The 121,896-nt window shown below is 49.2% G+C and overlaps 3 protein-coding genes and 1 pseudogene across 12 annotated transcripts in view; 2 read left to right on the top strand and 2 right to left on the bottom strand.

Annotated features, from left to right (window-relative positions):
• Positions 1-668: 668 nt before the first annotated feature.
• TMEM51 (transmembrane protein 51) lies at positions 669-70,761 on the bottom strand. Of its 8 annotated transcripts, none has more exons than XM_021942577.2 (5): positions 70,528-70,748; positions 10,933-11,007; positions 6,992-7,077; positions 6,069-6,606; positions 669-1,804 (listed from the first exon to the last, which is right to left on the bottom strand). In XM_021942577.2, exons 4-5 carry the CDS (start codon positions 6,407-6,409, stop codon positions 1,390-1,392), a joined length of 756 nt encoding a protein of 251 aa, XP_021798269.1. In that variant the 5' UTR covers positions 6,410-6,606; positions 6,992-7,077; positions 10,933-11,007; positions 70,528-70,748; the 3' UTR covers positions 669-1,389. The 8 variants fall into 8 exon arrangements, with proteins under 8 accessions (XP_021798269.1, XP_021798299.1, XP_031525603.1 ...); XM_021942607.2 differs by lacking the exon at positions 70,528-70,748 and adding an exon at positions 67,780-69,553; XM_031669743.1 differs by lacking the exons at positions 6,992-7,077; positions 70,528-70,748 and adding exons at positions 67,780-67,882; positions 68,026-69,553.
• On the top strand, positions 29,602-30,622 carry LOC103880808 (annotated as a pseudogene).
• C1H1orf195 (chromosome 1 C1orf195 homolog) lies at positions 51,746-55,561 on the top strand. The gene is given in 4 exon segments (XM_031669924.1): positions 51,746-51,918; positions 55,149-55,245; positions 55,247-55,372; positions 55,375-55,561. Coding segments are annotated over 4 exon segments (381 nt in total). The 5' UTR covers positions 51,746-51,820; the 3' UTR covers positions 55,435-55,561.
• Positions 70,762-98,376: 27,615 nt separating the features above from the next.
• The window catches only part of KAZN (kazrin, periplakin interacting protein), a 1,237,957-nt gene continuing 1,214,437 nt past the window's right edge, over positions 98,377-121,896 (bottom strand). For all 3 annotated transcript variants that reach the window (XM_003891151.5, XM_009198506.3, XM_009198461.4), the window contains 5 exons: positions 114,897-115,128; positions 113,178-113,279; positions 112,161-112,327; positions 104,083-104,197; positions 98,377-101,931 (listed from right to left, as the gene is read on the bottom strand). In XM_003891151.5, coding sequence (XP_003891200.2) covers positions 101,767-101,931; positions 104,083-104,197; positions 112,161-112,327; positions 113,178-113,279; positions 114,897-115,128 — 781 coding nt within the window. In that variant the 3' untranslated portion in view covers positions 98,377-101,766. The remainder of the gene's footprint in view (positions 101,932-104,082; positions 104,198-112,160; positions 112,328-113,177; positions 113,280-114,896; positions 115,129-121,896) is intronic.

Below are 121,896 nucleotides of genomic sequence, written 5' to 3'. Positions count from 1 at the left end.
CCCTGACCCCAGAGGTCTCCATTCCCCTCCTATGTCCCATCTTCAACAGTGTGCGATCCCCTGGGCATTTCTTATTCATTGCACTGCTTTGCTGGGCTGCACAGACTCACTCTCCTCCTCCAGGGCGACATGCTCACCCACCCCCAACACTTACATAGCCTGTCAGTTCTGGGGGCAGAGGACAAGCTGCACTGAGCTCCCTCCTGGGCCAGTTCTCAGGAGAGGGAGAGAGGAAGGATGCCTAGACAGGTAGAAAGCTGCTGTTCAAACAACCAGAACTTTATTATGGGCACATGGGTTGACAGGGCCAACCTCTGAACTTGAGAAGTGCAAGTCTTCATTCGAAGTCTGGAAAAGCTCTTTACACTGAGCTGTATGGGGAGTGTGTAACTCAGGCCTTGGAGCCAGGCAACCTGGGCTCAAACCCCAGCTCTACCACTTACTAGCAGTGTGACACAGGGTACTTACATGAACCTAAAGCCTCTGTGAACTGACCTGCAGAATGGCATTATTACAAGACTTGGGTCCAGACGACATGGGGTGATGTGTGAAATGCTTAGCACAACACTGGGCATAACTATTCAGTACATATTAGCTATTATTATTGCCATTTTTCCCTAAGAAAGTCAGTATTGGAAGAGCTGCTAAAGTAACTCAGCACCCAAATGTACCACATATAAAATATTTTATTATAAAAAGCTCCATTGCATGGCATTTCAAAAAGAACAGAACATTTCCCACAGTTTTCCTTTTTTTTTTTTTTTGCTGTTACACAGAAGAGACTAGTTAAGTGTACCAATTAAGACTATTATGCATCACATGCCTAAGTTCATCAGGCCTTAAGCCCTCAAAGAACGACAGCATCAGGGGCTCTGCGAGAGCAGCCACCTGAGCCTCACCGCTTAGTTCACAAAACAGCCCTGTGTCCTTTCTACAAAGCCAGGTCGTATCTCCTACCCACAGTTCAGGACTCCAGCGTAGACAGCAAACACAAAACTTGTTTCCTTTTTGAAACCAAACAGTCCTATTAGAAGCAAAACAAACAACCACAATCTAAACCAGCCGCGAGGAACCCTTTCCTAGCTGGAAAGGAGAATGTGTCGCCTGTGATTCGGAGCGAAGAGGATGGGGAGATGCCTGCGCCACACGCTTGAATGTGGTCCACAGATTCACCAGCTCCAAGGCAGCATCCCCTTCCAAAGCGCCTGCAGCAGGAGGCTGTGTGGGGCAACAAAGTCACTCCTGATACAGAGAATCCCCCCCACCATCCAAATGGCTCCGTGCACATCTGGCCCCTCCGCTTCTCAACCGTGGCTCACGTGGCTTTGTTAGAGTCTTGGGGGCGAAAGGTGTGAGAGACAGGAGGGAGCGTGACTCAAGTGGGGCCATTCAGTCGGGCGGCCGGGTGTCGGGGGCCTTCTCCTGGACCTCATCATACTGCGGTGGAGGAGTCAAAGGCTCTATCGAGGGAGGAGGGATGTTTTTGTCCGGGAGGTTGATCCTAAAGTCTTTGAGGTGAAGCTTTTCAGATTTAATCCTTCGAACTTTCAGTGGTTTCAGTCGTTTGGCCAACTTAGAGTTCTGCCTGTCAGGGGGGTTCCCAGGGCTGGCCTCCACATCTGCCCTGGTGGATGTGGGGGTGGTCTCGTCAAGCCCCGTCAGTGACTCATAGGACGGGAGAGAGATGCTCAGCCTCGGGTTCCGCTCCTCTCCCCTTGCTTCTGAGTAGTTTGTGTTCATCACTTCCTCGTAGCTGGGGACATAGTACCTTGAGGCAGCCTCCTCCTCCTCCTCTTCCTCCTGGCTGCAGGAAGACACACAGACAGGGAGAGTGTTAGCCTGCACACAAGTCATTCAAAATCCCAAAGAGATGGGCTCCAGAGAGTCCACACACAGCAGCCTTGTAAATAACAAATGAGTCTTAGAGGCAATAAAAGCGAACACTGCAAGTGATGAGCACTTGCAATAAAAGCGAACACTGCAAGTGATCAACACTATGAGCTAAAAGTGCTTTAACAAATATGAAGCAATTTCAGACTCCTAACAACACTATGAGTTAAGTACTATTCATGTAGGACAGGTGAGTCCCCAAATTGGGGCTTAGCTTGGGAGGGATCTTGGCTTTATCCAGGAAGGAATTCAAGGGTGAGCCAGTGATGTTAGATCACATCCTTTTTGGCTGTTTTTTTTTTTTTTTGAGACAGAGTCTTGCTCTGTCGCCCAGACTAGAGTGCAGTGGTACGATCTCAGTTCACTGCAAGCTCCGCCTCCCGGGTTCACGCCATTTTCCTGCCTCAGCCTCCCAAGTAGCTGGGACTACAGGCGCCCGCCACCACGCCTGGCTAATTTTTTGTATTTTTAGTAGAGATGGGGTTTCACCGTGTTAGCCAGAATGGTCTCTATCTCCTGACCTCGTGATCCACCTGCCTCGGCCTCCCAAAGTGCTGGGATTACAGGTGCGAGCCACGGCGCCCGGGAGACCACAATTCTTTATTGAAGGGCACTACTCCTTGTGGAGAAGGGCTAACTCATAGGCAGTACGCCCAGAGTCGGCCACATAGGGGCTCTTGGAAATTGTATGTATACCCACTTTTAGTCACATGCAAATTAAGGGGTGGGTTAATGCAAATTGAGGAGCAAGCTATTTAGAACTTCCTAGGAAAGGTCACTTCTGGGTCGTTACCATGGAAAGGGATGGTAACTGCCGGGTCGTTGTCATGGCAATTGTAAACTGTCATGGCACTGGTGAGAGTGTCCCATGCTGATGAGTAATGAGAGCAGCCAGGGATCACCCTCATTGCCGTTTGCTGGCTTTGGCTAGTTTTTTTTTTAACCTTATCTCATCTGGACCACATCCTGTTTTGGTCAGCAGGGTTATGACCAGAAAACAAGTCCTGCCTGTTTTCTATCTCACTATTACTTTACCCAATTTATAGATGGACTGAGATACATCAAGATTAAGTGACTTGGTCAGCCCTTTAGGAAATGGGAGGGTAGGAAGTGAACACTATACTCTCAACTACTCCACCATGTTTTATCTGGGCGTTAAACCTCCTTTGCCTTATTTAAGCCTTTCCCACTTAGCGACATGCTGGGTGAGCTATTCCAATGCTCAGCTGGGTCCTTTGGCCAAAGGCAACACAAAAATGTACAAAGTTGCAACCATCTTTCAGTAAAATGGTTGTTCCCAGGTAGAGAAAGAATATCTGAAATATAACATTTATGTGTGTCTCAAATTATTCTGTCATTTTATCTTCCAAGTTTATCCCAAGACTCAAAAAGATCAGGTCCTCTCAGCCTTATTCTCATTTGATTGTTGAAAGAGAAAACCAAAAAGTCAGGATATTTTCTACACATTTGTCAGAATTAACGCCACTAGCCACTTTCCAGGACCCTATACTTGAACCTGTGGCGTGATCATGGCCAACATCAGAAACCTCAAAGTCTGCCTTGGTTTTCCTCCCACCCTCCTTTGGGAATGAACTCAAATGTGCTCACAGCTAGGGTGGGGAATGATGAGTGATTGCTATTCCTGCTTTGTTCTTTTCTATATTTCTCAAGTTTTCTAGAATAAGCACGTGTGATGGTTAATTTCAGGTGTCACCTTGACTGGCCATGGTTGCCCGGATTAAACATTGTGAGAGTGAGGGTGTTTCTGGAAGATATTAGCATTCAGCTCGGTGGGCTCTGTAAGGCAGATTCCCCTCCGCGGTGGGGTGGCACCATCCAACCCACGGAGGTCCTAGATAGACCAAAAGTCAGAGCAAGCAGGAATTTGACTCATTTCTCCCTACCTCGCTGCTTGAGCGGGACACTTCATTTCATCTTCTCCTGCTCTCAGCCTAGGATTTATACCCTCACCTCCCCTCATTCTCAGCCAGGCCTTCAAACTCAGAATGAAGTATACCCTTGCTTTCCTGGGTCTGCAGCTTACAGATGGCACAGTGTGGGACTCTTTGGCTTCCGTAATCCCGGGAACCAATTCCTCATAATAAATCTCCATTTAAAAAAATATATATCCCCCTGGTTCTGTGTCTCTGGAGAACCCTGGCCAATACAGCATGTATTATCTTATCGGAAAATGAGTTTAATTTGGGAATTGTATTTATACCCACTTACACACACTTTCAATTACGTGCAAAAGTAAGAAGTGGGTTAATGCAAATTGAAGGGCAAGCTATTTAGAACATTCTAGGAAAGGGATGGTAACTTCCAGGTCATTCCCATGGAAAGGGGTGGTAACTGGTAACATTGGAGGGCAGAAATCACTTCAATGTAATGAGATTTTCTTTTTTCTTCTGGCGTACACACACAAACGGCATTGCTGAATCATTTGGTAGCTCTATTTTGAGTTTTTTGAAGAACCTCTAAACTTCTCCATAGTGGTTGCACTGATTTCCATTCCCACCATTAATGTACAAAGGTTTCCTTTAATCCATATTAAATTAAGAACAATTCCCTTCCCACTATAGAGATAAGAAATGCTTGTAGAAAATTCAAACAACACAGAAACATCTAATGAAGAAAAGAAAAACATCCCGAATCCTTCTACCTGGAGGCAAACCACTGGAACATTCTGGTGTATACCCTTCCTACCCCTCTCCAGTCCCACAGCCACAACATTTGATGGGACCAGAACCTGACCAGAGATGCTGTATTATATCCTCCTGTTCTCACTGTTGTGAATGTGGTCCCACATTACCAAATATAGATCAACAGTGGCTGCATAGAACTCCATTGAATAGGTACGTCATCATTTAACTCGGTAGGTGGTTTTTTAGGTTGTTTCTAAGTTTTTGCTATCCTAAACAATGATCTGATAAATATACTGGTACAAACTCTTTTGCACTTGTGGGACTGTCTCCCAGGGATAAACTCTTATAAATAGAATCAATATGCACATCTTCAGTACTGCCCCTTATGATGAAACTCTTGAGAAAGTTTCTGTCAGTCAACATTTCATCAGCAATCCGTCTTCCCTACAACTCTCCAACAGTAGGGGCTGTCTATCTTGATCAATATGGTAGGCAAAAAAAAAAAAAAAAGAAAAAAAAGACATCTTTTTGCTTGCATTGCATGACTAATGAAGTTGAACATCTATTGGTTGAACATCTATGGAATATTCATAACCTTTGTCTGTTTCCTATTGGCATATTCATCTTACATATTCATTTGTGAGAGCTCTTTTTATAATAGGGATATCAACTATTGTCATATGTTCCCCAATGTATCACTTATCTTTTACATTTGTTGGTGGCATTTTTGCTCAAATGGAAAATTTCTTCCCAGCCATTTCAGATTAAAGCATACACACAGCATGCTGGGGTGAAGGGACAGGAAAATGTGCTGGCCACCCCAAGCCTTCTTCAGTGACCCTGGGCAGGTCAAAATGTTGGTTCACTTAAGAGTAGTGGCCTCCAGCTCTATCCAAGTTGCTGCAAAAGACATTTTTTTTTCTTTTTTTTTTTTTTTGAGACCGAGTCTCCACTTTGTCGCCTAGGCTGGAGTACATTGGTGCTATCTCAGCTCACGGCAACCTCCACTCCCCCGGGTTCAAGAGATTCTCATGCCTCAGCGTCCCAAGTAGCTAGGACTACAGGCATGTGCCTCCACGCCCAGCTAATTGTTGTATTCTTAGTAGAGACGAGGTTTCACCATGTTGGCCAGGCTGGTCTCAAACTCCTGACCTCAAGTGATTCACCCGCCTTGGCCTCCCAAAGTTCTGGGATTACAGGAGTGAGCCACTGCACCTGGCCCAAAAGACAGTATTTTGTTCCTTTTTATGGCTGAATAGTATTCCATTATGTAATAATATTGTAATAAAATTTTAAAAAAATCTTGGTTTACCTGTAATCCATTTGTGACATGCTATTTGGGAAGCTCCAGTAGAAAAGTCTAAAGTTATTTGTAACATGATAAACTGTTTTGACAGAGCCTTCATGGGGGAACATGGGACAATAAAGCCTTGTAGATGACAGTCTTTTCACTACGGAAAAGTGTGAGCATGTGCGTGCATGCGTGTGTGCCCATCCCAGATCCGGGAAGGGAGGGGGACAGTCAGGCCTCACCTGTCTTCCTCCTGGGCGTGAGGCCCAGCGCCTGTCGGGTGCTGGACATGGGCCAGGTCCTCGCCCTGCTGCTGCTTCCTCTTGTCCCTGATACTCAGGCAGATGGAAAGCAGCAGCAGCATCACCCCGGCCCCGACCAGCACGTAGGCCACGGAGAAGGTCTTGCTCTTGAGGATGCCGCCACCCACCTCGGTCTTGTTGCTGCCCTGAGCTGTTGGCTTCTCGGCCGCGCTGAAGCCGGGTACCAGGTTCCACATGGCCATGATCACCCCAAGGACCAGCATCCCCAGGCCGATGGCGGTCAGTGCATAGTGCGAGCCGTTGGCCTTGGACTGGGCCATTGTGTCAGTGGGAGGAGGGCGAGGCCCAGTTCCAAGAAAGAAAATAAATATATAAAAAGAAGTAGTCACAACAAAAACCCCTTAAATGGACTCCACAAAATCTCTCGCCCCACACTAGAAAAATATCAGCTGAACTCCCGCGGGATGGTTCCAAGCAATCGCGAGACCTCCCGTGTGGATGGGTGTGGCGGAAGGGCCTGGAAGGAAAGCAGAAAGAGCAGAGAGGACCATCAGTTCCGATTCCAGACGCTTTGTGAACGTGGCGGCTCTGCTCTTGAAGGAGTTAAGCAGCAGCACCGAGCACGCCGGCTCTGGCTGGGCTTCGCCTTTGATGCATTCCAGATGTCTTACGTGCTCAGGCTCCTCATGCCAGGCTGCAAGAAGGGAGGCCGCCCCCACTACTCCCTGAAAAGGAAAAGCCAGACCTTTCCCTGCAGGAGGCCAGAAAGGTTGGAGCTCAGGTCATTAAAACATTGTGTGGAATTTAATGAAGTGCAGTAAAATCTCAGCTCTTGCTGGAGGCTGCTAGGAGAGTGAGCGATGGGATGAATGGGCTACAATCGATGGTTGTAACAGACTCACCTGGGGGACAGGGCCTCAGCTAATGGTATGTCCAGGCCAAACAGCCTACTGTCATCTGTTCACCACCCTCAATGGCTCCCTATTTCCTGCAGGAGAAAATCCAGCTTCTTAGAATGATGCTGCTCATGGTGGCTTTAGCCTGGCTCCTGCCTCTCCTACTTCATTTCTCAGCCTGCCTTTTTTTGCACTACCGGCCCCCAACCACCCTCCAGAACTTCCACATTTCTCTGGTCACCCGCAGCTCAGATGACCCTTTCATGTGCTCCCCAAAGCCTCCAGCAACCACTGTGGTGAGTCTCTTCCCATGACCACATCATCATCATCTCTAAGCCTGGCACACAGCAGGGACCCAAAAAATGTTTACAGAGTTCACTCCTGTAATCCCAGCACTTGGGGAGGCCAAGGCGGACGGATCACGAGGTCAAGAGATCAAGACCATCCTGACCAACATGGTAAAACCCCGTCTCTACTAAAAATACAAAAAAAAAAAAAAAAAAAAAAAAAATTAGCTAGGTGCTGTGGCACGTGCCAGTAATCCCAGCTGCTTGGGAGGCTGAGGCAGGAGAATTGCTTGAACCTGGGAGGTGGAGGTTGCAGTGAACCGAGATTGTGCCACTGCACTCCAGCCTGGGCGACAGAGCAAGACTCCATCTCAAAAAAAAAAAAATTGTTTGCAGAGTCAATGTTGGATGAAATGAATAGAGGCCACATGAAGCCACGGAGCAAGACAAGCTTCTCTGAAGCCACATCGAGTTCTCCCTTTGTTAAAGGTGACAGAGGCCTGCACATTCTTCCTTTTAGCTCCTGTGCCTAGCTGGACAAAATAAACCTCCTTTCCACGAAGCAGCTCAGAGACCCTGCGCTAAAGGGAGCAGCCAGCGGTCCTGAGATTCCACAGTATTCGTTGGTTGAGAGTAAGCCAGAGAAGCAGTCACTTAAGGCTTTAGGTTAGAACATTTTCAAGGACTAAGGAGGAGGAGCAAGCAATGTCCCCGTGCTTCCCCATACGTTATTCCTGTGACAGGAACCTTTGCAAAACAGTAAAATTTACAAGATGTTTAGCTGGGCAAGGTCTTGTTTTCAATTCTGCATTCTTTCCAGTCTCTCCAAAAGGATGGCTGACCAGGCTGCTTGAAATCTGATGCTGCAAAGATATTTTCTTGTGAAACCATGAGTTTATCTGAAATTGTCCACTTTGTTAAAAGATACTCTAAAAATATTTGAAACAACATCCTTTATCAGCTTGAAGTCTGTTCCTTCTTTTTTTCACTCAACAAATATTTCTTGTGCCTCTAGCTACCTGCTAAGCAGCATGTCAGGCACTGGAGAAACAGCAGTGAGCAAGTTAAGGATTAGTAGAGCTTCTAGGCCAGCAGGAAAATGATCTATAGGGAATACCAATAAAGTGGGAAGGAAGTACAGGAACTGTGGGATTAGACAGCAGTGCGTCCTAGCTCAGGGCGGTGGGACATACAGAAAGCCTATGTGGGAGAGGAGTCCCACTGGCATAATTGGGCCTGAATCCTGAATGCAGAGCACTGTGTGTGTGCATGTGTGTGAGTGCACTGGCTTTGTTCTTGAAGGAGTTAAGAAGCAGCACCAAGGTACACTGGTGCATGAACACATGTGTGCATGCATTTATGCACGCATAAGCACATGTGCATGCATGTGAGCACCTATGTACCTATGCATGCATATGTATGGCATATGAACAGGTTGGTATGGGCATGTGTGTGGGGTGCAGGGCATTGAATAGGGATCCCACTGCAGACAGCTGCGGTAGGAGCGGATGGGATCATACACAAGGATATTTATTTCTTACAGTATCACTCATGGCCGGCAAAAGGAAGGATGGGGGCTCTGGCAGCCTTAAGAAGGCACCGGTTCTGCCAAATGGATCTGAGACAAGGTCAGACTCGGTGGATGGAGAAGTGCACAGCCGGGGGCTTGTGCTGGAAGCAGGAGTGATGAAAATACCACGTTCTGAACCCCTGCTAAGTGCCTGACAGGCAGGCCTTGTACCTGGGATGCTGGGAGTGCGTCTGGCAGACTAGTGATTTGAGCCGCTTTAACCCCCTCCCTGCCTGCTCTCATCCATTCTCCATTCCAGCTTTGCCTTATGCTGCACAAGAGAAAGACAAGCTCCAGATGTGAGTCATGGGCAGAGATAAACATGTCAGGATTAATACATTCTTTCTGTTTGATAAACTGTCAATGATTAAAAACAGGTGATAATACTCAGTGTGGGGAAAGGTGTTGGGATGGCAATTTCAAGGCATTTTTTTTAGATGGCAAGTTTTGGCATTTATAGAACAAGAGTTTCAAAAGTGTTTATACCCTTTGGCTCTGTAATTCCAACTTCTAAAAATCATGTACAGAGATATTCATCACAGCTTTATAGTGACGAGAAGCTAGAAACTACTTCAACAGCCAATAATCCAGATCAGGGTAATAAATTATGGTTCATGCACTTATGAAATTATGGTCTCAAAGCAGCTAATATATTTTTAAATCAAACAAGGTTAAAACAACAGTATGTTCAGCGTGATTCTAATTTTTAAAAAATTATCTATACACAGATGAATATAGGGGGAAAAGCCTAGATGATTGTACTTACATTGAAATGAAAGAGAAAATGTATTTATATATACGCACATGTATGTAAAAATCCCAGGTGGGGGGGCCACCTTTCAGACTTGTACCAATGATTGCTTCTGGGGACAAAGGAAAGTTGGAAAGTGTATCCTTTACTCTCTCTTTCTCTCTTTTGAATTTTCACAATCTGATTGCATTGCTGCAGGGTAGCATAGCTGAGTGGTTAAGAGTAAGCTTGGGGCCCAGGTTTCCTGGGTTCAGATCCTCACTCTATTCCTTCCCAGCTGTGTGACCCCAGGCAAGTTACTTAACCTCTCTGTGCTTCAGTTTCCACAACTGTAGAAGAGAGATAAAAACTCTCTAGTACCTACCTCATAGGGGAGTTATGATAAATTAAACAATATACATAAAGCAGCGAGGACAGTATGTGACCAGCACAACCGTAAGTTCTTAAACAGACAAAAAAAATTATTATTTAATGTTATTTAAAGTTTGTATTCTCAATGGGGTAAGATCACCCACAAGGGGCAAAAATTGTTTCTTGGGGACGGGATGAAAATCTTGGATATTACAATGGTTTGTGGCCCTCCTCAGGGCCACAGAATACAAACAGATACACAGGGCATCCTTGACATTAAATTTTCAAGTATTCCAAAAAGAATGCCTAAAAAGACTTCTCAGGGAGGGCAAGGTGGGAGAAAAGGTTGAGAAACACTATTGAATGTATCATACTAAGTTTCACAACACTCGAATTATATATGATGATGTTTATAGTTATTTTCTCTTTGTGATGGGATTAACCATGATTTTCGTTTTCTTTTTGTTACTGGGAGAATAAGAATTAGAAAACAGAAATATCTATGTGTTGCTTTCATAAAATAGTTTTGGTTTTTTGAGTTCATGGTAGGGTTACGTGTGCAACGGTAGCATAAACTTGTTCTTCAAGTTCAGCCCTCTCTTTGGGGACCATGACCTTGATGGGTCTATAGGGTCTGTAGAAACCCAGCTTCCAGCGGGGCAGCTGGTCAGCTGTTTGTCCTGTTCCTGACTTGTTGACCCTGGACAGCGCCCAAGCTATATTTAGCATGGTGTTCTTTTCCTTTCAAAAATATGGAAAGAAGCTAATTTTATGCTTACAGGATTTGGATCACACAGCTTCCAGTATGTCCCTAAAACACAGTAGGCTTGGTGGGCAGTCTGGGGTCCTGGCTTGGCTAAACTCAACCTCTAGACCCTGGGGTTGGCCCCATCACTGCTCATGTCTGAGGAAGCCCCAAGGGAGACATGAATGATTCTATATCTGAGTTTTTAAAGAAAAATTATTAACCAGTTAGAGACGTACCTACCTGTTGTTACTTGAGGAGACTCAGGGCAGGCCTGAAGGCAACTCTTCATGCTAGAGTCTTGAGTTAAAGATCCACCTATAAAAACCACAGAGATGCAGCTTTCTAAGTAAGCTGTGAGCATTGCAATTGGAGTTACATGTTGGGGAAGCATGTGTTTTCTTTTTTTGGTGGGGGGGAAGGGCAGGGGTTAGGGTAGGTGTCTATGCAAGACAAGTGGTATCAAAAGAAGCCAGAATTCTGTACAAAAAATATGAGTTGCAGAAGGATGACAACATGGTAGCTAACATTTGTCAAACTCTTTCATGGTATTACCCATCTTAGACATGTGCTCCGAAGAGTATCAGAGGAGACACTCTCAGGTCATCTTATAAGGAATGTATACACCTTGACACCAAAACTAGAAAAGGACAAGGCAGGAGAGGAAAATGACAGGCAAGTCTGACCCACCAGCCTAAACAAAAATCAGCAAATGGAATCCTTCCTTCCCTCCTTCCTCCTTCTTTCCTTCTTCCTTCCTTCTTTTTTTCCTTTCTTTCTTTTTCTTTCTTCCTTTCTTTCAGTCTCACTCTTTTGCCCAGGCTGGAGTGCAGTGGCGCAATCTCAGCTCACTGCAACCTCCGCCTCCTGGGTTCATGCAATTCTCCTGCCTTAGCCTCCCGAGTAGCTGGGACTACAGGCACACACCCCCACGCCTGGCTAATTTTTGTATTTTTAGTAGAGACGGGGTTTCACCATGTTGGCCACGCTGGTCTTGAACTCCTGACCTCAGGAGATCCGCTTGCCTCGGCCTCCCAAAGTGCTGGGATTATGGGCGTGAGCACCCAGCCCAGCCATATTTTTAAAAAAGATAACACATCATAATCAAGTTGGGTTGATCTCAAGAATGCAGGGTTTGGTTCAACATTAGAAATTGGTCCCAGGAGAAAGGATAAACCACAACAGTGTCACTCTGTGGACTATTACGTACGCAGCAGTGAAGGTGAGTAAACTGCAGCTGCGTGCACCAGTGAGGATGATCCTGACAAACATAATGTTGGATAGAAAAGCAAACTGCAGAAGAATACACACAGCAGAAGTCCACTTAAATGATTTAAGTTCAAAACCAGGCAAAACCAAACGATTACTGTTCTATTTTTGTAGTATTAGGAAGAAATGTGAAAACTATAAACTAAAATTCAGGACAAATTCAGGCTACGTTCTGGCCAGGCACAGTAGCTCACACCTGTAATGCCAGCACTTTGGGAGGCCAAGGTGGGAGGATCACTTGAGCTTAGGAGTTCGAGACTAGCCTGGGCACTAGAGTAAGACCCTGTCTCTACAAAAAAAAAATAATAATAATAATAAAAATTAGCCCAGTGTGTGGCTCACACCTGTAGTCCCAGCTACTTGGGAGTCTGAGGTGGGAGGATCTGCTTGAACCTAGGAGGTCAAGGCTGCACTGAGCCTTGAGCACGCCACTGCACTATAGCCTGGGCGGCAGAATGACACCCTGTCTCAAACAAACACACAGACACACACACTACCTCCTGGAGAAATGAAGAGTGAAGAATGGTACTGGAGAGGGGAACAGTAAAGGGGACAGGAGCGTTTTATTATACCATTCCTTACAATTCACATATATCTTATATATACTCTGGAATGACTGAAATAGTTTGTAACAAGAATGTCCAAAAGCCCATCAATGTGTACGTATTACTCTTAGCATAAAATCCAAACTCCTCGGCCATGACCCTCAAGCCCCACCAGCCTGGATGAGGCTCCTGTCTTGCTGTCCCAGCTCATATCTCTTGCTCATCAGCCGTCGGTGGTTTCCTTTCTGCTCCTCAGTGGCACCAACTACTTCCTACCACAGGGCCTTGGCACTTGCTATACCTGCTGCTTGAAAACACCCTTCCGCCTGTCTCTCTTATCTGGCTACTTATTTATTTATTTCTGTATTTAAAATTTTTTTAAAAATTATTTTTGGAGACAGGGTCTTTCTTTGTCACCCATAGCTCACCGCAGCCTTGAACTCCTGGGCTCAAGTCATCCTCCCACCTCAGCCTCCCAAGTACCTGGGATTACAGGTGCACACCATCACACCCAGCTAATGTTTTCATTTTTAATCTTTTTGTAGAGATGGGGTCTTGCTGTGTTGCCCAGGCTGGTCTTGAACTCCTGGCCTCAAGCGATCCTCCTGCTTCGGCCTTACCAAAGTGCTGGGATTGCAGGCATAAGCCACCATGCCTGGCTATCTGGCTACTTTTTTAGTAGGGACCTCTGTCTCTCAGCTCAAATGCCACCTCCTCAGTGAGCACCTCTCTGACCACTCAGTGGAAATGCCCCCTCCCTCAGGGGACCCAAGTATAGCTTGGTTCCTTGCCTTTCCTTCCCATGGGTGATGATAACGCATTGCAGCCAGTAATAATCTCATTTTTGCTTTCTTGTTGGCTCCCTGTCTCCCCTACTGGAGTATGAACTCCCTGAAACACGCTTCTTGTCTGTCTTGTTCATTGCCTGCTCCAGTCCCCAGCACCGCATGCCAGGAACTTAACAGGTACTTGGTAGATATTTATAGAACAAACAAATGAATATCCGGCAAGTTTAAAAGTTTAACCAATGTCTCATATCAATGAGGGGAAAATCCCAGTCCAAGTCTGAAGGGGAGAGGATTAATCAAAGCTAACTTGCAGGAAGATCTGGATACCCAAATCCTGTATCCGTATGCAAATCATCTGCTGGCAACATGAGAAAAATATGCAGAATAAATGCGATTTCCACTGTGACCTGAGAAAGTGACTGTATCAGTATTCCCGGGTGGCCCGGAGGTTTCAGCGGTTGCTTGGCCTTTGCAGGTGGAAGTCAGCAGGGGAACATGGAAGCCTTTAGCTTTACCGCTCCACGCTGGGCGGAGGCTCTTTCCACTCCTGCGCACACCCTTGGCCAACCAGAGCTGGCAGGGAGGGGCCGTGCGCTGGGTGTGGAGGAGTGGAGGCCGGGGAGGTAGACCCAGCTCCAGACATCAGAGTAGCTGAGACCTGAGTGGGGCCATCACAGCCAGGCACATCTGGATTGAGTCTCCATGAACTTGAACATGAAGACAACGGCTGAAATAAGATGGGACAATGGAAGGCAGTGCTGCCCCTGCCGAAACGGGGTAAAGGGCCCAAGCATTGATGGCTGGGCCTTCTGCTGCCTCTTCTCGCTGAATTGCAGAAAAACTCTCCAGGACACAGTTTAGAAACCGGGAATTGGATCTAGACCCTCACGCGGGCCACTGAGCTCTGTGCTACGGCCCTGGAAGGTGCAGTTGCAGAAGCGCCCCGCCCAGTTGGCTTTAGTGGGAGGAGGGCTTGCCAGTCGGAGGCGGCTGGCAGTGCTACCAACCTCTGCGACAAAGGAGCTCCTTGAGCATTCTCCCTGCACCGACCTCTTCCTGCCAAGCTGCATAATTGGAAAAGGGATCCCCCGTTCCACCGGGCTGTGCTACATTCACATCACAAAGGACGGATTCAGAGGGGCTCTCTCGGCCAAGTTTCAGCCCACAATCACTTTTGTCACAATTTCCAGTCCCAGACAGTGGGGGTAGGAAGAAAGGCGCTGAGCCCCTGCTCCTGTCCTGCCTGGGAGGGAGTTTCAGGCCACCTCCCCACGGACCAAGGTCAAAGGGTGTCAGGTTCCTGTTTCAACAGAGCACCAGGGATCTTTTAGACTGTGCACTCAGGAAAGACAAAAAGCAATGTGCAAATGAGGCATAAAGGCAGGGGAGCAGGGAGGAGGGCTGCCCAGCTGGAGAGAGCTGATGGGAAAAAGAAGAAAGGATGTTAAGTGATACACAAGGCAGGGTAAGAAGCATAATGGTAACAAGAATGGCAGTCCCCACAGTAGCTATCATGAAGTCAGCAGCAGCTGATACTCAGCATGAATCAGGTGCATTCCTAAACTCACCCGATCCTCACCGCCACCCATCAAGGAATGATCCCGCCCCACCATCTCGGAGTCCTGGACAGGAGGTAAATGGTGCCCTGGAGCCCACACAGCCCGGTAAGTGGTCCAGTCAAGATCATTTATTCCGCTGTGCTGATTCCCACCACTTCATTCCATTCCATGTCCATTCGTGTCTTCCCTCCCTCCTTCCTCCCCCCTCCCTTCCTTCCCTCCCTCCTTCCCTCCCTCCTTCCTCCCTCCCTCCTTCCTTCCTTCCTTCCTTCCTTCCTTCCTTCCTTCCCTTCCTTCCTTCCTTCCTTCCTTCTCCTTCCTTCCTTCCTTCCTTCCTTCCTCCTCCCTCCCTCCCTCCCTCCTCCTCCTCCCTCCTTCCTCCCTCCCTCCTTCCTTCCTTCCTTCCTTCCTTCCTTCCTTCCTTCCTTCCTTCCCTCCCTTCCTCACGGAGTGTTACCAGGGCAAAGTGTGAAGTTTGACAGGTACATGTTCCCTTCCCTCCTCTCCCCTCCCCTCCTCTTCCCTTTCTTCTCTCTCTCTCTTTTTCTTTTTTTGACAGGGTCTCACTCTGTCATCCAGGCTGCAGTGGCATGATCATAGCTCACTGCACCCTTGACCTCCCAGGCTTAAGTAATCCTCCCACCTTGGCCCCCAAGGAGCTGGGACTACAGGCACACACCACCATGTCCAGCTAATTTTTGTGTCTTTTGCAGAGAAAGGGTCTCGCTCTGTTGCCCAGGCTGTTCTCGATTTCCTGGGCTCAAGCGATCTGCCTGCCTCAGCCTCCCAAAGTGCTGGGATTACCAGGCGTGAGTCACTGGACCTGAACATTTCTTTTAAAATGACTTGTTGAAGATTTGATGTAAACAATTCCCGGTCCCCTACTGGATGCCAGGGGCTTCGGGGGATACAGAGATGTGTGAGACGGACTTCTATAATCCAGCAGGAAGAGAGGCGATTCTTCCTAACAGAAGGGAAGTCAGCGTCGAAGAGTCAATGCGTGTTGAATGCCCTTTCTGTGCCAGGCCCTCTGTGGAGCTCTTTACGTGCATCATCATTTAATAGTTATTGGTTCTATTTTATAGATAAGGACACAGGTTCCAAGAGGGAAAGTAATTTATCTAAGGTCACCCAGTGAGTACAAGGCAGGGATAGCGTACGCCTGATTCTAAAACCCATGCTTTTAAACACCAAGTAGCGCTGCCAAAATGGAGCATGTCTGAAGAGCTTCCAAAAAGAGTGACGGATTCAATTTGAGGAGGGCAACGGAGAAGGAAGAGACACACGCAGCTCTGCGGGCCATTGAGGCCTCTGTGGCCTCCTGTGGGTGGAATTCGGGGGTCAGAGAACGGGGTATTCCAGGGTGAGGGCTCAGCCTCAGCAATCCCACAGCGATGGGAACGTGGGCATCTTCTAGAATATGTCACGGCTTGCAGAGAAAAGAGGCAGCTTCCCTCCCGAACTCCAAACACGAGACGTTGGTGAATTGTATAAAACCTGACATCACCAGGGTCCTTGCTCATCCATATAAGTGTTGGAGAAATTAAGGAAGACAAGTTCATCCTGAAGACTCCAGGGACCAGAAGCAGAAGCAGCGAGTTCATGAACCACACGTCTTTTCTTGAGGAGCTTGACATAGTGTCTTTCTTCTAAGCAGGTGGCTCATGTCCAGCCTTATTTAGAAGGCTGGCACGGGGGACCCAGTCACGTGAATTCAGTATTTCTTGGGAAATGTGACATCTCACATTTCAGAGTCTTCCTCTGCCAGGATAGCACTGAGGGATCCAGATCTCCTGTCCCCATCAGCCCAGTGTGAACCTGACACCTCGAACCTTCTCCAGGCTCCGGCCATTGGTGTCTCTGGGGATAACATCAGCAGCCCCCTGACCCTGGCAAACAAGGCTAAGCACAGGCTCTGACCACCAGCCAGACCCCCAGTACTCTAGTCCCCCAATCCCCAGCACATAGTTAGGGCACTGACACACCAGGCCCTTTACACAATTTAGCTCATTTATCTCACCCAACAATCATGTAAGGGAGGTACTGTTATCCCCACGTCTGTCCATTTTATCAAGGAATACGCTGAGGCACAGAGGTGGAGAAACTTGCCCAAAGTCTCAGCTTAGTAAGTGGCAGCCCTGTCCACAAAGCCCCCTTGTTTAGGCCGTCCTCACACACGGAGCAGCAGAAAAGCCAGCCTTTCTACCAAGGCAGGGCAGAGTTCCCATCAATGAGGTCTCGCTCTCATCCAGGCCGGAGTGCAGTGGCGTGATCTTGGCTCGCTGCAGCATCTGCCTTCCAGGTTCAAGTGATTCTCCTGCCTCAGCCTCCCAAGTAGCTGGGATTACAGACGTGTGCCACCACACCCGGCTAATTTTTGTATTTTTAGTAGAGACGGGGTTTCACCATGTTGGCCAGGCTGGTCTTGAACTCCCGACCTCAGGTGATCCATCCTCCTCGGCCTCCCAAAGTGCTGGGATTACAGGCATGAGTCACCACATCCAGCCTAGGCGGACAACTTTGGAGGCTTAGCCCTGGAATCTGAAGAGTGGGAGGACTGGGGACCTGGAAGAGAAGCTGGAGCCTGTCCCACGTTGCTGCCTGTGGTCAGTGTTCCTGGCAGCCACCCAGGCTCGTGTGAACCTCGGCGCCATCTGGACCCTGCATTTGTCCTTGTGTGACAGGTAGTTCTGGACACTGACTGGATTCATTTGGTTTGTCTTCCCCAAGAGGCATTTTGCCGCAAAAAAGTAGAGAAGGGCAGAGATGAGAATTTATCAAATCAGGGACTGCAGAGGGTGCTGGTGAGTATACACTCCACCTGTCATGCCGTAGGACTGGGAGCCTGGGCTCCAGATCAGAGGCGGGGTTTGTATCTCAGTTCTGTAACTTAGTAATTACCTAGACAAGACAATTCTTAGGGCTCTCAGTCTCAGCTCTGTCATCTGTACAAAGTGAATTTTACTGGGATCTACCTCCCTGGGTTTATAAGTGACGACCTCAGAGTTTTGATTACGGGTGTTTATTCATTTACCCAACACAGTATTGACTGAACACCTACTATGGACCAAGGCCTGATCTAAGCACTGAGGATATAGAAACAATCAAAACAGACAGAAGGCCTTGTCCCCATAGAGCTCACATTAGAGCCTGTGGTATGGTAGAAGGTAATACAAGCTAGAAGAAAATAACAGAGCTGTGGGTAGTGATTTTAAAAACAGGCTGGGCGTGGTGGCTCATGCCTGTAATCTCAGCACCTTGGGAAGCCGAGGTGGGTGGATCATGAGGTCAGGAGTTCCAGACCAGCCTGACCAACACGGTGAAACCTTGTCTCTACTTAAAAAAAAAAAAAAACAAAAAAAAACAAAAATGAGCTGGGTGTGGTGGTGCATGCCTGTAATCCCAGCTACTCAGGAGGCTGAGGCAGGAGAATCGCTTGAACCAGGGAGGCGGAGGTTGCAAGTGAGCCAAGATCACGCCACTGCACTCCAGCCTGGGTGTCAGAGGAAGACACCGTCTCAAAAAAAAAAAAAAAAAAAAAAAAACCAAAACGGTGGCCAGGTACACAGTCACCAAGAAAATGATATCTGAGCAGAGATTTGAAGGATGTGAGGGAGGAATCACGTGAATACCTGGGGAAGAACATTCCAGGCAGAGGAAGGAACCACAGAGCCAAGGCTCTAAGTCAGGAGCTTGCCCAGCAGCTTCCAGGGACCACAAAGCTGAAGAATCCATGAGTGAATACATTGAGGGCCTTGACCCAATGCCCTGCAGACAGTAGCTGCTCTAATTGTGCCAGAAATCTTTTACAGGCCTGTGGAGGCAGATGGGCGTCCATTCATCTTTACAGAGGCCCAGAAGGGGTCTGAGACTAACTCAAGGCCATTCAAGTGAGGGGCAGAGAAGAAGCGGGGTCCTGCTCAGGGATCTTTGTTGCTCACCACCCTGTGTTTCTTGGAATTTGGGAACAGGCATATGGGAGGCTGAATCATGGTCTTCAAAGATATCCAGGTCCTAATCAAAATTTGTAACTTTTAGCCTATATGGAAAAAGTGCCTTTTGGGGCATGATTAAGAATCTTGAGATGGGAGATTACGTTGGATCATCCAGGTGGGCCCAATTTAATGAGTAGTATCCTTATAGGAGGGAAGCAGAAGGGCCAAAGGAGGAAGCAGGAGATGGAATCATGGAAGCAGGAGGATGTAAGGAGAGAGTCACGAGTCCAGGGATGCAGGTGCCTCCAGGAGCTGGAAAAGGCAAGGAGGCACATGCTCTCCTAGAGCCTCTGGAGGAACCAGCCCTGCCCACGTTGTGACGTTAGCCCATGAAACTAAGGTTGGACTTCTGGCCTCTGGAACACATTTATTGCAAGACAATAAATGTGTGTTGTTTTCAGCCATGAAGTTTGGGGTACTTTGTTATGGCAGACCCAGGAAACTTCTACAGGTGGCGTTCCTGTTCACACCTGTGTATGGCGCCTGCCGGCACAGACTGTTTACCTACCCGATAATTGATTCGATTAGGCACCGTTTCTCAATCCTGATAAAACCAATCGCTTGGTGAATTAGGCGCCCTTTCCTTGTGTGGCCAGGTTGGAGGGAGGCTCAGCTTGGCGGTGCTCCTCTACCAAGTTTACATTTTAACCCAGGATTCTGCTAACGAGCCAGGTTTACACTTGTTCTAACATTGCTGGGACAAAAAAACCTGATAAAGGTATTCTCATGCTTGAGTCAGCAGGCACCCCACTTCCTGGGGGCTCAACACTGCACTTACAAAGTGCTGACGACAGGACAAGACTGACGTTTATTTTAAGTACTCATTATATGAGGGCTTTTAAGCCAAGACTCGAGGTACGTGGAGCAGCCAGCCAGCCCTCTGCAGGCCCGTGAGTCCTGCGGAAGCAAGCCCTCCGTGTTCCCAGACTTTTCTTAGACCAGCTCTGATTCTGGAGATTAGGACACCGTTTGAGAAAGTTTGTCCTGCCCATATCTGGACATTTTCTTTTTTAGCTGCAGCAACGCTATCGCTATAGAAGAGGTTCCCAAACCTGCTGCCAAGAGCGCTTTTGGTATTGAGCCCAGCTCGTCCCCCTCCCCTCGCCATTCCCCGTTCCCTCGTCTCCACTTTATACCTGACTTTCCTACTTGAAGCATGTTAGCCAGAGCTGCTTTCTCGAGTCCTGGGTTTCCTTCCTGCCTCCGATTTTTAGGAAGTCACACTTGATTCTTTTTCCACCTGTTACATTTTGGAATTGTGGCATCTACAGTGAACATTCTCCTAAGCTCCTATAAAGTGCCAGTGCTGGGTGCCTTTCATGTCTTTACTATTACTTATTACTTATTATTACTATTAATTTTATATATTCTATTTTGTTTATTTTATTTATACAATTTTAATATTCATTATATATTTACTTTTCTTTATTAATTTTATGTATTCTGTTTTGTTTTTATTTATAAAATTTTAGTGTTTATTATATATTTACTTTTCTTTTCTCTTTTTTTTTTTTTTTGAGATGGAGTCTCGCTCTGTCGCCCAGGCTGGAGTACAGTGGCTGGATCTCAGCTCACTGCAAGCTCCGCCTCACGGGTTTACGCCATTCTCCTGCCTCAGCCTCCCGAGTAGCTGGGACTACAGGCGCCCACCACCTCCCCCGGCTAGTTTTTTGTATTTTTTAGTAGAGACGGGGTTTCACCGTGTTAGCCAGGATGGTCTCGATCTCCTGACCTTGTGATTCGCCCATCTTGGCCTCCCAAAGTGCTGGGATTACAGGTTTGAGCCACTGCGCCCAGCCTATATTTACTCTTCTTAACAGTCTATTACGAATATTATTTACTTAATATAATCATAGTCTAATTTCTCAGTTATTTATTATCATGCTTAAACTTCCCAAGCTGATGAAAAGGTTTCTAGAATAAGCCCCATTTCACAGAAGAGGAGCCTGTAGTTAGGGAAGTTAAGAAACTTGCTCAAAGTCACATGGTGAATGCTGCAGCAAAGATTCAAACTAGACACGCCTCACTCCGAGCGATTTGTTTCATCAGGATGAAGGAACTGTGCCTGATCAAACCAACTATTGGGTAAGTACACAGCCTGTGTGCCGGCAGGTGCCATATACACGTATGAGGCGCCTGTGGCACACCCCACTGCCCAGCGCCTCCCAGGCCTCCCACTCCCATGAGGAGACCCTCCCCAGGCTGCGGCTGCCAGAAACTCCCTAGGTCAATTTCAGTCTCTGTGGTCAGGAGATACAATTCCCTGTTTTTCTTAGTGTGGTTTTTCCCTTCATAAGAACCAGCTTCCCCAGTGTGAGTCATTCAGTCCCCTGCAACTCTGATACTCATCTGGATGTGTTGTAAATAATTGACGCTGAGATGTTTAATCATAAAACTGGAATTAAGGTTAAAAGGTGGCAGCTTGCAGGGAAGGGGACGGGAGGAGAAATTAAGAGTTTGCATTAGTTTGCTAGGGCTGATATTACCAGCACCACAGACAGGGTGGCTGAAACAAGAGAAATCTATAGGCTGCAAGTCCAAGATCAAGGTAGTTCCTTCTGAGCAGGGTTGGTCCCTTCTGAGGCCTCTCTCTGTGGCCTGTAGACAGCCACCTGTTCCCTGTGTCCTCATGTGGTTGTCCCTTTGTGTGTGTCTGTCTTAATCTCTTTTTTTTTTGAGACAGAGTCTGCCTCTATTTGCCCAGGCTACAGATACAGTAGCATGATCATGGATTCCTGCAGTCTCAGCTATCAGGCTCAAGGGCAATCCCTCCTCTGTAGCCTCCTGAGTAGCTCAGGGACTGGGTGCGTATAGGCCTGGCTTGTATATTATGTTTATATATAAAGATATGTGCATATATAATATATATTTAAAATATATAATATATATAATATATATTATATATATTTTATGTATATTATGTATATTATATGTATGTATTTTATATATATTGTATGTAATGTATTTTATTTTTGTATATTATGTCATATGTATATTATATATCACATATAATATATTATATAATATATCACATATAATATATATCACATATAATATATTATATATCATATATATTTAAAATATATAATATATAATATATATTATATATATAATTTTTTTTTTGTAAAGATGGAGCCTCCCAGTATGGCCCAGGCTGGTCTTGAAATCCTGGGCTCAAGTGATCCTCTTCTTAGAAGGACACGAGTGATATTGGATTAGGACCCACTCATATGACTTTACTTCCTCTTAATCCCCTATGTGAAGGCCTTAGCTCCAAATGCAATCCCATTCTGAGTACTGGGGACAGGGGGCTTCAACACAGGAATTTGGAGGGGATGCAATCCAGCCCACGTTTGCTTCGCTTAGCCCCTCTTTCCCACTGGGTAATAAAAAATATCTACCCTGGACCGAGCACTCACAACCTCCATAGTATTGCTAATGTGTTTCACACATCATCTCCCAGCACCCCGGGAAGGAAGTGCTATGGTCCCCACTTCACAGAGAAGTGTCAGGGCTCATCAGCACACAGGAGGGAGCTAAATCCCACCTCTGCCCAGCGGCAGCTAGGATATACTACTGGTCTCATAGGGCTGAGGGGTGAGTGTGTTATCCACGTGGAGGGTTATCCAGCGGAGTGGTTGGCTGGCTGTGTGCAGATACCACAGGGAAAGGTACATCATTTCAGAGCTGGAGGGCCCTGGTGACAGAGAAACATGGAGATTGGGGAGATGGGGGACTACGGCAGCTGAAGGCAAGCACCCTGGCATGCATCTGCTTCACTAGCTGCTCCTTACGCTCCTCAGAGCCTCAGTTTCCTCATCTGTGTTTGGTGCTGCCAAGACATGATGCTGCAGGGAAAAGCTGGCGCTATGATTCCCCCGACCCGTGGCTAGCCCACCCTCACAACCATCTGCTCTCCTGGGTTTTAAAATCTCTGTGAACTGGCTGGGCGCGGTAGCTCACACCTGTAATCTCAGCACTTTGGGAGGGCGAGGTGGGTGGATCACCTGAAAGTCAGGAGTTCGAGACCAGCCTGGCTAACATGGTGAAACCCCATCTCTACTTAAAATATAAAAAATTAGTCGGGCGTGGTGGCGGGCACCTGCAATCCCAGCTACTCAGGAGGCTGAGGCAGGAGAATCGCTTGAACCCAGGAGGTGGAGGTTAAAGTGAGCAGAGATTATGCCACTGCACTCCAGCCTGGGTGACAAGAATGAAACTTTGTCTCAAAAAAAAAAAGAAAAAAGAAAAAGTCTCCTTGAACTAAACAAAGACACAATGGACTTTTTTCGCAGCCAGCATGCCATTCAGAAGTAGTCTCATTGTCTAGAGAGAAGCCCTGGTGAAACTTACATGCTGGAAACCGATTTCACAGGGCTCATTGGACACATCTTGGGTGTTTTTCCCCCCTGCCACATCAATCTGTAAACACCAAGCAGGTCCCAGCTAAGGGCCGGAAATGGGGCTGACCTTCTGAGGAATGCACCAGAGAGACCTGGCCCAGGTGAGATGTCACCTGTCCAGTACAGCTCACCTCCAGGCACAGTGAGCTTGCTGCTCTTTCCTCCTTCTCCCCATGCTGGAGGGAGAGAAAGAAAAGACAGCGTGCTGATTCACTGGTCTGACGTTTCCATTTGGTCAGCAGGGTGGTTTAGTTTTGTCGATTGACCAGGTGGGGTGGCTCATGCCTGCGATCCCAGCACTTTGGGAGGCCGAGGTAGGCGGATCACTTGAGGTCAGGAGTTCAAGACCAGCCTGGTCAACATGGTGAAACCCCATCTCTACTAAAAATACAAAAATTAGCCAGGCGTGGTGGCGGGCACCTGTAGTCCCAGCTACTCAGGAGGCTGAGGCACCAAGAATCGCTTGAACCTGGGAGGCAGAGGTTGTAGTGAGCTGAGATCATGCTACTGCACTCCAGCCTGGGCAACACAGTGAGGCTCTGTTTCAAAAAATAATGGTAATATTAATTTTGCCTATTTGTGGTTCCCAATATCCATGTTCCCCTTCCTCCATAGTAAGCTGATGCTTGGCTGTCCATGACTTCCTAGAATAAAGATAGCAGTACCCAGCCTGTTAGGCAGTTCACTAGCTGTTGCATGTGACTAAGTTCTGGCCAATGGGATATAAGCAGGGTGTGTAAAGCAGGTGGGGCACATTCAGGAAGGGAAGCATTCTTAAATGAAGAGACATGTCTCCCCCTGCTTCCTGCTTCCTATTGGTTCTAGTGCAGATGTGATGGTTGGAGCTCAAGCAGCCATACTGGGGTGTGAGGTAGAGAATGGCAGAGCAACAAGATAGAAGGAGCCTAGGTCCCTGAGGATCACGGTGCTGCCTTTTCAGCCTTGGACTGCTGACCTCTGGACTCTGTTTACATAAAAGAAAAATAAGGTCTATCTTATTGAATCTGATTTTTCTTTTTCTTTTTCTTTTTTTTTTTTTTTGTCATGTATAGCCAAAGCTAAGCCTGCCCACACAGGCTGGGAGGCCCACAGTTGTGGGAGGAAAGGTGGCAGCTGGCTGGATGCAGATACCACAAGGAAAGGGACATCGTTTCAGAGCTGGAGGGCCCTGGTGACAGAGACACGCCTAGATCGGGGAAGTGGAGGGCTATGGCAGCTGAAGGCAAGGACCCTGGTGTGTGCATCTGCTTCACTAGCTGCTCCTTCCACCCCTGAGAGCCTCGGTTTCCTCATCTGTAAAATGGCAATAATGATGCCATCCTGACGAGAGAGTACACAGAGCCTGTGCCCTGGTCACAATGCATGCTTGGCAGGAATGAGGTGAGTGATTCAGTACAGGGCTTTTGGAGAGAGCCTCAGCCAGAAGCAGGGTAAGAAGATGGCCTGGGTAAAGATGCAGAGAAGGCTTCTTCAGTCAGCGAAGCCAGGAAGCCCTGAAAACACAGGGTCCGAAGGTCACAGGAGGAGGTGTCCAACACGGCGGGGCACCAGTCAGTCTCAAGCACCCCAGAGAAGTTGAGAGGATGCTGTTGTGTTACCTGCCCAGCAGCCACTCCCATCCTGCTGGGAACAGTGCCTGGTTTTCCTTCTTTAGGGCCCTCCCCATTCTCAGTCCATACGGTTGACCTTGATTCTGGCTCAAGGTTGCAGGCACATGCCCAGGCCTGGCCAATCAGGGCGTTCCCACACTCTGGGGCACAGCGATAATTTCAAGATGGACACGTAACCCACGCTGGGCCAGTGAGTTTCGAATTTCAACTTTCCCTGGAATTGCTGAGAAAGAGACACTCCTCCATTGCACATGCAGCTCAGAGTGGCGGGCAGAGAAAGCCTGCCTGGGAATGAATAAACAGCAAAAAGCAGAACCAAATGACAGGGAGTGAGTCCTCATGATGTGTCTGAAGAATAACCCCTGGCGTGCTCAGTGATAAGAGCTCACGCATTACATTGAGTTTTCTGTCCCCTGCATTTGAAAGAGTCCTAGAATGCCAAAACTAGAAACTGAATTCTAGTCAACACTTATGTTTAGAATTCCGCACTACATCTCAGGGCCAACTAGCTGAATTACTAAGTGACTTGAAATTATGTTGTCATTGTTTTTTAATGCACATACTTGTTCACAAATCTCTTTAAATTGGAAATTGGGAAAACAATTTTTTTGAAATGACATGTAAAATTGGATGGCCATTCTGGTACCAGTCTGGAAGCACTTAATTCAATAAAATTAAAGGGTGGGTACAGTGGTTCATGCCTGTAATGCCAGTGCTTTGAGAGGCTGAAGTGGGAGGACTGCTTGAGGTTGGGAGTTTGAGACCAGCCTGGGGCAACATAGAAAGACCTTGTCTCTTGCTGGTGGCACACATTTGTAGTCCCAGCTATTCAGGAAGCTGAGGTGGGAGAATCACTTGAACTCAGGAGTTTGAGGCTGCGGTGAGTTATCATCACACCCTGCGCTCCAGCCTGGGTAACAGAGCGAGACCATGTCTCTAGAAAACAAAGCCTCCACATACCCCATCACAGTGGTATGCTGGTAAACTGGCTCTCTCTCCCTCCCCCTCTCTCTTTCACATGTGTGCATGTGCACGCACGTACACACACACAGATGCATACACACACAGCCCAGATTTGTAGTGATTGCCACTGCCCATCGCTGTGGTGTAAATACTCCCATCACAGCACCATCGAGCTACTGACACAATGTCACTGAACTCAGAGTAGGGAGGAGATGTGCACAACTGGCTGTTGCAAAATGGTCCAAGCTCACTCTGGCCCTGTTGCAAAGTAGTCCAAGCTCACTTTGGCACAGCACGGCAGGTCTCCACCTGAGTTCACATCCCACGCAGGGGCCGTGGGTGAGGCTGTCCACTGCAGACGGCTGGAGGCAGTCTAGGTGTCTCTGAGTGGGGGATGGATGGGTGGATGAGCTAGGTGCACACCATGCAGTGAGTGAGATGCACACACAGCAAAGTCACAGGAATGAAAACTCAGGGCCGAGGACTGCCTCCATCTTTTAAGTGAGGGGGAGGGAACTTTTTGCCTTGAGTAAGCCACTGAGTTGCAGGTCTCTGAGGACCCACACATAATTGATACTCTCAACACATCTCAGAAAAAGTAGCTCAGCCAGGACTGCTTGGGCTTCTTTCCCACAAGCCACGTCTCCTGGGAATCCTGCTGGGTCAAGGCCGAGGGCAGTCAGTTGGGCAGCAGATGCCGTTAGGAGCTGGGCTCTGTGCTCGGGCTGCTGGAGTCTGGAATCAGGCTCAGTACCCACTAGGTGTGCAACCCTGGGCCAGCTCTTCCCTGAGTCTCAGAACGGGGGTGATGTGAGGACAAAGTGACATGTGATGTGGCAAGCCCTAGCAGGTAGTAATCTCAGAACTCAAGGAAGAATCAATGAGTCAAGAGACTCATCAAGGGACTCAGAGAAGAAGTTAGAACATCCTGGAGAATGAGGGCAAAACCGGTTCCTTTGAAGTAGCCTAGAGAAGATGAACGAGGGTGGGGGACTCATGGGAACAAACTTTGGGGACAAGAGAGTCCCAATGAACTCTATGGGACTCTAGATGTGATTAGTCTGCATTGGGATGTGCTATTAAAGTGTAAAACACACACCAGATCGCCAAAGCTTATCAGGACAAAAAAAAAAAATCTCACTAACATTTTTATATTAATTACACGTCGAGATGACATATTTTGGATATATCAAGTAGAATATATTATTAAAATTAATTTTCCTGTTTCTTTGTCATTTTATAAAAAGATGTGGTTACCAGGAAATTTAAAATTACATATGGGGCAGGCTGGTGCGGTGGCTCACACTTGTAATCCCAGCACTATGGGAGGCTGAGGTCAGCAGATTGCTTGAGCTCAGGAATTCGAGACCAGCCTGGGCAACATGATGAAACCCCATCTCTACAAAAAATCCACACACAAAAAAACTAACTGGGCATGGTGGTGAGTGCCTGTAGTCCCAGCTACTTGGGAGGCTGAAGTGGGAGGATTGCTTGAGCCCGGGCAGTGGAGGTTGCAGTGAGACGAGATTGCACGACTGCACTCCAGCCTGGGTGATACACAGCGAGACCCTGTCTCAAAAAAAAAAAAGAAAAAAAGAAAAAGAAAAAGAAAAAGTAAAATCATATATGGGTCTTGAATTATTTCCATTGAATGGTGTTGCTGCAGGTGAGCTCTTGAATTTATGGTCGGGAAAATAAAATTGCTGGCTGAAAAAAGTGAGGTAGGGGATAGCCAATCAGAATGGGACAGAACCCAGTATCATCCAGGGAAATGAGAAAGACACAATGTACAAGACCACAGCCAACAAGAGGCACGTGGAACATGTTAGGATGGGTGCCCTGGATGGAATGGGAGAGGGGAGAAAAGAGGAATAAAAGAATAACAACGAAAAGATAGGAAGCGGCTCTGTAAAGCCCACTAACAAGGACAAGGTACAAACTGAGGGTTGCATTAACCTAGCCCTCTGAGCTGAGGCCCAGCACCTCTCTAAATCCACAGAGAAATGCTGGTTCCCCAATTCCACAGCAACAGGGAGCCACGGAGTCCACTGCTGTGGCCAGGGCAGTCCCAAGGAGCACGTGGCAGGAACGGACTGGTGGACAGAATGGGGGGCTGAGCTCCACCAGGTGGCCTGACGACAATCACACCCGGCTTGCTGACGGGTGGCCAGAGGGAACTAGCATTCGTCAAGTTTTGAGGCTTAGGAGGACAGGAAGAATACCTCACTAACATTTTTATATTAATTACATGTTGAAATGACATATTTTGAACATATCAAGCTAAATAATTAAAATTCATTTTGCCTGTTTCTTCGTCCTTTTTAAAAAAGGTGTGGTTACCAGGAAATTTAAAATTATATATGGGCCTTGAATTCTATTTCTGTTGGAAAGTGTGGCTGCAGGAGGTAAGCTTTCAAGGGTGTGAATTTTTGTCATTTTCGTTCACTGCTCTCTCTAGTCCAAGAACAAGCCTGGCACAGGCCAGAAGAGCTTAACAGATGTTGGTTGAATGAAGGAGTAGCGCAGCACCGTGGTATAGTGGAATTTGTTGAGTGAAATCAGTAGTTGGCTTAGCAGTAGAGTGGAATATAGATGGATTTTGGAGTCTGTGTGATATAGATTTAATCTTGTACACCCCTTGGCAATACACTTCATCTCCCCAGCTGTTAAAAAGAAAATGGTGGCCAGGTGCAGTGGCTCACGCCTGTAATCCCAGCACTTTGGGAGGTCGAGACGATCCCTTGAGGTTTGGAGTTCGAGACCAGCCTGGACAACATGGTGAAACCCTATCTCCACTAAAAAAACAAAACAAAACAAAAAAAACCCACACATCTCTACTAAAAAAACAAACAAAAAAAAACCCCAAAAAACAAAAGTTAGCCAGGTGTGGTGGTGCACACCTGTAATCCCAGTTACTCAGGAGGCTGAGGCAGGAGAATCACTTGAACCCAGGAGATGGAGATTGCAGTATAAGTGGAGATCATGGCACTGCACTCCAGCTTGGGTGACAGAGTGAGACTCTCTCAAAAAAAGAAAGAAAAAGAAAAAAATAAAATATAAAGAAAATGCTGTCTACTTCCCCAGCCACTTCTGAGAGTCCAGGTCCGGCACAGGGGACAGGCACACAACAGGCTGTTGTTGTCATTTGCTGTGGGAAGCCTGGGGAGGCCAGAGAACAGTGCCACAGGGCTGTTGCCATTCTGGGTGTGTGAATGATAACTCCAAGTGAGGTGCCAGCCTGTGATCTCAAGCAGCTGCTGAGAGGTTTATCCCAAGACAGAAGGGCCCATATCCATCCCACTGCAGGAACCGCAGCCAGTCTCCCCACAAAGACAGGCAGTGGCAGCCTGGAGAGGGAGGCCTAGGGTCGGCAGCAGGTGCAATTGGGGACTAGGGGAGGTACTTCCATGGGCCACCTGGAATGGCTCTAATTTAGAAACCCCCAAAGTGACAGGGTGTTCTGTGGGCTTCTCAGATTCCTCCCCAGAGGGGCCCTCTGCGGGCTGCTATGCCAGTGCTGTGCCTTGGCGCCTCCGTGCTCGGCCAACGACCTCTGAGAGCACCCGACCGAACGCCCTCGGGAGCCAGTGAGCGGCGGCCCTCATTGGGACCCTCCTATGGGCCCAGGGGAACAAAAGTGGCTCTCAATCCAGCACATGCACACTGAAGCAAGTCAAAGGATTTAGTATGAAGTGCAGAAGCAAAACGTGACAAACAGCAAGCAGTAGGTGGTACACATTTGTGAGTGGGGCAGCACTTCCTTCTCCCACTGCTGCTGAGATGGCAGAAATCAGTTGAATTCAATACGAAATGCAAGAGACCGAAAGTGTTGGTCAGCGAATGCGGGTCCCAGAAAAGTTAAAAGTAGCACCACTGGCCAGGCACGGCGGCTCACGCCTGTAATCCCAGCACTTTGGGAGGCCAAGGCGGGTCGATCACAAGGTCAGGAGTTCAAGACTAGCCTGGCCAAGATGGGGAAACCTCGTCTCTACTAAAAATACAAAAATTAGCCGGGTGTGGTGGTGGGCGCCTGTAATTCCAGCTACTTGGGAGGCTGAGGCAGATAATTGCTTGAACCCGGGAGGCGGACGTTGCAGTGAGCCAGTAGATCATGCCACTGTACTCCAGCCTGGGCGACAGAGCAATATTCTGTCCAGGAAGGAAGGAAGGAAAGAAGGAAGGAAGGAATGAAGAAAAAAGAGTAGCACTGCCAAATGCTGTGTTCCAGATGCTAGTGTGATCATGCAGGTTCTGGAGAGGGTTGGTGTTGCAAGAAATAATGAAGATATTCCACTTTCAAGACCAGCAGATCTTGACCTTATTCAATCAACTCCCTTTAAACCCCTGGCGCTAAAAACACCACCTATGTACTCACGCTAAGTGAAGGACCACTAGATTTTCTGGATTTAGAAAGATCTCCCACAACCCCTGAAAATGAAGAAACCTGTGCAGTCGGCAGACTAAAGAGAGCGCGGTCTATGAGCGAAAATGCTGTTCATAAAAATGGACAGCTGGTCAAAAATGATTCTCTCCCCATGTTGTGTGGCGGGCCTGCTCCCGCCACTTCTAATCCTCATCATGACGACGTCAGGTATGGCATTTCAAATACAGACGCAACAACTGAAGGGACATCGGATAATGTCCGATGCAGCTTCACTAAGACGACAGATAATCAAACTAAATAGATGCCTACAACTTCTAGAAGAGAAAAACGAAAAACGTGCTAAAAGAGAAATGGTCATGTTATTCAATTACCGTAGCTTTCTGGCTGCTTAACAGCTGGCTCTGGTTTTGCCGCTAGAGTAACATCAGCTCTCAAAAATACTGTCTCAACAGCTGGAAATATAAAAGATTTGCAAACTTCAAAAAAGCAATGACTACTGAAAATACATTTGCATTTAGGATGAGTGATCTAGTCCGAGGAGGAGGAAGGGAAATTGGCAGTCATCTCACAGCCGTGCTCTGCTACTCATTAACATGAGGCTTTGGGCAGATGAAGGAACCTCTCTGGGCGTGAGTGTCTGTGCCTCTAGCATGGGAATGGCAGTGGTGGCTGCTCTTCCCAGCAGGGGCCTCCAGGGGCCAGGTGGGGTGACTGGGACCAGTGACTGTTCTTCAGCTGACTCTACGTGGGTGAAAACCTGATAAATGGCTACCCACCTCCCCAAGAAGGGCTGTGTTAATTTCATGTTGCTTCCCCAGCCACTTCTGATGTAGCAAACTGCCACCAACTTACTGGCTTCAAGCAACACAAAGGTATTCTCTTGTCGTTCTGGAGGTCAGAGGTCTACAATAAAGGTGACCAAGGGCTTCCCTAAAGCCTTCTGGAGGCTTCAGGGAAGAAATCCATTTCCTTGCCTCTTCCAGCTTCTAGAGGCCACCTGCCCTTGTTGGCTGCTGGAACCTTCTTCCACCTTCAAAGCACATCCCTCCGGCTTCTCCTTTGGTCACCACACCTCCTTCTCTGACTCCGGCCTGCCTGCCTCCTCCTTATAAGAACTCTCGGGGGGCCGGGCGCGGTGGCTCACGCCTGGAATCCCAGCACTTTGGGAGACCGAGGCTGGCAGATCACCAGGTCAGGAGATCACAACCATCCTGGCTAACACGGTGAAACCCCATCTCTACTAAAAATACAAAAAATTAGCTGGGTGTGGTGGCATGTGTCTGTGATTTCATCTGCTGGGGAGGCTGAGGCAGGAGAATTGCTTGAACCCAGGAGGTAGAGGTCGCAGTGAGCTGAGACAGCACAACTGCACTCCAGCTTGGTGACAGAGTGAGACTCTGTCTCAGAAAAACAAACAAACAAACAAACAAACAAAAAAATCAACAACAACAACAAAAAACTCTTGGCACTACATCATGCTCCCTTGGATAACCCGGGATCATGTTCCTGTCTCAAGAGCCTTAACTTAATCACACCTTTTACCATATAATGTAAATAGTCACAGATTCTAATATTAGGATGTAGATCTTTTGGGGGTGGGGTGGGGGGCATTATTTAACCTACCACAAGGGCCACAGGCACAATCCTGTATAATTTAAAGGGAATTCACTGGCTTTTCCTGGACTGTCTCCCAGGGTAAGATTCCCTGCCCCGGTATCTGGCAGCAAGGCTCTTGCAGCTTTACGTGGATCTAGACAATGTATGTCAGGTTCCAAATTGGGAGGGGTACACATTTGATCAGAGGGCCTTCGTTTTTAAAAGCATGCATCTTCACATCATGCTCAGAACAGCTAAAACGCATCAAATGCTTCCTCTGAGCCTGGATGACCTCATGTCATCACGAAGCAGCCACCACTGCCAATCCCATGCTAGAGTCACAGACACTCGGGCCCAGAGAGGTTCCTTAACCTGCCCAAAGCCTCATGTTAATAAGTAGCAGAGCTCGGCTGTGAGACAGATAGTGAGTCCAGAGTCCGTCCTCTCAACCCCTCTAAAATCCTGTCTCTCACCGGCCCCCAAGCCCTGCTCTAAAAGAAGGAGTTTTTCGTCTACACACCAGTTCCATGAACAAAGCACTCCTTTATCTAAGGTCAGAAGCAGAGGTTTGCTAATGACAGAGAGAGGGAAGGGGACGAGGGGTTGTCCCAGGCCGTCAGTAGCAAAGACAAATGCCACTGTCTTAAGTAACCTGCCTTGGAAGACAGGGGTCAAGGCTGAATGCTGGAAAGGCCTCTCTGCCACCTTGGGTCAGCCCCTGCAATCCAGGGCTCACGGGGCTGCCTGAAGCCTTATGTCCAGGAAGTCTCTGCCCTCTCTGGGCTCCACAGATGAATCTCAACCCACAGGCCTGGAGCCCTGCCCCGGTACCAGACACTGAGCTGGACATTTTGCACGTCATCTTTGTAAATGGAGTCATCCCAGCAGTCCCTGGCTGCTGTCTCATCCCTGCTGTAAGAGGAGGGAAGAGAGTGGAGATCACAGGCTCATAACCAGCACTGTGCAGATTCAAACCCAGATCATCCTCCTGAAAGCCCCATGGTGGGTGTCCCAGCCTCTGGTACATCGATGAGTGTTCCTTCAGGCCAGGAGCTACACCAGCATCATCTCTACCCTCTGAGGTGTTTAGATCCAAACGATGAGCTAAGGAATTGTAACTCCACATGTTCAGGCATGGAATGGAGGCAGCCAGAGGGGTGAAGGCCAGCAAGGGTCAAGACTGCTTCCTGAGCCTGGAGAAACTTCCAGGCTGAACAATCAGCACAATAACAATAGTAATGACAACGGCTGGGCATGGTAGCTCATGTCTGTAATACCAGCACTTTGGAAGACCGAGGTGGGTGGATCACCTGAGGTCAGGAGTTCAAGACTAGCCTGGCCAACATGGTGAAACCCTGTCTCTACTAAAAAAAAAAAAAAAAAAAAATAGAAAAATTAGCCGGGTGTGGTGAAGGGTGCGTGTAATCCCAGTTACTCGGGAGGCTGAGGTGGGAGAATCACTTGACCTGGGAGGCGGAGGTTGCAGTGAGCCTAGATCACGCCACTGTACTCCAGCCTGGGTAACATAGCGAGCGAGATTCTGTCTCCAAAAATATATATAATGACCAAATATCAGCCACTATTTCCTGAGTGCCCCCTGTGAGCTGGGCAAGGATGATTGGATGGTACTGCAGTGAGGGTGGGCTCTGGAGGGGCAGAGCAAAGCTGCTGACCTCTGGCTGCTGGCTCGCTCCAGACATCCATTCAACAAACATCATCTTTGTAAATGGAATCATCCCAACGCTCCCTGGCTGTGATCTCGTCTCGTCCCCGCTGTAAGAGGAAGGAAGAGAGTTGAGGTCACAGGCAGTGATGTAGAAGTCACCCAGGTCCTTGGGGACACGGCAATGGCATCTCGGGGAAATGACCCAGTGCCAGGTCCCCCACAGGTATGCCCTCTGTTTACAAAAGCCTAATACCAAATAGGAATGTCCCAAACAGGTAAACTGAGGAATGATTCTTGTTATCAGAAAAGAAGTCACTGCAGGCACCCTTCAAGTAGAATGCTAATGTCTTTCTGGAGTGTAAAGCTATGCAAGCCTGTTGGATAACAAGGGCTTTTGGAGGCCCCGGGGTATGGCCATGCTGGGCTGGGTGAGCTGGGCTGCCCAGGGTTACCTTGCTGAGCACTCAGGTGATGTGGTAGCCATGCCCTGTGCTTGCCTACCAGGCAGGGCCTCTTCCTTGCAGGTTCTAAGGCTGGGCGTGGTCAGGCCTAGCCAATCAGTTCTTCTGTGTTCGGGGGGGTGGGGCTATGGCCCAGGCAGAACCAGTGAGGCTCAGTTCTTTGCTTTGGGGGAAACACTGAGACTTCCTTGTCCCTCTGGGTTTGCAGGAAGGACGGGATGCAGCCTGGAGCTGCTGGTGGCCATCTTGTCATCGCAAGGGGAAAGGCTGCCTGAGGAGGGGACCAGCAGGGAGCTAACGCGAGCCGAGGTGGAGATGGAGAGAGACTCCAGAGGGTACCACTGGACCCAGAAATCCAGCTGGACCTGGCAACGTTTCTGTTGTATGAACCAAAACCCCTCTTACACCTAACAAAAATTTTTAAATGAAATAAGTGACTAAAACAGTAACACACACACACACACACACACACACCCCTTTTCTGAGGTCAGCTTGGTGCCAATAGCGTGAGCAGCTAATGCCACCTGTGCCCATGCATCCTCTCAGCTTGCACAGTCAGGTCACTCACACCTGCAAAATGGGGGCTCGGGCATGGGGGCTGATAGTTAGGGTCTACGGGTTTTATCAGAGCTCTTTCCTTGGCCGGGGTGTGTTGAGGATGGCTGCTAAGATCACTCACCGAGAGAGGGCTGTGGCCTCAGCAGTGAGGGAAGAAGGACAGAGTCCCAGGGCTGCAAGTTGGAAAACATGTCCTAGGCCACTGCCCTAGAAGACGCCACCCCATAGAGAGGGTCATAAATCACCGTGGTGGGAATGCCTCTGGGCTGTCAGCAGGAAATAGAGGGTGGAAGAACTCGGCCTGCCCTTGAAAATGTTATTGTCAAGGTTATGATCCACGTCCAGCAGACAGATACAGGAGAAAAGAAAGGAAGCAGAGATGGATTGACGGAGCAGGCAGACAGCCCCTGGGGCTCCATCTCCTCCCCACGGGCCGCACATGGTGCTAGGACCTACAGACATCACCAGCCTCTGCCCTCAGCCTCCTGCATGCCCAAGATGGGCAAAGAGAGAAGAAGCCGCAGTGAGACCACATGCTAGGGGCCAAGGGCAGGAAGGAACAGAGAGGCATGGACAGCACAGATGAGGGAAAAGCGAGCAGAAGTGCAGGGGACCCGCGGAAGCGCAGGGGAGGAAAAGATGAGGGCAGAGTGGTGGGAACAGGGTGAATTAAGATCCAGCCCCCGAGGAGGCATGGGGGGATGGGGATCCAACTCGGGGAGGGGTGGATCGAGGGTTGGGGGATAGGGGTGCTGTGTTGGAAGGAGGGTGAGTGACTGGGGCCACACACTCCCACTGGATAGCTATGGCCTCTCTGGTCAAACAGCTCAGCCTCTGTTGTCCTGCAGCTGCTGGAGGGGCTGGCCCAGTGCGGGGTTTGTGTAGAGATGGTCCATCAGTCACACACAGCCCGCCCACAGTGGGGTTGCCGGGACACATGCTAGCCACCTCGCATTCCTCCCAGTGCTTTCCCCAAGCACAAAGGGGAGGAGGCATACAAGGAAGCCGGCCCGCTTCAGGACGGTCCCCCACTTTCTGCTTGGTCCGGACCAACCCCACACCTCACCTGGATACGGACTGCAAAGGCCTCCCCGGTGGTCTTCCTACCCGCTGGCCTGCCGTCTCTCCACTGCTGTCAGAGAGGTCCTTCCAAAAGGCAAATGTGACCATCCCACCCTCAGGCAAGATCCCTCCATGGCTCCCTATGGCCCCCCAGGATACAGCCCTGCTCGTAAGGCTCTTCATGGTCCTAGTGCCTGCCACTGCCCTCAGGCCTGGGTTAATTTCCATGCACAGTCTCATTTAATCCTCCCCACCACTCCATACACAACCCCATTCTACAGATGTCTTAAGTGAGGCTGGGAGAGGCTAAGTAAACTTTGCCCATTTCCCGCATCGGCAGAGTCACCATTTTCCTCATCTGGGGTCAAAACCGAGGTCATCTATGAGCCTTGGCTCTCCCTCAATCAGAGTCAAGTCACAAACATCCATTAGTCACAAATGCCCATCTCTTCCCCTTTTTCTGTTTTCACTGCTGCCATTCTGGGGTAGACTCTTATTCCTCACCGTACCTACGGGCTTCCTTCCCCGTCTTTCCTGTCCATCCAATGCACCCAGCACACTCTGCCATTTTGATCCTCCTGGAATAGCCATTTTCTATTTGATTACTCCCTGTTTAAGAACAGTCAATGGCTCCCCAGTGCCAAAGAATCAAAGACCAGACTCCCTCACGCCCCCCAGGTTGGGGGTCTGGGAAAATAAGGAGGGAGGCTTCCCAGGGTGCCTTCCTAAGCCTCTCAAGAGACTCCCGCCTCTCTCTACTGGCTGAGTGGGACGAGGGGGCAGTGTCCCTCCCTTGGGCTCAGGGCACTGGACGGTGGGACTGGATTCCAGCTATTGGGGCCCTCATTGCTGCCATGGAGTCGGCCTCCCTGACCTGCAGAGTCCTGGCTTGGGGCTCTAATGGGGTTGACATGGTTCTTTTCACTTGGAGATCTCTGGGGACCTTTAAAGGGACGACAGCATGGATAACGGGAGGATGGCCACAGGCTGCAGCATTCCACGTGTAAGCTTGAACTCAAAGCTGATTTCTGCGCAGCTGCGGTACCCACGGATGGGTACGTGAAGAGGACGCTCAGTTCAGCCAGTGAAAAGAGATTCAACCGGTCTTCCCAGACTACAGAGTTCAAGTTCGCAGACTGGCAAAATTCCTCCCATCTTTTGGAGACCACCTGTCACAGCACTTAGGAAGTACAAGGTTAAGAATGTTCCTTTTGTCAGCCATTGTAACCAACCTCACACATAGATGTGACCAAGAAAAAAAATCAGAAACATGAGCCATAACTGTGCATTACACTGAAAACCTGAAATTAATGTCCCAGTAAATGAAGAAGAGACTACTTATTATAAGGGGATTTCCCCGCTTCCAAGACGTCTTGGGCCTCAGTTTTCCCACCTGTACAGTAAGAACTTGGGTAGGACTATATTATCCCAACATTTCTTCCTGCACTGAAATTCTCAGGTTTCATGAGTTAGTCCCAGTTAGAGAAGGCTGCCTAGGTCACAAGGATAGCAAGTTTTGGAGGGTTCTCTGGAGAAAAGAAAAAATATCACAACTGATAGAATGAATACAGTTTTGGGCAACGTGGCAGTAACCTTCCGCATGGGGTAGGAATAGAACGGATTTGACAAAGTGAACAGATGTCTTTTCCTATGGCGGGCTCAGGGCTCCTAAGTTTTGAGCATTTCCGAAGCATTACTTCAGTGGTGAGGAGGCTCACAGGAAATCTGCGCATATGCACAGAACAAAGTCTGGACCATCACGCACACTGGGAACAGTAGTTATCTTTGGGCTGTGGGGGTCAGATGGGGGTGGGGCAGGCAGGACATTACTTCTGCCTTCATGTACTTCTTGTTGTTTTTTTTGTTTTTTGGTTTTTTTTTTTTTTTTTGAGACGGGGATTTGCCTGTCGCCCAGGCTGCAGTGCAGCCGATCTCAGCTCACTGCAACTCCTGCCTCCCCGGCTCACTTATCTTCCTGCCTCAACCTCCTAAGTAGCTGGGACTGCGGCCCGCCCAAGCCCAAGCACTTTTTGTATTTTTAGGTGAGACGGGTTTCACCGCAGGCCGCCAGGATGGTCTCATCTCCTGACTCCGTGATCCCAGCTTCTGCCTCTCGCCTCCCAAAGTGCTGGGATTACAGGCATAAGCCACCGCGCCCTGCTGCCTTCATGTACTTCTACCCAAGGTTTCTTTACCCTGGCTCCATTGACATGCTGGCAGGTAATTCTTTGCTGGGGGTGCTGTGCTGTGCAATGTAGGTAGTGTAACAGCATCTCTGGTCTCTACCTACTAGATACCAGTAGCGTCTTCCCAGCTGGGGCAACCAAAAATGTCTCCAGACATTGCCACATGTCCCGTGGGAGGGCAAGATCACCCCTGCTTGAGAGCTACTACTCTATACTATTGAGTTTTAAAAAATTAAGATAAGCACATATCTTATCTTATGACGGATTGCTTTATTTAACACCTCAGCAAGTACGGTTGATTTTACCTGTCCAGAGGCCTCAAATCCACCTACTTCCTGCTTCTGCCATCACTACCACCTTTGTCTAAGCCACTGTCACCTGGACAACGATATCAGTTTCCAACCCATCTCTCCCTGGTTGCCCTGGCCCCAACAAGTCTTTACACAGCAGCCAAAATGAGTTTCTAGAAGCATCCTTCAGTCATGTCACTTCTCTGTCTGGCTTCCTACTAACCTGAGAATAAAATTCAAACTCCCCCCTTGCCTTCAAGGTACTCTGCCATGTGGACCTGGATCCAGCCTCTGTCCTCTGTCCTCTGCTAGTCCTTGGCCACTCACAGTGTGATCCTGCAGTGTCGGCAGCCCTGGGAGCTGGTTAGAAATGCAAGGCCAGGCACGATGGCTCACGCCTATAATCCCAGCACTTTGGAAGGCTGAGGCGGGCAGATCACGAGGTCAAGAGATCAAGACCATCCTGGTCAACATGGTGAAACTCTGTCTCTATTAGAAATACAAAAATTAGCCAGGCGTGGTGGCACACACCTGTAGTCCCAGCTACTTGGGAGGCTGAGGCAGGAGAATCACTTGAACCTGGGAGGCGGAGGTTGCAGTGAACTGAGATCGTGCCACTGCACTCCAGCCTGATGACAAAGTGAGACTCTGTAAAAAAGAAAGAGAAAAGAAGAGAAGAGAAGAGAAGAGAAGAGAAAAAGAAAAGAGAAGAGAAGAAAAGAAAAGAAAAGAAAAGAGAAAAGAAAAGAGAAAAGAAAAGAAAAGAGAAAAGAAAAGAGAAAAGAAAAGAAAAGAAACAGCAAGCAAGCAAAGCAAAGCAGACACTCAGGGCCACCCCGGACCTGCCGGATTGGATCCTACAGGAGGCATGTGCACCTTCATGTTTGAAATGAGCGGCTGCGGCCCCACTGTCCTCACTGGCTCCTTCTCATCTGTCACTTAGATGTGACCTCCACAGTGAGGCTTTCCAAACCGGACATTTGCAAGTAGTTGCCCACGCAGTTCTCTCTCTTAGCATCTTGCTGGTTTTGGGCATAGCTATGATCACAACATGTAATCATCTTGTTTATGTTATTTGTTGCCTGTTTCTACATCCATAGCCCACATCCCCGGTTTAGGCTCTACGAAGGCAGACACAGGGCAGATGGCACCAAACACATAGAAGCCATTCAGAAAATGGTATTGGAAGGAATACTACCCATGTATATTGTGCTTTTACTGTGTGGTAGTAAGTTTCCTTTACAAGAATTATCTTCATGCAATCTATAGTTATCTTGTTTATTCTTCATGCAACCTGTAGGTGAAACAGATACTATGTACGAGAATCTCCCTTTTACACATGAGGAAATGGAGGCAAAGGGATATAAAGTTTTGCAGCTGGTAATTGGCAGAATCAGGGTACCTGGGGCTGGGTGGGGAGTGATCTTGCTCCCATAACTGTACCCTTTACCTCTGCACGATACTGCCTTATTTGTAAATCAAGTAGCATATTACGTACATGAGGGACGCATAACATTGAAAGGAATTTCCTAGTGAATGCTTCTGTAAAATAAAGAATTCTGCTGTTGAGGGATATTTATCCCTCGTGTGCTTTTTTTGGTAAATGACATCTTGGATTCTGAATATGTTTAAGCAAAGTCCATAGATCCATATGTTCCCAAAGAGTGTTGACTCTACCAGCAGATGTAAAAACAAGCCCAACGGGGAAGATGCTGGGGCTACTCAAGTTTAGAAGCTATTGGCTGGGCGTGGTGGTTCACATCTGTTATCCTAGTACTTTGGAAGGCTGAGGTGGGAGGATCACTTGAGGTCAGGAGTTTGAGACCAGCCTGGCCAACATGGTGAAGAAACTCCGTCTCTACTAAAAATACAAAAATTAGCTGGGTGTGGTGGCGGGTGCCTGTAATCCCAGCTACTATGGAGGCTGAGGTAGGAGAATCAGTTAAGCCTAGGAGGTGGAGGTTGCAGTGAGACGAGATCACGCCACTGCACTCCAGCCTGGGTGACAGAGCGAGACTCTGTGCCCCCCACTCCCTAAAAAAAGAAGCAGTGGATATTTCTGTGTCCTCTGTCAGGCTGACCTTCCCTCCTCACAGCCACCAGGTAAATCATCTTTCAGCTTTGGGGATCCAGTACCTTCCTTCTATGGCCCTTCTTGCCTGTCCTCTTTCTTGCTCCAAGCTGCCTTAGGTAGTTATTTCCAGAATTTAATATGCAGTACAACCCGTTTAGATAGAACATGGGGCCTCAGTTTTGCAAATGAGGAACCTGAAGCTCAGAGAGGTGAAGTAATTTGCCCAAGGTTACACAGCCAGTTGTCGAGAGACCCAGAGCTTGAACAGTTCAACTCAGAGTGGTCCTGGTATACTGATGACCACAGAAGCTGAGGCTTGCTGAGGCTGTGCTAAGAGCTTGCCTGCTTGATCTTACAACAGTCCCATTGGGCAGGCGCCATGACTATGTCCATTTTACAGATGAGGAGACTGAGGCTCACAGAGGAAGAGTGACACATTCTCAAGGTCATGCAGCCCAGAAGAAAGCGGGGCTTTGACTCCAGAAGGGATGCTCTATTATGTACTGTCATTCTGCTTTCAGCCTGGTGCAGTTATTTATTTATTTATTTATTTATTTATTTATTTATTTATTTATTTGAGACGGAGTTTTGCTTTTGTTGCCCAGGTTGGAGTGCAATGGTGCAATCTCAGCTCACTGCAACCTCCACCTCCTGGGTTCAAGCAATTCTCCTGCCTCAGCCTCCCAAGTAGCTGGGATTACAGGCGCCCGCCACCACGCCCAGCTAATTTTTGTATTTTTAGTAGAGACAGGGTTTTGCCATGTTAGTCAGGCTGGTCTCGAACTCCTGGCCTCAGATAATCCACCCACTTCAGCCTCCCAAAGTGCTGGGATTACAGGCGTGAGCCACCGCGCCCGGCCGGTCACACATTTTAAATTTATAAGCCAGCCCTCGCGGAGTTTCACGCAGGCAGCCAGACGTCATGGTTTGATGGTTCACCTTTTATTTTCGTTTTCAATGCAAAGAAAACAGAGCAGCTTGAGAAACCCATGCTGTGGTTCCCACAACACAGGCAAAACACTAAAGCGAGCATACAAAATAAACAAACGAAAAGGTTGTTTGTTCACCTTCAGCCCCGTCTGGTCGAGTACCTGCTGCCATGACCTGAGAGCCAGGGCAGTGGGGTGGGAAGCTCATCGTTTACTTAGACATGACAGTAACCATCAGCCCGAATCTCTTGCAAGGGAGTAGAGCCAGACGGTTAGGAACAGAAGCCTGGGAACGAGGCTTTGAGTTTTTAAAATGAGAGAATCCAAAAGATGGTTTAATTTTAGAGCTTACGAGTCCTTGGACATGGTTCAAAAAGGCTTTTTGCTACACCTGTTGCCACATGCCACCTGGAGGCTATCCTGTCACTTCCTCAAAGGCATGAAGGACAACTTCCCATCCTACTGCAACCAGAAGCCCCACCGAGCTCAGTCACAAATCTAGAGAGGTGTGTGACCTCGCAGACGACAGCAAATATCAGCTGACAAGTACAAAAGGTTTATCGTATGCTGGGTGCCGTTCTACACACCTTACACCTATTGACTCATTCCATCCTCACTGTAGCCTGTTAAGGCTGGTATTAGCACTCCCATTTTAAAGATGAAGAAACTGAGGCTTGAGGCACTAAGTAACTTGTCTAAGGTCCCACAGCTGGTAGAAGAGGGATACGAAATCACTCTTGGAACCAGTGCACACGGTCTTCCGGAAGGACAGGCTCTCACTCAGCCAGCAATGGCTTCTCCATCCAGTCTGTGCGGGGTCTTCTGTATTGATCCCCATTGCACAAAGCTGATGACAGCATGGTGCAGTGAACAGAGTCGGGAGTTAAGCAGACCCGAGTTTCAGTCCCAGCTCCTCCATTTTCTAGCTGTATGACCTTGGGCGAGGGACTTGACCTTTCTGAGCCTCGGTTTTTGCTCTAGAGTTAAGAATAGCACCTTGCCGGCCGGGCGCGGTGGCTCAAGCCTGTAATCCCAGCACTTTGGGAGGCCGAGACGGGCGGATCACGAGGTCAGGAGATCAAGACCATCCTGGCTAACACGGTGAAACCCCATCTCTACTAAAAAATACAAAAAACTAGCCGGGCGAGGTGGCGGGCGCCTGTAGTCCCAGCCACTCGGGAGGCTGAGGCAGGAGAATGGCGTGAACCCGGGAGGCGGAGCTTGCAGTGAGCTGAGATCCGGCCACCGCACTCCAGCCTGGGCGACAGAGCGAGACTCCGTCTCAAAAAAAAAAAAAAAAAAAAAGGATAGCACCTTGCCTATAGGGTTATTATAAGGATTAAATTAGATAATAATAGCCAACATTTACTAAATGCTCCCCATGCTAAAGGCTCTGTGAGGGAAGAAGTACGGCCACTGTCTTCACTTTACAGATGAGGAGCTGAGCCTCAGAGAGGTTAGGTCACTTATACAGAGAAACACAGGCAATCATGGAGAAGTGAGGGGCTCTGAGCTCTAGCCCCTAAGAATGCATCTGCTCATATAATTAAACACACACCCAAAACAACCAGCATAGTGTCTATAACACAATAGCTCCTCAACACACAGCCAAAATCATTATCTGGAGGGCTTCCAGGGAGACAGAACCTGATCACAGAGTGCCTGTCTGGTTCTGCCCAACGCCCAATGCCTGATGTATGTCTGCATCCCTGCAAGTGAGTACTGGTCTCTGTTCCCAGCACGGAGGGCCCTGTGATGCCCGGCACATGGCCAGGATCTGCCTGGTGACTGAGGGTGCTTTGTCCATAGCTTAGAGCTGGTCGTGCTGACGATCAGGAGACAGCCCTGGGACCAGACTTTGACCCCAATTAGGTTTATGCTTAAAAACAGACTAATGGTAAATGCTCCACAACTGCAAAGACTCAACCATCCTGCTAAAGCCAGAAGAGACTTTAGCAATTAGTGTCTGGTGGTGCCCACCGCAGGCTGGGCATCAACACTCAGCACTTGCTGATCATGGAGACGCGCGTGGACCACACCCTAGGTCTGCTGACTCGGTTGCCAGGGCTGGGGCAGAGGTATCTGCCCTTTACTTATTTGTTTACTTAAGATGCAGTTTATATATAGTAAAATGCACAGATCTTAGTGTACACTTAGATGCACTTTTGAGAACCACATATATTCATGTAACCACTGCCCAGATAGAAGACATTTCCATGACTCCAGAAAGTTCCCTCGTATGTGCATGGCTTCTTTCAGTCTATCTTTCTGCCTTATTTTACCAGCAGTTAGTTTTGCTGTATTAGAAGGTTTTGCATTCGTTTGTGTTGCTTTTTGAGACAGGGTCATGCTCTGTCACCCAGGCTGGAGTACAATGGCGTGATCTTGGCTCACTGCAGCTTCAACTCCTAGGCTCAAGCCATCCTTCCCGTTTCAGCCTCCCAAGTAGCTGAGGTTACAGGCGTGCGCCACCATGCCCGCTAATTTTTATATTTTTTGTAGAGACAGAGTTTTGCCACGTTGCTCAGGCTGGACTTGAATTCCTGGGCTCAACTGATCCTCCCACCTCGGCCTCCCAAAGTGATGGGATTACAGGCATGAGCTATCGCACCAGCCAGAAGTTTTAGAAGAAAGTGCTCTTCTGTTTGCCTTCCTTTGCTCATCCATGGTGTGGCCTGTATCCTGGTTCCTTTCCTTCCTTTAACTTGCTGAGTAGCCGTCAGCTGTGTGGCTGTATCAGTTTGTTTAGCTGTTGGCCTGCTGATGGACAGCTGGGATGTTTCCTCCACTACAGGAAATGCATAATGTCAGGCATAATGCTGCTATGAACCTCTGTGTGCCAGTCCATGGGAAAAAGGCAGATGTTTGCCTTTCTCTCTATAAATACCCAGAAGTGCCATTGCTGGGTCACAGGTAGAACTGTTATTTTAATCACCTGTCCAGGTGCCACAGCTGCCCAGTTGGGGTGCGATTCCCCAGTCTGTTCTCTTTCAAGCCCCATGTCCAGATGCCAAGCCCCTGGAGGTTACAAGATCCGCTCTGAGTCAAGAGGACTCAGTTTTCCTACCGAGCAGTCCCTGGGTCATTCCACATTTTGATTCCCATTTAGCTTCTGAAAGTTGAACCGATTCTGGGTGGTTCGTTCTGACTAATGATGTCAGCTGTTCAAACGAGGGCTAAAAGCCCATGGAGATAACACAAGGAAAGTTCTGGCTGCCAAGGCATCAACCAGGTTTCATGCCCCCTTCCCCTATAGTCTACAGATTGAACACGCTGCTAAATCACACCATTCTCGGTCCTTCCTGTAAACTCTCCGCTAAGGGACCTCCAGGGCACCAATGCTAATTTAGCAGAGGCAGTAGAGCAAGGTGGTTAGAGTCAGTGGAGATAAAATTCCAGGTCTATCAGGATGGTTTTAGGCAATTTGCTTCAACTTTCTGAGCCTCAATGTCCTCACCTGTAAAATGGGCACACCGCCAGTACTAACTCATGATACTGGAGGATATGAGGTATATAAAACGAGATGGTGGGTGAGCAGCAGATGGGGGTCAGGAAGCAAAGGGAGCAGCAGTTTGAGACCCGGCCATTATCTGAAGACCTCTGAAGCACTACCTTGTGGTTTGCTAAACATGCAGATTCTTGGGCCAAATGAAGGACTTACAGAATCAGAATGCAGGGTAAGGCCCAGGATCTGCTTTTAATTAGCCAAGTGATCCTGATGCTCACTAAAGCCTCAGAGCCCTCATCCTGGGATGCGGACCCAAGAGGAGTCTGAGGAATCGGCCGAGCTCAAGGATACAGAGACAGGTGGGGTGGGAGGACCAGGAAGGGAGTTAAGGCTTGGAAGAGCCACCATGGGGAACCGAAGGGACCGCTTTACTCTTCCACCAAGGCTGTCTCCTGGCTATACTCCAGGAATCCCTCCTCCACCCCTGCTCACCTAGCAAGGCTCCAGCCTGGCCACACAGGTTTCCAGCCACAAGGACCTCATGTGGCCTGGTGGGTCAACTCAGCAAAGTGCTAAATGCCTGTGCAAGGCAGGCATTATTGAGCTAGGGTCAAAGATTTTGGTTCTAGGTTCGACTCCCAGCTGTGTTACTTCCTTCCTGGTTGGGTGAACTTGAGTGTGTTATTTCACCTGGGCCATGAAAAGGGTTTGATAAGTGGTGTCTCCCTAATGGAGTTGCCAGGACTCATCAGCGCGTATGGGTTAGAAGACTTTACATGATGTTAGGCATGCTATGCGCGGTTGTTATGCTACAGCGCTGGGCTTATCTCGCTTCCTTTTTAGGGATGGGGATGGGGTTGGTGACCACTGATAACCTAGGAAAATATTCTGCAACCCATTCTCTAAGGCTTAACACCAGTGTTCTTACAGTTGCTTCATACAAGGGTGCAAATCATGCAATCTTAATCAATCAATCAGTCAAATTTAAAAATCCCCCAAATCTACAACAATCAAATGCTTAAGAGAAGCATAGAGAATGTCCCAGCGACGCACTGCACGCCCATCACCAACTAACCACAGAGACAGACCCTCCCTCCAGCCTGTGACCAACTGCCTTTGGGATCCAGCTGCTTGCTCGGGATGAGCTGTTCTCAGTCTGTGTCCTCTTCTGTCAAATGACCATCCCCATTGCCGCAGCATCTTCCACTCCCTGCCCATCCTCTCCGGCCCCTGGTTCCTTCCGACTTCCCCATTCCAGTGAAAAGGCATATCATTTTCCGGGTGGCATTGAAATCTCAGTGACCTTGGGTATTCTCTCCCTTCCCAGACTCCACCCCTCTAACATACACACACTCTCTGGTTTCAAACTGGCAGCTCCAGGACTACATCTGGCCCATGGAAGTGTCTTCTTTGGCCTGTGAAGTGTTTGTATGTAATATGGAGTAATTGCCAATATTGAGAACATGGGTGATCTCGCATGCAAAACTTAAAAATCTGGCATCTCTGGCCTAAATTCTCACATGGTGCTGAGTCATGGTCTGTCTTAGGGAAGGGGCCTGGCACCCCACTTTGCCACAATCCCCACCACTCCCTGCTGCCTCCCATCTGGCCAGACTTTCTCCTTAATATCCCCTGCTGGCTCCTTTTAGCCATTTGCAACTCCCGCCCATATCCATGTTCAGTTGGCTCCCAAATTTGTTGCTTCTTTTTCCCAAAGTCCTTTTCAGTGATTCTTCCTGCCTCATCCATCTCCTTCTCACTTCTCAGGCCTGGCTGATGATGGTAACTGACTCCTCTAAGGCTTCCCCAGCTTCCAGGCCCAGCCATGCCAACCCTCCAGCCACTGTGTCTATCAGAACTTCAGTGTCCCTTACAGCGCACAGGATAAAGTCCCAGCTCCCCAGGGAGGGTATGAACTACCTCATCCAACCTGAATTCTTTAATTCCTTGAACACCCATTTTGTGCAGGGCCCTGCACCAGGCACCAATGATCCAAGGTGGAGAAAAACATGTTCTCTCTCAGGGGAAGACCAGGGTAATGTCCTGAACATGTCCAAGGAGGGAAACAGTCCTGGGTCTATCTCCCAGCTTCTGCAGCCCTCCACTCTCTGTGTCTTGCCTTTCTCTCCTCCCCCACCGCATCCTGAAGGCCTCCTCTCCTTCGACATCTGGTTCTGTTCCCCCTTCTCCCAGAAGCCTCCCACCACAGCCAGCGGGGAGTGGCTCTCGAGTTCTGTTCATGCATGTCATTTGTATCAGCCAATTGCTACTGGCCATTTAGAGTCGTCTTGAAGGTGCTGGTTTCATTCCTGCTTTTTCTCTCTAACTAAAGTTTAACATGCCAGGCTGAACACCTGTGTTCTCACTGTGGCCTCTGGGGATTTTTATATTTATCTGGGACTCCTCTAATACTGGGCATAGGAGTGTTCACAGGAAGCCTCAATAAATCTCTGTTGACTTCATTCATTCATTTCAATAAACATTGACTGAGCAACCACTGGGTTATCAGGCACTACGAACACAGAAGTGAACAAGCCAAAGGCCTGTTCTCACAAAGCTTCTCTTTTCCTGAAAGAGACAAACAAGTAAAGCGATAACCTGTCACGAGATGTCTGGAAGAGAAAACAGAAGAATGTAAGAGTAAAGGTGGAGGATGGTTCTTTTGACAGAGTGATCAAGAAAGGGCTTTCGGAGAGGACAACATTTTCACTGAGACTGACAAGGTGGCAGCAGACTGGGGAGGTGGGGAAGTCCCAGGCAGAGTGATATGGTTTGGCTGTCCGCCCACCCAAATCTCACCTTGAATTGTAATGATTCCCATGTGTCAAGGGCAGCGCCAGGTGGAGACAAATGAATCATGGGGGCAGCTTCCCCCACACTGTTCTTGTGATAGTGAATAAGTCTCATGAGATCAGATGGTTTTATAAATGGGAGTTCCCCTGCACAAGCTCTGTCTCTTGCCTGCCACCATGTAAGACATGACTTTGCTTCTCATTCACCTGCTGCCATGATAGTGAGGCCTCCCCAGCCATGTGGAACTGTGAGTCAATTAAACCTCTTTCCTTTATAAATTACCCAGCCTTGGGTGCATTTTTATTAGCCACGTGAGAACAAACTAATACACAGAGGTAGCCAGTGCAAAGGCCCTGAGGTAGAAATCACCTTGGAGGATGGGCAAGATAGAAGGGGAACAGAAAACCACTTAGGAGGTTACAGCCCTTGTTTGTTTTTTTATTGAGATGGAATTTCACTCTTATTGCCCAGACTGGAGTGCAGTGGTGTGGTCTCGGCTCACTGCAACCTCTGCCTCCCAGGTTCAAGCGATTCTCCTGCCTCAGCCTCCTAAATAACTGGGATTACAGGTACTCACCACCACATCCAGCTAATTTTTGTATTTTCAGTAGAGATGGGGTTTTGCCATGTTGGCCAGACTGGTCTTGAACTCCTGACCTCAGATGATCCACCCGCCTTGGTCTCCCAAAGCGTTAGGATTACAGGCGTGAGCCACTGCGCCCGGCCTATGGCCCTAATTTAAAGTCAATGTTGACAAATGGAGAAGAACTTGTGATGAGTTTGATTCAAGCAGGAGAGATGAAAGGGACAGAGGATTTTAGTGTCAGCAACCAAAAGCATGGTAGGGTGCTGTTACAGACTGAGTATTTGTGCCCATCCAACATTCATATGTTGAAGCTCTAACTCCCAACATATTAGGAGATAGGGCTTTGGGTTGGTAATTAAGGTTAGACAAGGTCATGAAGGTGGTCTGATGGGATTAGGGCCCTCATAAAAGAGATTCCAGAGAGCTCTCTCTGCACACGTGCATCAAGGAAAGGCCATGTGAGGGCACAGTGAGGAGGCGGTCATCTGCAAGCTAGGAAGAGAACCCTCGCCAGAAATTGAACACTGCTGGGTCTTAAACTGCACCCCCCAGAAGGTCTTAAACTGCACCCCTCAGAACTTCAAGAAAATAAATTTCTATTGTGTAAGCCACCCAGTATATGATATTTGTATGGCAACCTGAGCCCTTTACTGACACAGGAAAATCTCAAATAATGAACGAAATTTGCCTAGGTCTTCAGGTTGAAACATTTCAGAGACCGATATAGGAAAATGATGGGATTGGGTGTAGTGGCTCACATCAGTAATCCCTAGCACTTTGGAAGGCTAAGGCAGGAGGATCACTTGAGCCCAGGAATTTGAGACCAGCCTGGGCAACACAGGAAGACCCAGTTTCTACAAAAACTAAAGAATAGCCGTGCATGGTGGCAGCGTGCCCACAGTCCCAGCTACTCAGGAGGCTGAGGTGGGAGGATTGCTTGAGTCCAGGAGGTGGAGGCTGTAGTGAGCCAAGATCAAGCCACTGTACTCCAGCTGGGACAAGAGAGTAATATCCATCTGAAAAAGAAAAAGGAAAATGATGGGATTCTTTCAATGAAGACTACAAAAGTGTGTCTTAGGCACAGAACCCTGCATGTCATTCAGAGATCCCTACTGCTCACCTGTCTCAGCCTTTGCCCAGTGCTGACAGCTGCTCTCGAAGGTCCCGCCCTGATTTCTGACCTTCCCCATCCTCCTTCCAGTGGAACTGCAAAACCCTGTTTTCTTTACTGCCGCTTTCCCTTGCTGTGGAAATAACAGCTTCTTTATAAGCCACACTTCAAAGTTACCACTCCCTTTATCAGATGGCCTGGCCCCGGAGCACTGCCTTGACCCACTGAAGACCAGGTGTTATGAAACCTTTCAACTAGTTTCTTGAAAAAGTAGCTTGTTCTACTCAGCAGACCACAACCGTCTTACCTAGTTAAGGTGACAACTCACATCAAGGTGATAGACACAAAAAGAAAGTCATAGAAATATTCAGCATGTGGCAAAATGTCCAAGATTCCAGGTTGAAGAAGGGGTGTTTTTACATAAACAGAACTGGAAGTTGAAAGGCTCTTCTTTGACAGACTTTTTTTTTTTTTTTTTAGATGGAGTTTGTGAAATTTGCTTAAAGAAAAAATAAACAGATGATATTTATATAAAACAATGCCTGGAATATGAACTGAGACTCTGAAGACTTTAAAGCAAGTCTAGTTTTCATGACGGCAGGAAAACAATCTGTGTTAAGAATACTATCAGGTTGGCCAGGTGCAGTGGCTCAAGCCTGTAATCCCAGCACTTTGGGAGGCCGAGGTGGGTGAGTCACTTGAGGTCAGGAGTTCGAGACCAGCCTGGCCAACATGGTGAAACCCCGTCTCTACTAAAAATACAAAAAATTACCCGGGTGTGGTGGTGTGCGCTTGTAATCCCAGCTGCTCGGAAGGCTGAGGCAGGAGAATCGCTCGAACCTGGGAGGCAGAGGTTGTAGTGATCTGAGATTGCGCCACTGCACTCCAGCCTGGGCAACAAGAGTGAAACTGTGTTTCAAAAAAAAAAAAAAAAAAAAAAAGAATATGATCGGGTTAAACCCCAGATTCCTAAGTAGAAAGAGGAGATGCTGGGCCCATCTGACCTACTCCCTGGGCATGTCTAGGTACAACTATTAACTGGATTAAGCACAGTAATATTTCACCTGCCAGAAGTTTGTTACACATGGCCGCATTCGGTTCCCACAACCCTCCACGAAGGAGGTAGGCATTGGCCCATTTAATAGCTGAGTACATATCCTCAGGGGATACGTTCCGAGACCCCCAGTGGATGCCTGAAACAGACAGCACCTGACCTTACACATAGGACGTTTTCTGATCTGATAACCCAGACCGTTCCTAAGTGACCAATGAGCAGGTAGTGTCTACAGCACCAATCTGCTGGACAAAGAGACGATTCACGTCTGAAGGAGGACAGTGTGAGATTTCATCACGCTCCTCAGAATGGCATGCAATTTAAAACTTATGAATCATATCTTTCCGGAATTTTCCATTTAATATGTTCAGATTGTAGTTGGCTACGGGTAACTGAAACAGTGGAAAGTGAAATGATAGAAAAGGAGCCACTCTTGCAGACAATATAGGATCATAAAGGGTTAAGTCACTTGCTCAAGATCACAGAGCTGGCAAGTGGTGGAACCAGAATTCTAACCCATGGCTGTCGAGCCCCAGAGTTCACTTACTTTCTCTTTTTCTTTCCCTTCTTCTGTCTCTGTCCCTCTCTCTCTCCTTCTTCTCTCTCTTTTTTTTATTTCTTCTTTCTTCTTTCTTTCTCTCTCTCTCTTTCCTTCCTTCCTTCCTTTCCTTTCTTTTTTCTTTCCTCCCTCCCTCCTCCTTCCTTTTTTTTTGAGACAGGGTTTCACTCCCTCTGTTGCCCACACTGGAGTGTGGTGGCACAATCTTGACTCACTGCAACCTTGACCTCCCAAGGTCAAGTGACCCTACCACCTCAGCCTTCCAAGTAGCTGGGACTACAGGCACGTGTCACCATGCTCCACTAATTTTGGTATTTTTTTCTTTTTTGCAGAAATGGAGTTTTGCCATGTTGCCCAGGCTGGTCTTGCACTCCTGGGCTCAAGGAATCCACCTGCCTCAGCCTCTCAAAGTGCTGGGATTACAGGTGTGAGCCACTGTGCCTGGCCAGAGTTCACTTTCTTTTCCATACATCGTAAGTTCCAAACCTGGCTAGATACCTTAATCAGCTGGAGAGCTTGTTTAAAAATCTGATTCATGAGTCCCACTGCTGAAGTCTGACTTGGCAGGCCTGGGCTGGGCCCTGGGAATCTGTTTTTATTAAGTTCTCAGCTGATGATCTGAGCAAGGCGTTGCTGGGATGGACCACATCTGTGTCTGCTAGAAGGTCCTGTCAAGAGAGTCAGGGAACCCCCAGCAGAGCCCCAGAAACCAACTGTGGGCTCAAGGAGGAGGTTCCATGGCAAGGACTGATTCATCAGCTGTGGTAGTTCCTGTTGTGCCGGCTTGGTTAGGCTGGAACTACTTTTCCCAGAATCCCCTTCTCTGACTGGTTCTAGGTTTTAATTGGTCAAAAGAGGAAGCTGTGGAAAGCTGGGAGATGGAAGTGAAGCAGCGGCCATTACACTTTAGAGGTCATCATGACTGGATGCTGTGAGAGACAGCACAGTGGGTGCCAGCACATTTGAGCCTGTCCTCCATTCTGCATCCAGCTCTTTCTCCTGACTGCTGGTCCTGTTAACCAACAGCAGCCCAGGCCCACCCCTGGACACTTGGCTGGGGATGGACCAGACAACGGGCTGGCTGTAGACTTCTCCACCAGCTTGCCCGTATACCCAGGACCTGGTGGTAATGCCCCTGACCTAAGATCCAGGTGGTGATGCCCCTGATAAGATCTAATTCCTATAATAAACCCCTTATCCCATAGGTCATAGAAGTTTGGCTTCTCTCACTGACCCTGAAGGATGCCATCATCCACTCTGTCCTGCAAACCTTTTGATCTAAAACAGCGGTCTTCCAGGTGTGGCCCCAAATCAACAGCATCAGCGTCACCCAGGAGCTGGTTAGAAATGCAAATCCTGGGGCCTCACTCAGACCTACTCAATCAGCAACTGGGGATGGGGGATGTGGCGGGGGATGGGGGAAGGGAGGGCCCAGCAATCTGTGTTTTAATGAGCCCCCCACCCCAGAGGATTCTAACACAAGCTGAAGATGCAGAACCACTCATGCAGGTATTTAGAAAACCTGCCTCTAGGGAGGCCGAGGCGGGCGGATCACGAGGTCAGGAGATCGAGACCATCCTGGCTAACATGGTGAAACCCCGTCTCTACTAAAAATACAAAAAATTAACCAGGTGTGGTGGCGGGCGTCTGTAGTCCCAGCTACTCGGGAGGGTGTGGCAGGAGAATGGGGTGAACCCGAGAGGCGGAGCTTGCAGTGAGCCGAGATCCCATCACTGCACTCTAGCCTGGGCGACAGAGTGAGACTCCATCTCAAAAAAAAAAAAACCTGCCTCCATTTCTGTTTGGGATGATGCAGTAGTTCTGGAAAAAGACAGTGGCGATGGTCACACAGCACTGTAAATGTGCTTAATGTCCCTGAATTGTACACTTAAAAATGGTTAAAATAGGCCAGGTGTAGTGGTGACTCACGCCTATCATCCCAGCACTTTGGGAGCCCGAGGTGGGCAGATCACTTGAGCCTGGGAGTTTGATACCACTCTGGGCAACATGGCAAAACCCTGTCTCTACCAAAACATACAAAAATTAGCTGATGTGGTGACACGCGCCTGTGGTCCCAGCTACTTGGGAGGCCGAGGTGGGAGGATCACTTGAGCACAGGAGGCAGACGTTGCAGTGAGCTGAGATCATGCCACTATACTCCAGCCCGGGTGACAGAGCAAGAACTTGTCTCAAATTTTAAAAAGGTTAAAATAGTTTACAAACAAACAAAAAAGCTCAGAAGTCATACACAAAAGGTCACATATTATGTGATTCCATTTACATGCAATGTCCAGAAAGAGAGAAAGGAGATAGGTGATTGCCAGCAGCAGGGGTTGGCGGGGGAGGGTGGAGATGGGGACGGAATGCTTAATGGGTACGATGCTTTTTGGGGCGATGACAATGTTTTGGAACTAGATAGAGGTGGCAGTTGCACAACTCTGTGAGTGTACAACATACCACTAAATTGTTCATTACAACATGGTTGATGTTATGCTTTGTGGATTTCTGGGGCTTGCCATTGTATCTCTGAGAGTTAGCATTTATTGAGATGCTGTGCTAAGGCTTCACGTGCAGTGTCATTTCATCCTCACCCCGATCCTGGGAGGGTGGCATTATTATTCTCCCCATTTAATGGATGTGGAACCCAGGCAGTCTGACTTCAGAATCCATGCTTTGAACGAAAATGCCATTATGCCCAGAACCATGAGTTATTTCTTTGTGTAGAAGACAGAAATGAGACATCAGCCAAAGCTGCCCTGATCACACTTAAAAGCAGTATCCTGGGCAGGGCCCGATGGCTCAAGCCTGTAATCCCAGCACTTTGGGAGGCCAAAATACAAAAATTAGCCGGGCGTGGTGGCACACATCTGTAATTCCAGCTACTCAGGAGGCTGAGGCAGGAGAATCACTTGAAACTGGAAGGCGGAGGTTGCAGTGAGCTGAGACTCCATTTCAAAAAAAAAAAAAGAAAGATTAAAACAAAAAAAGAGAAGCATCCCAGTCACCTAGCTTTACCTTGCCCTGTAGCAGAGGGCCAGGGGAGAGGAGGGAAAGGAGGAAGCTGGCTTGCTCACGGGTCCATACTCCCAGGCATTGAGATAAAGCCTCACGACTGTCAGGTGTGCTTGGCTTAGATTTGGAATGAACTTATTAGAATGGAAAGATTTTCAAAAATAATTATGACAGTAACACCTAAAAATGTATTGAGCATGTACTGTTTTAAGTACTTTTATAGTTTAATCTTCACAAAATCCTACAACTATTCTCCCCATTTCGAGAAAGTGAGCCGTGGCTCAAGGTCACCCAGATCATTAGAACCATTTGAACTTAAAGCTGTTACTTTAATACAAAGTCAAACATGTTTCTCTGTGGGAAACTCAGAAAGTACAGGTTAGAAAAGAGAAGATAGGGAGAGAGGAAATAAAAATTACTTGTAATCCATTAGGAATAATCATTGGAAACATTATATTAAATAGTTAAATTTTTATTCTTTGTGTATTTTTTTGAAACAAAAAATGGACAGCTTCGTAATCTGCCTTTTTACATTAGCAAATTAGACCCATCTTTCTACATCTTTCAGAGCCTTCTGCGTCATCGCCATTTTGAATGGCCATGTGGTGTTCCCCTTGTGTAACCTTGTAGAAACCATAGCAGGTTTTCCAGGCTTTTCTATGGGACATTTGGGTTGTTTCTACAAGAAGACATTTCAACTGGGAAAAAATGTTTTAATGAGGTTGCTGAGATGTCTGAAACTTCCTCCCTGCAATGAGCAGTATCATGGTGGAAGGGCGATCAGCTTTTGGGGGTTGATATTCGCTAATGGAAAGACCCAAGCACCAGGCAACATAGTCTCATGCACATTTATTTCAGGGGCACACTTTTGGTGGGGGAAAGGCTCTCATTTTTATGTGTGGAACCTGAAAATTCTCACCTGAAGACAAAGTAAAAAAAAAAGTCTCTCAGATTTACCCATCTCACTCCTTAAAAAGAAGAGCTTGATTCCTTGGCAACAAGGAACAAATGTTCCTGAGGATCCCAAGTTATCTCCTACTTCCCAGTTCTGAAGTTACATGCCAGGTAGATCTAGTTAGATGCCAGTACTTTTGCTTCTCACCATAGCATAATAGTTCAGAATACAGACTCTGGAATGAGACTGGCTGGGTTCAAATCCCGACTCCATCACTTTCTAGCTGTGGGCCCTGTTATTAGCTAACTAAACCCTTGGAGAGGAAGTGCTGAAGATAGAAGCCTGGGTCTCTGAATGACTGTGTGGAGCCAAAACCCCACCTTCCCACCCAATACATGAAAATGTAACTGGAGTGCCTTTAGTCCTTGAGATGTGGGGTAGTTTGCACCGTAGCTAGCATACTCCTGCCTTGGTTTCCCCAACATAGAACTGTTTTGAGCATCAAATTACTTAAGAGTCATGGGAAAGCTTGGTTGCTTCCCACTCCAACTCCTGATGTTGACTTAACAAGGATAATCCCCAAATATCTGTAACTTTTATCATGAGCCAGATATGGCTGTGCCTCCCAGGAATTTCCCTAAACTCTTCTTGAATATTTTTCAGCCTGAAGCCCTCTTGTGGGAAGCAATTTTGTCTACTCCTTTCTGTGAGAAGTTCCCAGTCACTGGCTCGCCCTGGGAGAGAGAGTGCATGTGTTGTAAAGCTACCAACAGACTTCCTCAGACACAGTGAGTCAGTCTGAACACACAGGCAAGGTTGCAGAGCTCCATGGCCTTCGTCCCTCTTGGCTCAGCCAGGCACAGTTCCTCTTAGCCCAAGACAAAACTTAGCCTATGCTGTTAAATCAATGGTTCTACCGGCTTCCAATCATAAAACCAAGGGGCAATAATACGTAAAATGGGAACTTATACATTCTGAGTTACAGCTAATTGCAGATGTATCCAAGCTCATTCTACATTTATCTACCATTTGTCTGTAAAAGACTGCCTCTATAGTCCTTCCTTCCTTCTTTTCTTCCCTACCCCTCTTCTTTCTTTTGGTGCACAGATCCCTTTGAGAATCTGATGAAAGCTACTGACCTGCCACAGATAAATGCAGAGATAGAATACTTGACAGAGAATGCTTGACAGACAATTTCAGCGGGTCCTTAAAGGTGATTGAGGACCCTCATAGAAGTTATTACAAGTTTGAAATTACCCAACAATTTCATAATGATCCTGACCACTATAATACTTTATTGCTTTGATGACCAGGCAAACATCTAAAAGCAGCATATAAAAGCATCATTATATGCAGAGACAATTTCTAGAAGTATATACAACAAATCGCAGATGGTGGCTACCTCTTGTATAAGGGACTGGGAGCCTGGAATGAGAGGGAGATGGATATTTTTTCTTTGGACATCCTTTTACACCGTTTGATTTTTTATATCATGTGCATATATTAGTTTCCTAATTAAAGAAAAAGAGTTAATGAAAAAGTTATTTAAGTTAAGAACTATCACTACTCATGGTCATTTCCATGTCTGTGATATGGGAAGGGGAGAGTCATCAATGGGGAGGTGGTCAACCTCCTCCCTAGCAGGGTGAAACCCACATCAGCTGGCAAAGTGAAAGCGTCACTCCAGAAAAGACAAATGGTTTCTACCGGGTCTTCGACATAGGTCACTGAAATTCCAAATGGCAGGGGAGGATATTATCAATGTTTCATCAGGTCCCTGCATAGCCCTGGTGCTGGCCAGAGGAACTGGCCCAAACCTTCTAAGTTTGGTCATTTCATATAAACATACACTCACATACAAACCCAACAATTCCACTCCTAGGTATTTGCCCAAGAGAAATGAAAACATACACTGATACTAAAAACCTCTGAATGTTTAATCATAATTACCAAAAAGTAGACACAATCCAAATATCCTTTTAACAGGTGAAGGGATAAGTAAACTGTGGTCCTGCACATTTATACCATGGAATAAATGCAGTGTGGGGAAATCTCAAATGTATTCTACTGAGCAGAAGCAGACAGACTCCAGAGGCACCATACTGTATGATTCTATTTACGTGACATCCTAGAAACGGCAAAACTATAAGGACAGAAAACAGATCAGTGGCTACTGGGGGGTGGAGATAGGAAAGACTGCAAAGAAGCAGCAGGAGAGAATTTGGGGGGTGATGGAACTTTTCTACATCTTGATTGTGGTGATGGTTACACGACTGCCTGTGTTTGTCAAAACTCATCGAACTATGTTCAAATTGAAAATTACATACGTGTATATAAAATACAATGCTGGGCGAGTATTTTCTTTCTTTCCTTTCTTTTTTGACATAGAGTCTCACTCTGTCATTCAGACTAGAGTGTAGTGCTGTGATCTTGGCTCACTGCAACCTCTGCCTCCTGGGTTCAAGAGAGTTCTCCTGCCTCAGCCTCCCAAGTATCTGGGATTACAGGCACCTGCCACCACGCCCAGCTAATTTTGTATTTTTAGTAGAGACGGGGTTTCACCATGTTAGCCAGGCTGGTCTCAAACTCCTGATCTCAAGTGATCCACTCGCCTCGGCCTCCCAAAGTGCTGGGATTACAGCGTGAGTCACCGCGCCCAGCCTTGGGGTGAGTATTTTCTTAGTTGGCTATGGCTGCTGTGGCTTCCACCATGCTCCTGTCTCAGCTTCCTAAGTCTAAGAAGGGAGGCCCAGATACTCGAAGTCTGAAGGGTAAACCAGTCACCAGGAGCGGCAGCTGATGTCTTCAAAGCTCTCTACAGTTCCCAAAGCACCTTGCCTGGCAGTAATCCCTGTGGGATGCATAACAAGCCTATGGGTCTTCAGCACAGGTCACTAAAGTTCCAAATGGGAGGAGAGGGTGTTATCAACAACAGTTTTCTCTGGTTATGAAAACAATGCTTGTTTATGAAATAAAAATTAGTTAAATATAGACTAGCAGAAAGAATATCAAAACCCCCCATGGCCACTCCCATCCATAACTGCTGATAAATATCTATGATGGTCTCCATGCTTTCTTGTGTGCTATGTAAACAAAATACTTTTTCTGTTTTTTTTACAAAAATGGGATATTGTTGCAATAGTTTTATAACCCTAACATTTTTTTGAGACAAAATCTCACTCTGTCACTCAAGCTGGAGTGCAGTGGTGCAATCTCGGCTCATCCCAACCTCTGCCTCCCAGTATAACCTTAATTTTTAAAAATTTGATGTATAATGAACAATCTTTCATATCACCAGTATTCATCAACACTGGAATTTTTAGCGGTTGAGGACCACTTCAGTATATGAAAGAGCTGCAATTTATGTCACCAATTCCCTGTTGCTGCAAATATATTTGATTTCTAGTTTTATTGCTATTATAAAAAAATAGTGTTGAAATTAACTCCTTATCCAACCATAAATTGTTACCTTGGGATAAAATCTTGGTATTGAAGATTTTAATAACAAGGTTAAAATCTTGGAATTGAAAGTGTTTTAAAGCTAAGTGTTTTAAAGGTTTGGGCCTGAATTTTCAGACTGTTCTCCAGTTTATACTTGTACGCTGAGCTCCTGAAAGCACTACCTCCCAGTTAGTATTATTTAAATTAAAATTTTAAAACTTTTAAAACATTCTAGATTTCCTATGTGAAAGATGGCATTGTTTTAATCGGCATTTCCTTTAATACGATGAGGTTGAACACTGATTCTATTTTTTCCCCATGTTCTAATTGGCCACCAGCATTTCTTCTTCTTTTTTTGAGACAGGGTCACCCAGGCTAGAGTGCAGTGGCATAGTCACGGCTCACTGTAGCCTCTACCTCCTTGGCTCATGTAATCCTCCCACCTCAGCCTCCCAAGCAGCTGAGACTACAGGTGCATGCCACCATGCCCAACTAATTTTGTTCTTTTTTTTTTTTGAGGCAGAGTCTCACTCTGTCACCCAGGCTGGAGTGCAGTGGTGCAGTGTTGGCTCACTGCAAGCTCTGCCTCCTAGGTTCACGCCATTCTCCTGCCTCAGCCTCTCGAATAGCTGGGACTACAGGTGCCCGCCACCATGCCTGGCTAATTTTTTTGTATTTTTAGTATAGATGGGGTTTCACCGTGTTAGCCAGGATGGTCTCGATCTCCTGACCTCGTGATCTGCCTGCCTCGGCCTCCCAAAGTGCTTGGATTACAGGCGTGAGCCACCGCGCCCGACCAATTTTGTTCATTTTTTATAGAGACGAGGTCTCGCCACGTTGCCCAGGCTGATCTCAAACTCCTGGGCTCAAGCGATCTTCTTTCCTCAGCCTCCCAAAATGTTGGGATTGCAGGTGTCAGCCACTGTGCCCAACCTCAGCATTTCTTATTTAGCCCATTTCTCAACTAGGGCATTCAGCTTTTCCTTACTAACTAGAAAAGCAGGCTGGGTGCAGTGGCTCATGCCTGTAATCTCAGCACTTTGGGAGGCCGAGGAAGGCAGATCATGAGGTCAAGAGGTGGAGACCACCCTGGCCAACATGGGGAAACCTCGTCTCTACTACAAATACAAAAATTAGCTGGGCGTGGTGGTGCACACCCGTAGTTCCAGCTACTTGGGAGGCTGAGGCAGGAGAATCACTTGAACCCGGGAGGTGGAGGTTGCAGTGAGCTGAGATCGTGCCACTGCACTTCGGCCTGGCGACAGAGCGAGACTCTGTCTCAAAAAGAAAAAAAGAGCAAAAAAAGCAAAGCTCCTGCATGTATTCAGAACACAATCCCTTGTCTGTTCTGTGTTGCAAATATTGTCCCCAGTTTATCATTTGATATAGCAAAGTTTTTAAATTTTAGGAGCCTAATCTACAAATCATTTTCAATAATCCCTGTTATAATGTTGCCTTTCACTCTCATGTTAAAGAATACCCTTCCAAGAAGGGGCTGTAGTAACTTTACAGTGGAGAAACATGGCAGACACCACCTTAACCAAGAGACCAAGGCTGATGTCATCAATAAGAAGTTACACTGATATAATTTCCATTCTAACATGATTCAATGAGAAGCACACTTCACCTTTCTAGGATTCTTTCCCAAAACCCAAAGGCCTAGTACAGTCACGAGAAGACATCAGGCAAACCCAAATTCAGGGAAGTTCTGCAAAACACTAACCAGTACTCTTCAAAGTTCTCAAGGTCATGAAATGTAAGAAAAGACTGAGAAAGTGTCACAGTTCGGAAGTTACTAAGGAGACAAGATGACCAAATGCAATGTGGCATCTTGAATTGGATCCTGGAGAATAAAAATGCAGTGGGAAAATTGGTGAAATCTAAATAAAGTCTGTAGTTTAGTTGTGATGTCAATTTCTTAGCCTTGATAAGCATAATGCGGTTATATAAGATGTCAACATTAGGCTGGGCGTGGTGGCTCACACCTGTAATCCCAGCTCTCTGGGAGGCCAAGGTGGGCGGATCACCTAAAGTCAGGAGTTCGAGACCAGCCTGGCCAACATGGTAAAACTCCCCGTCTTCACTAAAAATACAACAATTAGCCAGGCATGGTGGTGCATGCCTGTAATCCCAGCTACTCGGGAGGCTGAGGCAGGAGAATCCCTTGAATCCAGGAGGTGGAGGTTGCAGTGAGCGGAGATCATGCCACTATACTCCAGCCTGGGTAACAGAGTGAGACTCTGTCTCACCAAAAAAAAAAAAAAAAGGCCAACATTAGGGGAAGTTGGGTGTGAAGGGTAGACAAAAATGCCCCATATTACCTTTGCAACTTTTCTATAAATCTAAAATTATTCCAAAATTAAACAAAAATATATTTAAAGAGTCTTGGCTAGGACTGTCACTGGACAGATTAAAAACAAACAAAAGGGGTTTCTAATTTTGTTGCTATTATTACAAAAAATAACAGTGTTGAAACTAACTCCTTATACTCATTAATTGTTTTCTTAGGATAAACTTCTGGAATTGAAACTTCTGGGCAGTCTAGAAAGAAAAGCAGAAGGAACAGAAAGGAAAAAAGCCACCAAAGTTCCTGGCTTTGAGCAGGGGTATGAGGTAGGTGGGGGTGGAAAGTGGTTCCTTGTGACTGATGCAGTTGAAGTGGGGGTAAGGCAGCAGTAATAGGTCTGGAAAGATTAACCGAGGCCGACTCTAAGAAGTCCGGGCTTTACTGAAAGTTAAAGAGCTTAGCCTCGGCTTGATCCCGCCAGCAGTAGGGAAGTGGCAAAGATTTCAGATCAGTGCATTTGACATGTCATTGATTTGTTATTTTACATGTTGGTTTCCTACTTGACTGACTCTTCCCTGCTGCCTAATAAGGTGTAAGCTCCAAGAAGGCAGGAACTGAGCCTGTCTTAGCACCGTTTTCCCCCAAAGCCTGGAAGAACACCTGGTCTGTAGAGAGAACGCAGTGAATGATATGGCCGAATGAATATCTGAGTCTTGTTTCCAAAATGACTCCCCGCCACCAACTTTTTATTGTGATAAAATGCACATAACATAAAGTTGACTATCTTAACCATTTTTCCATGAACAGTTCAGTGGCATTAAGTACATTCATACTGCTGTGTAACCATCACCATCATGCATTCACAGAACGCTTTCATTTTACAAAACTGAAACTCCTTACCCATTAAACCCTAAATCCCCATTGCCCTTCCCCCAGCCCCTGGCAACTGACATTCTACTTTCCATCTCTATGATGTCGACTGCTCTAGGTTCCTCATACCAGTAGAATCATGTAGTATCTGCCTCTTTGTGACTGGCTTATTTCACTTAGCATGATGTCCTCAAGGTTCGTCCATGTTACAGCATGATGTCAGAATTTCCTTCCACATGGAGGCTGAATCATATTCCATTGTATGGATAGACCACATTTTGTTTATTCATCCTTTGATGGATACTTCGGTTGTTTTCATAGTTTGGCTACTATGAGTAATGCTCATATAAACATGGGTGTACAAATATGTCTTTAAAAACCTGTTTTCAATTCTTTTGAGTATTGATATAGTTTGGACATTGGTCCTCTCCAAATCTCACGTTGAAATTTGATCCCCAAGCTGGATACAGTGGCCACGCCTGTAATCCCAGCACTTTGGGAGGCCAAGGCTGGTGGATCACTCGAGGCCAGGAGTTCAAGACCAGCCTGGCCAACATGGTGAAACCCTATCTCTACTAAAAATACAAAAATTAGCTGGACATGGTGGCACATGTCTGTAATCCCAGCTACTCGGGAGGCTGAGGCATGAGAATCGCTTGAACCCAGGAGGCAGAGGTTGCAATGAGCCAAGATTGTGCCACTGCACTCCAGCCTGGGTGACAGAGTAAGACTCTGTCTCAAAAAAAGAAGAGAAATTTGATCCCCAATGTTGGAGGTGGGGCCTGGTGGATGTTTGGTTGATAGGGGTGGATCCCTGTTGAATGGCTTGGTACCCAAAGATCTGGTTGTTAAACAGTCTGCTCCCCACTCCCTCTCTCCTCTTCTCTCTCACCACATGACGCCTGCTCTCCTTCCGCCTGAGGCGGAAGCTTCCTGAGGCCCTCACTAGAAGCAGATGCTGATGTCATGCTTCTTGTACAGCCTTGTATATCCGTGGGCTGGATAAACCTCTTTCTCTCTTTTTTTGAGATGGAGTCTTGCTGTTGCCAGGCTAGAGTGCAGTGGCTCCATCTCAGCTCACTGCAACCTCAGCCTCCCGGGTTCAAGTGATTCTCCTGCCCCAGCCTCCTGAGTAGCTGTGACTACAGGTGCCCACCACCACGCCCGGCTAATTTTTGTATTTTTAGTAAAGACTGGGTTTCACCACGTTGTCCAGGATGGTCTCAATCTCTTGACCTCGTGATTTGCCCACCTCGGTTTCCCAAAGTGCTGGGATTACAGGCGTGAGCCACCGCACCCGGCCAATAAACCTCTTTTCTTTATAAATTACCCAATCTCAGGTATTTCTTTACAGCAACACAAATGGACTAAGACAAGTATGCACCCAGAAGTGGAACTGCTGGATCCCACAGTGATTTGATTTTAATATTTTGAGAAACTGCCAGAGCCAAAATGACCTTTTTTATTTTATTTATTTATTTTTTTTGAGAGGGAGTCTCACTCTGTTGCCCAGGCTGAAGTGCAGTGGTGCCATCTCAGCTTACTGCAACCTCTGCCTCCCAGGTTCGAGCGATTTTTGTGCCTCAGCCTCCCGAGTAGCTGGGACTTCAGGTGCGTGCCACCATACCCAGCTAATTTTTGTATTTGTAGTAGAGACGGGGTTTCACCATGTTGGCCAGGCTAGTCATGAACTCCTAACCTCAAGTGATACGCCCTCCTCGGCCTCCCAAAGTGCTGGGATTACAGGCATGAGCCACCATGCCCAGCCCCCAAAGTGACTTTTAGGAAGAAATTATGTAAAATACTTTTTCCACCTGTGCCATCAGCATCTGCCCTGAGGGTAGCGTTTCTACACTCAGTATTGGCCTGTGTGAATGAAGCTGTCTCACACCTCGGGGCCTTTGCACACGCAGTTGCCTCCCCAGGAAGACCTTTGGCGGCGGCTGCACCTCCCCTCCCCGCTCCCCATTTCAGCTCAGACTGCACTCTTTCTGAAAATCCTTCCTGACTCTCCAAGTTTGGGTTAAGCCTCCTCCTTCGTGGGCTGTGCTTCGTCACCTTTATTCACATGTTGTTAAGGTACAATCCCTGCCGTCCCCCGCGGGGGATCAGCTCCATCGGGGCGGGGGGCAGGGCCTGACTCTCCCTTGTTCCTGGGCTCAGTGCCTGGCACACCATATGTATCAGAAGATTTGTTTAAAGTGATGGCGCCTGTGTTTAGCTACAGGCAACTTTCCCTAAAAGAAGAGAATTACTGTTTGAAAACAATAATTACCCACAGGCAGTTCTAGTACCTAACGGCTTCTCTCCAAATTGCAGGCGGTTTTAATGAAGCTATAGGTGAGGTATCTTATGGTAACTTAAGAAAGTTTGCGTGTTCATTTTGTTTTTTAAAATCATGTTCTGGCTGGGTGTGGTGGCTCACGCCTGTAATCCTAGCACTTTGAGAAGCCAAGGCAGGGGGATCACTTGAGGTCAGGAGTTCAAGACCAGCTTGGCCAACATGGCGAAACCCTATCTGGACTAAAAATACAAAAATTGGCCAGGCATGGTGGCATGTGCCTGTAGTCCCAGTTACTCCGGAGGCTGAGGCAGGAGAATCACTTGAATCCAGGAGGCAGAGGTTGCAATGAGCCAAGATTGCACCACTGCACTCCAGCCTGGGCAACAGAGTGAGACTCTGTCTCAAAATAAATAAATAGATAAATAAATAAATAAAATAAAACAAAGTCATTTTCCTGCACCAAATGTCAACAAACCATGCCCCATACCCTAACCAGCAGAGGTCTAATGAGGAAAACGTAGGATAAGGTAAGGTAAGTAAATCCCACCCGCTTCTCTGCACCCCTCCCTAGACCAGATGTGAGGAGAAAAACATGGAAAAGACATAAAATTCCCCAAGATTTAGAGCCACCTAATTTTACCTGTTGAGTAGAGGAAATAGCAAAACCTCCCGGAGACATCTAAAACTGCACATTATGTGAGTCCACGATCTTAAAAACAAGAACTTGCCCCATGTGGTGAGTTCTCATTCTGCCAGGTTCTGCCAGGATTTGGTGATCCTGGATTTATCATCTCAAAGGCCTCTCGGGTCAGAGGATGGGCCTGGGAAGCTTCCAGTGGTAAAGCTCTGGGGACATTAAAAAAAGAAGAAGGCTAGGTGTGGTGGTTCATGCCTGTAATCCCAGCACTTTGGGAGGCTGAGGCGGGCAGATCACGAGGTCAAGAGATCAAGACCATCCTGGCCAACATGGTGAAATCCCATCTCCACTAAAAATACAAAAATTAGGCTGGGCACGGTGGCTCATGCCTGTAATCCCAGCACTTTGGGAGGCCGAGGCGGGTGGATCACGAGGTCAGGAGATCGAGACCATCCTGGCTAACACAGTGAAACCCCGTCTCTACTAAAAATACAAAAAATTAGCCAGGCGTGATGGCCGGTGCCTGTAGTCCCAGCTACTCAGGAGGCTGAGGCAAGAGAATGGCATGAACCCGGGAGGTGGAGCTTGCAGTGACCCAAGACCGTACCACTGCACTCCAGCCTGGGCGACAGAGCGAGACTCCGTCTCAAAAAAAAAAAAAAAAAATTAGCTGGGTGTGGTGGCGTGTGCCTGTAATCCCAGCTACTCGGGAGGCTGAGGTAGGAGAATTGCTTAAACCGGGGAGGTGGAGGTTGCTGTGAGCCAAGATTGTACCACTGCATTCTAGCCTGGCGACAGAGCAAGACTCTGTCTCAAAAAATAAAACAAAACAAAACAAAAAAAGAAATGCCAGAACAGGGTTATTAACACTTCTTTGTTTGAAATGTGGCATTGAAAAAATTAATGCTTTGTGCATCTCAGCAATATAAACTGGGCTGTTGGCGTGAGAGTGACAGGCTTTGGGATAAACGTGAATTCCTGGTGCACACGACAGTGGGGCCTGTAGGGGTCACAGCCTGCATCGTGAACGTGTCATTTGAGTCGCTCATTTGTGGAGGGGTCAAGGGCCCACATTTGTAGATTCTCCTCAATGTGAGGCCTGAGTGCCACCTCCCGCAGCAAAGGCCCCAGCCTCTCTGTTTTGTGGCCTCCGTTTCTTCTTTTAAGAATTGAGGAGGCTAGATGAACAATGGCTTCCAACTTTCTGTTTTATTTTTAAAGTCACAGAGTTTTTAAAAGTGGATGTTTTGTATCCTTAGCATAAGCCGAGCTTCCTTCCTGTTGGCCCCACCTCCACCACTCAGCTCTGTCCCTGCAAACCCCTGAGTTGCTTCTAGGACCCATCCAAGGTTTCCCAGGATCACAGTATAAAAACCAGTGAACCGGAGCTACATTGCCCAAGGTTCTTACCGTGCAGTAGGAAATACGTTTTTACCTAGTGACTCAGTGCGCATCCACAAACAGGTAGTGCAGTAGGAAATACGTTTTTACCTAGTGACTCAGTGCGCATCCACAAGCAGGTAACTTAAAGTTTTACTAGTGAATATTTCTCGCCACAGGAAATGCATTCTCTTTTCTAGTCCACTGTCTTCTACTTCACTTTTAAAAAGCCAGCGGAAAACCACTTAACGATGCCAAAATCCACTAATAAGTGGCTGTCCACAGTCTGTAAACATGAGCTTAGAAAATCTCCAAGACACTAGTACTTCCAGTACTGACGATTTATGGCATTAACAAAGCTGTGATCCTGGTAGACAGTGACAGAGACCGCACCCCATCCTGTCCCCAGGGTGGAGTGTCCTACCTGAATCACCCCACTAGGAAGCAAATTCTCTGCACATCTTTGCCATTGAAACACCTCCTCTGCAAGAGCCAGGGTTTGGAGATGAGTATGCCAAATACCGATTTTTCTAGAGACCTGCACTTGCCTAACCCTATGCCTAATCCCAGGGAGATTTGGGGCAAGGGGCAGTGATGGTGGGGTGGCAGCACTTGGATGGGTTAAAACAAACACAGCAAAAATAAATAAATACGTAAAAGTCAGAAGAAACAAAGCTCTCTCCCTCCCTCTGTGTGAATTTGGGTCACACCCATCACGCCCAGATAGCCATGGCTTCCATTTCTAAGAGTTCAGAGAGAATTGCTTTCCCAAACCCCACAGTGATGCAGGAAACTGGCCCTCTGGACTCCCACAGTGGCGAATCAGAAATGTCTTTGCACTTTGCACAGCGTCACAGGGTTTAGGCCAAGGGAATACCTGCTGGCCATCAAGGGGTGGAAGCACGTGAGACCCACAGGTTAGACCCTGTGTGAAGTCACTCATATTATCACATGAAGATAACAGGCACTGTAACGATAAATTGAAAAACCAGGATACGGGCTGGGCATAGTGGCTCTTGCCTGGAATCTCAGCACTTTGGGAGGCTGAGGTGGGAGGATCACTTGAGCCCAGGAGTTCGAGACTAGCCTGGGCAACACACAGAGACCTTGTCTCTATTTTTTCAAAAACAAAACAACAACAAACCAGGACATGAAACAGCTCAGCAAACAAAAACCTGAATAAAACGCCACAATATTAACGGTGGTCGCCAGCCTTCACGATGTCATCTGCTCGTTTTTACAAGGAACACGTACTTCTTTTGTAATCGGGGGACGAAAACAACTTTTAAAGCCTGCCATCCAAAGGCACATTATCAAGTCTGGCTAAGGGAGTGCCAGATAAATGCACTCACTAGCTCCTGCCATGGTGTTAATGCCAGTTTGAACAGACAGGACCTGGAAATGCGCAGATACACTCCTCAATGCGCACGCCTCATCTTTCAGGACCCTCAGCCCTCACTCCTCCTGGCCATGTCACCAGAGACACCACAAAAACACCTGGTAGTGTGGAGTGCAGAGAGAAAGGGGATCTGGGGGGGGGGGTTGCTCCGTTTTGTTTTTCAAGAATCATCCTCAAAATCATTCGAGACAAACTCCGGAACCTCGGATTCGGGTCCCAGCTGTGATCTCAGGCGAGTCTCCTCTTCCCTGGGTCTTGGTCTCCCCAGTTGTCAAATAAGCAGAGTGGATTTTCTGATGGCTAAGATCCCTCTGGCCCTGATATTCTAAGATCTAAAGCTTCCAGCATTCAGGTTTAAGGGCTGCTAAGTCTGATAAATCCAGGGCAAGAGAGAATGTGGAGACTTCAGGTTGCTCCGCCCAAGTAAACATCACAGATAGAAGGCGAGGGCAAACCAGCAGTCTTGAGGCGGGAGCTGAGGGGAGGAGGAGTCGAGGGTCAGGGGAGCTCAGGAGAGACCCTCAGAGGGCTATCTCTGGTCAGCATCTTGGGGCCGTCTGGGAGGGACAGGGCTGTGTGGCCTGGTACTGGGAAACCAAACAGGTGGCTTGTTTCTTCCAAACAAATGACCGGTTTCTTTCTCAGGAGCAAGAGCTCCCAGGAGGGGTGGCCATGGCAGCGAGGGCTCAATCCAGGCGAAGGGAGAATAAAACATTGGCAGGGTAGGCTGGGCCACCTGTCCAGCCTGGGGAGGAGCTCTACTCCACGGAGCCACTTGAAAGACTGAGAGGTTGAGAAACCTGGGGCCCAAAAGAGTCTTGGTCCTAAATGTGGCCAGGCCTCCTAGGTGAACACAAAGGACCCTCAGGAGGGCTGGGTTCCAGTCCCAGTTCTGCTGCTGAACTGCTGTGTGTCCCTGGGTAAGTTCCATCCCCTCTCTGAGTTTTGTTTGTCAAATGAGAATGATGTCTCTGATGACCTGAAGGTCCTCCGCACCTGAGACGTTCTAGGATCTTCCTCTTCCCTCCAAGCAAAGGGAGACTTAAAGCATGGAGGAGGATATTCTCACAGCTTTCACGGCAAGGAGGATTCCTCCAAGCTTCAAAGCGGAAACAAAAGCGAAAGCAAAAGTCAGCGGCCAGAAGCAGCCCCCATACCACATCCCAAGTCAGAAGGCATCTAAACTTCTGCAACTTTCCTGGCACCGAGGGAGACAATGCTTCTCGTTCCCATGACTCCCACCTTAATTTGGGGCTGGAGGAAGAGAATCCACACTAAAGCTCCTCACACTCTGGCCTCTTCCAGCCCAAGAGGTCTGAGGGGTTTACAGCCAGCCCTGCAGAGGGAGGGAGGAACACTGACCAGAAACACATCCTATTAAAACGGGAGCCTCAGAAGCTCCAGCTGGCCTCTGCTCCAGCTTTCCCATCCCTCACGCAGACAGAGAAACTCCCAGGCCTCGTGACATCTGGAGCCACAGAACCAGAAAGTCGCAGCTGGAGGGGCTTGGGTCCTGCCAATATCCCAGACACTCACTCACTACTTCTCTCTGGCAGAAGACCAGGCTGGCAGTCTGAGCCTCATGTAGAACCCCGGAGTCTTACCCTTGACCAGCAGTCATGAGTGAAGGCCACATGTTACTCTCTGCTTCCTGTATTGGCCTCCCATCCAGCTCCCCCATTCATTCCCACCACCCCCACCAACCCACAGGCCAGCCTCTCTCTCCTAGGAGTCTTCTCCAGGATCCTCACCTACTTCCAGGCAGCCAGGATTATCTTCTTCATGTATGGATGGGATCAGATGACTTCCCTGCTTAGACAACTTGAATGAAAGGGACATCTTTCTCCATGTCGTTCATCTTTGTTGAGCACCTAGAACAGTGCCTGGCCCACAGAAGGTGCTCAGCCAACATATGTTGAATGATTCCAAGAAAGGCCCCACCTGTCCAGTCCAGCTCACTCCAGAGCCTCCATTCCCTTTACATTTCCGCACCCTCCACTGCCTGAGCACCTTCCCCAGCCCGGCACACTCCAGGCACTCTTCTGTCTCTGTACTTTTGCCTGTGTGTTTCCATCTGCCCAGACACCCTTCCTCCACTGTCCCCTGGGGGGACTCCAGTTCCCTGATGAATACTCCAATACTCTTTTCTTAGCAGGACCTCCTGAGTTATTTCCTTTCTTCTGTTCTTGCATAAGCCCTGTGACATATCTTACTATAGAGTACTAAATGTGCTAGGCACAAATACCCCACCTTGCTGTTGGAGGTCATCATCCCATTTTACAGATGAAGAAACTGAGGCTCAGAGAGATCAGGTCACACAGCCAGCAAGTGGTGTGGCCTGACTGTATCGCCAATTCTGCAACACTTGTCATAAGTATCCCTGACTCCCTCCCTAGGCTAGGGGCTCCCTGAGACTCCTGGGCTCTGGATCAGTGGGGCAGACCCCAGATACCCGAACAGGGAGCTGTCAGCTCCGAAGCCATGAGGAGCAGATTCACCACCAGCCTCCTCTTTTTCTCTTTTTTGGCCTTTTCTCCTAGTCTGGGGTTACCTCTCAATGGGTGGAGTGAGATATTTGGAGGGACAGGGGCTCTGTCCCAATAGGTCAGGACCCTCCTGCGACAGGTTTCCGGGGTGTGAAAGCTGTTCACAGTTCAGGGCCAACAGTTCCCTAGACAAGCTGTTCTCCAGGTAGCCCATTCAAAAGGAAAGCCAGAAGCCGGCTGGCCCTAGAGGGGCAATCCTTCCACCCGCTGACCTACCTCCGCAGGTTCGGGTCCCGGCCCCGCCCACCTCGTCCCCGCCCACCCTACTCCGGCAGCGCCGGAGTTGCCAGCAGCCAGACCTCCCGCTCTGTTGGGAAGGACGTGCAGTACCACGCACCGTCACAGGCACCTCGGAACGCTGAGCAGGGCACCCCACGGCTGCTCCCTGGGGAAACCGTGGGGGAGGGGTCAGGTCTCTCGCCCCCCCCCCCCGCTTGGGAAAGAGACCATTATCCTGTAATGCAGACCTGGCGCGCCGGGCCAAGCGCCTCCCGTTTGTGCGCTGATTTGAGATCTGATTTATGCGTAACCTAACTTACCACGGAGTGCTTGCTGGGTGCTGGGCATGAATGCCCCACCGCACCCTGGGACGTTATCATGTCCATTTCACAGATGAAGAAACCGATCGATGCGCTCAGGGAAGGACTTTAAATCCACTTTGTTCACGCCAGATTCTTTACCCCCGTGTTTGCTTGTAGAGCGACACACACACACACACACACACGCGCGCGCGCGCGCACACATGCGAATCTAAATGCCTAAAAGGGCCCGACTTCCATAGAGTAAGGGATGCGCGAGCAAAGTGCCAAGGTGGTTTCCTGGGACCTACTAGAAAGTTCTGCTCCTAACCACGCGCTGAAAGCGCTTCTGACGAGGCCAAGGGTTCGAAGCCCGCCGGGCGGAGAGCACCTGTCCCCGCCAACAGGGGGCCCCCAAGGCCAGCTGCCTTCCCCAGCCGAGGCCAGCTGGCCGGGCGCGGTGCCCGGGAGGCGGGAGTGTCCTGCACCGGCGGGGCGCGGCCGCAGAGGGTGCGGGGTGCGGAGTCCTCCAGGTGGTCGACCCCAGACGGGAAGCACTCGGCGGACGGACGGACGGACAGGCGACCCAGACGGGCCTCGGCCCCATTACCCGGCCCGGAGGGGAACCCACAGCGCTCCGCGGGAAGCGGCGGGCGCAAGGCGCGGCGGCTCAGACTCACCCGGGAGGCGGCGGGTCCGGCTCCGTCTCGGCTGGGCGGCCCGGGGCTGGGGGCTTCGCGACCCCCGCGCCCCACCCGGGCGACCTCCTCGGGGGGCGCCGCGATCGCGGGGCTGGAATTCGGGGGATTCTCAGCCTAGGGAACGCGGTGGCGGAGAGGGCGAACTGCCCTCTCGGGGACCGCGATAGGGACGCAGGAAGCGCGGCCTGGGAGCGCCGGCGTGAGGGAGGGAGGGACCGCAGGAGGCGGAGGGCGGCGCCGGCCGGGAGCAGCCTCCAGCCCCGAGAAGCACCGCCCACCGGCCGACCCTCCCTCCCGGCCCTCGGCGCCACCCCCGGGCCCGAGGCGAGGGATCGCAGCTGAGCGGGGCGGGCACCCACTCCCCAGCGTACGCCGCTGGAGTACGCTGAGTGCGGGCCGGGGGCCGGGCCTAAGTTCTTCCCCACCCTTGCCAGCCGAGTTGGATAAGATGGGGCCGGGAGAAAATAGAGCCCTGCTCCCCCATCCTCCCTAGGGCCCAGATAATCGGAGTGCATGCGTGTGTATGTGCGCGCGTGTGTGTGACGGGTGGTGGTCGGGGAATGTCTCAAGCCAGAAGTCCCAGGTTTTAGGGGTTTAAGTAGAGCTGGGAGACCCGCTTCCGTCCCACACCAGGCGCAGACGCCGAGGCACAGCTCCGCCAGCCTTTACCTGGCGAGACACTCACCTCTCCTCCTTCCTGGGGAGGCCACCGCCTCCTTCTCCCACTTCTGCCCTGGGCTGGTGCCCAGCGAGGTGAGTGATGGGCAGAAGTAGGGAAGGAGGAAGCGAGTTTTTAAAAACCGAGTCAGCTCACCCCCTCGTCCAGGGTCCCCACCCGATGCCTGGTCCCCAGGGAGCTCTCGGGCTCGCACGCCTGAGTCCCGGTCCAGGTGGGGCCCATTCCGGGTTCTTGCGCGCGGGCACTGGATGGGGACGCGCTCCACCGGGTGCTTCCCCTGCTGAGGGCTCATCCCCAGCTTTGCCGAGAACTTTCCCGGCAAGGCACCGGCTGGCGTTCTCCCAGCCCGCGAGTGGCAGACGGGCAGCCAGTCTCTGTTCGGATCCAGGGAGGCCCAGAGCTGCCGCTGAGTCCTGGCTCCGGGGAGGGCAAACCCGAAGTCTGCGCGGACGCCTCTTACCCGCGGTTCTGCCTCCGCCCCTTGGAGATTTGCCCTCGGAACCGCATTGCTCTGGCGCCCGAACTAGGGTGGGCTGGTTTCAGCCAGACCGCCAAAAAACGTGGATTCTAAACACAGAGGGACGAACCGGCTCCCATTCCCTCGCTCAACCTTAGATTTTTTTTTTGAATTTCGAGAGAGGTCAGGCCGGGGTCCCCTTCTTGGGTGAGCGTCCAGCCCTTTGGAGTTCAAACACTGAGAAGCAGATAGGCAGCTGGCGGGCGTCACAGGATCGAGCCGAGGACTGAAGGCGCCTCCTACCGGGAATCCACCGCCTCCAGACGAAAATAGGCTGCAATCAAGTTCACTTCCAAAGGCGGAATTCATGGGTACATATGGTGTCCACGTGTGTATACCTGCAGAGTGGAAACATGTGGGCATTTCTCCCCCCACCCCGCTATTCTGGCTTCTTAACTTGCACCCTAACAGCTCAACAGAACCTTGGCGTCCACAAAAAGGCAAGTTTGGATCTGCCTTATGATTTGGGGGTGGGAAGACATTTGGGGAAACAGTCTCCATGTCTATAACAGCAACTGCTATTCCTCACCTACTTACTATGAACCACGCACGGGGTTACCACCGACATCCCCTGAACCATCTCATTTAATCCTCACAACCTGGGAGGCGGTTATTGGTCATGCCCACTTCATGGAAGAGAAAGCTGAGGCTGAAGGAGGTGAGGTCATTTTGCCCAATGAAAACACGGCTGGGAAGTGTCAGGATCTAGACCCAGGTTGGTCCACTCCAGAGCTTCTGCTCTCCCTCCCATAGCATAATTCCTACTGTCTGCACATACTCTCCACCCTGGGAGAAGTTTCACCTTGCCTGGGCACCTGCAAATGCTGAATGAATATTTGTTGGATGAATGAAAGCCCCAAATAATAACCCATGATTTTAGCGAATGGGGAGAACCCTTTGTGTAGGCATGTACTTATAATAATACGCTCCCATTTAAGAGCTGTGTGTATTCATCCTAAAGTTTAGACAATGCATGTGGGGACCTTCCCAGGCTCCAAAGGAGTGACAGGAAACAGTCACGTAGCTCTCAGATAAGACCAGGAATCTGGTTTTCATTTGACTCTGCAAGACGGACTTTGGAGAGGCCTGGGATGGGGGCAGGAGGGTGATAATGTCAGAACTGCAGTCCCAGCTCCTAATCTGAAGGCAAAGAGCTGCTGTACTTTTCCATGCCAGGATCATCCCAGACCCGCCCCACTCTACTGCAGACCCAACTGGGCAGGTCTTGTGTATCACAGGATATCATCTTCAAAGTGTTCCATTTAAGCAGGCTCACCCTGGCTGATCTGGGGAGTGGCTGACGAAATTCTCAGCCAAAGCTGAGGCCCAGGCAAAACTGAAGAAGCTACCAAAGAAAGCATGTTTCTCCTTATCCTCCTCCCCTCCACAGCCCTCTCCCTCTACATGTTAGTTTCTCTGACACTTCCCTACCTTTTATTGAACACTGTGTTTCACGTGCATGTCATACATTGTGTTACTTGATACTCAAAACGGCCCTAGAAGGAAGATTCTATTATTCCAGTTTTTCAGGTGAGGCTGTTAAGACTCGGAGAAGTCAGGTACTGGATCTGCTAGCAAGTGATAAAGTATTTGAATCTGAGGTCTTTGCAGGGCCCTCGCTCTAAATCACTCTGCTAGGAACCCCCTTGGGTGACAGGCAGAATAATAGCTTCCCAAAGATGTTCACAACCTGATCCCCAGAACTGGTTATGTGGCAAAAGGGACTTTGCAGATGGGATCCCGTTAAGGATGTTGGGACAGGGAGGTTATCCTTTATCTTCCTGGTGGGTCCAGTGTTGTCATAAGGGTTCCTACAAGAGGGAGGCAGGAGGGTCACAGTTAGAGAGAGAGACCTGATGATGGAAGTAGAGATCAGAATGCTACAGTTGCTGGACAAGGATCAATAGCCAAGGAATGTGGGCAGCCTCTAGGAGCTAGAAAAGGAAAGGAATGTAGTCTCAGCCAGAGCATCCAGAAGGAGCTCTTGGCATCCACAAAAAGGCAGGTTTGGGTCTGCCTTATGATTTGGAGGTGGGAAGGCATTTGCAGATCCGTTTTGGACATCTGACCTCCAGAACTGTAAGAAGATAGTTAACTGTGTTGTTCTAAGCCATGAAGTTTGGGACAATTTGTCACAGCAGCAGGAGGAAACTAATACATCCTGCAAACTCAGTCACCTAGGCAGATGTTCACTGCACCTGCTTTTTTAGCTAACTGTTCATGGTAAACCTCTGAAGAGACACCATGATATAGCCTACATCATGGATTTAGAAAGAAGGCGGGATTCCATCACCTTCGTCTTTGGTTTCTGAATCCTCTGTCATTGTGAGCTGTGTGACCTTGGGCAGATGTCTTGTCCTCTCTGAGCCTCAGTTTCCTCATGTATCAAAAAAATTATTAGCATCTCTATGCTAATAATACCCATTTTCCAGGGCTAACTCGGGGATCAGGTGAACTAGTATGTGACAAAGTGCCCCGTGTGGCCTGAACATGAGTTGTTGGGAGCATTAGCCTGTCTAGTTCTGAAAGCCTGAATTCAAAGAGGAGAGGATGCTGTTCTGAGAATTCCCGTGGCATTACATTTTTATTCTTTCTGGCTGAATGGGTAAATAATGACAGTGTTGAAAAATATTCGACTGTCCCTGGTCAGTGACCAAGACCCAAGTCTGTCATGCTACTGACTTTCCAGGCACATCAATGAAAGTGAGGCTGGAAAATCAGTTTATAGAAATAGATCATCATGCAGAACAACTCACACATGTGCTCAGGAATATACATCCAAGGGTTTTCATTACTGATTAATTGTAATGGTGAAAAATGGTCACCAACCTCAATGCCCAGCACTAGGAGCTATGCTAAGTAAATTGTGGCATAGACTCGTGCTGGCACACTATGAAATCACCAGAAAGAATGAGGTAGAGCTATCTGATGTGAAAGAATGTCCAAGATGTATCATTCACTGAGGACACTAAAAGTGATGATACTACACAAATAGCTGTTTATTTATTTATTTATTTATTTATTTATTTATTTATTGAGATGGAGTCTCACTCTGTCACCTAGGCTGGAGTGCAGTGGGGCTATTTCAGTTCACTGTAACCCCCGACTCCTGGGTTCCAGTGATTTTCCTGCCTCAGCCTCCCGAGTAGCTGGGATTACAGGCGTACACCACCATGCCCTGCTAATTTTTTGTATTTTTAGTACAGACGGGGTTTCACCATATTGGTCAGGCTGGTCTTGAACTCCTGACCTCAAGTGATCCACCCACCTCAGCCTCCTAAAGTGCTGGGATTACAGGCATGAGCCACCATGCCCAGCTCACAAATGACTTTTTAAAAAGATGTAGACATATATATATACACACACACACACACACATATATGTCTACATCTTTTAAAATGTGTGTATACATATACACATATATATATGTGTGTGTGTGTGTATATATATATTTGATTAAGTACAGAAAGACTATGGGAGGAATCAAACTAAACAGGTTACCCTTAGAAACTGAGGGGGGTGTGTGTGTGTGTTGGGGAGGTAATTTTATTTTTCAGTGAGGATGTGTTGATAATAAAGTTGGCTGGGAACCACCTGTATTGTCCATCAGGAGCATATCCTCCTATTATCTGTCCCTATGTCCTCCCTTGCTTGCTCTCTTCTCTGCCATCTGTTACTCTTTTCCCTTGCTTGGTCCTGAGCAGGTCACTCTCTCTTCCTACTGACTTGTTTTTTGAGACAGGATCTTTCTCTGTCACCCAGGCTGGGGTCCAATGGCATAATCTCGGCTTACTGCAGCCTCCACTTCCTGGACTCAAGTGATTCTTCCATCTCAGACTCCTGAGCAGCTGGGACTAAAAGCATGCGCCACCACACCCGGCTAATTTTTAAATTTTTTTTGTAGATATGGGGGTCTTGCTATGTTACCCAGGCTGGTCTCAAAATCCTGGACTTTAGTGATCTGCCTGCCTCAGCCTCCCACAGTGCTAGGATCACAGGCTTGAGCCACTGTGCCCGGCCCCGACTTACTCTTAATGTGGGCTCATTTCTAAACCTGTGAGAAGCTGAGCAACGTCTCTGCTGTATGACTCTTGTGAAAGGCAGCAGTAAATCACATATGTGCACTTTCAACCTGGCCTTTCCTGAAACGGTGCACATGAGTCACCGGGAAGGGATGTGTCTTGCATGTAGGTTTCACTGGTGACATACTGGCCCAGCCCCGCTGAAGGTTGAATCAGGTCTGTGTGGCAGACAAATTATGCTCACGTAGCGCAAAGCAAAATTGGATAGTTGGACCATTAGTTTAAATAAAACAGTTTTGTCCCATTTCCTGAAAAACGTTGATTCTGGAAATGTGTTTCTACCTGAGTTCCCAGTGTAACTGGACGTGTGTAGACAGCCGAGAACGGAGCTTCTGAGGACATCATAGCACTGGGGTACAAGTTCTTGAGACCCCTGGGAACAGCCGGCCAGCAATTCTACCTCCCTCTCACCTCATCTCCTCTTGTGCTGCAGCTTGTAGAAACTTCCCTCTAAGCCTCAGCATGATTGCAATTCATCTGGCTGCTTCTTAACTGGTGTCCTGCTCCCAAACCCTCCCCCTTTAATCCATTCTCTATATTGTAAAGTCAGCAATTCAGTGGGTCACCGCTGTCCCCTCATGCAGTCCAGCCTTCTCTGCAAGGACATGCCGGACTTCCGAAGGGGGTGGGCTCTTCTCATGAGCTCAGCCTCCTTACTCATCATCCCCCAGGCTCCATGCTCTCTCATCTTCCCGCGGGTCTCCTTTTCATCAGTGACGAAATCTTTCCCAGAAGCTCCCAGTAAACTTCCTCGATACCTCCTTTGCCGGAACTGGGTCATATGCCTGTCATGGGCAAGGACCCTCAAAATGGGCGTAGACTCTCAGGACTCACCTGGAGTCACCTGGGGGTTGGTGAAGACACCTGGACCAAATGGAGGCTTTGACAACAGGAAGGATGCCAGTGACTGTCAGAAGCCCCCAGCAGGTCCCTGCAGCAGGTAACCTCGAGCCCAGGGAACCTGCCACGTTGGACTGGCACACACTGAAGCAGGAAAGCCAACTGCAGAGGGAGAGGAGAAAGAAGCAACCTGGGTTACTGCTGGCCCTCCAGTTCTCTTTCTCCCAGGAATTTCCTTTCCTGATGAGTTTTTGTTTCTCGCAATAAAAGGACACTAAGAGAGTCCCTTTGAAGCTTTGATAGGCAGCTGAGGAGTAATGCCAGAGGCCAGGCATGGGTGCCCTGGCCCTCTGCTAATTAACTAACTGCCCAAAGGCCCTGTGGGATGGGATTCCAAGGAAATCCACTCACACCTTGGATAAGCCAATGACAACAATAATAGCAGCCAACCGTCATACAGTGCTGACCAGGGCCAGGCACTCTGCTACACACTGTCCAAGGCCTGCTGCATTTGATCAGGCTCATCACCACATGAGGAAGGTACTATATTTCCCCTTTTCACAGATGGGAAAACTGAAACACAGAGAGGTTAAGTGACTTGACGATGAACACTGAGCTGCCAAAGCTGGGGTCTGGGCATGGACCCAGGCTGCCTGGAGGCTGTGTTCTCGCAACTTCTCTACCCTGGCTCTCACTGGTGCTTGTGACACCCTTCAGATGGGACTCCTTGATCCAGGTTTGGAGAATGGGTCACAAACCTGGGGACAGAAGGGCCCAAAGGGAGAAGCAATGACAGTATCTTCCATGCCTGTCATGGTCCTGGTTGCCCACGTACTCCACCATGCTGCTGTAGTGGGATAATATTTCACTTGATGTAAGTCTTTTTTCCTTCCTTTTGTTCTTTCCAGACAGTGGTTCTTCTTCAGGGGAAAGCCTCATCCAGCGGAAAAGCAGAGATGCTTTTGAGTTTCAAGAACCAATTCTTTGGCATTACAAGAGCCTGGGCTTTGAGTTTCAAAAGCAGAAGTCCCAGAGGCTTCTAGGAATAAACATTTGTGTCATTAACAAGACACCTGGAAGACTGAGCAAGATGCAAGAGTCATTTCCCCATGACTGAGATGAGGTCAAGGGCCCTGGGCCAGGGGTCTGGGCAGATGATCTAAGAAGAGTGGATGAGTCACGATGAAGTGGGGCTAGGGAGGTGAGTGGTGGCCAAGCAGCAGCCCCACACTAGCTTCATAAGTGTGGCTTGCGGGCAAGCTCAGCAGAGTGCCTGCTCCTCCCCTACCAAGGCACAGATGCGGTGGGGGAGGGAGTAATTGGCAGAGGGGTGACGCAGCCTTGCAGAAGTTTACCAAGCTCTGCCAACATCTCCCATGTGCCCCAGAGGAGGGAGGAAGAAGCTGAGAGGAAGAGAAAGAAGCCAGGCACGGAGACTTCCAGGAGGCCTAGGCAGCTGCATCTGCCACCAGGAAGACAGAAGTGAGGCCAAGACAGCAGGTGTCAGGGGGCACCAGATGCTGCCCCCTGCCCAGGCCTTGGCACTTTCTGAGCCTCCTCTGCCCGAACAACAAATTTAGATACAACCCAGGGCAAGAGGTAGGGAGGCCCTGGTTAATTACGGCTAGGTGTCTTCCACCAGCAGGATGGGGACTTGAGACAGAAATTCAGTCGAGTTTCGAGAGTGGAAGTTGTGTTTCTTGCACATTCAGGATGTGATTGAAGATCCTTCTGGTTTCCCTGCTGTTCCTCAAAGGGCTTTGCATGTCCTGGTCTGCTTTCTTGCTCATTTCTACACAAAGGCAGGAGGTTACCAGGGTTCTTTAGGAGAAACAGATGAGGCAGAGTCATAGAGCGGAGGTCACAATATTCCTGCTGCCCTTTCTGCATCTTCTTGTGAGCAGCCCACCGGTCTCTCCTTCCTACCATCCAAACTGTCCCAATCCCCTCCCCTGCAGAGAAGCCTCCCAGTATTGACATAGCAGAGTGGATGGTTCTTTGTACCCACGTCACAACAACCATAAGCCCTCAACCAACAGTGTACCTGCTCTTACCCTACCTGTCATTGTGTGTACTTGGGTGGAAGTTCAGTATTATGCAATGTTGTCTGGGTAGCAGTCGTCTTTGTTGTGACTCTTTGAGATCTTTAGATTAGAGTTTTGCAGTTTGGGCACTATTGACATTCAGGCTGGGCAATTCTTTGTCGTGGGAGACTGTCTGGTGCATTGCAGGATGCCAAACAGCTTCCCTGGCTCTACTCTTCAGATGCCAGTAGCACCCCTTTCCCCAGCTATGACAACCAAACTGTCTCCAGACATTGCCAACTGTTTCCCCTGGTGGCAGAGGAATCAGCCCCAGTTAGTAATGGCCGCTTAGCTGGGCGCGATGGCTCACGCCTGTAATCCCAGCACTTTGGGAGGCTGAGGTGGGTGGATCACTTGAGGCCAGGGGTTCAAGACTAGCGTGGGCATGGTGAAACCCGGTCTCTACTAAAAATACAAAAATTAGCTAGGTGTGGTAGCAGGTGCTTGTAGTCCCAGCTACTTGGGGAACTGAGGTGAGAGGATGACTTGAAGTTGGGAGGTCGAGGCTGCAGTGAGCTAGGTGGCACCACTGCACTCCAGCCTGGGTGACAGAGTGAGACCCTGTCTAAAAAATAAAAACCAACCAACCAAAAAAAAGAACTGTTGCTTAAAACGTTGAACACAGAATCTCTGGCATATGCCGTTTGCTCTGGAATTGATGTCCAGGATAGACAACAAAATTTGGTCAGAAAATCGGTGGCCTCGAGGTCAGAAGACCTGGGTTCAACCTCCAGTTCCATCACTTCCTTCTTGTGTGATTTTGAGCAAATCGTAGTTGTTCTGAGCTTCAGTTTCCCTATACGTGTATTGGGGAATAATGAATGAGGAGAGGGATTTTCATTTGTTTGGTTCACTGCAGTACCCCCAATACCTAGAATAGCACAGGGCACGTAAGAAGTACTCAATACAGATGGGTTGACTGAATAACTCTCTCTGCTCCTCCTCCCCCACCCCCAGGGCTTCTGTAGGGTTCAAATGAAGAAGTCTGTAAGAACTTCCATGACTGAGGGGTCACAGGAAATACTGCACCCCATTCAAACTCAGAAAACAACAGCCGCTAGCTGACACTTTCTAAATTAATTTCATAAATCATGAAGATTCATAATAGTTAAAAACTAGGAACAAACCAAATGTCTTTCAATGGTAAATGGCTAAACTGTGGTGTATCTATACCACAGAATACTACACAGCAAACAAAACCCCAAATCAGCCAGGCAGGGTGGCTCATGCCTGTAATGCCAACGTTTTGGGAGGTGGAGGAGGGTGGATGACTTGAGGTCAGGAGTTCGAGACCAGCCTGGCCAACATGGCAAAACCCCATCTCTACTAAAAATACAAAATAATAATAATAACTGGGTGTGGTGGTGCACACTTGTAATCCCAGCTTCTTAAGAGGCTGAGGCTTGAGAATCACTCGAGCCTGGGAGGCGGAGCTTGCAGTAAGCCAAGATCGTGCCACTGCACTCCAGCCTGGGCAACAGAGCAAGCCTCTGTCTCAAAAACCAAAACAAAACAAAACTCCCAAATCATTGATATACGCAACAACCTGGATAGATTTGAAGGGAATTATGCTAAGTAAAAAAATACCAATCTCAAAAGGTTACATACTGTGTGATTCCATTTATGTAATATTCTTGAAATAAACAAATTATATAGATGAAGAACATTGCCAGGAGTTGGGGATGAAGGTGGCCACAATGTGGTCACCTGAGGAAGCTCATGTTGATGGAACAGTTCTGTATTTTTAAAAAATGTCTTATTTTTAATTTTATGGTTACATAATAGGTGTATATATTTATGGGGTGTGTGAGATATGTTGATACATGCATACATTGTGTAATAATCACGTGGTAAATGCGGTCTCCATCACCTCAAGCATGTATCATTTCTTTGTGTTATGAACATTCTAATTCTAATCTTCTATTATTTTAAAATGTACTATAAATTATTGTTGACTGAAAAAGTTAGCCAGGAGTGGTGGCGGGCACCTGTAGTCCCAGCTACTTGGGAGGGTGAGGCAGGAGAATGGCATGAACCCAGGAAGCAGAGCTTGTAGTCAGCCGAGATCACGCCACTGCACTCCAGCCTGGGTGACTGAGCAAGACTCCATCTCAAAAAAAAAAAAAAAAAAAAAATTACTGTTGACTGTAGTCACCCTGTTGTGCTATCAAATACTAAATCTTATTCGTTCATCATAATCATTCTAACTATATTTTTGTATCCATTACCCACCCCACTTCCCCTTCACTCCCCATTACCCAGCCCAGTCTCTGGTAACCATCATTCTACTCTCTGTCTCTATGAGTTCAATTGTTTTAATTTTTAGCTCCCACAAATGAGTGAGAATAGGTGAAGTTTGTCTTTCTGTGCCTCACATATTTCACTTAACATAATGACTTCCAGTTCCATCCATGTTTTTGGCAAAGGCCAGGATCTCATCCTCTTTCATGACTGAGTAGTATTCCACTGTGTGTATGTACCACATTTTATTTATCCATTCATCTGTTGATGGACACTTAGGTTGATTCTAAATCTTGGCTATTGTGAATAGTGCTTCGATAAACAAGGGAGTGCAGATATCTCTTTAATCTACTGATTTCCTTTCTTTTGTGTATATACCTAGGAGTGGAATTGCTGGATCATGTGGTAGCTCTAATTTTAGTTTTTCGAGGAACCTACAGACTGTTCTCCATAGTGGCTATACTAACTTACATTCTCAACAACAGTGTGTGAGGGTTCTCCATATTCTCCATATTCTCTCATTAGGTTTTTTGTTTGTTTGTTTGTTTGTTTGTTTGTTTGAGTGGGGGGACCAGGATCTTTCTCTGTCCCCCAGGCTGGAGTGCAGTGGTGTGATCTTGGCTCACTGCAACCTCTGCCTCCCAGATTCAAGCAATTCTCATGCCTCAGCCTCCCGAGTAGCTGGGATTACAGGTGCCTGCCACCATGCCTGGCTAATTTTTGTATTTTCAGTAGAGACAGGGTTTTGCCATGTTGGCCAGGCTGGCCTCGAACTCCTGAACTCAAGTGATCCTCCCGCCTTGGTCTCCCAAAGTGCTGGGATTGCAGGTGTGAGCCACCACAACTGGCCCAGTTCTGTGTTTTGATTGTGGTGCTGGTTACACAAACCTACACAAATGATAAAACTGCATAGAATCGGCCGGGCGCGGTGGCTCAAGCCTGTAATCCCAGCACTTTGGGAGGCCAAGATGGGCGGATCACGAGATCAGGAGATCGAGACCATCCTGGCTAACACGGTGAAACCCACTAAAAAGTACAAAAAAACTAGCTGGGCGAGGTGGCAGGCACCTGTAGTCCCAGCTACTCGGGAGGCTGAGGCAGGAGAATGGCGTGAACCCGGGAGGCGGAGCTTGCAGTGAGCTGAGATCTGGCCACTGCACTCCAGTCTATGCGACAGAGCGAGACTCCGTCTCAAAAAAAAAAAAAAAAAAAAAAAAAAAAAAAAAATGCATAGAATCACACACACACAGGAATGTGATCTGCACAAATGATAAAACTGCATAGCATCACACACACATGAATATATGTGAAGCATGAAACCAATGTTATAGAATAAGCTCTGTGGATTACACCAATGTCAGTTTCCTGGCTGTGATATTGCACTATAGCTATACAAGATGTTACCACTGGGGGACGCTGGGTGAAGGGCACAGAAAATCTCCCTATATAACGTTTTCAATTTCCTTTGCATCTGTAATTACTTTAAAATAAAGACTTTTAACTCACATAATAAATCCTACATAGGGAGATGGGCAAAAAATTATCAGAAGCATGCGCAATGTCGAAAAAGTTAAATTCCCCAAATTACCAGAGGACGTTCGAGACTCAGACCACAGATCAAGCTGCCAGGAAATGGAACTAGTTTTCCATGACTCAGTCTAATTTATCTCATAAGCCTCCATTCTGCCAGGTGGTAGAAATGTTCCCCTTCCCCCTTTGGCTGGAATGGCATCTAAGTTCCAAGGGCCTTACGCAGTGCCAAAGTCCCCCCCGAGGGGGACACCTGGTCCCTGTTCCCAGGCTGGCTGCTGGCCTTCAGTCCGTGTAAGCCTCTGCCAAGCTGTCCTTCACCCCAAACCCAACACCATGCTGTGCCCGATGGAAACCTGGCAGGAAGACGAGCCACTACCTAGTGTCCTGCAATTCAAACGCAGTCCTCGGATGTTTTGTTTGGCCCATAGAGTATTTTAAATCACTACTTGCCAATATTTGAAATGGGGCATTTTCACATACGAGTGTAGATATCTGGGCTAGTCCTCTTTTCACACATTCCCTGGGGCAGCAATCGGCTGGACCTCACTGTGTAGCAGTTGCCCCTTGAACCTGGGCACACCTCCTTGTGGGTTCATCACAGTCCCCACCATTTCTGACCCCTTCCTTTGGCTGGATTCACTCTTTTACAAAACCTACCTGGCAACATGGAAGCTCAAGGTGGCAGCTCTCCCTCTTCCTCACTTCTGTCCCATTTTGGGGTCTCTGGGGATCATTTTTCTCCTCCTGCTGCTTGCTGGGGTGCAGAGAAACTTTGCGGTGCTATCTCAGACCCACCTGCTGAGGGATGGCCCTTCCGTCTAGGGTCTTGCTGCCTCCTATGCCCACCCCGGGCTCCACACAGGAACGGGTCACCATGGGACATGGCCCAGAGACCTCATTCTTGATTTGCCTTGCTTGCTTTCAGACCTCATCCTCCTGATACGGAAAGTTTTGTTTGATCTCAAGAGGCTGAAGCCTTGCCGGTCCGGAGTCTGTTTCCCCTTCCCCGCGATGCCACATCTGTTCCATCGTCTACCTACACCAGTCCTTTCTGTTTCTCCTCCTCTTCTAGACTGTTGAAAATCAAAAACCAGGACACTCTGATTCCCTTTTCCTGCTCTTCACCCGCTTCCTGGAGGCAGTAAGCTAACAGCTGCCTGAATTTTAGGATGTTGGGGCAATAGACAAAATTGGGAATGAAAAATGCATTGGTTAATTCAAATATATCCCCCTCATATTTCTTCCCACGCCGGACACTGCACTAAGCGGTTACATGCATTCTCTCCCATTTCCACATCAAAGAGGAAATAGGGCTCAGGAAGATTAGGTGTTGGCCCGAAGTTGACAGCTAGTGAAGGGGCAGAGCTGGTACTTGAAGCCGGAGCCCATCCTCTTCACCACTCGCTTCCCACAAAGGTGTGGCTTTATTTCACAGTCCCCCTTCTTGCTTCCCACACTCCCAGGTCCCCACGCATCTCCACAGGGCAGGGACCAGTGGGAATCCTTACCTGGGTGACAGTGAAAGGCTACTGGTTGAGCTTTTCCTAAAGCCCACCTCTGAGGGTGGCTCACCCATCCCCAGCTGACTGGGGTGGACAGGGTTGCAGTTACTGACACTGTGAAATGTCCTGACCCTTGACACCCCTCCCTCAACCCCAGCAGGAGAGTCCAGGCAGCCGGAGCAGATAGATCAGCTCCCCGGAGAAGGGCAGGGATCAAAATGGAAGGACAAGACCAGAGGCTGAGTCACAGCCCTGGCAAATCTAGTTATAGGGTCGGGGGAGGGGCTGGCGGCCGTCAGTTCGTAAATCAGCGTCCTGCCTGCAACCTGGACAAAGCCATTTCTTGGAAAATCCAATTAGAATTCAGAGCCTTGAGGGCCACCCTGGATTTTCTGCTGCTCAGCAACCTGCAGAGCCTGGCCCAGCCGGCGCGTGGGCCGTCCCACATCAGAGGGCCCTGATAGCAACAGATGAGCTTGTTAGTCAGTGGGTCCCCTGACAGCTGCTGTCTCTTTGTACTCCAGCAGGAAGGCATTCCTTTGTCACCCCTGGTAGGCAGGAACACCTGATAAGCCATCTGTCTGGCCAGCCCTCTGTGCGCCAGGGGGCTTTGCTCGGAGGCTGGTATTCCAGGCCCTGTGCAGCCTGCGGGGCTGGGAACAGTGGCTGAGTCAGTGCAGCCCCAGGCACAGACAGACACACTCTGATGTTTTCGGGTTCTCTTATGGGTGATATTGTTGGACCCTTACACCTGGGACTGGATGGCGCTATTGACCTACTGAGCCTTTATTTGACCAGAAAGGAGAATGGGTTTTTTGTTTGTTTGTTTGTTTTGTTTCTTTCGTTTGTTTTTTGTTTTTTGTTTTTTTTGAGATGGAGTCTTTCTGTCACCTAGGCTGGAGTACAGTGGTACAATCTTGGCTCCCTGCAACCTTTGCCTCCTGGATTCAAGCAGTCTCCTGCCTCAGCCTCCCAAGTAGCTGGGATTACAGGCATGTACCACCATACCCAGCTAATTTTTATATTTTCAGTAGAGACAAGATTCCACCATATTGGCCAGGCTGGTCTCGAACTCCTGACCTCAGGTGATCCACCCACCTCGGCCTCCCAAAGTGCTGGGATTACAGGCGTGAGCCACAGTCCCCGGCCAGAATGTTTTTTTTTCTTTTTTTTTCTTTTTTTTTTTTTTTGAGATGGAGACTCGCTCTGTCGCCCAGGCTGGAGTGCAGTGGCCGGATCTCAGCTCACTGCAAGCTCCACCTCCTGGGTTTACGCCATTCTCCTGCCTCAGCCTCCCAAGTAGCTGGGACTACAGGCGCCCGACACCTCGCCCGGCTAGTTTTTTGTATTTTTTTTAGTAGAGACGGGGTTTCACCGTGTTAGCCAGGATGGTCTCGATCTCCTGACCTCGTGATCTGCCCGTCTCAGCCTCCCAAAGTGCTGGGATTACAGGCGTGAGCCACCGCGCCCGGCTGGTGAGTGGTATTTAAAGGGTTTTTTACATGGGTCTCATCCAATCCCCCAGCAGCCCACGGAGACAAGAAGACAGCTGCTCCCGTGCCCCTTTTCCAGACAAAGCAACTGAGATTGGGTCATCATCTAGGCCCAGGTCATGCAGGTGACTTGCAGAAGTGGTGGCACCAGCCCTGAGGGCAGGACCCTGGGTGAAGCCTGATCTCTTTTGGTTGGGCTGGTAGGGAGGGGCAGGGGCTGATGACAGGCGAGCTTCCCTGGCCTGCTGAGAAGTCCCTCCTGGTCAGGGCTGAGCCATGGCTCTCTTTCCCCTAGAGAGAGCTTGCTTGGGGGTTCCTCATTGCCCTTTGGGGTTCCGTGGAGCATCGTTTGACAACCTCTGCTTTGAGGGTTTCTTCTTTTAGCAGTGATTATAGAGCTGTTCTGTTTACAAGGATCAGGAATAAACTCTTTACTTTTTTTTTTTTTCTTTTTTTTGAGATGGAGTCTCACTCTGTCACCCAGGCTGGAGTGCAGTGGTGTGATCTTGGCTCACTGCAAGCTCCATCTCCTGGGTTCACACCATTCTCCTGCCTCAGCCTCCTGAGTAACTGGGACTACAGGCGCCCGCCACCACACCTGGCTAATTTTTTGTATTTTTAGTAGATACAAGGTTTCACTGTGTTAGCCAGGATGGTCTTGATCTTCTAACCTCGTGATCTGCCCGTCTCAGCCTCCCAAAGTACTGGGATTATAGGCGTGAGCCACCGTGCCCGGCCATAAACTCTTTAACTTTTTTACGTGCCACCGTTTATCTTTTAACACCAGCAGTGTGAGTCCCACATGTTACTCTACCTCACCCAGCCTCGTCCACAAGGATCAAATGTTACCCACCTTGATGAGCCACCTTGCCCAGTGCGTGAGTTTCCTGTGGCTGCTGTAGGAGATTGCCACAAATTTGGTGGCTTATTCTTGCACAGTTCTGTGACCAGAAATATGACATGGGACTCACTGGGCTAAAATCAAGGTGTCAGCAGGGCCGCGTCCCTTTCAGGAGGCTCTAGGGAGAATCTGTTTCCTTGTCCTTTCCAGCACTGAGAGGCTGCCAGCACTCCTTGGCCTGTGGCGCCTTCCTCCATCTTCACAACCAGGAATGGAAGCTGAGTCTTTCTCACGTGGCATTCTGACCTTTTCAGTTGCCACATTTACCTCTGACCCACTTCCTTCTCCTCCTTCACCCAGTATTAAGGATCCCTGTGGCTACATTGGGCCCACTAGATAATCTAATCCATATATTCTTCCTATTTTTAGGTCAACTGATGCATAACAATCATCTCACCGGCAACCTTAGCTCCCTCTGCCATGTAAGGTATCACAGTCACGGGTTCTAGAAACCAGGGTATGGGCCTCTTTGGGTATCCATCATTCTACTGACCACAGAGTCCTTCCTTGAATCTGTTTTCATGTGACCCAAGGGCCTCCCCTTTTCCACAGGCCACACCTGGCTGCCTGATTGTCCCTGGGGGGGTCCTGGCACCCAGAGGAGGAGGCGCTTCCCACATGCCCAGGTGCCAGGAGGAAGGATCATTAATCCTGTAGGAACATGAAGAGGAGGCAGGCGGTTGGACAAAGCGATGTTCAGGGTCGTGCTTTGAGGTTCCCACGTGTGTGTCTGACTCCCTGGGGCTGCCCACGTGGTCCTGTGGTCCTGTGGTTTTACTCCAGGAGACCACCTGCCTGCCAGGCCTCAGAAGAAGGGAGAAAGCTGCCGTTTCATGTTGGAGCTGCACACACAGAGGAAGACCTCGTGCCTGGCATCAGGCCATTCCTCAGCTTGTCTCCTGCTGGGTGGTCTATCATCCTCACAGCGTGCTGGGCTCAGGATCCGGGCCTCCTGGCTGAAAGGGAATCTGGGTGGGTTAACAGGTTTTATTTGTCCTGAGGGCAGCTTTCAAATTTTGCCAACTCCACTGATGTTTCTGGCGTCCTGTGGAGGAAACAAAACAAAAGCCATTTCCCCACCAAAAACCACCCTTTGGGATTGCAGAGAGCTGGCAGGAATGGTGGGGGGCCCTGCCCACCTGAAACTTTGTCTACTAGGCCTGGATCTCTGGGTGGCCTAAGCTGCTTTGGTCCTTCTTGAGCTGAGCTGGGCTGGGCTGGTGAGGGGCGTATTGTCCTGCCATCTAGTGGCGAGTTCTGGGACTGCAAGCTATAATGGCCCAGGCGCTGCCTGTAGTGGAGCCGTCCATCCCAGGGCCGTGGTCCCAAGCCCCTGGTCTTGCCACAGAATCACCAAAGGAAGGTTAAAAACTACATAGGCTCCAGACTCACCCTACACCTAGTGAATCAGAAATCCCGAGGCCTAGAAATAAACATTTTAGCTTTAACATATAGATTCCCTAGGCCCTATGTCAAAACCCTAGATTATTGACTTTGGAGTAGGACCTAGAAATCGGAATTTTTAACAAGAGTACTCCAGTGACTCTTGTAAGCAGCTTGACTTGAACACCACCAATTCAGTTGCCCGCAAGATAAATGAGGCAACTGTGGGATGTAGATTATTTTAAAAGCTGATACAATAGTCGATCATATTACTAGAAACATAAAGTCCAGGTGAAGGGAGGATAGTAGTTAAAAACATCTGGGTTCAAATCCTACTTTTGATATTACTAGTTATGTGACCTGGGGCCAGTGTCTTAACTTTTTCCTGCCTCTGTAAAGTAGGGATAAGAGTACCTGTCTGCCAGGATTACAGCAAGGACTCAAGTAGATCTCAAGTAAAGGGCACAGGGCCTGGCCCTTGGGAAATGGGCCCTGTATTGCAATTCCACTGCTTGGGTCTATTTGGGAGCACTGTGTCCTTATTTCAGTGATGTCTTTATGAGAGGATTGTCCAAAGAAGGAGGAGATGGAAGGGGAGACCATGGAAGAAGGACAAGGGGCATGGAGTAAGGCTTGAGGGTCTGTAATGGGGTTGGGGGAAGGAGATGTTTTGGGAGGGAGGCATTTATGCTGCTTAAAAAACATAACAGGCCAGGCGCGGTGGCTCACGCCTGTAATTCCAACACTTTGGGAGGCCGAGGCAGGCAGATCACCTGAGGTCAGGAGTTCGAGACCAGCCTGGCCAACATGGCGAAACCCTGTCTCTACTAAAAATACAAAAATTAGCCGGGCGTGGTGGCAGGCTCCTGTAATCCCAGATATTCAGGAGGCTGAGGCATGAGAATCACTTGAACCCAGGAGGCGGAGGTTGCAGTGAGCCAAGATCGTGCCACTGCACTCCAGCCTGGGTGACAGAGCAAGACTCTGTCTCCCCAAAACAAAACAAAACAACAGAGAGTCAACATGGAAGAGGGACCGGGAGGTAGAGTGATAGGAAGTCCCTGCGAGCAATTGGAACTAAGAAAGGCACAGGCAGACTCAGTACAGTGAGCTCACAGCCACAGGAGCCTGCAGGCCAATGCTGCATGAGAAATCTGTTGGGTGCCATAAAGCAGTGGTTCCCAACTGTGGCACTTATGTCCCTCATGGAATGTGACCTGATTTGGGGAACATGCAGATGAGCATTTGCAGGAATATTTGTTTGTATATTTATGTGCATACTTGGCACAGAGAGGCACACGTGTCTGTACCCACATCTATGTATTAGAAAACAGAGCCAGCGTCTTAGGCCTGTGGTTACACAGACATAGGCAGTGATGTCAGGTCTGGGCCCGATTTAAACTAGGCAGCTATTATGCCAATAATAGTAGAGCTGGTTGTGGATGTGGTTGGAATAGTCAGGGTGGTCTTGAGGAGCCCAGCCTCAGAGGAACTTTCTGCTTGGGTTTGGAGACTGATGTCAGTAACATGGACTGGCTTTCCCGTGAGTGAGGACTCCACCCCAGGGCCTTCATTCTTATGTCACCAAGAGGGTGTCTGCAAAGTTACATTTTTAGCAAGCCAGTCTGAAGCTTCTGATGACCTCGATGCTGGAGTTTCTTGGGGTAAATGACCACAAAACCAAATGAACCTGCGCACCTAACACGCGTCTCCTGGACTCTTTCACTCTTGCTTTGTTTGTGTTTCTTTTCTTCACAGCACCTGCTGACATGATATATATGTATTTGTGCATCATTTCAGGCCAGAGACTGTTTTGTCAGTAGATCTACTTCACATAGTGCTGGCATAAGGCACACACCCAGCAAGTGTTTGTTGAATGAATAAACGATGGAAGCAACTTTGATAAGACTTGCTCCAGGTGTTTGCGGAGTCCAGTTGCATGCCCATCTATCTCTGCGAGGCTCCTGGAAGAGCATCTTGCAGCAACTGTGCCAGGACTCTGTGCTGTCAGGGTGGCGCTGGCTCCATCCTCTCGGCTCTGGGTTGCTCTCTATCCTGAGCTAGAACTGGAGTGGTCCTGGAGAGGAGCCTGGCCAGAAAAGAGCCATGTGGAAACCCTGTGAGGAAACCAAAAGAGGGACGATGGTCCTGGGGCATCCAGATGGTGGCATGGCAGTGAGGAGACACAGAGCCATAACTTGCCCACAAAAGCAGCCTGGCTTCTGACTCCGCAACTGTCACAGGCTCAAGGGGACGGCATTGTAACCAAAATGCAGATTCAGTTGCTCGCCACTTGCAGAGGCTAATTAACAAGAGTGTAAAGAAAGTGACTTTTTATTCCAAAGCTAGCATAGGGAAAGAAGTACAGGCTTCCTGCCTTAAGGGTTCCGCCTTGCCTTTGGAGCAGAAGAGGAGTGCTTTTAAAAGGGGCCCACACAGGGGTGGAAGTGAGTGGGGCAGTGGGGGTGGTCCACATGCTACCTTGGTGCCTTATTTACTGGGACTCGAGTTGGCATCTTCACGGGCATACTTTGGGTCGTCAATCAACTGTTATCTATCGAGGCAACCTCCTGGTGGGTGAGAGTTTTGCTCTGGAGATTCTAAGCACATGGTTAGGTGAACTTGCCCTGTAGGCAGTGTGTGGTGAAGAGGAGGTAAAAGGCTATAATTGCATTTCTAAAGAGCTAAGTAGGAAGTGGAGAACAGGGAGAAATAGAGAAAAGAAGAGAAAAGAATAAAGAAAAATAGTAACTCCTTGTCTTTTTCCTGGAAAAATGGGGGCACTTGGTTACTTATCTCTAGAAGCAAGACTGGGTCAATTAAAAAAAAAAAAAGATGAATGTAGGATTCTTTCATGCTTCCAAGTTGTTCTGTGTAACGCAGATACAGTCCGTAAAATGCAGGCGAGAGGTGTGTGAGCATGTGTGTGGCGTAGAAGCTGGGAGAAAGCCTGGGAGTCACCTCAGTGTCAAGGCCAGTGGACGGTGGATCCCGTACCTGGGAATCATCTCCAGTCAAGTGGACGGTGGATCCCTTACCTGGGAATCATCTCCAGTCAAGTGGACGGTAGGTCACTTACCTGGGGATCTTCTCCAGTCAAGTGGACGGTGGATCCCTTACCTGGGAATCATCTCCAGTCAAGTGGACGGTGGATCACTTACCTGGGGATCTTCTCCAGTCAAGTGGACGGTGGATCATCCTATCCTAGGGGATCTTCTAGCCAGTCAAGTGGAGTCGTGTGTGAGATCACTTACCTGGCTGAATCTTCATGCCAGTCAAAAGTCGGACGGTGGGTCACCTACCTGGGAATCTTCTCCAGTCAAGTGGACGGTGGGTCACTTACCTGGGAATCTTCTCCAGTCAAATGAGGTCGGATGGGTGGGCCCTAATCCAACATGACTACTGACCTATAAGAGGCCATTTGGACACACACATACGTGGAGAGGCAACCATAGATGGACCACAGGGAGAAGATGGCCGTTTGCAAGCCAAGGAGAGGGGCCTCAGAAGAAGCCAACCCTGCTGGCACCCTGAGGTTGGATTTCCAGCCTGCAGGACCATAGGCGAGTCCATGTCTGTTGTGCAAGCGCGGTGGCCTGTGACACTTGATTATGGCAGCCCTAGCAAACTAAGACAGAGAAATGGGAATGGCAGGGTGGTGGTGGTCAGCGTGTCACAACCAAACCACAGAAAGCAGGGGTGGACGTGGCCTTGGAGACGATTGGATCTGACAGTAGATCAGTTATCCTTGCCCTCCTCCCCCATCTAGGTATCTGCCTCTGGGTGGGCCCCATTCTCTCAGGCATCTCCTTGCAGGTGGGATGCGGCAGCCTGCAGCTCTAGGACCCATCGTACAGCTTAAGATCCGAAGGAAAGCGGCAGCTCACCTCCACCTGCAATTCGGCGCCCTGTCAGGAAGGATTCTGATTTTCGCCTCTCAGATTTGGACTCTACTCCTGGGCCTTTCATCATGGGCAGGGCTGCAGCGCTGGATTGGTCCAGCCAGGATCCTGCGACCTCCCTGAAGGTGGGGTTGGGGGTGAGGTAGGAGCAGCAGGATCCTAAGGGTACCGAGATTAGCGGCACCCCCACCTCCAAGGACTTCACGGAGTCGGGGCGGAGCAATTCCCTGAGGCCAGCCAATTGGGAGGCAGTGGTCCCAGCATTTCTCCTCTCCATCCTGATTCATTCCCACCCAGGAATTTCCCATGAAATCCAAACCACCAGGCGCGAGGCGGCCTCCCACGGGGAGGTCCCCGGCTGCCGCGGCGGGGGCGCAGGCAGGCGGGTCCCTGTGAGTGTGTGGAGTGGTGGTGGCTGGCGACGGCCCTGTGGCGTCATGGTGATGGGAGGGTGTCTATTCTTTTTCTTCCTTCTTTAGGACTTGGTGGGACGTGGAGGAACAGGGGCCCCTCCTGGTTTGTCCACCCGGCTCAGACCTCCATTCCTCACCCAACCTACCACTTCAGAGCCAGGAAAAGACCTCAGAGAACATCTGCTCCAACTCCACCAAGGCTCAGACAGGGTAAGGAGTTGGCCCCACGTCACACAGCCTGGTGTATGTGGCAGAGTCTGGGTGACAGTCAGCCCCACCAGGTCTTCCAGCTCCAACCTTGGTTAGAAGGGGAGGAAGGCTGGCACACCCAGCTGCTGCCAGGCACCGCCACTAATGTGCTGTATTAGCGGCAGGGCCCAAATCACTTGCCCAATTTGGACGTGGGCAAGTTTCCAAAATGTCCTGGTTGTTTCCTATTATCTATTTTTTTTTTTTTTTTTTTAAATGATGGCCTGTAATCCCAGCACTTTGAGAGGCTGAGGCAGGTAGATCACCTAAGGTCAGGAGTTCAAGACCAGTCTGACCAATATGGTGAAACCCTGTCTCTACTAAAAATACAAAAAAACTAGCCAGGTGTGGTGTTGCATGTTTGTAGTCACAGCTACTTGGGAGGCCGAGACAGGAGAACTGCTTGAACCTGGGAGGCGGAGGTTGCAGTGAGCTGAGATTGCGCCACTGCACTCTAGCCTGGGCGCCAGAACAAGACTCTGTCTTAAAAAAAAAAAAAACATTAAATTAAAAAATAAAAAAACAAGGTGATGATGATGCAGGTGTGGTGCAAGATTAGCTACTATAAGTACTCACCGAACCAGACCTTTCTAAGTCCCTAAATTATTACCTTGTTTTAAGTCAGGAGCTCACGGGCTGATGGGGCTGTCTTTACCCTTTAAACCTATAATTTACAGAGCAATATTCTTCCAGGCAGAGGGGGTGGATCCAGCTTCCAACCGTGCAGTGCTTAGTAATGAGGAGATCTTTTCCGCCCTGGGGACATCTGGCTTCAGGAAATCTTACTGTAAACAGCTGGGTGTGACCAGCCAGCTTTAGGGCCAGGGCTGTCATGGACCAGTGGGTTTGAGCCCAGACTCCGCAGAGAGCCAGTCTGCTGAGGCTGAGGTCCTACCTGCCACTCACCAGGGTGGGACACTGGAAAATCTATGGAACACTCCGTGCCTCAGTTTCCCATCTATCCAATGAGGAAAACAACACTTATCTGAGATTGCTGTGGAGATTAAATGGGCAAAACCACACACAGCTGTGATTCTCAATCAGGGATGATTTTGTTCCCCCGGGGACATTTGGCAATGTCTGGAGACATTTTGAGCTGTCCTGACTGGGTAGACAGATGTTGTTACTGGCATCTAGTGAGTAGAGGCCCGGAATACTGCTAAACATCCTATAAGAATGATCTGGGCTTGATGCGGTGACTCATGCCTGTAATCCCGGCACTTTGGGAGGCCAAGGTGGGAGGATTGCCTGAGTGCGGGAGTTTGAGACCAACCTGGGCAACAAAGCGAGATCCTGTCTCTACAAAAATTAAAACAAAACAAAACGAAACAAAAATGGCCCAGAATGTCAGTAGTGCTCACTGAGAAATAGTGGCGTAAAGGACAGTCTGATGATTCAATCAGTATTGTTGCTTATTAGTCCTCAGTTCAAGGTTGGATGTTCCTGAATTCTCAGTTCTGTTTCTGGCACTTATGTGAGCTGCTAGGTGCTTGGTCTTAAGTTCTTTCCCCTGTCTGAATATCAGGGGGCTCCTCTTCCCTGAAGTCTGCCTGCCCAGCCCCACCTGCAGGGGAGAGGAAGCCTGTATTGGTAAAGAGGAGGCCTCCACCAGGCCACTTTAGAGGATCCACTGGCTTCACAAGTCCTAAGAGCCGCAGGGCACTCTTGGGCTGCTGTTCTATCACCTCTTAAGAGCTGGAAAATCAGTGCATGCATTGTGTCCTCAACCCATGAGGCCTGAGTGGGCTGACTCTACCCTTGGTCAGCTTGCAATCCTATCCAAGCCAGTGGGATTCCACCCTGAGACTTTGCTAGAACCACCTGGCGAGAGGGTCTCTCTTGTGCAGGGGTTGCTGGCTGAGACAGTGTTTGTCTTGTGGCCATTTTGCCAACAAATGGGGACAATCTGTCCAAGAATTAACTGGTATAGAGGAGAGCAAACCCAAGAGGTGAAGAAGACTGAGCGTCTTGAAAGCATCATCAGACACCCTGTGTCCAAAGCCAGCTGTTGACCTTGACTGTTCTTTACATATGCCGCTTAATTCCCGTTTATTGTATTTTCAAACCAGTCTTTGAGTGGGGTTTCAGTCACTGGCCACTGGCTGTGTTAGGCCATTCTTGCATTGCTATAAAGAAATCCCTGACACGGGGTAATTTATAAGAAAAAAAGTCTAATTGGCTCATGGTTCTGCCGGCTGTACAGGAAGCATAGTGCTGGCATCCCCTTCTAGGGAGGCCTCAAGGAGCTTCCAATCACAGTGGAAGGCAAAAGGAAAACAGGCACATCACATGGTAAAAGCAGGAGCAAGAGAGAGAAAGTAGGGAGAAGGTGCCACCTTTTACAACAACCAGATCTCGCGAGAACTCACTCACTGTCACGAGGCTAGCACCAAGAGGATAGTGCTAAACCACTCGTTAGAAATCGGCCTCCATGATCCAGTCACTTCCCACCAGACCTCACCTCTAACATTGGGGATTACAATTCTACATGAGATTTGGGTGGGGACAAATATTGGAACTATATCACTGGCTCATACAGAAATTCTACCAACCCTTCAGTATTTTGCGTATCTATCTATGTTTTCCTGGAGCCTTACTTTTTTTTTTTCCTCCTTAGCCAGATTGGAAGTTTCTTGAGGGCAGGGCTTGTATAGTAAACTCTATCCCCTCTGGATGCTACGAGGCAGCACGGTTCTGTGGAACTTTCTGTGACAATGAGGATGTTGTGTATCTGTGCTGTCTGGTACAGCAGCCACCTATGAGCCACCTGTAGCTACAGAGCACCTGAAATGTGGCTAGTGTGACTGAGGAACAGAGTTTTAAATTCTAATTTAATTTTAATTCATACTTTGAGTAACTACATGTGGCCCGTGGCTGCCATATTGGCCAACACAGCAGGGTAGCGTCTTGCATGGGCAGCTGTTGCTCTTTGAATTTGTGTATGTTTGCTTAGGAGACAACAAGAGTGTGCTGGACACTGGGAAATGTGGTCCAGGAGCAGTCACAGTCCCTACAGACTTCCCACAAATTACCGTAATGCAAAAGTGAGAATGTGGAATGTCTCAGAGGAGACCCAGATGATAGCCTCTGGAATTCAGCGGAGATCCCTTGTGGTCCAGAGAGATGTTGCGGGGAGAGGAGTGGGACTGCGTAAGACTCCTCAAGGGCAATTAGTCAAACACCGAGATGAACTGATCCATCTGCGCTCTGCTGAGGAGCCCTTCTCGGATGTAAGTCCCCATCTGAGAGGCAGCTGGAGGGGACAGGGCCTGGTAGACTGGGGTTAATGCAGCCAGAGTTCAAGTTCTGGCTCTATTAGCAGTGAACACTTGGGAGAGTTCCTTCACTCACCGACTCTCGTCAGTATAATAGTAATAGCATGAACCCATCGGGATGGTTTTAGGATTAAAAGAGATACTTGTGCAAAGCCTCAGCATACAGTAAGTGGTTGGAACAAACATATGCACAGAATCTTAGCTGCCAATTATGAGGACTCAGCTCTCTCCTCCTGGGGGGCACTGTGAGGCTTAGAGAGACTCAGGGAGACCCAGCCCCTCACCTCCACCTCGCATGAAGCTCTACCCTTCCCTGGGGGCTGGGTCTTCCTTTCTTGACACCCCTCAATGCCAGGGCTGCCCAGGGTGCCGGAGATCAGCCACAGAAAGAAGCCCTGCCAGGTTCAAGTGAATCGAAGGGAGCTAGACATTTCCCACCGGCTTGATGAAGCTACTCTCCGGATTCATTCCCTACCGCTGGGAATCAGCAGCACATCTTGCAACCAGCGTGGCTGAAAACAGACATCTTGGATAGATTCTACCTGACATCTTAGTTGGCGGCCAATCAGCTGTGCCCTGGCTACCCTAGTGCCACCTCATGGGTCCATTACATCGGGCTGTAGCCTGATAAATCTGATTTAGCCATGAGCCAGAGCAAAGGGAAAGAGCGAACCGTTTACAGAAGGCGGGGCCTCACGTCCAGGTGTAGCACTTAGGAAGTACTCGTTACATCCGGATGACACAGATGCACAGGAGCCAGGTCGAGGGTCCTGGGAGGGGGCAGAGGCCCAGCAGAGGATCTGCTGCCTGGCGCCCTGCACCCCTTCTTTACCCTCAGGAGATGAGTCCCTCACCCCCAGCACTCCAGGGTCAGGGAGTTCTTTGTAGCCGTGGGGCTCTGCCCCTCCTACCACAGGACCTTTGCACACACTGCCCATGCTGTCTAGAATCCTCTCCACCTGCTGAACTCCCGTCCACCCAGGCCTCACCTTCTTTTCTATGTTAAATCCCCATGTGAAAAGATATGAAAAGCCCTCTGACTACCAGCTTACCTCTGCTGTCAAGACTTACTATAGTTGTCTGGCTGTGGTGGCTCACACCTGTAATCCCAGCACTCTGGGAGGCCGATGTTGAGGGGGATCACTTGAGCTCAGGAGTTCAAGATCAGCCTGGCAACACAGTGAAACCTCTACCAAAAAAAGTAAAAATAAAAATTAATCAGGTGTGGTGATGGTGAAATGCCTGTAGTCCCAGCTACTCAGGAGGCTGAGGTGGGAGGATTGCTTGAGCCCAGGATATTGAGGCTGCAGTGACCTATGATCCTGCCACTGCACTCCAGCCTGGGTGACAGAGCAAGACTTCATCTCAAAAGAAAAAAAAAAAGAGAGACTTAGACCACAATGACACTTGGCAGAGACACTTGATGGATTATTTAATTTATGTCTGTCTTCCCCACCAAGGGGATAGTGGTTGGGCAGGATTTTTTCACCCTTTTGTCCCCAGCATCTAGCTCAGGGACTGCCTGCCTGCCTGGGATGGTCTTCCCCCAGATCTTTGCAAGGCTGGTTCCTCAGAATTTAGGTCTCAGCTCAAAAATCCTCAAGGATCCCCCACCCTCTACTTGAAATCCCGATCACACTTGTCACTATCTGAAATCAATCACCCTGGCCACTGGTGTGTTTCTTATCTCCCTTCATGACCTGTGTAAGTTCTCTCACTGGATCTCCAGCAGCAAGGACCAGCCCTGGTTCCCAGGAGGATTGGCTAATACAGTATCTGTGGTCAGCCTAGAGAAACTGGCCGTCCCCAGTCTGTCTTTTAGCGTCTTCTAACTTTCTCGTGTCCTCCCCATTTAATACACACTTCCAGAGTGCTCAGCCCCTGCCGACATGAGCAATGGGCAGGGCGTCCGACTGGGTTCCTGCCCCATAAGAAGCACACAGCCTGGTTTGGGGAGGTGGGGCTCCATCAGGGCTGTTCGGATACCTGAGTGGAGCCCACAGACCAGCCCCTACCTTGTGTGGTTAGGGCTGTGCTAGGAAGGCCCATCTGTGTGCCATGACCTTGGAACTCGACGTGAGATCGCTGGACCAGCAGCAGCACCTGGAAGCTTGTTGGAAATGCTGATCTCAGGTGGGACTCCAGAATTCCCACACTGCACCTGCACTCCCCAAATACCTCCCCACCAGACGATCTGAGGGCTTGGGGCAGTCCGAGGAGCACCTGCCAGGGCGCCTGGGGTCCCACCGCTAGAGATCCAGCCCAGCAATCTGAAGATGTAAGTGCCCCCAGGAGGAGTGACAGAGTGACACAAATGACACAAGGGGAGGGGACTTGTCAGGTGTCCTCTCCTACTGCAAGTTCCCGGGGCAGAAGGCAGTGCCCCCACAGGGACTTTTCTAGACACTCCGAGTGCACCTGAATTGCATTTTGAGTGATGCTACCTGCTAAGGTAAATCCTATGCTGGGAGGTGGGGGGAGGGGGTTTCACTAACATTGCGGGGGGGGAGGGTTGGGAGAGTGTGTAATTGTGAGGATGAGCCTGGGATTTGGAGAGAGATGGACTGGGTTGGGGTCCCTGCCCCAGGATGTCTTAGCTTTACAAAGCTGGGCAAGCCCCTCCACCTTTCCGATCTCAGCTTCTCCATCTATGAAATGGGTTCATAATCTCACAAAGAGGCTGCTGGCAACACTAAATGAGAAAACATAGAAAAAAGCCCCCTCCGCCATAAAGTGCTGTGCAGTAGTATTTATTGTTACAGTGTTAAAATTCACTCTCGGGGAAGTGATTTGGGGCCACGGCCCTAGGAACCGCGTCTTTGTTCAGAGCCATTCCATTTCCTCCGCAGCCACAAAAGGCCTGCGTGTGTCAGGGCTCGGGAGATTCTCCTCGCTGGCCAGCCATCGGCAAGAATGCCAGACTCAGAGGCTGCCATTGCCCACAGGGTTTCTTCTCCTTTCCATTCACAGCAGGAAGAGCCCTCTGGAGCCTCGGAATGCAGAGTGGAAGTGGTGGTGCCCAGGACGCATGGGCTCTGATGGGAAGGGGGAGGTGGGCCTGAGCATGGGCCTTCTTCCCCCCAGGTCAGAGAGGCCTGGGTGCCCCTGGAGGGAATGCTGAGGTCACCTCTGGCCAATTCTGCCTGTTCTGCCAGGACCCAGCCCTGTTCAGTGACGTCAAGCTTTTGGATCCCTGTTCTGGGGCCCTCCTCCCTGGCCGGGCTGTGTAGAGACGCCCTTCTCTCCACTTTACTGGGTCCAGATTATTGTGTGGCTTCTCCCCTCCTCTGCAGCCTGAGGTCTGAAAACAGCGATGCTGACAGACAGACAGAGTTCTCAAAGAAAGGTCCCGCTCAGCCAAGGACAAAGGGGCCTCGCAGAGGCTCCTGGTAGTAGAAAGCTGAGAGTCTACCGGGCAGGTGCCTTCTGCACCCACAGGTGCAGGCTGCAACAGCTTTCCAAGAAGCACTTCCACTTCGTCCCCAGGTCCAGATGCCACATCGCCCTGCAGGGACCAAGACCACACTCGGGCTGCTCGGACAGGATGTAGCAGGCCACTGTCCTGGAGCTGGCCCCTCTGTAGCCTGTGACAATCAACTCGAGTCTCTCTGCCAAGTCTCCGCCTTCTGTTCTTGTCCACCCTTGAAGCAGAGTTGATATTTTGGGTTTTTCCAGCAGACAAAGCTCACCCAATCTGACACTGTGGAGGTTGTTAATTTAACAACCAACCCATCCTCATGTTGAGAAACCAGCTCCAAATGCTCACCTGGCTGTCAGGGATGGGGAGCCTCATGGGTGAAAGAGGGATATGATGGCATAATTTAAACCAAAAGAGACATTGGCGGTTGCCCGTGTTGCCCCAGGCCTGCTGGCCTCCTGCTGTGAACGTTTCAGGTAATTCCATCTCTGCCAGTGACCCCCCAGTTGTCCACTTGTCCCCAGCAAGATCGAACCATGTAAGTGGCCATTTCTGACAACTTAGGTGAACGCTGGTTTCAAATCATCAGCTCTGCGTTCAAGTGCCCTGCTATGATTCTGGCTCACTCTGCAGGAATAAGTGCCTGCCTGGGCGCGCTGCCATTACTGCCTCCCAAAAGGCAGATTCTGGGGTCCCAGCTCGTCCAGGCTAGATGTGGCTTGGGAGTGACCTGTGGCACCAGGTTGGAGGGAGGTCTCACCTCTCCTTTCTGAACTGTGGATTGCAGCTCCAGGATCCTATGGATGAGGCTGAATGTCATGAAGATAATGGAATTTGGAGTCTCAACAAAGCCAAGCCACATGCCAGAGATTCACCACCTGGGGTCCAGGATCAGAAGTGTGTCCTTAGGAGGCCAAATATCCACCTGTCTACCAGCTAGACATTTGGTCTCAGATAGCAAGAAAGGCTGTGGTTAGGGGGAACACCATAGTCTTCGGCATGAGAGAGGTGTAATTCTCAAGTTCATCAGAGCTCGGCTTCCCCCATGAGAGGAAACAATTTGCCAGGTTGAAGAACACATGCTTTGAGGGTTCTCAGAGGCTGACACCTGTTGTGAATCTTGGAAACTCAAGCCCCAGTGCAAACGGCCTCAAAGGAGATCAAGCATCATGGTTCCAACAAGAGACTCGCTTTGATAACCCGATGTGTAAGCAGATCAGCAATGCATCCGTCCTTCCCTAATCATCACGTGGCTGTCATCCGGTCAATGAACTGAAGCCCGAAGGCTTGGGTCCAACTGGTTTTCAAGGCTGTGCTCATGGGATTTATATGTTTCTTGAGCCCTGTTGGGGGCCTCTTGGCAGGTCTGAACATTAAACATTTCTTTTCTTCCTTTCGCACACTGCTCCAACCAAAACAGTTGGAGAGAACTAGCTCTATGTCATTTCTGTGTTGTAAATGGGAAATTAGCTACCCCATAACTTCCCATTGTCTCCTGAGAGGTTACAAAGTGTGTTACAGATATTAGCAAGTGTTAATCCTCACGATGTCCCTGGGAGGGAACCAGAAGTATCATAGATGAAGACATTGAGGCACAGAGAGGTGAGGCCACTGGGAAGAAGCCACACAGCATAACAGTGGCAGGTCAAGAAAAGGGCTGGGGTTCTCCCCACCAACACCGAATGATTTTGCTCTGCAGAGTTTGTGTCTCGGTTAGGACATTGGTGAGCTATGTCACCTATGTTTCAGGTGACAGGGACATCACAACAAAGGTTTGTTGGGTTAACAATGTCAAGCATTTCCCTGCCCTAGACCCCAAACTCATCGCCACACTCCATACCATTGTCATTGGGTTCAACAAAGCCAAGCTACAGGCCAGAGATTCACCATATGGGGCCATCGGTCATCCCTGATCCTGTTGTCCCAGTAGCTTTCATTCTGGTGATAGGATATCTGCATCTCCTAGAAATGTGGCTGCTAAGCCCCACCCCTGCACAGATCATTCACTGGCCCCCCACTCAGCGTAGCCACTCCTGGGTGGATCAGCGAACAGCTCTTCCATACGTCCACCCCCATGTGTCACAGAGCTTTTCAGGTGGAAGGAATGACCAGCCCCCATTTTGCATTCTCCCAAGAGAGATTCAGCGAGAGAAGTCAGGACCCAAGTTCTCAGTCAGGGAGGGTAAGGATGCTGCAGCCAAGAGTCCCCCAAGCCCCGCCCTGTCTGATGTCTTAGCAAGAGGCAGCACTTCCTGCACCGGCTCTGCCAATGCACTGGGTGCTGGTGTGTGAGGCTGGGGCCTCCCTGTTCCCCCAGAAGGGTGTTTTGGGAAACTGTGGACCTCTTCCCACCTTGGCAGCTCAGTTTAAGGCTCCAGGGACTGCTTGGCTGCTCCAGTGGTGGTCACTCTGAGGTGGAGCCTGTGTATCCTGGATGGAGGCAGGGCTGGACACTGTGACAGGTCCTCTGGGCCAATCTCCAGTTGAGCAGAAAAGTCCATGGCCCACCCAAGACAGGTGGGCTGGTGTCTTCTCTCTCCTGGGAGCTGTGGAGCTGAAACCACAGAGTCTGTTGGGATATTGCCCAGGAGCAGGGGACATCCTCAGCCTGCGGCTGCTATGTACAGTGGGAACGGCACCTGGGGCCATCTGGCTTCTCTTCCTTCCTGGGTCTCTCACGTAGGGTCTGGTGGAGCCACCCGTTCCTTACACGTTGGTGACCTCCAGGCTGTTGTAGCCTTCCAGACGGCACTGTTCCAGCCTGCTCTGGGCGTCATCGTCTCCGCAGTCTTCGTTTTGAAGAGAGCCATAGTCATCATGGAAATCGGGATCTTTGCTGCTGAAGCCCCTTCCTATCTTCCCCAGGGGCAGCTAAGAAGACAAGAATATGATCAAAGGACAGGAAGAAGAGAAACAGGAATTAAGAATGAAGTTCTGGGAAAGGTCTCCAATTCTAATGGCTGTGTGATTGAGTAACTCACTTAACCTGTGTGTGCTCCCCCTATTAGTAATAATACTCCCTGCTCAGGGAGGCTGAGGGGAGTCTGTGAATGACCATTAGGGGAGAGCTTTGTGTCCCCCCGCCCCTGGAAGGATTCAGCTGGTTACCAAGGTGAGGACAAATATCATCGGTCTGATTATTCCTGATTCACAAAAGCCTCCTTCTTTCCTCCTTGGTGGGTGGAGAGTTGAGGAAGTGTGTCCTGGAGACTACCTGTGAGAATGTCTGAGCAGGCCCGTGGGGTCTGACTGCACTCCCAGTCAAGGAGGAATATTCTAGACAGCCTGGTGTGGCAGAAAGAATGTGCGTTTTGGAGACTCGTAGACCCAGGTTCAGATCCCTGCTCTGCCACTTCCCAGCTGTGTGACCTTGGACAAGTCACTTCCCCTCTCTGAGCCCATTTTCTCAGCTACAAAATGGGAATAGTAGTTTCTAACTCCCAGGTTTGTTGTAAAAAGTAAAGTCCCACCAGTCTGGCCAACATGGTGAAACCCAGCCTCTCCTAAGAATACAAAAATTAGCTGGCCGTGGTAGCGAGCTCCTGTAGTCCCTCCTACTCAGGAGGTTGAGGCATGAGAATCACTTGAACCTAGGAAGCAAAGGTTGCAGTGAGCTGAGATTGCGCCACTGCACTCCAGCCTGAAAGACAGAGTGAGACCCTGTCTCAAAAAAAAAAAAAAAAAAAAAGTCAAGTCCCATCTGCAAAGCACATAGCAAAGAGATGCTTGCACTGGATAAATACCGATGGCTTGTGTATCAAAAGCTCAAAACCTCTCTTGCCATCACTGGGGCTTCAAAAACACCCTCCTAAACTGTGCATTGTCACAGTGGGCCTTCAAAACCACTCTCTCCAGCTTCGTGTCATCACCGCGGTGAGCCGCTGGCATACCCTCCTGCTTCATTGTTATGCAGTGGGCTGAACCACTCTCTCTTGTGTGCGACGCTTCGGCTGCATCTGCCCAACTATTCATCCACCGCAGTAGGCCTTCAAAAATACTTCTCTCTTATTGCACACATCTCGGTGTTAAAGTAGTCACATTAGTGCTTTGTAACTCTTTATTTGACTGCGTTTCTTTCCAGACCAGTGTTTCCCGATCTTCTTTTTATATTATTATTGCTCCCTAAGGAGACTTTTTAGACAGTTTTTTCCTAATTGCATCCCTGCTGTGAAATTTTAATGCCACAGACATACTACGCCTCTGCTTGTGTACCATATGTACATTTGTGCTTTAACATAGAAAGAATAAGAATTTTTGCCACCGCTTCCACCCCCCACCTCCACCAAAACAAATTTTCACTCCTTTGGGGGCAATATTAGTCCCAATTACTAGAATGCATGTTCTAGAATGGAGCTTCTTAAGGGTAAGGTGGCAATGTATTCACGTTTATGAATGAATGGGGATCATGCATTCTTCAAATGGAAGACGTTTTGGATTACCCAGTTCTGCCATCTGTGTCTGTGCATTTCCATTGAGGAATCTGTGTCAGTTGGAGTCTGTGCAATCGGACCTGAATTGCATGTGTTTTCATACTGTTTGGTTGGGGTCACCAGAGGTTCATCTTTGCTAATGGTCAGGTCACTGAAGTCCCAAATCGAAATCAGTGATCGGGGCTCAGACTTTGGGGCTGCGCTGGAACCCTCTGGGCAGCCTGGCTGAATGCAGGATCCACCTCACCCCAGAGATCTCCTTTTCCAGGAGGCCAAGGTGGGTCCCAGAATCTGCATGTTCAGTAATAGTCCCAGGTGACTCTGATGCAGGCAGGTGAGTCCTGCACTTTGAGATCCAGGCGCTACTCGAAGCCCTGCGGGGGCTTTGTGCACTGTACCCAAAGCATCGTGAAGGTTCCTTGAAGGTACGTCCTGAATGCCCCCGTGACCCGGCCTGGCACTCCACCTTCACAGGCCAACACAGGAGCCACAGAGCTCCTGTGAGGAGGAAAAAAGACCTGCAGCTGGGAGGAGAAAAAAAGACCTTTCCCGGGCGTGCAGGACCCACAGGCAAACCCGTCGAGTGACTTACCCGGCCAGCTTTGTACTTGAGGCCGCTGCTGTTCTCCTCCTTTCCTGCCCGCGTGACGCTGGAGGCCCTGCCAGGGGGCGTTCCAAAACGCTCAGCCTCCCGGATGCCTGTGGAGCTGGGGGGAGGCCCATTTTGAGTCAGCAGGGGAGGCTCAGTCACTTCCCCAGAGACATACACACGTCCATTGGTGACAATGACCTGAGCTGCTGAGACCGACTGATTACCTCTCACGTGCCATCCTTGTGCTCAGCACTTAAGAAGTGTGATTCTCACAACATGCCTGGGACTTGGGACTGCCAGCCCAGCATTATAGACAAGGGAAAGGAGGCCAGAGACAGCAAGCAATTTGCCCAAGACGACACAGCTGTAAGCGACAGAAACAGGCCTCCGATACTCCAAAGTCTTGCTCTTAACTCTTCGGCGTACTGCGAACCTTACTGCAGCAGACTCGAGATGAGTATCTCAGCATGATAGCTAATTAGCTGTGCTTGGAGAAGCATGAGGAGTCTCCCCTGCTCAGAATTTGCAATCTGTGTTGCCCACCTGACTTTCTGCCTGAAATTGCCCCCATGACTCCCTTCTTTGTGCAAAAGCATTGAAGCTTCTGTTAGAATAGGATTTGGCCAACTACAGCCTGCCTGCAGGTCAAATCCAGCTGGCAGACTGATTGTATAAATAAAGTTTTATTGGAACTCAGCTGTGCCCATTTGCTTGCGTGTTGTCTATGGCTGCTGTCTTGCTATAAGGACAGAGTTGTAGACTTTTGACAGAGATCATACGGCTCTCAGATCCTAACATATTCACTATCTGGCCTTTCACAGAAAAAGTCTGCATATCAATGCTGTAGATAAACAGAGTTGGGACGAGAGGGCTGGCCTGGAGCCAGAAGTCACCACGGAGGTAGACTCATTAAAAGAAATGAAACTTCTAGGCGGGGCATGGTGGCTCACACCTGTAATCCCAGCACCATGGGAGGCCAAGGCGTGTGGATCACTTGAGGCCAGGAGTTCGACACCAGCCTGGTCAACATGGCAAAACCCCATCTCTACTAAAAATACAAAAAAAAAATTAGCTGGGCATGGTGGTGCACACCTGTAATCCCAGTTACTCGGAGGCTAAGGTTGAACCTCAGGAGAATCACTTGAACCTGGGAGGTGGAGGTTGCAGTGAGCTGAGGTCGTGCCACTCCACTCCAGCACAAGACCCTGTTTCAAAAAAAAAAAAAAAAAAAAAAAAAAAAAGAACCTTCTAGCATCCTTTAAGCTGCCTCAGAGAAGTTCTTCGTCTTCTGGGGCAAATTTTGCTGAGAAAGTTCAAGGGAGGGGAGTGGTGTGTAGGAGACAGCACTGATTGAATGGCAAATGAGCTACGTTCTCAAACCCACGGGTTCCACGGGTTTCCACATAACAGGGAGGCCCTTGCTCAGTGGTGGGTCAGGAAATGAGGTCTTCATGAATGGCGCCCCTCTCCTCCACCTGGAGACGAGATTCCCCAGGTCTGGTGGGGAAGCAGCTGTAATTGCAGAAGCCACAAAATGTAAACTCAGGCAGCTGGCTGTTTGCTCTCTGGTACAGAGGGGTGCTGGAGCCCCAGCTCATGGAACACGAGCAGTCAAATGAGCCTGGGAGAGCCTCAGGGGTCCCATCTCTTATTTTCACTGAAGAAGAGACAGAAGACCAAAGAGGGGGTATGTCTTGTCTGAAGATACACAAGACACCCAGTGGCAGGGGTGGAAATTGAACTTGGGCCTCTGGGATCAAGGTCTAGACCACGGCCTTCCCATCTTGGGATTTAGGGTAGGACAGTGGTCGTACGTGTGGGCTCCATGTCAGCAGCCTGGCTTGATGCCTTAGCATAGCCTGGGCTGTGTGCTGAGCAGAGTGGGATTAATAACAGAACTTCCTCCTCAGGTCACTGTGAGGACTAAATGAGGGGATACACACAAATACACACACACACACAAACACATATGCACACACAAAAACATATACACACAAATACACACACACACAAATACACACACATACATATACACATATACACACACATACATACAAACACACATATACACACAAACACATATGCACATACACAAATATACACATAAACACATACAAACACAAACACACAAATCACGTACACAAATACAAACACATATGTGCATACACATACACAAATAAACAGACACATGCACCACAAATACACACACATACACACAAACATACACACATACAATATGCACACACACAAATGCACCTGTCCATTCCTTCCATCCTTCCTTCCTTCCTTCCTGTCCTGTCCCTACCTGTCTGCCACCTGGAACAATCACCACATGCACCTGAATCATCCTTCCATGCCTCAGGTCTGCCACCACTGCCTGAGCCTGCCTGATGCTGTCTGCCATGTCTGCCACCACCACCTGGTCTGCCAGTCCCTGAAGACCAATGCCTGGGCAATCGTTCTGCATCCCCCCCTGTATACACCAGGCTCCCCTAAAATTAACCACCACACATATACACAAACACACATCCACACAGATAATACACACATATACACACAAACACACATACACAAACATACACATACACACATATACACACAAACACATATACACACATATAAATACACAAACATACAAATACACACATATCTACACACACACACACACATACCCATACCTATACACACACACAAATGGCTCTGTGTGTCTGTGTAAGGTAATTGCTGTTATCTTACTGTGGCCAATAGGGCTTTGGGGACCCCTGGAAACCTGGTCAGGAGTTCCTGCTCAGCCGTTCCCTCCATATGTTCTGGTGCCAAGCAGAACACCTTACCCCTAGACCTCCAGTTCCTCATCTGTACAATAAAGTCCAGTAAGCAGCCCTCGTCTTTTTTCTTCTCTGAGCAAGGGTCTCGCTCTGTTGTCCAGGCTGGAGTGCAGGGGTGCAATCTTGGCTTACTGGGCTCAGGTGATCCTCCCACCTCAGCCTCCCAAGCAGTTGGGACTACAGGTGCATGCCACCACACCCAGCTAATTTTTGTATTTTTGGTAGAGACAGGGTTTTGCCATGTTGTCCAGCTCCTGGGCTCATGTGATCTACTGGCCTTGACCTCCCAAACTGCTGGGATTACAAGTGTGAGCCACTGTGCCTGGCCAGCCCTGGTCTAAACAACTACCCTATCCATAGAAAGTGGTTGTCTTTCTGTAGACAGAGAAGTACGGCGTGACCTTGGCCTCCACTGTGCCAAAATATCCTCCCTCCTCATTTTTTCCCCAGTGGCTGAAATCCCCCCATCTAGGCCTTTGGATTAAATCCCATGAAAACATAAACGCTCCAGGGATAAGCCAAGCACAGGGCCAAGGTCTTTGGAAGCTTTGAACCGACCTATTAAGTATTTCTAGTTACTTAGACCTCAAGGAAATGGTACATTGGAAGGAGCACTTTTGATGAGAACGTTGTGGAGAATGGTGCATCTCACTGGAATCTCCTGAGGCAATGCAGGGCACCCCGGGCACTAAATCGGCATCGTGGTGCAGGAAGGAAGGTTGGGGAGTGGGAGTCAGCCTCTGCCAGCTGGGCCAGCTTGAACATTGAGTCTCAACCCATTAACCAAGGATTTACAAGGCTGGAGAGGCACAAGACGCTGTGCTGGAGAAAATGAATGGAAAGGAAAGAGTACTCGAGGGCCACACTGTGTGCTGGGCACACTGTCAGCTCCTTGCCACAGTGGCTCAGCAAACCCTCTGCAAAGCCCTGGGAAGAAGGGGTGATCATCCTTACTGCAAGCTGAAAAAACCGTGGCTCAGAGAAGGTAAGGTTTTCGCCTAAAATCACACCGATGATGGTGGAGGAGCCAGAATGCAGCCTCAAAGGCCCCGCTGGGCCCCATCGCACACAGGCCCATGCCTCTGGGCACTGAGCGGGTCCAGTGATGGGTCAGGGATGGTTTGAGGGTGGGGTGGGGCAGAATCTCATATAAGCTCAATGTGTCCTTCCACCCGCATTCAGGTGGCCTGCTGAGTGACCGGAGATTAAATGTTTTCCATCGCCCGTGTCTTGGGAAGCCTGTCGGCCAAGGAGGTGGGACAGGTGACAAGGTTCTCTTATTCTTTGTGTTTGAGGGTCAAGTCTATTTGAGTTTGTAATGGAATTGTTCTTCTCCATTGAAAAGCTAATGAGAACGCTGGAGCAAACTGACAGAAGGGGACTCCCAGGCAGCTACTCCAGGGAAATTGTTGACTGCATGGAGATTCTTCTGTCTCCAGATGAAGGCAGGGGCAGAAGCTCTCAGTTCCTGCTGGGCATCTATGTATCAAGCAGGCTGCATACAATTTGCCTCCCTGAACCTTTGGAACAAAGCTACAAGATCGGTATGAGTCATATTCCCGTATTATAGAGGAAGAAACTGAGGCTCAGAGAGGTAAAACCTAAAACCACTAGCTCATGTTCAACACAGCAAGAAAGCAGTGATGCTGGGACTCGAACCCACATTGCAGCCATTGCCCTGCAGAGGAGGAATGGGAGGCAGCAGTGGTGGGGCTAAGGGTGGGTTTGGAATAAATCACTAATATTTATATTATTGGGTGTCTTACGGTGTACCGGTTCCTTTGCCAATTGCTTTATACATCGTCTTACCTCATCTTGCCATCAACTCTTTGGGAGGCAGATACTGGTTACTATACTCATTTTGCAAATGAGGAGAGTACAGTTCAGAGAGGTTAAGTAACTTGCCCAAGGTCACACAGCCAGGATTAGTGCTGCTGGGGTTTGAACTTGGGTTGCCTGGGGCTAGAGTGCCACAAGGCGTTCTGGATGGATTTATGTCTTCACTTAGATGTCTATGAAACCAGTTTCTTGCCTGGATGGGAGCCAAAGCCTTTCTTTGATGAGCAGAGACCCTCAGAGATCTATTGAAAAAGGGAAAGAGAGAAAACCTGGAGTGGAAGCAGGCCCTGGGCTGGAACTCCACACCATCCACCTATGAGGTCTTCACCCATCTCTGTAAGCTTTGTGAGAGCAGGACATGGATCACTCAAGTGCCTGTGCACAGCAGGTGTTCAATGACTGTGGAGGGTGGCTTTTATGGCAAGAGGGGCACTATTCCAGCCTAGATCCCAGGGGAGAGAGATCAGCTCCAGAAAGAGCTTCTGACTAGGAGTAGAGACCTGGGTTCCAGTCCTGCTATGGTTCCAGTCCTGCTCCTCTGTGTGTCCTGTCCCTGATTCTTGTTTTAGTGACAGGACACATTGCCTTCAAGGCACATTTGGGGACTGATCATGCATTTTCATCAAAATTTTTGTTTTGACTCCTCCGATCCCCTGGCAGGTGCCTTTGGGAAACCTCTGCTCCTCACTGCATCCTTCCTGCTCACTGGTTTTATTCTCCAGGTCCTTAGTGCACAGTCCTATGACTGGCGCATTGTTGGAGCTGGACCAAGGTTTATCGGGCGATGCAGGAAGTCAGTGTGTGTCAAAGCAGATACCATGAGACCATGGCAGAGACTTCTCCTTGGCGCCTTTGGGTCATGTGCATTGTCAAAGTTGTGGGAGGAGGGCTAGAGATGATGTCATATTGGGAGCCATAAGCTCTTGGTGAATGTGGAGCCTGGACAGAGTCATTTCCCTCTTATCTTATCATTGGGAGGTTCATTGCTTTCGTCTCATTCTTGAAGGAGTCCCTGTCCTACCACAACATAAGAACCCACCCTATTTGTCCCCACCAGTTCCTTCTCTGGTGCTCCTTGACTAGTCTTAGACAGTCCTGAACACACCTGTCACCTTGTGGGTGGTCAAGGGTTTAATCAGATACACGAATGCCTGCTAATATTTAGTTAGAGCCATCTCTCCAGGGCTCAGAGAAAAGTCTGTTACAGATCATGTGGCTCCAGAAGGGAGGTCAGGGAAAGGGGATAACTCTGAGGAGAAAAGGCTTTTCCCTGTGTCTTTTGATTCATGGCTCCTGGAAGAAGGTTTTGTTTTGTTGTTCTGTTTTGTAGAGATGGACCCTCGCTCTGTTACCCAGGCTGGAGTGCAGTGGCGTAATCAGAGCTCACTGCCGCCTCACACTCCTGGGCTCAAGTAATCCCCAGCCTCAGCCTCCTGAGTAGCTGGGATTATATGGTGCATTCCACAACCTCCAGGTAATGTTTTAAATTTTTAGTAGAGACAAGGTCTCGCTATGTTGCCCAGGCTGATCTTGAACTCCTGGGCTCAAGTCATCCTCCTTCCTCGGCCTTCCAAAGTGCTGAGATTGCAGGCATGAGCCACCATGCCTGGTCTAAAATAGAATTCTTATCAAACATTGTCTCCGTAAGAACCACCACAAAATGCTAAAAATGTAGATCCCTGTGTTCTGTCAGCAGATACTGGTCCTGCAAGTCTGAGGCAGGACCAGGGAATCTGCATTTTACAATAGCTTCAGTGATTCTGCTGCAGGGGTCTGTGGGCCTCACTTTGAGAACAGCTTGGGTGTCAGCCTGCCAGTAGGGAAGAGCAGCCCAGGACACCTGGACCCTGCCATACATGCACAATTTTTCCTTAAGCCTCAGTTTCCCCACCTGCATAACATGGGGAGTGGTCCAGCTGCTCCCTAAGACTCCATGTGGTTTGGGGGTTTAGCACTCAGGCCTGCGTTAGAGAGTCCCATGGTCAAATCTGGGCTCTGTCAACAAAATCAACAAACCTTTAGATAGGCTGATTAAAAAAAAAAAAAAAAAGAACAAAATTCAAACTCAGATCACTAAAACCAGGAGTGAGTGAATGAGAGAATATGACTACCAACTTTACATACAAGAGGCATTATAAGATAAAAAGTATATGATCAATTGCATGCCACCAAATAAGCTAACCTAGATGAAATGGACAAAATCCTAGAAAAATATAAGCTACTGAAACTGCCTCAAGAAGAAATAGAAAATCTGAATAGACCTCTAACAAGTGAAGAGATTGAATTAGAAGTCAAAAAGCTTCCCAGAAAGAAAAGCCTAAGACCAGACGGCCTTCACTGGTGAATTCTACCAAATGTCTAAAGAATAATGAACACCAAACCTTCCAAGCTTTTCCAAAAACCAGAAAAGGGGAGAATACTTCCTAATTCATGCTATGAGGCCTTTATTACCCTAATAACAAAATCAGACAAAAACGTCACACAGAGGGAAAACCATAGACCAATATCCCTTGTAAAGATAGATGCAGTTTTTTTTCCAACAAAATACTAACAAAGTTAATCCAGCAATATATGAAAAGGATTATACACTGTGACCAAGTGAAATTTATCTGAGGAATGCAAGGTTGGTTTTACATATGAAATTCAATCAATATAATACACCATATTGATAGAATAAAGGTCAAATCTAGGATTTGCCACTTACTAGCTGTGTATCTTGAGCACATAGCTTGGTACCTTTGAAGAAGTTTCTCCATCTGTAAAGGAGGGATAGTGCTACTGATCTCTTGACGTTGCCAGGAGGATGAAATTAGATAGTTCACACAGCAAGTGTTCAATAAATGGTCATCTAACCCTAAGTGCATCATTTTAAGAAGAGAATCCACTGGGATGGGGACTGGTTTAAGCCCAGGTGTTCATTCTCTGGTCACTTTTCAGATGAGGATACTAGGACAAGTGGGCTGATGTGGTCTGCTCACCTGGTCCATAAGCATCATTAATATGCTCATTGCTGACTCCAAACCTTTGTCCCCACAGTTGCCCCACCTGGACCAACCAACTCAACCTATTAGGCCAATGCAAGTCCTCCCAGCTACACTCCACCTGCACGTGGCCTTTCCTTACACGTGCACTGCTTGCTGTCTCTTCTCTAAACACCTGGGTGTGTTTGGATTTAATATACACTTAATTCAACATCTGACTGCTCCTCTACCTCTTTCTAGTCTATGACCTTTGGGCGAAAGCACTTTGCTTCTCTGAGTCTTGGTTTCCTGATCTGTAAAAGGAGACCACCATGGTGCAAAGAACAAATGAGAGGCCGTAAGTGATGGGCCAGGATGGGGAGCTGGACCATCTGCCTCCAAAGCCCTGAGCTGTACTGTAGCCAGCAGCCAGAGCCCCGCCCGTGCTCACTTGGCTGGGTGGAAGACGGCGCTCATCTCCTCTGCCAGGTGTCTCCGGAGGATGTGTTTCCCACTGGGGATGCCCAGGGCAGTGGCCATGGCCTCAGCATTGAATGTCGGCTCCAGCACCAGCACAGCCCCATGGACGCCGCTGTTGGTCAGGTTGTCTGCATACTCCTGGGGGCAAAGGCAGGGGGCTTGTTAGCCTGCAGTGGCCATGCTGCTTGCTTTGAGCCTGCAAGGGGGCTTCTGAAGTTCCAGTGGGGCTCTGTCCCCCAACAGCAGAAACTGACCCCTGGGGACAGTTAATTTTGGTGAAGATGAACCTCCCCCAGTTTTTGAGGCAGTCGCTCTATGTATGGCTGGAGTGCAGTGGCGGATCTCAGCTCACTGCAAACTCCGCCTCCCGGGTTCACGCCATTCTCCTGCCTCCAGCCTCCAGTAGCTGGGACTACAGAAGCAGCCATACCTACTTGACTAGTTTTGTATTTTTAGTAGGAGCGGGGTTTCACCGTGTCAGCCAGGATAGTCTCGATCTCTGACAAGTGATCCCACGCCGTCTCGGCCTCCCAAAGTGCTGGGATTACAAGCGACCACCTTTGCTTGGCCTCCCCAGTTTTTTAAAGCCACAAGGGCAGGGACCTCCTGTTACTGAGATGGCCCCTGACCCTAGCAGGAAGTCGTCAATATTTGTTAAATGAATCTCAACCCCACAGTTGCTTAGGAGAGTGGGGCTGGCACAGCCTCCCTACCCCGTGTGAGAAAAACATCATGACATGGGCCTTCTATTTGGGAGGTCAGCAGTTCCCTCCTCCTGATTGACAGGAGGCAGGTAATTCTTGCTGGGCCTGGGTTAAGATGCTCCAGCCCACACAAAGGGGAAATTAATTTGTGTGGGATTTGCCCATTGATTTGCATGAGATCTGCGTATTGATTTGTGTGCAGATTTGCATATAGATTTACACATATATTTGCATGGGATTTGCATGTACTTGAGAGCCATCTTGACCTCCGCCATCACCCTCACCTTCAGGTCGATGTCTCGAACCCACTTGAGCACCCGCTGGTTGGTCCACACCACGGGGTCAATGTTCTGCGTCTCGCAGCGGGCCCGGCGCTCCTGGAGGGCCTTGTGGGGAGACAGTGGATCACTTGGAGGGACAAGGGTTCACACAGAGGCCATGTGTGGAATGGGGGCTCCCTGCACCTGTTTTTTCCCCCAAGACAGAGTCTTGCTCTGTCACCCAGGCTGGAGTGCAGTGGTGCGATCTCTGCTCACTGCAACCCCCACCTCCCGGGTTCAAGCAATTCTCCTGCCTTAGCCTCCCGAGTAGCTGGGATTACAGGCACCAACCACCACGCCAGGCTACTTTCTTTTTGTATTTTTAGTAGAGATGGGGTTTTACCAAGTTGGCCAGGCTGATCTCGAACTCCTGACCTTGTTTATGATCTACCCACCCTGGCTTCCCAAAGTGCTGGGATCACAGGTGTGAGCCACCAGGCCCGGCCCCTGCACTTCTTTTTACATGTAACTGCTATGATGTCCCACGTATGCCTCCTTGGCAGACTGGGGACCGAGGCCAGGGCCCGTGTCCTTGTCATTCCCTGTCCTCAGTGTGGCATGGGGAAGGCACTGCTGCTGTCCTCGCTCCAAAAACAGGAAACTCTGACTTTGCCCAGAGCCACACAGTGGCACGTCTTGGGGTCTGAATGAAAACCCATGTTTGGCTGATTCCAAGTCCTCTCTCACCACCCCGCCGCCATATCACAGGCTTCCCTGGGTCCCACAGGGACTGACCCCAGTGCACACAGTAGGTACACAGCAAATGCTTTTCAGTTGGTGTTTGAGAAGGGGGACAAAGGGCCGGAGGGTCCCCTCTTCTGTCCCTCTTCTGCCCCTGTATTGTTGGGCTCTGACATCACTCTAAGAAAAGTCAGCTGCCTGGACTACCAGCCCCACAGCTCAGGCCCCTGGTGACCTCTGCAGCAACCCGCACCACCTCCCACCTGAAAGCCAGCACCCCACCCAATGGGACTCTCAGCAAGTCTGCTGCCACGGATCAGTCCTCCGGGCCTTCCCCACGCTGTTCCCTCTGCTGAGCTGCTTTTCCCCTCATGTATTCTACTGATCCCTGGGGTTCCTCCTTCGGGTCTCGATTTAGTCGTTGCTATCTCTGGGGAGCCGTCCCTGAGCCTGCTGGAGGCTGCTTCTCTGGGTTTTCTTTTTTCTTTCCTCTTTTTTTTTTTTTTTAAACAGCAAACACTTAAAATTTTTTTATTTTAATTTTTGTGGGTATACATAGTATGTGTATCTTTCCTGGGTATTCATAAAGCCCTGGGCTTCCCTCATGGGGACAATCTCCCACAATATTGGCACCACCAGCTTCCTTGTGGTTCTCTCTGGTAAGCTGTTAGCTCTCCAAGGATGAGGGCTCCCATTTCCCCTGCACTGAGCACAGTGCCTGGCCCGCGCCCAATAGGGGGTTGTTGGAAAGAAGGAGGAAGAGAAGATGGCTGGCTGGCTGGCTGGATGATGGATGATGGATGGATAGGTAGATGGATGGACAGATGATCAATAGACCCTGGATGGCTGGATGATGGGTGGATGGGTGGACAGATGGATAGATGGGTGGTGGGTGGACAGATGGATAGATGGGTGGTGGGTGGACAGATGAACAGACAGTAGATGCCAAGGGGGGAGGGGCGGGCAGTGGAAGGCACCCCTGCCCCGCGCCCCGGTCCTCACCTCCCTGCTGAAGTTCACTTGGTACAGCAGCTCGATCCCCAGCAGGATGCTGACCTGGTGGAACTTCTTGGACACGTTCAGGTGCTTCTCCAGGTCTCGCTTCATCAGGGAATTCAGCATCCGCCCATCAACCAGGTGGTTCTGGAAGGCCTGGGAGTACTGGGACAGGCCGATGTCATTCAGCCAGGCCTTGGCCACCCAGTGATGGTCCAGCTCGGCAGCTTTGGACAGGCTGAGGAGGAGACACAGCCAGAGAGTGGATGGGTGGGGAAAGGCAGCAGAAACAAAGGGACTGGCAGAGATGGGTGGAGATGCAGAGAGAGGAAAAGCAATGGGGTGGGGGGAGTACCAAGAGATCCACAGAGACAGACATGGACAGGGATGGAGCCGAGAGATCAAGAGGGAAAAAGGATAAAAAAAAGAGACAGAAAGAGCAGAGATGGGGAGAGAGATGGATGGAGGAGGGAGACGGAGAGAGAGAAAGAGACACAGAAAGAGAGAATAAAGAGAGAAAGAGACAGAGAAGAAGAGAGAGAGACATTGAGAGAAAGGAGCAGAGGGAGATAGAGAAGAACCAAGAAGAAGAGGTAGAGAGAGAGGGAGACTGAGACTCAAGAACAGAAGGGGATCAACAGAGAAACAAACCGAAGGGAACAGGAAGAGAGAATCCCACACACAGACGCAGCGAGGGTGAGAAGGCGCAGGGGCGGGGAGCAGAAGGGCCATGTGTGGTGGGAGGCAGCACCTCTGGGGACCCCGCTCCTCCACCTAAGCCCCCCTCATTTCCCTGGGGGCCTCCACAGCATCCCCAAGACCCACAAAGCCTGGGCTTGGCCCACCTGATCGGCGCATCCCTCCCCAGTGCTCTGTGGTCTGTTTTCCTGTTTCGGGGATGTTGGATGTCCACTCAGGTGGGCCAGGCAGGTCCTAATCATGCGTGAAGAAGGCAAAGCTGCCATCCTCGCTCTACAGATGGGATGTTCTGACTTTGCCTAGAGCCACACAGTGGCCCATCTTGGAGTCAGAATTAAAGTCCACGTTTGACTGATTACAAACCCTCTCTCTTACCACTGCACTGCCAGGTTTCAGATTTCCTTGTGCCCCACATAGAAATGACCCCTGTACCGGCCAGGCGCAGTGGCTCATGCCTGTAATGCCAGCACTTTGGGAGGCCGATGCGGGCAGATCACGAGGTCAGGAGATCGAGACCATCCTGGCTAACACGGTGAAACCCCATCTCTACTAAAAAAATACAAAAAATTAGCCAGGCATGGTAGCGGCCGCCTGTCATCCCAGCTACTCGGGAGGCTGAGGCAGGAGAATGGCATGAACCTGGGAGGTGGAGGTTGCAGTGAGCTGAGATCCCACCACTGCACTCCAGCCTGGGCCACAGAGCGAGACTCTCTCTCAAAAAGAAAGAAAGAAAGAAAGAAAGAAAGAAAGAAAGAAAGAAAGAAAAAAAGAAAGAAAGAAAGAAAGAGGGAGGGAGGGAGGGAGGGAGGGAGGGAGGAAGGAAGGAAGGAAGGAAAAGGAAGGAAGGAAAAGGAAGGAAGGAAGGGAGGGAGGGAGGGAGGAAGGAAGGAAGGAAGGAAGACCCCTGTACCACGTATACAGCAGGTGCACAAGTGCTTGAATTTTCAAGCGGGTGAAAGTGTGGCTGTGCCTGGCTGTCATTCCGCTGCTCGCCACACAGTGGCAGCCTTGCAGAAGGAAGGAGGGTCACCACATCCCACCTGCAAGGGACTTTGCAAAATGCCCCAGGTCTGACAAGTGGGAGAGCGTTGGTCTAAGTGGGAGGTGCAGGGGGCCACGAAGGGACAGTGGTGTATGTGAAAGGGACAGTGGTGGGCTCGCAAAGCCACTCCATCCTGCTCCTGGGGCAGCAGCCAGAGACAGCTGGTCACGCCACCCTCCTGCTGAGGGTCTTGGGTGGGTCCTCTCTGTCCTTCCTGCCTTCATGCCTGGATATGCATTGAGCCTCCTGTGATCACCCTGCTGGAGTACATGCTGCCATACAGTGGGCTCCTCTTCCCTCCTAACCCCCTCCCCTCTTTCTCCAGGCACTCCTGTCTCTGTATTACCCATCTCCAAGGCTCTGGAAGGCACCCTTGAGGGAGGACTCCCAAATTCTCCACTCTCTTCTGAGCATCTAAGCTCTGGGATCTTTTCTGAGCTCCTCTTTCCTCTCTTAGCCTCTAGCTGCCCTCTTAACGCCGCCTGGCTGTCACAGACATGTCATACTTAATGGCTCAGTTGTTCCCCTTCACTGTCAGTGTCACCATCACCCAGAGGCCCTTCTCTGTCACCCAGCTCCCAAGCTGATAGCCCGTCCTTGTCTATCGGTCACTTTGGTCAGTGCATCCTCCGTCCCCTTCTCTCCTTTTCCAGCTGTAGGCTGCAGCCATCTCTGGTGTGGGTTTCTGCCACTGTCCCCAGCCGTCCCCCATTTCCCACCTTTGCTTTCCTTCTATTCCACACCCCACCAGGACCGCCAGGGGGTCCTTTAAAAATGTCAGCCTGATCCTGCAGTGCCCTGCTTAACACTCTGTGGCTTCTCTTTGCAGGAATAAAATCGCAAGTCCTTTGAGTGGCCCACAAGGGTCACCCGCGAACGGCCCTGGCTGACTTCCCCTCCCCCAATGCACATGGGGCTTGGGCTCCTGGGGGCCATTTCCTGGAGGCACGGAGCTCTTCACCCCGCATTCCCCTCCCTGGTCCGGCTCCTCCCAGCCCTGCCCAGGGCTCACCCCTCCTCATTCCTTGGGCGTCCAATCTCCCTTTTCTCTGAATTTGCTGTCTTAAGTTGCCCCCAAGTCTGCTCACTGTCCCTAGTGCTTTCCTTCAAAGCTCTAATCACACATTGAATCTTAGCAATTAACTGGTTTGGCCACTAGTTTATTTTCTGTCTTTCCCACCTTAGCAGATAAGCTCTGTCAGGACAGAAACTGTGTTCATTGCCCAACAGCACAGTGCTACGTGCACACTAGACACTGATTGAATGCTTGCTGGAAGAATGGCTAAGCGGAGGATGGGCTTGCAGCTTGGTTTCACTCTCCTTCCCTCTGCCCATCAGCCTCCCAGAACCACTTGGGTCTGCCGGACTCCCCTTGTCTCCGGGCCCGTTCTCTACCCCACCCTATTTCTCCGGTGAACTCCTATGGACTCTGCAGACACGTCTGGGCTCCTGGAAGCCTTCCAAGACGTCATGCTGGGTCAGGAGCCCTTCTCTGTGCTGAAAGCCCCTGGGAGTCCCCATCCCTGGACCAGTCACATTGTAGTTCATGGTTACGCATCTGGCCAGCTGTCTCACTGGGTGGTCAGTTCCTGGCGGGCAGGACTCAGGGTTGGCTTATCTGTGAATGTCCAGGGTCCCTTCAGGCTCAGAGTTCACACTCACCAGTGTTTGTCTCATAGTTGAATGTGTGGATGACAGAGCAGGGCTGGGTGAGCAGGTCATCTGCCCCAGTCCACCTGGAGGCTGCCCAGCTGGAGCTCCTGAACTGGAACCTTCTGGTCCAAGACAACCTCCCTTCTAGGATGAAAAGGTCCTGGGGCTGTCCCCCTCCCAGTCCCTCAAGGGCCAGCCTCAGCCTTGTACAGAAGGACCCTTCTCTCGGGCAGGAGTTGGAGCCCACAGCCCTCTGAGTCAGATGCCACTGGGCCAGGTTTGATGGAGACTAGAATGGCCTCCTCTCCTTTCTGAGGCAAGAGTTTGGTCAGCAAATCAATGGTGCAACAAGAGTTGCGGTGGAGAGCTGGGGAGGGAACACCCCACTTAACCTACTCAAGAGAGGCCCGTCCATAATCAGCAATCTCCATCTGCGTGCCCACAATTAATGTGCTCCTGCCCTTCAGAAATGTTCTCTTTTCATTAATGGTGTCCCCATGGGGCCTCAGCTTGGTGATATGTTCCCAGCTGTTGGTTTGAGCTATTTATTGTAAGAGCCCAAGTTGAATAAAACAGCATGATTTTAAAAGGAATTCAGACATTTTATAAAATTTGTCACTGCCCCATCCCTAGACTGGAGCCAGATTAGACTCTGAAATCTGAAAACAGGCGCAAAATTTAGATATTGTCTGGGTCACAGCACAGCACGGAAAACAGGAGGCTGTTCTGGTTCTATTACTTTTTAGCTCTGGGACCTTAAACCTCTGAGTCTCCATTTTCTCCTCTGTAAAGTGGGGAGAATCGTGCTTGCCTCATGGAGTTGTAGGGACTAAAAGAGAGGAGAATGCGAAGCCCTTAACACAGGGTCTGGGACACACCTAGAGTTCCATAAACAGTAGTAATAGAAGCTGTCACTGTTCTTGTTTTTAACACAAAGGCAGCACGGGATACTGGAAAGGCAACTGACTTTGAAGTCAGGTTTTTTGTAGTGTGACTTTATGCTCATGATTTCTCTACATCTAATTTTCGCCAACTTTATTTTTGAGACGGAGTTTTGCTCTTGTCACCCAGGCTGGAGTGCAATGATGCAGTCCCGGCTCACTGCAACCTCTGCCTCCTGGGTTCAAGCAACTCTCCTGCCTCAACCTCCTGAGTAGCTGGGAATACAGGTGCCCACGACCATGCCTGCCAATTTTTGTATTTTTAGTAGAGACGGGGTTTTAACATGTTGGTTAGGCTGGTCTTGAGCTCCTGATGTCAGATGATCCACCTGCCTCAGCCTCCCAAAGTGTTGGGATTACAGGCGTGAGCCATCGTACCCGGCCTTCTCCGTCTTTAAAATGGGAGTAAGCATGTCTATCCTGCATTGATGTTGTGAGGTAAATAAAATGGTATCCATAAGAGGATGATGGGTTGGCAAGGGGTTGGTGGGTTTTGTCATTGATATTTTGTAGATAAGGTGACCAGTCCCAGAGAGGAAAACATCATGCCCATGGTCACACAAGATGTCATGGCTGAAAATGGTCTCAAAGATGAACTCATTTAGAGTTCTTACCCCCAAGTCCATGGACCCCTGAAAGTGGGTGGGCCAGAGTCCCACCCACCAACCCAATGCAGTGAAGAGTTGTGAAGTTTTGTGTATTTCTTCTAGAGAAAGTGTCAAAAGCACTTATTAGATTCTTAAAGTGGCCATGATCTTCAAAAGCTTAAAAACCACTGTCCTAATTTAACTCTGTTCACTTCTCAGGTGGGAAAACAGTCCCAGAGAGGGCAAGGTCATGTGGCAAACTGGAGACAGGCCAGATTCCCACTGGGAATAGAAAACTTGAAATAAGGCCTCTGCCTCCTCCAGGAAGCCCTACGGGTGTCTAAGGGCTAGGCTCCATGATCCCTGGGACCACAGACTCCTGGTTCCTGGAGGTTAACAGGGTGCCACTGTTAGGGATTAAATGTTTCCCTCCGCCCTCCCCCTCCCCAATTCATATGCTGAAATCCTAACCTTCAATGTAATGGTATTTGGATCTGGGGCCTTTGGGAGGTGATTAGATGAGGTCATAGGGGTACTCTTCTTGATGGGATTATTGTCCTTACAGGAAGAGATCAGAGACGTCACTCTCTCCCCATCCCTCTTCCTTCTTCCTCATGTGAGGACACAGCAAGAAGGTTGCCTTCTGCGAGCCAGGAAGAGAGCCCTTCCCAGCGTGGCCAGAGAGCCACGCTGGCATCCTGATCTTGAACTTCCAGCATCCAGAACTGTGAGACGTAAGTTGTTGTCTAAGCAACCCAGGTGGTGGCATTTTGTTGTGGCAGCCCAAGCAGACTAAGACAGCCCCATTTAGGGGGAACCCAGGCAGTAGCCCAGACTCCTCAAGTTTTCGAGAGGTGAAGCAGTCATCCCCACCCTGTTCAATGAACACAGGTAGTGTTTATGGACCCTGCTGGTTGTGGGGCAAGGGGGCAGGAGGGATTTCCAACTTGGGTGACCAAAGACGATGAGGGAATTTGGGGATGGCTTTAGGGGATTCTGGCATGGAACTGGTTAGGAGGTGGGCGCTGAGTGTAAGGTGCTTTTGGGACCCTCAGGAGGGAAAGCCCAGCAGGGGTTGCCCTCATGGCCCCCCTCCTCATCCCTCAGCCCAGCCCTGTCTCAGACCAGCCAGCGTCCTGATGGTGCCAATGAGGCCTGGCACCGTCTTGCTCTGAGTTGCTCCCTAACTTTCTGATCCCGTCTCACCTCAGTACTTCCTGCCACCCTAGAGTCATGCCAAGGGCCCCTCTCCTGCACACATATGGATTTGGTTTTCCTGCTTCCAAACCAGCCGATTTTCCACTCCAAACCCTGTTTCTAAAAAAAAAATCCCCTAAGCTGCTTCTGCAAATTATAGCACACACCACCAGGTTTGATTAATTAACTACACAAAAATGATGGAGAAACCAGTGAAGGACGTAATTATGCAAAACAGAAGTGTCAGATTTACAAAGCAAGTTCCTCCCCTCTCCACATTCTCGAACGGGGTGGGGCGCCGTGGGGGTGGGGGTTCCTTCCCTTTACCCTGTAGCTGCCCCTGCTCTACAAATTTTGCTCACAGAAAGTCGGGAGAGAGGCAGGCAGGCGGGACGCAGAGCAGGAGTGGTATGAGAGGTGGGGGTGGGTGGCCTGCAGGGGTACACCTGATGGGAAGGCCCTGTGGCCACTCCCAGGTATGCTTGCTAAGAGAAGCCCCCTCCGCCCGGCCCGCTCCTCTATGGGAGAGGTTTCACTAAGCCCGCTCATGTCTACTTGATCTCTGCCTGCCTCGGCTCTGCCTTGCACCGTCTTTCCTCACCCTGGAATGGTAAGAGCCAGGAGCAGACACCATTGCGGCCCGGTGTGCGAGCCGCTTGGGCTGGTCCCGGGAGGCAGAGGAGTGCTGGGGGGCTTGTGAGGCTCCTGCATTGGTTGCGGGTGTACTAGGACCTTTGGGGCCTCTGGTCTTCCCCATGTGTCTGTCTCTCTACGGACAGGGCTGGCCCAGAGCAGGGCTGGGGTGTGCCCAAGTCCCTTCATCGGGGCATCCCCAGACCATCTTAGTCACACCCTGATGTCCCCCACCGCCAGCCCAGCCCATAGTG

This window comes from Papio anubis, chromosome 1, assembly GCF_008728515.1.
Source record: "Papio anubis isolate 15944 chromosome 1, Panubis1.0, whole genome shotgun sequence".
NCBI classification, from domain to species: domain Eukaryota; kingdom Metazoa; phylum Chordata; class Mammalia; order Primates; family Cercopithecidae; genus Papio; species Papio anubis.
This window is presented reverse-complemented; position numbering and strand designations above follow the sequence as displayed.

Bases quoted from the DNA above. Each gene is read 5' to 3' on its own strand.
- TMEM51 (XM_003891154.4), bottom strand. From the start codon at position 6,409: ATGGCCCAGTCCAAGGCCAACGGCTCGCACTATGCACTGACCGCCATC. The intron at 1,805-6,068 runs GTGAGGCCTGAC...GTCTTCCTGCAG, and splicing joins CACGCCCAGGAGGAAGACAG to CCAGGAGGAAGAGGAGGAGG.